Below are 106,618 nucleotides of genomic sequence, written 5' to 3' on the forward strand. Positions count from 1 at the left end.
CCCCACTCAAATGTGAAGTGTTTCGGGTGGCTTGGTCTTGGAAGGGCAACTGAGACCCATCAGCTTTACAAAAGACCTGATCCTGCTGGGGAGGAAATTGGCTAGAACTGGGTTGTTGGTATGGATGAACACAGCTACTACCAGCATTGGGGGGGACATGACTATGGGGGCTGTCATGATGAGCCCCTACTCTTCTGAATGTACGTCTACACATAGGCATGTGCAAGGGGTGTGCCGGGTGTGCCCAGGCACACCCATATGTCTCAAGCAATAAGTGCCGTTGAGTGGGGGTCCATTGAGGAGGGCAGTCCTCTGAGTGCCCTCTGGCTGCTCCACCACTGCGCTAAAGAACCGCTGCCTCCAAGAGAGCCCCGTTGCTCCCAGCAGCAGGGAGCGAAAAAGAATCACTCTGTTGGGAGCTTCTCTGCCGGAAGCCCCACTTCAAAGAGGCCAGGAAGAGGGACCCTGAACATCACCTCGTGAGCGCCTCCTCTGGCCAGTGTTGGGGCTTGAGGAGCGCCTCCTCACACACCCACACACACCCACAACTGCAGTGGCCCTCCCACGGCCAAGCAAGCCGAACGCAGAGCATCAGTGTCTACAGCGTTTAATAAATAAATGAATCAAAATCCTTCATGATTAAGTATTCAATAAATGTTTCTCCTTTAAAAAAATGATCCCTGGGTGTGCACCCTAATGAAAAGTTCTGCGTAAGCCTATGCTATGCTACCCCCCCTTCCCGCTCCAACCCGCTCTCTTGACATCCCCCAATACTGCTCCAGTCCCTGCTGTCCGCTGCTTGTTTGCAGCTCCCCTGGCCAAGAATAGACCCAGTTGAACCATGAGCCTCCTTCCCTCCTCAAGCCATTCTCCACATTCAGGAAACCTGCTCCCCACTTGTTCCCACTGTCGCCTTCAATTACAGGACACCCCCAACCCCGGCTCAGACATTTCCCAGACCCCTCCTGGCTTCTGCATTGGCAGACAGCCATCCTTCCTTCTTCCACCCTTGGACCCCCACCCACCCAATCGCCTGCCTCCATCCCTATCTCCCTCCTCTCCATGCTAGCTAAGTGTAATCTCCACACCCCACCATTGCCTTTCACTGGGGAGGTGCATCAGATTGGGTCAAGGGTGAAAAGCCTTGAGAGGAGAAGGCTGAGGGGAGACACGATAGCACTCTTCAAATACTTGAAAGGTTGTCACACAGAGGAAGGCTGAGATCTCTTCTCGATCATCCCCGAGTGCAGGAGACAGTATAATGGGCTCAAGTTACAGGAAGCCAGATTCTGGCTGGACATCAGGAAAAAATTCCAGACAGAGCAGCACAACAATGGAACCAGTTACCTAGGGAGGTTGTGGGTTCTCCCACACTAGAGGCCTTCAAGAGGCAGCTGGACAACCATCCTTCAGGGATGCTTTAGGGTGGATTCCTGCATTGAACAGGGGTTTGGACCCCTTCCGACTCTACTATTCTATGATCTATGTATGCTAGCAGTAAACGTATAGTAATAGAGTGATTAGCTGTGCATGCTATAAACTAGCTCTGAGTGCTGGAAAGTGTTCATAGAAATGGGGCAAAGATAGTTACCTCAAGTGGGTTGGTTAACCCCCACCACCAAAGGAAAAGCCTGCTTGGCTTTACAGAGAAGGACCAGGATCTCTTCTTGATCATCCCAGAGTGCAGTTTCTGGTGGGACATCAGGAAAAACTTCCTGGCTGTTAGAGCAGCATGACAACAGAACCAATGACCTAGGGAGGTGGTGGGCTCTCCCACGCTGGAGACCTTCAAGAGGCAGCTGGACAGCCATCTGTCAGGGATGCTTTAAGGTGGATTCCTGCATTGAGCAGGGCGTTGGACTCTATGGCCGTAGAGACCCCTCCCAACTCCACTATTCTATGATTCTATGACCTAAGAGCCGAAACGGACCCCTTTGGAAAATTTATGGTTATTCCTGAACCGAAGCAGACTTCCCTCCGAATGATCAGAACCGTAGCTGGACTCTGCATGGGGCTTCTTTGGCTTTGGAAGGGCAGAGAGTCTCCCCAAATATTGTCTTTTGCTTCCATTTCTCTAAATGCTTAGTGGTGTGGGGTGGGGGAGGGAAGGAGTGGGCTTGAGTGACTGGCAGAGCCACCTTCCAATCCCAGAGCATGTTTTACCAAGTCCTCTCCAATCCCTGTGCTTTGAGGGCAGGCATAATGGGACAGTGAGGGGGACATTCTTCCAATGCCTGCAGGCTGCACCATGAAAAAAGACACAAACTGGGGCTCTATCATCATTCATCCCTGCACCTATTCACTTGAAACACTTCAGGTTTCTTGCCTCTATAATGTGTCCCATTTTCACACAATCACCCAAAAATAAATGGAGCAAGAACTGGGAAAGCACATCACTAAACCCCACCAAAAATTGAGGACCTCCCCTTTCACATGTACCACTGGACCTATTCTTCTGAAAATTTTATTTTATTTATTTATTAAATTTATATGCCGCCCCATAGTCAAAGCTCTCTGGGCAGTTTACAAAAAGTTAAAAAACAGTGGATATTAAAAAGTATACAAAATTTTAAACCATCAAAAAATATAAAAACCACAGTATACAGTTACTTTGCATGCTTCTTACTTAGAACCCCACCTCTATGTTGCACGTAATTTTCAAAAGAATGGTACACAAGGCACATAGGTGTGTCCTTTTTTATATACTTCCAAACTTTAAAGGTTCTCTTGAACAAAACTCCCTACACCTGTTCATCTGAAACATGGCAGGTGTGATCCCCTCAGAATTGACAACTATCTTTGCAAATTTCATCAAATTAAAAATAAATAATTTTTTTTTAAAAAAAAGTTATTAGAAGTTTCATTCAAAATAAACCCCCACACTTCAATTAGCACCACTGATAGGCCAGTTCAGACAACACGCTAAGCCTTGATTAGGCCACTAACCCTTTTGCAGCAAATGGTTAGTGTACATGTTTAAACTGTGGTTATGCAGCCACCATGGTGGGGAATGGTTCACATGACATGCTAAGCCATAATGTTTAGCTCAAAATGCTTAACCACTGTGGTTTAGCATGTCATCTGAACAGGGTCACTTTGGGAGCTTGGGTTTTCAAGGAGAGTGCAACTCCACATAAGACAGTCCTGATGTCTATGTGTTGTTCAAGAGGCAGCTTTACAACCACCTGTCAGGGATGCTTTAGGGTGGATTCCTGCATCGAGTGGGAGGTTGGACTCGATGGCCTTGTAGGCCCCTTCCAACTCTACTATTCTATGATTCTATGCCTCCAGTACCAGAGGCAGTAAGCCTATGTACACCAGTTGCTGTGGAACATAGGTGGGAGGGTGCTGTTGCACTTGTGTCCTGTTTGTGGGTCCCTGGTCAACAGATGGTTGGCCACTGTTTGAACAGAGTGCTGGACTCGGTGGACCCTTGGTCTGATCAAGCTTGGCTCTTTGTAAGTTCTTATGCTCTTGAGTTAAACTCATTCTTTTATCTGCCTGAATGCCTCTGTCCTGCCTACATTAAGCTTCACTTTGTTCATCCTCAGCCAGGCCATTATTTACATTCAACACTGATTCAAAACTGGAACAACTTCCTTGGATTTAGATGAACATGAGAGAATAAATTGGGTTTCATCAGCATACTGGTGACACTGAACCCATGAGCCCTGAACTCACCCAGTGGTTTCATGTAGATCAAGGATGGGCAGGAAGTAGATCTCTGAGTGATTTGCGGTAGATTGAAAAGGGGGATCCTTCCTCCAATTCTTTAACAACAACAAAAGGGGTGTGTGTATTTGTCCTTAAATGAGGCTACCAGAACAGAAAAGCATTCAGGAAAGCAAGTGTCAGGTTTTGTGTGATAGGAGTCCAAGCTCCATTCTGGTATGGAAATACCAGATGGAGGTTACAACTTCTCTTAGACAGGGTTGCACCCTCCCTAAAAGACCAAGTGCACAGTCTGGGAGTTCTCCTGGACTTGGAGCTAACTGGGGAAGCCCATGTGGCCGTAGGATGATCAGGGGTCTGGAAACAAAGCCCTATGAAGAGAGACTGAAAGAACTGGGCATGTTTAGCCTGGAGAAGAGAAGATTGAGGGGAGACATGAGAGCACTCTTCAAAGACTTAAAAGGTTGTCACACAGAGGAGGGCCAGGATCTCTTCTTGATCCTCCCAGAGTGCAGGACATGGAATAACGGGCTCAAGTTAAAGGAAGCCAGATTCCAGCTGGACATCAGGAAAAACTTCCTGACTGTTAGAGCACTACAACAATGGAATCAGTTACCTAGGGAGGTTGTGGGCTCTCTCACACTAGAGTCATTCAAGAGGCAGCTGGACTACCATCTGTCAGGGATGCTTTAGGGTGGATTCCTGCATTGAGCAGGGGGTTGGACTCGATGGCCTTGTAGGCCCCTTCCAACTCTGCTATTCTATGATTCTATGATTCTATGAGTGTATTTTACCAGCATAGGCTGGTAAAGAGAGAGAGCCCTATCTGGAGAGGATGGACCTTGCGTCAGTTATCCATGCACTAATGACTACAAGGCTGGACTATTGTCATGAACTATACGTGGGACTGCCTTTGAAGATAGTTCAGAAACTTCAGTGGATGGAAAATGTGCCCACCCACCCAAGTATTATTGGGGGTGAGGTGATTTGATCAAATAATGCCTATACTGCACCAGTGGCACTGGTTACTGGTGCATCTTTGAGCCCAGTTCAAAGTGCTGGTTTTGACCTTAAAAGCCTTAAATGGCTTGGGACCAAGTTACGTGAAGGACCGCCTTCACGCATATCAGACTATCCACACTTTCAGATCAGAAAAAGAGGCCCTTCTCATTTGCCCGTCCATGACAGCAGTGTGGTGGGTGACCACACATTCATTTATTTATTATTACATTTTTATACCGCCCAATAGACAAGCTCTCTGAGAGGGCCTTCTCCATGGTGGCCCCACACTTTTGGAACAAGCTGCCATTGGAGATCCACCATGCTCTGTCATTGCGGGCTTTTTAGAAGGTCTTGAAACATATCATTTTATATTTTTCTTCTCTTTTACGACTGCTGTTGTTGGTGTTATTGCCTTTATTGCTGCTGGTAGTCGCTTTTAACAATTTACAGCAATATATTTTATTGCCATAAGCTGCCCTGGGAGTGCTTCTGCTCTGAAAAGCAGCCCAGAAATATTTTAGATAAATAAAACAAGCTCCTCAGCTGAGCCTGTTCTCAGAGGCATCCTGTTCCTTTATCCCAGGTGAATGCCCTGCCAGCCCCAGCCTCTTTTGCACTCGGTGGACCACAAGCTTCCAGTAAAATCCCCCACAGCAAAAATGCCCCTGGTAGATTGGAGGCCAAGCCCTGCCTCCTGGAGGTACCCAAGGATGCTCCACAGGCCGATGCAGAAGCTCTGTGGGACCAGATGAAGCCCATGGGCTGGAGTTTCTAGACCTCTCTCATGGGCCAGTGGCCAAAGTGCCAAATAGGAGTCCCCTGGCAACGCCCTCTGACCCCACCCCCATTCTGTGTAAAGCACCATGTCAATAGATGGAGCAATAAGTAAATGATAGCAACAGGGAAGCATTTCAGCGGCTTCCCCATCGCTGATGAGGTGAACGGTGTCACAGGCGAGTAGAATCTAGGATTGGGAAGAGGAGAGCAAAGGTCTATTCACAGATGCCAAGACTCCAAAGTGGCCCTTGGCTTGGCATTGGAACTGACAATGGCAGGGAGTTCCCAGCAGCCCCCAGCCCCCACCTAGTGTCTGATGACAAAAATCTTTTCTCTGTGAGCCTGAGATGCATTTTCCAGGAAAACACAGGCTTCACCTGCTTTCAGCTGAGAGAGCAGTGGTGGGCTCATTCCCAGCCTCCAGAGAGCACAAAGAGGAGCGAGTGCATCAGTTAGGGTGTTCCACCGAAAGCCTGTGTGCTTCCCGAATGGGAAATCCCAGCAGGAGCCACTCAGGAGGTGGAGGCCTGGGGGCACAGCCCGGGGCGGGGGCTTTGTGCCTAGAGTGGAAGCTCCTGCTCAGTCACGTCTTTGGCAATGTGTGTAAACGGGGGCTGCTGCTGGATGCACAGTGCCAAGGAAGTGATGGGGTCCCTTCTAGCAAAGGCTCAGCATCGCACAGCACCTGTGTTGCAAATCAATGTGAGTGCTGTCAGCCTCTGCCATAAAATACGGTTTTGTAAGTTCAAGGGAGCACATATAATATTCCACCAGCCATTTCCCTCCTCATGAAAATGATCTCATTATTCTTGCTGAAAGCCATCAATTACTAGGTAATTAAATGTCCTGGGATGTGCGTGACAGTATCACTAAATCTACCTCCAGAGCATGCTGGGCGTGCAGGCAGGCCCCTGCTCTTGGCAGGGTGGAGACCATCCCCAAAGAAGGACCGGGGGGAGCTCCCTTAAGGGGGACGCTCCCCATGCAGGGCATGGGTGGGGTGGGGTGGGGTGGGGTGGGGTGGCGGCATAAAGGTTTTGGGCCTGGGGGAGGGTGGATGAAGAGCTGGAGATGTGCATGGGAAGCCAGCCGGAGGGGGAGATCCCCGGGTAGGAACTGGAAGAGAGGTGGACGGGGAAGAGCCAAGGGGGCGATGACCACCTGGCTTATTGAGTCAGCAGCCCAGTGTGTCTCTCAGGGATGAAGCAGAAGCCACAGGGAGGGACAAGGCCACCCAGGGGCCGTGAGGAAGCCGGGCGTCCAGAGCACAACACCTGTGTCACATTCCAGCCTTCCCTCAAAGCCCATTTCTCTAGGGATGCCTTTGGCTGAGCACCTCAGGTGAACGGAAGCACTGCAGCCCTCTGCCCAGAGCTCCTCTCTCGCCTCACTATTGTGGCCCCCCTGTGGCTTTCCACACTGCTGGGGTGTAGCATGTGGGCTCCTAGAGCAGAGACCTGCCTGGGCCAGGGTAGCGGAACGTGGCCTGTGAAGCGCCGCACGTCCTCACAATCCCCACGAGGCTTCCTTGCACATTCTTCCCTGAGCCCCTGGGCTGCTTTGTGCCAAAGGAGGAGGAAAAGCAGGCCTTTCTTTCCCAGGAATAGGAGGTGTATGGGGTGATGGGGCTGCGGTGACACCTCCCCAGCTGCCAGGAAGCGCCCCCAGCCGGCCCAGCCCTCCGTCCATCGAGGCGCCTTTCAGCACCAGGGCAGCGGACAGCTCCTCGGGCCACCCACGCCCGGTCTGCCCAAAGCCCTCCTCGGGATTTGGCGCCCCGTTGCGGGCGAGATCCCGAGCAGTTGAACGCGCCGATGCCCAAGCCGCCTCCCCTCTGCTCCCCTGGCCCTCCCTCGCGGCTGCCAGGCACGCGCAGCCCCGCGCCCAGGCCGCCCCCGTGGGCGGCAGGACGCCCCTCGGCCCGGCCCCCGTGCGCGGCTGAGGCAGGAGGGCGCCTTCAGCACCACGCCGCGCCGGACAGCTCCTGCTGCCCGCGCTGCCCCCGCCGGAGGAGCGCGGGCTGCCCTGGGCTGCAGCCTCTTCCTTCCCTCCTGGCCCCGGGGGCTGGGCTCCCCCTCCCCCGCCCAGGCGCCCCCGCCGCCGCCGCGCGCTCACCTGCCGGCCGTCCCAGGCTGAGCCAGGCGAGCAGCTGGAGCAGCAGCTGGAGCCGCCCGAGAGCCGCGCGGCCCATGCTGCGCCCCGAGCCTCCTCGCGCCCCGCGCCTGGAGGGGCTGCCGCGCTCCGGCTCTGGCAACGGCTCCGGCAACAGCAGCGGCGGCGGCGGCAGCGGCCATGACGTCAGGCCCAGCTGCCTCCCGGAGCCCCCGCGCCTTTCTCATTGGCCCGGCGCACGAGGCTGCCTGGCCAAGCCGCGGCTCATTGGCTGACCGAGCTGCCGCTCTGCAGCTGCCGCCTCCTGAGGAGTCCCCGGCCAGCCGGCAGCAGCAGCAGCAGCAGCAGCTGGACGCCTGGCGGGGCTGCTGGGCCGGGGCAGCCAGAAAACCCCCCCGCGCCAAACGAGGAAGGGTTCCATGGGGGAGGCGCGCGGGCGTTTCTGGGAGAAAGCAGCCCCTCCCTCCCTCCCTCTCCCTCCTCCTGGCTGCCCCACCACACCCGCTCCTCTCTGGTAGTCTAACATCTGGGGGGCGGGAGAAGGGGCAGCTTTGGCCTCATCCTGGGGGGCGCCTGCTGCTGCCCCAAAACCAAGGGCTCCGAACCGAAGATGGAGACATTGGTTGAGCCCTGTGGGACCCCTGGATGGAGCCCTGCAAGACCCTCCGCTCCGGGCATTCGCATCTTCACCCCCTCCCCACCCCCCTTTGAAGGCCCCCTGCTGCTTCTCTGCTTACAGCCATGAGGAGCCATTTGTGTCCAGATATTCTGGGGGATGACTTAAGCAGCTGCACGTGACCAGGAAGGTGTGAGGCCAGAGGGAACCTTCTATTGCCTGCTTTTGCCTCTTCTGTCAGCTGGCCTGGCGCTAGAGCAGGCAGCAGAGGCCTGGACAGGGCTGAGTGAGTGGATGTCGAGGTCCAGACCTGGCACCCAAGAGGGAAAGGTGGGGGGGCAGCATCTGTCAACAGATGTGCCCCAAGTCCCTTAAGGCCCTGTTGGCAACCCAGCTGTATTCGCCAGGCACATGGGGCATGTGCATGTGTCCGTGTATGTCCCCTTCATGCATGAACATTTCATGGGCAGAGATTAAACTTCCACCACAGGTCGAAAACACATTTGGGCTGTGCATCAGAAGTTGCAAAACACAAAGAGAAAAGCAATGTGTGAAGCAACCTTTGGATATTATTATTAAGCAAAAGGGGTCACCTCCCGGAGTCCCCAAGGATCATGCCAGGGATATTCACTGATCATGTAGAAGAAAGGCCTGGGCTGAGCCATTCCCCCCACCCAGCCCCAGCCCCCTCAGAGCCTCCACCTCACCTTGCTGTTCTGTGGGACAACAACTGAATAACATCCAGCGATTTTCTGCTGTTGTTCTTGGAACATCTATTCCAAGTAACACCGTAAAAGATGAGACACTTGAGAAGGAACAGACAATCTACATTGGGAGAGTGGCCACCGCATTAATATATATTTCTAATCTGTCTTTTGATCAAAACTGCTCCAACGTGGATTACAAATAATAATAATAGTAATAATAATAATAATAATAATAATAATAATATATTTTTTATTCTTAAATTTAAATTGTTTCTCTGGGTGCCCAGGAATGCTCCAAAGTGAAGCCCCGGCCTGCAGTCCCCTGCCGCCTTTATTCCATGGTGATACCCTGAGAAATTAAAGCTGGCAGGCAGGCAGAAGGAGAGCTTTGAAGGGCTCCCACCCACCCCCACTCCCATGGAGAAAGGATGTAAGGGGCAGAGGCCATTGCCCCTGCCTGGAGGGGCAGCAGGGTGACTGGAGAAGGGCCGGGGTGATGGGACATCATTGAAGGAGGAAGGGGGCAGACAGGCTGGGGTGGAAAGAGAGAGGGCAGTGAGTGACTGGGGTGCGTGGATCTTGTGTGTTGGGCATGTGGGGTATGAGAACATGGCTGCAGGTGTTGGGGGGTGGGGTGGGGTGATCCAGAATGAGAGAAAGGGGGTTGGACTCGATGGCCTTGTAGGTCCCTTCCAACTCTATTATCCCATGTTTCTATGAAAGAAAAGTGGGCTTAAAGGAGTGGGTTTGTGTTTGGGGGCTCAGTCCCCGCCTCTGCCATATACTCAGGAATTTAAGCATGTTTATTGCCTTTTGGCCTCTATAGTTTGCCCTTCTGTGAACTGCATGTTTTGTGACTGGCTGTGCCCACCAGAGTAGTCATTTTGTGTGTGACCATCGCACCCCCCATGGTAACTATTTTGTCATGGTGCCCACAACACGTACTCAAAATTCTTTTGTAAACTGCCCAGAGAGCTTTGGCTATGGGGCAGTATACAAATGCAATAAATAAATAAATAAATAAATAAAATTCTGAACGTTGGAGACCCCTGGATTAGACAAGCATCAACATAAAGATCTTGAGAATTAAATACCTCCAAGTACCTGAAAAGAAAGGAGGAACTCTAATGCCCAAATATGAATCATGTAGTGGCACCTGGTGATTTAATCTGGGGAAGGAACTCCAAAGATGAGGCACACTATAGAGAAGCTGCTCAGAAGTGCCAAAATTTATTCAGACCCCATTGCACTTCAGGAAACAAAATGTCCTGCCTCAGAAGAAATCTGCAATCTTCTTGTTTTCCTAAATGCTTCAGGTTTGAATATATTTTGACACTTCTGTGCCTTCCCCTTTTAGTTTATACTCACCGACATCCACTGCATTCAGAGGAGGACCTGGAAGTCATGAGGTCCTGGAAGCCAAATTTAGGTTGCTAAGTAGGAGATTGAAATGCAGGACCACCGACGTGGCTTTCTCTGAAATGCTACCTCTCCCACATGCAAGCCCTCAACCTTAGTGACAATTTGGAAGTAAATAAATCAACGGGCCTGTGTGGTATCCATCCCTCAGTTCTTAAAGAACTGGAATGTGTAATTGCAGCTCTTCTAACAAAAATATGTAAGATGTTCTCAAGATTGGGCTATGTGCCAGAGGAATAAAGGATGGCTAATGTAACACTAGTCTTTAAAAAAGGATCCAGGATTAGGGATCTGGGAAATTATAGGCTTAACATGTGTTCTGGGTAATTTGGTTGAAAACATTGTTAAAGATAAAATTAGTAAGCATATAGAAGGACAAGGCTTGCAGAAAAGAATCAACATGGCTTTCGCAAAGGCAAGTCCTATCTCACTAACCTTTTAGACTTCTTTGAGAGTGTCAATAAACATGTAGACAAGGGTGATCTGGTGGACACTGTTTACTTGGACTTCTAAAAGGCCTTTCATAGAGTCCTTCACCAAAAACTCCTGAGCAAACTTAGCAGTCATGGAATAAGAGGAGACATCCTCTTATGGGTCAGTAGCTGGTTAAAGAGCAGAGAGCAGGAATAAATGGTCAATTCTCCCAATAGAGGGAAGTAAATAGTGGGGTCCCACAGGGATCAGTATTGGGACCAATGCTTTTTAACTAGTTTATAAATGATCTAGAATCAGGAGTGAGCAGTGTTATGGCCAAGTTTGCCAATGACACCAAATTATTTAGGGTGGTTATAACACAAAGGGGTTATGAGGAGCTCCAAAAAGATCTCTCCAAACTGGCAGAGCGGGCCTCCGAATGGAAACTCCATGGAAGCAACTGCACTTGTGATGCACTTTGGGACAGAAAATCCCAACTGATGAGATCTGAGCTAGCGGTGACTGACCAGCAGGGCCGGTGCCAGACTATGTTGTGCTCTAGGCAAGATGAGCTACTTTCACACACACACACACACACACACACACACACACACACACACACCCCAAAAAATGCCAACTTTGATTTTTAAGAACAGATGTTTCCTGGAAAAAATAAGAAGCACAAAACTTGAAACTGCTAAATTTATTTTTAAGTGCAAGAAATACGTCATGCCAATTATAACAAACAAATTGGAAAGGAACGTCTATGGGTCTAAAATGCATTATTTAATAGGAATATCACCTCCAAATCATCCCCCCCAACTCACACGCGCGCACACACACACACTCAGCATCACTCACTCCAAACAAACACATGCATGAACACATGCATTCACTCAAAGACCCCATGCACCCCATGCACCCATACATTCTCTCTCTGTGTGTGTCTTCTGGGCGCGTTCCGGAAGTCCGAACGTGGAGCCGCCCCACCCCAGTGTCCCTGGTTTCGCTTTGGCTGGGCGGGTGCGGGGCGCCATCTCGCCCGCCCAGGCCCAGCTGAATCCTCGGGCCGGCTCAGAGCCAACGCACGTGAGTGCTGTGCTGTGCCCGGCGCCCCTCTTAGCTTGGTGCTCTAGGCAACCGCCTGAGTGGCCTCTATGGTAGCACTGGCCCTGCTGACCAGCAAAGACATCTTGGGGTTGCAGTGGAGAGGTCGATGAAAATGACAAGCCAGTGTGCAGCTGCTGTGAAAAAGGCAAATTCCATAATTAGAAAAGGAACTGAAAATAAAACTGCCAGTATCTTACTACCCTTATGCATATCTATGGTGCAACCAGACTTAGAAAACTGTGTACAGTTCTGGTTGTTGTTGTTGTTGTTTATTCGTTCAGTCGTTTCCGATTCTTCGTGACTTCATGGACCAGCCGACGCCAGTTCTGGTTACCACACCTTAAAAAGAGAAGAATATTGTAGAGTTCTAAAAATTATAGAAAAGGGCAACTAAAATGATGAAGGGGCTGGAGCAGCCTCCCTGTGAGGATTATTCAGCTTAGAAAAAAGGAAGCTAAAGGGAGACAAAATGGAGGTGTACAGAATTCAGCATGGAGCAAAGAAAGTGGAGAGGGAGACATTCAACCTCTTGGCGGGGGCGGGGGCTGGGGGGGCGGGCAGAAATAGGGTTCAGCACCTTGAACGGCTCCCTTAGAGTTCTGGCTGGTTTGGACTAAAGCCCAGAAGGGACTCACAGCCCCACTCGAATCGGAGCCACCAGCCTCCACTGTTCATTTGCTCCACACCAGACAGTTCCCTTATTGCTCTATACAGTTCAGTGCCAGTTTATTTGCTCTGCGCCAAAGAGAGCCTGATCTGACATCACGTTTTTCAACCTGAACTGGTTTTATTGCACAGCGTCTGAGTTTGTTACTTCTATGAAGGATGCTGTTTTATTGTATTTGCATTTTGTTTGAAATTCTATCGTACTGAAATCCATATTGGATGAAGGACAGTTTAGAAATATATTCACATTTGGACTGTTCCAGGAAAAACAGCAACTAGACTTGTGGCACCTTAATGTCTGTCATCATTACCACCTCACCTGGCAAGTAGAATCATAGAATAGCAGAATTGGAAGGGGCCTACAAGGCCATCAAGTCCAACCCCCTGCTCAATGCAGGAATCCACCCTAAAGCATCTCTGACAGATGGTTGTCCAGCTGCCTCTTGAAGGCCTCTAGTGTGGGAGAGCCCACAACCTCCCTAGGTCACTGGTTCCATTGTCGTTCTGCTCTAACAGTCAGGACGTTTTTCCTGATGTCCAGCTGGAATCTGGCTTCCTTTAACTTGAGCCCGTTATTCCGTGTCCTGCACTCTGGGAGGATCAAGAAGAGATCCTGGCCCTCCTCTGTGGGACAACCTTTTAAGTATTTGAAGAGTGCTCTCATGTCTCCCCTCAATCTTCTCTTCTCCAGGCTAAACATGCCCAGTTCTTTCCGTCTCTTCATAGGGGTTTGTTTCCAACCCCTGATCATCTTGGTTGCCCTCCTCTGAACAGTAGGTCAAGCAGGGTCTGTATTGGGGGTGGTGAGGGTTGATTGGGGGAAAGAAACAGACGGGGTGTGTGGTTGCCCAGTCTCAGGTTTCCTGGTCCCTCAGGCACGGACACATTCTGGCAAACTGACATGGGACTCCCTCTGTTGCAGGACTAGCTGATATACTTGGCATTGGCCCGGTCCCCTCAGTCCTCATGTCCTTCTCCTGCCCAGCATTGCCGCGCTCACCGCCACCACTGCCATTGGCCCTGCCATCGACACCAAGCAGGTCGATCTCTGCGCTGGACTGGGGCCGCCGCTCTGCACAGTGTCTTGCCCCATTGCTGCTCTGTCCGTCCATATTTACGGTGTTGAGATTTGGGGCGGGCGGGCAGCACCTGCTCCCTCGGCTCCATTTTCTCTCCCCAGCCTTGCTCCTGAGGCAGCGGCGGTGGTGATGGCGGTGGATGGCCGTCACTGCCAGGCAACCAACGTTCTCTGCCCACCCACGTCCTCTGAGAGGCGCTTCCCTCCTCTCGTTGATGCAGACAGCTCCCGTGAAGGCATGCTGGGCTGTGCAGCCCTTCCAAAGATCTTTTGTGATCGCCCACGTGGCCGTGCGCCTGATTCCCGAGATCTCTGTTACGCCTACACCTCCCAGCAGGCCTTCAGTTTCTGGGAATTGTAGGCATCAGCCTAAGATGTTTTAAATTATATTTAAAAAATAGTTAAACCACAAAAATTCTGGATTTAAGGTTTGTTTTTTTAACGTTAGACATGAAGACCTATCAACGTCAAAAATTTCAAGGGTCCCTGAATAATATGTATTTGATAAATAATACATGATGTGTATGTGACTTATTCATCTAAGTTGCTAGGAGATTTTTATTTCAGTAGGGAGCGTAAGGAAATGGTTCTGTGTAGCTTCAAAGGTTCAACAATCACTCCTTGAGAAATAGATTCTTACATTATTATACAAAGTGTTTTCTCACAATGGCCACCAAAGGCCAGTAAGTCTGGCCTCCCATCCAAGGCAAGCTGGGAGTTCTGCCCAAGGCATGCTGGGAGCTGTAGGCGTAAGCTTAATTTTTTATTAGATTCTTTAAAAATACTTAAAACTAAAATAAAAAAAAAATCAAGTTTTTAGGATTTCTGGTACATTGTACAGCCAATCCTATCAGTGTGCCAAATTTCAAATTTCCAACTCATCTGGAAGTGGGTAAACATTTCTGGACATACAACCCATACACATATTTTCAGTTATATAGGTAGAGAAATCCTGCAGCAAAAGTTTAATAGAAAGCAGATAGCTGATGGTCAGTAGCTATAGGCTCTAAGAAATCATAGAATCATAGAATAGCAGAGTTGGAAGGGGCCTACAAGGCCATTGAGTCCAACCCCCGCTCAATGCAGGAATCCACCCTAAAGCATCCCCAACAGATGCTTGTCCAGCTGCCTCTTGAAGGCCTCTAGTGTGGGAGAGCCCACAACCTCCCTAGGGAACTGATTCCACCGTCGCACTGCTCTAACAGTCAGGAAGTTTTTCCTGATGTCCAGCTGGAATCTGGCTTCCTTTAACTTGAGCCCATTATTCCATGTCCTGCACTCTGGGAGGATTGAGATTTCAGAACAGTCAGAAGCTAATCACTACAACCGTGACTGAGATCCTCATCAATGTGGTTTCCCTGTTGCTATCTCCATGGTACCGAACAGAAGGAAAGGGTCAATCTATACACCCAGTAAAGGAAAGGGAATGATTCCTGGGTATGATCCCTTAAGCAATCAAAGGGAAAAATTCTTGAAAGTGCTAAACAAAACCATACCCATCGAGAGTTAGTCCAACTTTGAATCTCTCAGTAGTAGCTGCAGGCTACATGGCCAAGGCCGATCAATTCCAATGGAGGGGTATACACTGAGCTGACGACAAACAAAATCCACAGCAAATGAGAGTTCAAGTCTATGAAGAACCTCACAGTATTTTTCATGGCAAATCCTTAGCAATCCAAAGTTCCAAGTAGGAGAGTCCATGTGCAGAGTTCCTCCAGAGCCCCAGATGAGGATGGATCCAAACAGAGAGGGTGTCGGACGAGATGTTCCTAGCGAAGGCTCCTCCTCTTTGCATCAGCTTAAAAAGGAACGTGTGATGGTAAGATTCTCCTCCAGACCACGTGATATATGAGGGCTTTGGGCCTTTCAGCAAGGCCCCTGTCCAAACTGGGCATCACCGCTCAGTCCTCCAGGATGACACTTCTACCTGGGTAACCCTTCTGTGAACTCCTCCCCAACCCTTGTCAGATCCTCACAGAGAGCTTCTTCTTTCCAAGGCTGAAGTCAACAGGTGGGCGGGGAGTAGGCTTCTAATTAAAGCGTAGCTATAAACTACAAGGCCAAGCTGCAACTAAGTCCTGACACCCAGTTCCTAGGGAGGCAGCCAGCCTTAGGCCAAGGACTCACATGGAACCTGGCAGCTGTACCAATAAACAAGGCTTTTGTCGTCATGGCAATACTGGCTTCCTCCCTCCTTCCCTGTGGCCAATGGGATCGCAGCTTCCTGGCTACAGCTGTTCTGTCCTGTGAGGAGCCCGGCAGAGGTAGGAGAGCAGCAGAGATGGGCAGAGAACCAGGATTCCTGCTTCCCACCTGCCCAATCCCTCTCCACCCCCCACCAACTGACCAGCCTGCCTTGCCACAGACTGTGCCCCTCCCCTTGCCATCAGACTCTCTTGGGACTGCCTTCTCACAGCAGTTGGCTCTCTTCAGCTTCGACTATTGGGAGGTACAGAAATGCAATAAATAAACGCAGCAGGCTTAGGAGGATGGAGGGCATAGCACAGCGCACATGCCCTGCATGTAGAAGGACCTGGGCTCAGGGCTCAGCAACCCCAGCTGAAAGGATCTCCAGGACCAAGGCCAGGAAAGGCCCCTGCCAGCCACAGTAGACCATGACACTTCTGGGCTAGCTGCGCCAGTCATCTCACTCTGGAGGAGGCAGCTTCTTGTGTCCATGTCTTCAGGTTCTGTTCCTTTGGACCTGAGAGATCCGTGTGGATTTCTGCCCCGGTTCCCTCTTGCCGCCCGTCTTTCTGGCAAGAGTCCAGCTGCCTTCCGCCTGCCAGCCCTGTTGCCTAGCAATGGGCAACATCCTGCTTGGCCCTGCCCTGCCCCAGGAGTCGCAGCCTCAAGCAGCAGAAAGCCGTGGGGCCCCTTCAATACCAATCCACGTGGTGAACTTCCCAAGCCCTGCTCCGTCTCAGCTTGCCTTTTTTGTATCCTGGCAGAGCCAGCATGGAAGAGGAACTCACGGAAGAGTTGCCTGGTGGGGGCTCCTCTTCATCCTTACAGGTGGAGGAGGGCCCCGGGACGACTTCTACAGCCCTAGAGGTGGAAGAGGAAATTATCGTACCCACTTCCACAGAGGGTGATGATGAGGACACGGTACTGCCGAAGTCGACATCCCTAGAAGGGGAAGATGACCTGAAGGACTCCTCCTTCCTCCCTTCTTCAGAGTGGGGGACCTCAGAGTCAGCAAGCGTACAAGGGCAGAGCCCAAGCGAACTGTCTTCCCCAGCCCTGGGAAGTTCTGAGGACATGTCCTGGTCCACACCCTCCTCGCCTTCAGTATCGCCCTCCTCTTGCAAGAGGCACCGGGACAGGCTGCAAGCGCTAGAAGAAGAGGGAGATGGCACGGAGGAGGTGGAGGAGACCCACACCGACCTGAGCAGCATCTCTCCCCAGAGGACCCCAGGGGAGCAGAAGAAAGCAAAGAAGAAGGCAGTTGCTAAGAAAGGAGCCCTGAGTAGGTCCCGTGATGGATCCCGGAGGGGAGGTGGGGGGAGATTTGGTTTGTTAGGGTGGAGTGCAAGGGAGGCTCCTGATCGAGCAACAAGATGCGTGATGCCCTCACACCCAGGAGCTGGCACCCGACAGAGAAACAGCAGGGTGGGCCGGGGGTACAAAAACTCTGCGGGCAGGAGAGAGGGTCAGCCTGCTGGGGTCCTGCAGCCCTCAGGAGCCCAGTGGGAGGGGATGTGGGAGGGTTGTCTTGCAGAACGAGGAGGGACGGTGCCACAGAACGCTGGAGCCTCTCCCCTCCTACCCCACAATGGCCTCAAACACCCCCTGAGGGCACCTTCTAGGACGAGGCCCTTCCTTCAGCTTGGGCCCAGGCAGGCAGAAGGCAACTCTTCAAAGACTTCAAAGGTTGTCACCCAGAGGAGGGCCAGGATCTCTTCTCGATCCTCCCAGAGTGCAGGACGCGGAATAACGGGCTCAAGTTAAAGGAAGCCAGATTCCAGCTGGACATCAGGAAAAACTTCCTCACTGTTAGAGCAGCGCAACAATGGAATCAGTTACCTAGGGAGGTGGTGGGCTCTTCTCCCACACTAGAGGCCTTCAAGAGGCAGCTGGACAACCATCTGTCAGGGATGCTTTAGGGTGGATTCCTCCACTGAGCAGGGGGTTGGACTCAATGGCCTTGTAGGCCCCTTCCAACTCTGCTATTCTATGATTCTATGATTCTATGATTCTAACTGGGTGGAGATGGAGGCTCATCAGGGAAGGGCCTGATCGCTGGCCTTTTAACACAGGGGGCTCAAGGCCCATCCAGATATCAGATGGGGGAGAGTTCCGCCGGCAAGAGCGGGGACAAACGAAGAAATCCCTATAAGTACGTGATGTGTGATCCCTAGTGGGGGCACGGTGGGGGGCTGCGAGCCAGCTGGGGAACTTTATCGTACAGCCTCTCCTTTGGAAGTTCATCACAGCTTGGATCTGAGCACCAGCCCAGCAGAGGCGGGGCTCCCGTTTTGCACAGTGTGCGTGTGCGTGCCCAGGTAGGCAGGTGTTGCATAAATTATGCCAAATCTGAGTGCGCCGAAGTCCAATATTGAGACACTTGCAAAAGATCACAGACGAGGCGTTGGGCTCCAGTTTATTCTCAAGAATAAAGGTGACCCTTGCACTCGCGCTGCTAATTCAGGGTCACACCAGGCTGGGGGAGAACAATGGCTTATATACTTCTATGCAGTGGTCAGAAAGGGAACTGCAGCTGAAGTTGCCATGTGCTTTGCTGTAGCCCTTTTCCTATTGGTGATGTGGCCAGGGGGCAGTCCCAAGGACTTGGCTGAGTTTAATGGTCAGTGTCATTTTGAAACTGACCTATGGTGTTAAAGTGCCCTTAAGTGATGTTTAATTGAAGTTAGGTGGTGCTGGAGCTGTGGATGGGGGCGGGGGGGGGGGACATCTGGCTGCTGCCATTACTATGAAAGAGAATCATAGAATCATAGAATAGCAGAGTTGGAAGGGGCCTACAAGGCCATCGAGTCCAACCCCCTGCTCAATGCAGGAATCCACCCTAAAGCATCCCTGACAGATGGTTGTCCAGCTGCCTCTTGAATGCCTCCAGTGTGGGAGAGCCCACAACCTCCCTAGGGAACTGATTCCATTGTCGTACTGCTCTAACAGTCAGGAAGTTTTTCCTGATGTCCAGCTGGAATCTGGCCTCCTTTAACTTGAGCCCATTATACTTGCTCTCAGATGTCCTTTGCCCTACATACCTGCACTTAACCTTTCCCCTATATGGTGATGTCCTGGCAGTTAATCAGCAATGTGGACTCAACAGGATTAACTTCATCTGTCAAGAAAGGGGCTTGGAAGTCACCTACCTGCCACTTACATGGGGGTAAATGGAGACTCCACCAGGGGCATCTGACTACTTCGTCTTCTCTGCCCTGTGCGCCTCTGTACCCTCCCCTGGTGTGCCTGTGTGTATGCGTGTCAGGGGGAAATGGACATTCTAGTTTTTACATCACAGGGAGTGTGCGCATGCGTGAGCTATGGTCCATTTCAGTCATGTCTTTCACCTTTTCTGTATGTCTTACCATTTTCGTCAGAGTGGTTTTATGGCTTTCCAATATATTGCATGCATTAAGTGCACTGCCTACCTTGAGCGCTTGTGGGAAAAGAGCTGCACATCAGCCTAAAGAGCTGGATCCTCTGGCCACCCTGAAACTGCAAGCTGAAAGGCCCAACAGTGCCGTAACGGAAGGGATGGGGGGGGCTGGCGTTGTGTGACATGGGAGGGGGAGTGTTTCTTGTTTCCCAGAGGGGGGACAGATGAGGGCTTGCAGTGCAGGGAAGGGATGAGGAATCCTGGTGAATTGTGTTCATGAACATTTATTTCAGCTCTCAGTGGAGACATGGCCGATGGATGACTTACATATTCCTTTGTTAATATTATTGACATCATGTGAAATCTGCCTTTCCGCCCTGACCTCTACTCAAGGCCGTCTACGAAGTGATGAATGTGGCCCAGTGATCAAAGAGCTGAAAGCGGCAGTTCATTCACTGACTCTCCTCCAGAAGGGCTGCAGAACCCTGTTCAGCCGGAGGGCCACACTCCCTTTCAGAGGCCCTCTTGGGGACCGTGGTCCAGGAGTGGGTGGGGCCTGAGGCAAAAGAGGCGGGCCCAAAAATACCACAGACGCAAGCACAGTGTAGCTGCCATGCATTGAGCCGCAGCGGGGGCCTCGCAGCACTCTACAAAGGAGGGGGAACCGCTCAAAAGCCAGGAAAGCACTCTGGGATTGCTGGTTGGGGAACAGGGTGGGGCCACCTGTGGACCCCAGAGGGGCCCCTGGGCTGGAGATTCTGCACCCGATCTAAAGGCAGGGGCAGGGTCTTCTCTGTGTTGGACCCCGTGGAGGGGCGTCTGACCCAGGACTTCTCTGTTCCCAGATTATACGGTGAGGGCCGTGGTGCCAGCAGAGAAGGCCGAGCTGCTGTCAGTGGCTAAAGCAATGCACCGGGAGAACTTCGGCAAGAACGTCAAGGACCTCTTCCACCTGGAGAAGGAGGCAGCCCTGCGGTCCATGGAGACAGGTGTGGGAGCAGCCAGGCCAGACTGATCCTTAGGGTGCCACTCGTGGAGGCAGACAAGCCCTCCTCTGATGTGGAGGCAGGTGGGGGAGGAAGACAAATGTTCCCTCTCACTGCTCAAGGACAAAGGAGATCTTGATAGCCTCACAGAACCAATTGGCCCTTCAAGGCAGTTTCTGCCGCTTTTGTGCAGGGAGGCCAGCATTTGGAGCCTGAAGGGGCCCCTCTGCTCTCTTCCCATGTAAGGTGGCATGGGAAAGTCCATAGATGCCGCCTGCACTGTGCCAGGATAGGCCACTGGTTCCCCATGCAAGACTGGACTTGCCAAGGAGATGGTCCCAATCCCCAGTGGCTGGGTGACGAGCCTAGGGAACTGCCTGCTACAGAGCCAGGCCATTGGCCCATTTAGTGAGCACATTCTGACCCAGCGTGGTCCAGAGTTCACAGCGGCCCTTGCAGGGCCATGCAGCAAAAGGCTCCCCCCACCCCCCCAACACATGTGTCAGATCACTCAAATGCCCTTTGCCCTCAGCCTTGTCTGTTGGTGTATTACAGTGCTGGCAGAGCCAGTTGTGGGGAGCTGAAGGATGGGGCAGCACCCCCTCCCCCGGGGGTGACCCATCCTTTCCCAGAGTCAGCATCACGTCATTTCACGGACAAGAGGAGTCGAAGAGGGGGACACACGTGGCCTGATCAGCAAGGGCAGCAGCAAGCAGGTCATGCAAAGCAGCCGCCAGGCCCATCTCCCCACCCACCCTGCTCCGCTGCCTGTTTTAGCTGGCAGGCAAAGGGGATCTTTTGCTCTTCCCACTGCTGGGGATTGATTCAGAGCCCAGAGGAAGCCTAAAAGACGCAGCGGTGGCACAGCCCAGGACACGGTTACCAGCTCCGTCAGGCAGAGCAGGTGGGTTGAGGGGAAGGCTGGTGGTGGGTGGTGGGCAGTGCTGGAGTGAGCATCAGGATGGGACCGGTGGCCGTGGGCAGGAGATCCCGGTGCTTGGCTGAGCCCAGGACATGGGGGCCCTGGCCATCGGGCACAGCAGGGGCCCTTTCCTCCCTCACCGCAGAGCCATCCGCCTGATGGGCCTCCTGTCCTACAGGCCTCTACATTGGCTGGCGCTGTCCTGAATACCTGTGGGACTGTTTCCGCGTCAGCGACGAGTCCAAATGTTTCTGTGGTCACCTGCTGAAGCTGCATCAGGTCTATGTGGGTGAGTAGCAGAGGGTCCCTCGGACTCGCGACATGAGTGGGCAACCTGGTGCCCTCCGAGGGTGCTGGGCCACAACTCCCATAACCCCTTGCCGTTGGCTATGCTGGGTGGGGCTTGTGGGAGTTGTAATCCTGAATACCTGGATGGCTCCTGACTTGGGAACATGAGAACTGCCTGGCTGGATCAGGCCTCAGACCGAAGAGCCACAGAGCCGCTTCCTCTGGCGGCACCTGGAGACGGCAGTTCCCAGTCGGTCTCATGGCAAATCGTCCGTGTGATAGAGGCGCCTGCCATAATTTGTGCAACCCTTTTTGGAAGCTATCCAGGGGAGCGGTGATGAATGCAATTCTTGCTTTCATTTTGTGTAGTCAGCCAGCCTGTGCATTCCCGAAGCAGGAGGACAACCAGAGCAAAAGGCAAACATATAAATTGTGCAGCAATAACAGTACAAATATAACAAATACCACGGTTGTCTCAATAGTACTCTGCCATTTTAAGACTTATGGAATTAATTCAGACTAATGAACAAATGCAATAAATTAATATTGGATCAGAACTTCTAATGTGTGTACAGTTGAAAGGGTTAGAAAAGAGCCATTGAACTTAAGTAGTTTGGTTCTGGCTTTCTGAGATCAAAGGCACTCTTAATTCGGTTCCCCTTGTATCTACTAACGCTGCATGTGTGCTAAAAGGGCTTTGCGCTGAGTGGCTGCAGTGCTTTGAGCCCTGCATTTTGGGCCTCACCACTGCCAGTGCTTTGAACTACACTAACCTCTGATTGAGGCAAACTGCTTGCTAGAGGGTTGAGTTTTAGATTAAAGTATAGACTCTGGGATACAGCCTTCCTCCTCTCCCATGAATGCCAAACTCTAGCATCTTAGAGATGCTTTTCATCCGCTCAGTCCCTTCATGGCCTTCCGTAGCAGCATTTTCCTACCTTCTGGAACGGAAATCAGCACTCACATGAGCTCCACAAATATTTTCAAAATTATATTGACACTCAGCACTGCCCTGTGGGACTTAGTTTGGCTAGAGCACAGGTTAGGGAGTTATCTGTCATTTTAACACCTGTTTCATACAAGAAATCATGAAACTTGCCACATGCTGCTCATTTGAAAGACAGGAACTCTGTGCACTGAGTGTTTACACTCAGTACAATTCAAGTGTCAACTAGCATAGATAATGACCTGAAGATGACCAATCTGGATCTGATACAAAGCCACTTCAAAACCAGTAGTACTGGCATCCATGATATATCAATTGCAAGCCCCAGTACTGGTGCTGTGGTTAACTTTCATTTCACAGCCTCAGATGCCTCTTGGCAGCATTTGGGCCATTTGGAGGCTGTTCAAACAACAGGTTGAGTGTGGGTTGTTCGTTGAACCGTGGGTTAGCATGTTGTCTGAACACAGCCAGGGTGGCTTGTTAAACATGAAGTATGGCTTATTTCTTGAACAGGCCACCCTGAGAACCCATGGTTTGTTGTTGGGCTGTTCAGGGTGGCTAACAAGCCCAGAGAGCTTCGGCTATGTAAACCGCCCAGAAAGCTTCGGCTATGGGGCAGTATATAAATTTAATAAAATAAATAAATACTGCATGGTTAACAAGGCACCCTGACTGCGTTCAGACAACAGGATAACCCACCCTGCAGAAAACATGCTGTGTTCAGAAAATACATTCCAGCACAAGTTATTTTTGTGGGGAGGTTTGCAGCCTGATCTCCTGCATGTTTATTCAGCAAGAAGCCCGGAGTTGTGAGCCTGGTACTGCCCGCCCAATTCCATCCCAATGAATTGAGTACACTTCCAGCCTGATCCCATGTATGTTTTGTCAATTGTGTTTTTCCGTTCTGCAGTGACTGAGGGAAAGGCATTTAGTACATGCTCAGAGTTTCCCCATAATTTAGTCCTAGTTTTGAAAACAGACTCCTTGGTTGAATCATGGTGAAGTTTTTGCATAAATGAAATTATGGGGAGGAAGGAGGGCTTTGTGTATAACGAGGAGGTAGAGGAGAGTTGAACAAAACAAAACACCTGTGTTTATGAAGAGCTGCTGGAGGTCAGAAGAATAAGGAGAGATTGTTGTATGGAGGGGAAGAGAATGGCTAAGGGAGGAATGTAAGACTCAGTGATGAAAGAAAAGCAGTCTGCATAGGCTCAGAGGCACTCTTTATTTAAGGACAGAAGAGCTGTGCTGCATCAGTCCATCTAGCCCAGCACTCTGCTCACACAGGGGCCAATCAACTGCCCATGGGAACCCCCACAAGCAGGGCGTAATTGCAAGAGCACCCTCCAGCCCAGGCTCCCCTGCTGCTAACATTGGTGGAATGTCTGCAACTATTACTGCTGCCCACTTCCAACGGGCTCCTGCCCTAAGCCTCGATGCTTTCCTGCTGCCCCCCAAAACTCCTTGCGCCTCTGATGCCCCTTCAAGGAATACTTTGGTTCCTGCTGCTACCTTTGCTCCCCCCCCCACCGCTCCCTCTCCTGACCAGCACACTTGTCTGTTTCAGAGAGGAGGGCAACGGTGCCCTGCACAGTCCCTGATTGCAAATGCCAGGGCTACATGTTCATCCCATCGCGCCCAGAGGAGGTGGGCGAATTCTGGCTGCGGAGAAGGACGGGCTTTGATCCAGCTGCCTGGCGGGCAAAATGCCGCTGCAAGCACACCCATGAGGAGCACGTGCCGACTGGAGCTCGTGCCTGCGGGGCCCGAGGTGAGCCGGGCCGGACCTTTCCCCCAGCAGGGAGTGCGTGCCTGAGCCCGGGCGGGCTTGGGCTGCGAGGCTGCTGATGGGACGGGGACTCGGAGAGAACTCATGGAGCACTGGGGAGGCGGAGGGTCGGTGGGTGGGTGCGCGCGCAGGGTGTGTGAGCTGAAGCATTTCCCCAGGGGAGAACCAGGCTTTCCCTTCCTCTGGGCCTGGGGAGCCTCCACCAAGTCCTCATACCCCGGAGCTTCTTCCTTCCCTGCTCACGCCCACCCCCCCACACAAGTGAGGTTTTGCCTGAAGCCCCCCCCTTCCAAGCTTCTGTTCCTCATTTTAAATTCCAGGGCTTGAGAGGCAGAGACCCAGTTCGGAGGAGCGGCAGTGCCTGGGCCCGCCGTGTTGCACATTGTGCGAGGCTGCCGCATAGCCCACACTGGCGGGGTGGGGTGTTGCAGATCCAAAATGCGCCACAGACTCACCGTGGGTGGGCGGTTGTGTCCTGTGGTCACCCCCCCCCACCCGAGATTCCTTTGAGCCCCTCAACTGACTTTTGGGCGAGGGGCTGACCCTGCTTTAATAGGGGGCGGGTCAGTTGTGCCACCCGAGGCCGAGAGCACACTGCACTGATGCTCGAGAGAAATTCCTGGCAAGAGAGGGCCACCTCTTCATGGGCCACGCTCCACCTGCCTTTGCCATTCCTCCCAAGAAGGGCCAGAGGCGGCGGCCAGAGGCAGGCCCTTTGCCCCTGCTCAAGCAGCCCTGCGCGCGCTCCGCGCCTCCCGCCACGGACTCATTTCCTCCGCCGCGCGGAGGCTGCCACCCGACGGCCCTTGCGGGGGCGTCCCAGGGGCCATGGGAGGGGCGCAGAACCTGTGGTATCGAGGCACTCCAGCTCCCATCAGCCTCAGTCAGAAGGGCCAGTGGCTGGGGAGGATAGGAGTTAGTCCAACAACACGACATCTGGAGAGCTACAGGTCCCCCGTCCTGGGCTCCTGCTCTACAAGGCGGCCGGGGCCCTCGGCAGAGGCACCCCCCCCACCCCCCGCTGGCTTGGCCTGGCCTGGCCGCCCCCAGCCCGGGCACTGACGCTGCAGCCTCCCCCTCTAGGCTGCTCCTGCTCGGGCTTCACGTCCAACTTCCTGTGCGCAGCCTGCGACCGGCGCTGGGAGGAGCACGAGACCTTCTTCGAGTCGGAGGAGACGCGTCGCAAAGGCGGCCGGCCATGCGGTACGGCGGGGCCGCGTGGGGAGGGAGGGAGGAGCGGGGCGCGCCAGGCCGGGAGGGGCGCGCCGCCACCTGCCCCCGCCCGGGACGCGCGCCACGCTCGGATCGTGCGCGCTGCCGGCTCGCGAGTCGGAGCCCAGGGCCGCCCCCGCTGAGCCGCAGCGCCTCCCTCTGCCCGGCCGGGACCGCCTCTTCGCCAGCCCTGCCGCCGGCCCACCCTTGACCCGGGCTCAGCCAGCCTGCGCGCTTGGGCCGCAAACGGAGACCTCCTGGGCTTGTTCATCGAGGCTTTGCGCAAACCTGCTGCCGGCCCCGCTCAGCTCCTGGACGGTCGGCGCACGAGAGCGGCGGCCGGAGGCAGTGCGCCAGAGACCCAGCCGGCCCCACGTGGCTGTCCTCCGCTCCGTTATTCCCGGCGGCCCAACCCAGTCTGCCTTCTTGTGCTTGGCATGGATGCGTCCCTCCTTTCGGTTTGGTTTCCCAACCGATTCCACTAGTCTAAGCCTAGATTCTAAAGCCGCCCGGCAGATTTGCATGAAGCCCGTTCGTTCTTTGCAAAAGTGGAGGGTTTTCAGGGCAGACTCGTGGCCGGGCCCGAGAGCCACCTTTTGTGGGCACGGAGAACTCCTCCCCAGCTACGCCTCCCTTGTCCGCGGCTGTCCTGGCTGGCTCAAGGGGCGACTGACTGAACACAAGCCCCTTCCTCGCTATCTCTGGGCGTGTGCCCCAGCACCCCCACCCTGCACCCCCACCCTCCCCGGCTGTGTCCCACACCTGCCTCTCTTTCCCCCAGGAGAAGCCTATCTGCCTTTTGCCGAGATGCCTGAACTGCGCAACGCCGTGCTCACTGGGCGCACTGAGGACCACTCCGCCTACCAGGCCCTGCAGCAGGGCCCGGCCTACCAAGCCTTGCCTGCCCCCTCCGGCTCACGTGCTCTGCCTCTTCCCCCCTCAGGGCCACGGAGGCTAGTGGAGAAAGACGACAAGAAGGCCTAGCCTGGTCTGGAGACGGGAGTGAGCCCTGGTGCAGCTGAAGGAAATAAAGGGAGGTCGCTCTGGGCACGTGTCTGGGTGTGTGTTCCGGGCCTGCAGGTACGGGTGGGGGGCTCCGGAGAGGCCTGGGCCCCCTTGGCACAGGAGGGGCAGCTGCCCTGGGGAGCCCTCAGGGTCCTTCCACGGATCAGGGCCGACCAGGATCCTACAGGGCATGATGAGGGATGTACCAAGCACCGCTTTTCTATCCCCACTGGCAGCTCTGCTGTGAAGTCCAGCACCAGCCCTCCCATGCTGATACGGACCCTGCCCCACAGACTGCCAGGCCCTTGAGCTGCTGCTGCTGCGGCAGCAATGCCTGTGCCTCTGAAGGCCACCCTCCCAGCTGAGGTGGCTCCACAAGAGGCCACAGGACAGGGCCAATGCCCAACGGGCTTCCCTTCCGAGGAGGAGGGCAAGGTGGGATCAGCAGCAGCAGCAGCAGCCCATCCAGATGCTAGTTTGGGACACAAGGGGGAGGGACTTTCCAATGATTCAGTCCACCCCCCCTAAAAAATACACTGGAGGAAAAAGAGTTCCCGCCTTGGATATCAGCTGGAGCACCTGGCTAGCATTCTGCTGGATCCAAGTGCAGAAAAGTCAATACATTTCCTCACCCCCACCAGGCACCAGCTTCAAGCAAAGCCGTAAATTGGAGAATTTTGCAAGAACGTCTGAACATTCCCAGAGTTTACAACTGCCAGACCACAGCTTGTATATAGCTTTAGGTTGTGTGACATTTGGCTTTTAGGCACAAGGTGGTAATCCAATAAGACAGGAGACCCCAAGATATAAACAACCACATTTTAGAAAGTTTATTGAAAATTATTATTATTAGGGAAAAGGTTTTAACATCTGAATAGATACAATGAACACTGTGTTCAAACACATCCACTAGACTGTCCTATAGCACTATAATTCTTCCCAGCAAAGTCCTACTGCCAGAGTTCTCTGCTCGCCCCAGCAGCTGTCTGATTTTCTTTCCTGGGATGCATCCTCTATTTCATAGAATCGCAGGGGCCTCTAAGGCCATTGAGTCCAACCCCCTGCTCAATGCAGGAATTCCTCCTAACGCATCCCCGACAGATGGCTGTCCAGCTGCCTATTGAAGGCCTCTAGTGTGGGAGAGCCCACAACCTCCCTCGGTCATTGGTGCCATTGTCACACTGCTCTAACACTCAGGAAATTTTTCCTGATGTCCAGCCAAAATCTGGCTTCCTGTAACGACCCCATTTTTCTGTGTCCTGTACTCTGGGATGATCAAGAAGAGATCCTGGCCCTCCTCTGTGCGACAACCTTTCAAGTATTTAAAGAGTGCTATCACGTCTTCCCTCAGTCTTTTCCAGGCTAAACATGCCCAACACAGTTCTTTCAGTCTCTCCTCATAGGGCTTTGTTTCCAGACCCCTGATCATCCTGGTCGCCCTCCTCTGAACACACCCCAGCTTGTCTGCATCCTTGAAGTGTGGTGCCCAGAACTTGATGCAATATTCAAGATGAGGCCTAACCAGGGCCGAATAGAGAGGAACCAGTACCTCACACGATTTGAAAGCTATACTTCTATTAATACAGCCCAAAATAGCATTTGCTTTTTTTGCAGCCACATCACACTGTCGGCTCATATTAAGCTTGTGATCTACAACAATTCCAAGATCCTTCTCGTTTGTAGTATTGCTGAGCCAAGTATCCCCCATCTTGTAACTGCATTTGGTTTCTATTTCCTATATGTAGAACTTGGCATTTATCCCTATTAAATTCATTCTGTTGTTTTCAGCCCAGCACTCCAGCCTATCAAGATCACTTTGAAGTTTGTTTCTGTCTTCCAGGGTATTAGCTATCCCACCCAATTTTGTGCCATCTGCAAATTTGATAAGCGTCCCCTGCACCTCCTCATCCAAATCATTAATAAAAATGTTGAAGAGCACTGGGCCCAGGACTGAGCCCTGTGGCACCCCACTCGTTGCCTCTCCCCAGTTTGAGAAGGTTCCATTGATAAGTACTCTTTGTGTCCGATTCTGTAGCCAACTGTGAATCCGCCTAATAGTTGTTCCGTCTAGTCCACTTTTAGCTAGTTTGTTAATCAGAATGTCATGGGTCACTTTGTCAAAAGCTTTGCTGAAGTCACAATATATGATGTCCACAGCATTCCCACAGTCCACAAGGGAGGTTACCTGATCAAAAAATGAGATCAAATTAGTCTGACAGGACTTGTTCTTGACAAATCCATGTTGGCTTCTAGTGATCACCGCATTGATTTCAAGGTGTTTACAGATTGACTTCTTTATAATCTGCTCCAAAATTTTCCCAGGGATGGATGTCAGACTGACTGGTCTGTAGTTCCCAGGTTCCTCCTTTTTGCCCTTTTTGAAGATAGGGACGTTAGCCCTCCTCTAGTCGTCCGGCACCTCACCCGTCTTCCATGATTTTGCAAAGATAATAGACAAAGGTTCTGAGAGTTCTTCTGCTAGCTCCTTCATTACTCTAGGATGCAGTTCATCAGGCCCTGGAGATTTGAACTCATTCAAAGAAATTAGGTATTCCTTGACCATTTGTTTATCAATCTCAAACTGCGACCCTGCCCCCTCAACTTCTGCTTCACTTTTTCCAGGGGTGTCATGGACCCACTTTTGGGAGAAAACTGAGCCAAAGTAGGAATTGAGCACTTCAGCCTTTTCTTTGTCATCTGTTATCAATTTGCCATCCTCATTAAGCAGTTGAACCACCATTTCTTTCCTCTGTTTTTACTACTCATGTATCTGAAGGAAGCCTTTTTATTGCTTTTAGCATCCCTTGCTAATCTCAGCTCATTCTCAGCTTTAGCCTTCCTGACGCCATATTGGCAGTTCTGTGCCACCTGTCTGTACTCTTCTTTTGTAGCCTGGCCTTCCTTCCGCTTCCTATATGTATTCTTTTTGTTTTCAGGTCGTCTCTAAGCTTTTTGTGGAGCCACATTGGTTTCTTCTGTTGTCTTCTATCTTTTTTCCTTGTTGGAATTGTTTGTAATTGTGCCTTTAAAATTTCCTTTTTTAAATATTCCCACCCGTCTTGCACTCCTTTTCTCATTAGGCTTACTTGCCATGGACTTTACTTATCATAATTCTGAGTTTATTAAAACCAGCTTTCCTAAAATCCAGAGTACGTGTATGGCTACACTCAGCTTTTGCTTCCTTTAAAATCAAGAATTCAAGTATGACGTGGTCACTTTCCCCCAGAGTTCCTGTGACTGCCACTTTATCCACTAAGTCATCCCTATTGGTCAATATCAAGTCAAGGATTGCCGATCCTCTAGTTCCTTCCTCCACTTTCTGTAAGAGAAAGTTATCACCCACACATGTCATGCAACAATAAATCCAGGTGGGAACATGCATTTGTATTGATGCTGAATATACATATATGATGTAATACTTGACCTATGTAACCAGAATTATAAATAAACATCTTTTTATTTATTTATTTATTTATTTATTTATTTATTTATTTATTAAAAAGAGGCATCTGGACAGCCATCTGTGAGGTATGCTTTAGTGTGGATTCCTGCATTGAGCAGGGGGTTGGACTTGATGGCCTTATAGGCCCCTTCCAACTCTACTATTCTGATTCTAGTTGCACCAAGACTTAGTGGAACATTAACTGAGCTTGTACCTTTTTGGATTTTACACTGACCATTAATACCCACAAAGTAAACATTAACCTCATTACACCCAAAGCAAACTAAACAAATTAAGAAGGCAGCGCTGTTTCTTCACAAAGGGCTTTAAACAAAGTGTCTGCAGGATGGAACCCCTGGGGTCGTGAGGTGGCCTTTGTGAGGGTTGACTGATTTATAGGGCAAGTGGCTTGTGCCTGCTGGCTGCTATGAGTGAACAGAGGTCCGCGTTGCACCCTTCGTGAGCGGAGCTGTGCTCATTGCACACCACGCAGCGTGGCCCCTTGTGCTTTTCCTGTGATCGGATGGGGCAGGAGTGTGGCAGAGAACAGCCAGTTCTAAAATGGGCCCAAGTGTGTGTCCCTCAGCAAAGACAGGGCTGAGGTTTGTGGTCCTGTTCTGTGTGCCTGGCAAGTGTTTGGCCTACGGCAATGACCGCCTGTGTGAAATTGGACCCAGTAAAAATATGGCTGCCTGCCTGCCTAGGTATAAGGTGTGCTCTCCACGCCACTGATGGCGAGTCAGTGTGGCAGAGGAGGGGGTCACATTAGAACTGGGGAGACCTGGGTTCAAATCACCATGAAGCTTACAGGGTGGCCTTGGGCCGGCCAGCCATCTTCTGTCCCTTTAACCTACCTCACAGGGTTGCAGAAAGAGGCAGTGGGTGGGTGGGAGACCACAGGGGAAAGCAGGGGCTGGGAGACTGCATCTGCTCCCCTTGAGCTCTGGGGAGAGGGAGAGAAAAGGTGGGATAAGAGTGTCGTAAAACTAATCTGAGGGCAACAGGGCAGGGCAGAGCAGGCCCTGGGTCCATGGAAGCTTCGGCCCTAGTAAACATACCGGTCCTTAAAGTGCCACAAGACTCATGCGCTGCCAACGCTGACGCCACCTCAGGTGGCAGCGGCCTCTTTGGGACCTGCGCCAAGGGCCCCCCCCTTCTGCTCTGACATGCTGCCAGCTGAGAAGAGGAGGTCCTTTGTTTATTTATGTTGCCGCTGCTCCGTTTTATGCTACACTAGTTGCACCGCACTGTATTGCTGCTGCTGAAGAACACCCTGGGATGCGTTGCGCTGTCTAGAAATGTTTAAAATACACTTCCAAAATAGAATTAATTAAGCATTCTGCCACAGCCATCAACAACATCATCAGGGTGGGGGCTGCTCCCATGGACCCAGAGGGAGGCGACCCACTTCAGAAGGCACCGTGAAGGGCAGGTGAGGGGGTGGGGATCCGGGAAGGCAGGAATCGGTGCCCTGGAAGGCTTAGCAGTCAGGAAGTGCAACGACACTTCGTGGGCAGCCCTCAAACACGAACAAAACAGGCGATGGACGCTCCTGATGCCACCCAGACACAACTGCATCTGGTGCCACCCGGGCCACGAAGCACAGACCCCTGGCAACCCTCTTGGGCTGGGGTGGGCTTGCGGGACCACCTTTGCTCTTTCCTAGACCCCCGCGATCCAGGGAAGGGGGGAGCGTGTCCTCAGCCAGAGTGCCTGCTCTACCTTCTGCCCTCCCTGCGGTAAGGTAGCTGATGAGTGTGGGGGGTGGGTGAGAAGAGGATTGCTCCCAAACGTCCCAGGGAAGCCCAGATGGTCGGTGGTGCAGCGGGGCTGATGCTCAGGACCCAGGGCTGCCAGCCCCCTGCCCTCCATGGCCACCCAGCTGTGGCCCGCTGTGCTGCATGGGTCTCCCAGGCACGATGGGCACCCTACTTTATTTATTTATTTATTGCATTTGTATCCCGCCTTTTTTCCTCCAAGGGACTCAAAGCAGCACACACGATCCTCCTTCTCCTCCTCCCCATTTTTATCCTCACAACAACAACAACCCTGTGAGGTAGGTTGGGCTGAGAGTCAGGCCCTGGCTCGCCGCTACGCCACCCCGGCAGGACAGCAGAGGCGCCATCCCACGAAGTGGAAACCGGCCATTATACTTTGCCCCCGCCGCCCCCGTGGCCGCGCTCTGGCCTTATCCCGGCGCTGCCTGCCCGGGCGGAGACGCAGGCAGGCAGGCAGGCGGGGGCAGCGCGTGGCCGCGGGCCTGAATCTCCCCCTCCCCACCCCAGCTGCCTGCAGGCGGCTTCGGAACCGAGGCGAGGGGGTCTTCCAGCCGCCAGGGGGAGCCAGCGGGCGGACGCAGGAGGCGGAGGGCCGGATCTCCCACTCGCGCCCCTCTGGCCCCCGCCTCTTGCTCGCCGCTTGGCCGCCTGTCCCAAGTGGGGCTTGGGCTGCTGCTGCTGCGGCCGCGAGTTCGAGCCCCGCTCGCTCCACGTGCGCCCAGGCCCCTGCCTGCCTGCCTGCCTGCCCATGGCGGCCTTCCCTTGCCCGCTGTTCCCCGGGCACTTCCGCGAGGGCCCCCCGAGCCGCCCCCGCGCCCTCTGCGCCCCGCTGGTGGCCGGCTGGGGCAGCTACGGGCAAGCGCAGGTCGACCCCCGCGGGCAGCAGCAGCAGCAGGTAAAGGGAGGGAGGGAGCGGCGCCGGGCTGGGCGAGCCCCCCCCCCCCCGGACTCTCTGGCGCTGCTCTTGAGCCGAGACCCGGAGCCCCTGGTCGAATCCTGCCCGTGAGGCTGCCCTGGAAGTGCCCAGCTAGCTCTCCCCCCCCCCCAACGCTCAGCGCAGGGGGTCCTCAGACACCCCCTCCTCCCACATACAAAAGAGGGCAAGGCTCCTGCAGCTTTCCCTGTTGTGATGAAGAGGGGATTTCACCAGGTGCTGCAGGCAAAACAATGACACCGGCTGGAACGGCCTTTTCCATGCAGTCGTCAAAGATACAGGAGGAGCCGTGTCCTCCTTTCCCATAGGGCCACCCTAGCTTCGCGGCTGAGAAGTGGCCACCCAGCCCCTGCTTCACCGCCGCCCTATAGGAAGGCCAGCCCCAAGCAGCACTTCCCTCGAACCCAGGCCCCTGGACGCGGCAGTGGCGGCAGACTCCGCAGGCGAGTGGCGATAGGCGGGGTGGCCCCACTGGCCATACCAGGGGCGGCTTCCCCTGCTTGCTGACCCCTTTTGTGTACCCACAGGGCCAGCCGAGGTTCATGCCGCGCCACCGCAAGAAGGGCCGGGAGACGTGGGTGCCCACAGGGGCTGCCCCCGTGCCCCTGAAGCTGCCCAATGCCGGTGAGAGCCCCAGCGTTGCCCCCAAGCCAGGCTGGGTGTGAGGCTGGGTGGGCAGGCGGGCGGGAGCCCAAAGAGCCCCTGCTGAACTGATGACGGACAGAACCCTCTTCTCCCCCTGCCCCCAGGCTGCAGGGTCCCGGCTGTGACCCCCCAAGACATTCTTTATGTGGGGCAGATACAGCGGGCCATGAAGGCAACCAACACCGGTGCTCAGGCTGCCCTCGACTTCACGAGTCAGGTAGTCCAGGGGACACTCGGGGGGACGACATGTGTGGGGGTGTGTGCAGGAGGGGGCGTGAAGTGCGTTCCGGCCAAGGAGCCAGCCTGTCTCTCTCTGTGCCTGCAGCTGGCCGCCTTCTTCCAGGACCACCCTGATGTTGCCTTTGGTGCCATGGGCCAGCTGCTCCAGGAGAACTTCTACCTGGGAGATTCAGAGGTGCCGGTGAGTGGCAGGCCTCTTGAGCCGCTCCTTCCTTCCTTCCCCTAAGGGCCCCCCACCCCCCAGTCTTGGCTCAGGCCGCTCTCTTGCGTTGCGGCCTCTGTAGCCCCCCTGTCCGTGGCACGTGCCAGTCTGGATGGGCTGAGGTGGGTGGGGCTGAGCCTCCCTCAGGGCTGGGGCTGGGCATGACAGCCTGCTTGCTTTCTCCTCTGTCTTTGGCTGCACCCAGGGCCTGTATCCTCTCCAGGCCTCAGAGGCTGCGTTCTCTCACCCTCCGTGGCCCTCAGTGCCCTTCCCTCCCTCCCTCCCTCCCCCCACGCCCCATTTCTTTGGCTCTTAGCAGCAACGTAAGGACCTCTGTTGCTCTATATTTCCTTGTTTCTTTATTCCCTCCCAAGAATCCTGCTGGGAGGCTGGGGTGGGCATGCGACTGGCCGGAGCTGCACAGCAGAGGAAGCTGCCTTCCCCTGGCCCAAGCCCCAAGGGCGAGGGGGACGTTCTCTCTGCTGTGCCCAATGAGCTGATCCGGGGGCAGATGCCCGGAGGCGTGGTCCGCCGCTCCCACCTCGGTGTCTGCTGACGCTTTGCGTCTCCGTCTCTTGCAGAGAGACGCGCGGGACAATGTCTGCCATGCTGCCCGCATTCTCAAAGACCTGGATGCCCGGGGAAGCACCAGGTGAGTCGCTCTCCTGTCCTTTTGGGGTACAAAGTAGCTGTCCACCTGGTTGTATGTCGGGGTCTCCACGGAACGCCTCTCCTAGGGGACGAAGCAGATTCTCCAGGCCGGGTCGTGACTCCTGAAATGAGACCAGCTAAATCCCTTTGTTCCCAGCCTGTGAAACGTTTTGCCCCATCCTGGGAACGTGATGAGCTGTTTTCTTCAGGAGGCCAAACTTTCCCAAGCAGAAGGAAGAAGGCGCCCAAGTTAAGGAATGTGGTGATGCACAACAGCCTTGGCAGCAGAGGCAAACAATACGGAGCCACAGCCGGTTGGCACGAATTGGGGTTGGTGGGGAAAAGGTCAGAAAACTTTGCTGCTGAAGAGGCCTACTTCGGCTACCTGGAGCCTTCTAAAAGCTGCTTCCTATATTTGACTGTTAGCTTCTGTCCATGCTTAATATGGTCATAAATGTGTATATTGGATGTTGATATATATTTGTACGCTGGACAGACTTGTGAGAAACAATTAAGCCTCCTCGCCATGTCTTCCGCTCAAAACCACTGCAGGATTTAGAGGCTGGTGCTGAGGGGCTGCAACTTCGTGCCATGCCCAGCCTGTAGCTTTGCTCGTGGGCCCTGGGGTGGGGGTGGGGGGTGCAGCAGCTACTTCCTCTGCTGCCAGGCGCTGTGCAAGCAGCAATGCAGGTTTTCCAGAAAATGTTGAGTTGCGAATTAAATTCCCTGATGCCCTCGAGCACCCTTCCCCAACCTGGTGCCCTCTGGATATTTTGGACTACAACTCCCAGCATTCCTGACTATTGGCCATGCTGACTGGGGCCTGTGGGAGTTGAAGTCCCAACAGCTTGGAGGGCACCAGGTTGGGGAAGGTTGCCATGGAGAGCGATCTAATTTAGTTTGTTTATTTTACTTGCATTTAGTAAACAAGCAAACAAAAAACCCACCAAAAAAGTACCTCGTTTTAATTTTTTGTCGCAATGTTCCATCTATATTTTCCATGCAATGTTTCAGATAAAGAATTAACGCACACTTAATATCATTTAAATGTTACATTATGTAGAAATTTTTATTAGAATACTTTTAAAAATGCAAAGGCAGTTGCACGTACTCACCGTGTGTTGTTTAGATTTAAGAAAAAAACAAAGGGATCGAAGACTGTTGACACGCAGATACATTTTTTGAGAGCTTCGGCTATTGGGCGGTATAAAAATGTAATAAATAAATAATAAATACAAATTTTTGCAACCCAAAGGACTCTGCATCCATAGCCCCTCATCTACGGCTCGCCTCACGTGGTATTTGCATTTGGCATCCTTCCATTATTTCCAGTGAACTTGGGAAACAGATTTTTTTTCCTGTGGGAAAATAAAGCACTAGAAAACGTCCTGGAAAATTCTCTAGTTTAGAAAATGTTCCACCCCCCAATTCAGGGCGTTTGAGTCACACCGGCAGGTCCTGAGCCAGAGGCAGACGGCTGCAGGCTCCGGTTCTTTCCCTGGAGCCTGCCGGGGGCAGGATTGGGGCCTGCTGGACTCCCTAGTTTTGCTATAGTAAGAAGGAGGAGTAGGACAGAGCTAAGAAAGTTCCACTCAGCCTCCACTTTCCTGCCAACTGGTGGAAACAAAGGACACCTGGTCTTCTTTTAGGATGCTGCGTTCTGAGCCTGCACCACTTTGGGGGTCCCTGTCTTGCCCAGGAATCCCCTCAACCGCCTGGCGGGCCTAGGACCCGCCCCTCGCTGCTCACCCTGAAGAGCTTCCCCGGGGTGAATGGGCAACACTTCTGGCAGCAGCAGCAGCAGCGGCGGTGCCGGGCGGTGACTCTTCCTGCCTGGCCTCCGAGGCTGAGGGTCTTCTCTTCTCCTCCCCACCCACACCCGGCCTTTCTGCAGGTGTCCCTTTTACAAGAACAGGAAGCGGCTGCGCAGGGTGGCCCACCTGTGTCGGGACTGGCTGTTTGAGTTGCCCCTGGAACTGATGGCTGAGTGGGTGCATGAAGACCTGGCGGAGCAGTGGAGGGCCCTTTCCTTCGACGATGCCCCCACCGGGGGGGCCTTGGCATGGTTGCCCAGCGGCAACAGCGGGGAGCCCACCCGTGGGGGCTGCTTGGTGTACCCTGCAGGCGACGCCATGAACCGGCTCTGTATCCTCTGAGAGGTGGGGTGGGGTGGGCGGGACACTCCAGTAGGTCACAAGGGGTGGAGGGGGGGGCGCTGGTGGTGATGGTGGGAGGAGGACCAGCAACTCCAGTTCAGCCCTTTCTTCCATGCCGTGTGCCCCCCTCCAAGTCCCAGGCAGCCTCTTCTCCGCTTTGGCATGGAGATGCCCATCACCCGTCTGTGGAAGCGCCCCCCCCCCCCCCCCGGACCCCTCCTCCCTCTTCTTTCCTTAGCGGGCTCCCCAGGCTTCCAGGATGTGGCTCTGGAGCCCACGGCCAGTGGCTCCCTGAGACCTCGGACCAGCGGCTGCCCTGCACAATTTGAACTCAATGGTGCGGTGAAGCAAGTGGCAGCAAGGCACGTGGATGGCCACGGTGAGTGAGAGGCGTTCACCAGAAATCACCACTCCCCACCCCCACCCTGCAGTATTCTTCCAATGCATCTAATCTGTTCTTTCTGCTCTGTATCCCAAACACAGACTTTGTTGGGGTGCGCTCAGAGCATCACTGCGGGGTGTGGAGGGTGCAGCACAGCGCAGGCCCCGCTCCACTCCAGGTTGTTTGCACAGATGCCCCTTGCTCCTCCCTCTCTGTCAGGTGAGCTCTCTCTGCCACAGGGAAGAAGAAAAGGGTGGCTCTCCCACCTTCTTCCTTTTTCTGTACCTATCACCACTGTGGCTTTCTGCAGACTCCGTCCTGCCGTTGAGGGGGGCCGGCAGCCACCAGGACTACCTGGGGCTTCCCAAAGCCATGAGATTGTGCCTGTGGTTTACTCAGGGGAGGGGACTTGGCTGCCTGGGAGAGGGCGGGATCCACTCACGTGAGCCCCTTCTGCAAGGTCAGTTCGTGTTACACGTGGTTTATATCACTTGTGAACACACGCGCAAAAAGGTACTAGCCTTAACAGAATGCAAATGGTTGATAAAAACAAAGATAAGGACCCTAAAAAGTACAAAATTTAATACAAAGCAAATGAATTAAAATTAACTATCTTCACATAAGAGCACTTGTATTTCTAAATTGAACATCCAATGATTTGATAAAAGTGCTCTTTTTCTAATGACCAGACGCGCTTCGACCAGGAGGTCATAGAATCATAGAATAGCAGAGTTGGAAGGGGCCTACAAGGCCATCGAGTCCAACCCCCTGCTCAATGCAGGAATCCACCCTAAAGCATCCCTGACAGATGGTTGTCCAGCTGCCTCTTGAATGCCTCTAGTGTGGGAGAGCCCACAACCTCCCTAGGTCACTGGTTCCATTGTCGTACTGCTCTAACAGTCAGGAAGTTTTTCCTGATGTCCAGCTGGAATCTGGCTTCCTTTAACTTGAGCCCGTTATTCCGTGTCCTGCACTCTGGGAGGATCGAGAAGAGATCCTGGCCCTCCTCTGTATGACAACCTTTTAAGTATTTGAAGAGTGCTATCATGTCTCCCCTCAATCTTCTCTTCTCCAGGCTAAACATGCCCAGTTCTTTCAATCTCTCTTCATAGGGCTTTGTTTCTAGACCTCTGATCATCCTGGTTGCCCTCTTCTGAACACGCTCCAGCTTGTCTGTGTCCTTCTTGAATTGTGGAGCCCAGAACTGGACGCAATACTCTAGATGAGGCCTAACCAGGGCCGAATAGAGAGGAACCAGTACCTCCCGTGATTTGGAAGCTATACTTCTATTAATGCAGCCCAAAATAGCATTTGCCTTTCTTGCAGCCATATCACACTGTTGGCTCATATTCAGCTTGTGATCTACAACAATTCCAAGATCTTTCTCGTTTGTAGTATTGCTGAGCCAAGTGTCCCCCATCTTGTAACTGTGCATTTGGTTTCTATTCCCTAAATGTAGAACTTGGCATTTATCCCTATTAAATTTCATTCTGTTGTTTTCAGCCCAGCACTCCAGCCTATCAAGATCACTTTGAAGTTTGTTTCTGTCTTCCAGGGTATTAGCTATCCCACCCAATTTTGTGTCATCTGCAAATTTGATCAGCGTTCCCTGCACCTCCTCGTCCAAATCATTAATAAAAATGTTGAAGAGCACTGGGCCCAGGACTGAGCCCTGCGGCACCCCACTCGTTGCCTCTCCCCAGTTTGAGAAGGAGACTTATCCATTGATAAGTACTCTTTGAGTCCGATTCTGTAGCCAACTGTGGATCCACCTAATAGTTGTTCCATCTAGCCCACTTTTAGCTAGTTTGTTAATCAGAATGTCATGTGGTACTTTGTCAAAATAGCGTTTGCATTTCTTGCAGCCATATCGCATTGTTGGCTCATATTCAGCTTGTGATCTACAACAATTCCAAGATAGATGTTAGAGTTTGGGCCACTGAAGAGGACCTCTTACATGATAATAGTGTGAATGTAATAAATAAAATATAAATAATTTTAACTCATTTACTTTGTAATACTTTTTGTACTTTTTAGGGTCCTTAACTTCATATCGCTTGTGCACTGGCTGCAGGTCTGCCTTTGAGGCAGAATGGGGAGTCCTGAGGGGACGTTGCGTTGCCGTCATTTCTCGCTGCCATTGCGTGAGTATCGTGAGGGGGAGGGGAGGAGTGATGTGAATCCCTCCCACCCCCCAAACATGCTCGGTCGCACTCTGGAGTTGCTGAAATTTGGCCACATTTTACAATTTACAAAACAACAACAACCCTACCTTGTCTTTTACAATACAATAAAAGCAGAGCTAAAATCTTGGACAGTCTTCAGCTGAAACGAGCTGGTATTAATGACACCCAACCCCAAACCCCCTGAATGACCTCTTGGTGGCTCCAGATGGGTGTTGCCAAGCATAGAGGGCAAGATGGGGCCCTGTGGGACCCCGTAGGCCGACAGCCAAGAGCTCAAGCAGGAATCCCCCCCAACAGCACTTTTGGGGACCTACCTGCCCCCCAAGTTCTCCAGTTCTCCTAAAGCATTGCGCCTGATAAGAGTTGTCATCCAGACTCTGGGGGCATTTGGGTCGGTCTTCATAAAGGCATTGCCCAGCTGTGGATGCTGGATGTTTCTCTCATGGACCAACCTGGCCGTCTTGGGGATTAGAGGGCGACCCTTTGACTCAAGCTGAGGCGGTGGCAGGGGGTGGGGTGGGGTGGGCGGGGGTCCTCCTTCTCCAGGCCCTCCTGCTGACGCTGCGTCTCTCTTCTTTGCAGCCCGCACGTGCCTGGCGAGGTGTCGTTTTGCACTCTCCGTGGAGCCCTGTACGTGTGGAATGTCGAGGCAGGGTGAGCAAGGTTGGGGGCTCAGCCCCTTCCCCCTGGGAGCCCTGCACAGATCGGGATAAAACCTTGGGAGGTTTTGCGTTGAGCTTTCACAGAGGTGGAGACGCATGTTTATCCCTGGCCCGTCTCTGGAGCGGCCCTGTGGGCGGCAGATCAAGATGATAGAAGGGCTCCTGCCTCCTGGGGAGGAGGGGGCGTGGTTGTGGCGAGGGCGGCATTTTGGGTTAGGTGGAGGCTGCCTTGGTAAACAGCCTTCCAAAGCCTAAATTAAGCCTGTAGTTTGAGAGCTGCGGTGACTGCCCCCTTAACGCAAGGCCATGCAAACAAAGGAAGCGGATATGCTGGAATTGCCGCTGTCCCACAGTTTCCCCCAAACAACAGGGATGTTCCTTAACTTTGAAGCCTTCAGCAAGTTGTGCCCATATTTCCTCGTATTTGGGGGCCGTGCGTTCAGCCTCGTCAGAAGCAGGGCTAGTGCCGCCCCTTGTGGGGCTCCCCTAGTTTTGGCTTGTAACGTTAGGAAGCCGGTGTCCCCTTGCCAAGGCAACAGGGCAAGGCTGATGTGGGGGAGGGGGCCGTGTATGCCGGACACGATCTGGGAGGCCATCTGGTACTTGTGGCACCTCGCTAAGAGAGCCGCTGCTGTTGGCCGCCAGTCTGTGTTTGGGCAAGAGCCCGGCCACCTGGGGCAGACCGGAGGGGCGGGCAGGCAGGCAGGCAGGCAGCTCTGCCCCAGGTGGAAGACGAGGGGGGACCGAGCGAGTGTCGCCTCCCGCATTGGGCCGACCCAGACGTTTCCCTCGCCAGGCCCCGGCGGCTGCACCAGGACAGCGAGACCATGTTCTTCCGGGACCCTTCCCCATGGCGTTGGAGCGAGTTCACTGCCCACCCGCGGGTGCTGAGTTTTGCTGACCGTACCGGCCTGAGGGGCATTGACCAGAGGGTGAGCTTCGTGGACGGAAGGTGCTGCAGGAGGTGGCCGGGGGTGGGGTGGGGAGGCCGGCAGGGGGCAGCGCTGCAGCGCCTTCTGCACGTCGCCCGTATCTTGGCCTTGTGGCCTTGCTCCTGCCCCTCCTCCTTGCCCCTCGTGGCTCAGGGCCCGCTTGGGAGACTGATCCAGAGCTGGCTTAGCGGGCCCGAGCCACCAGGGCCCAGAGCTGCATGGCAGGGGGGCCACTCCACGGGGGCTAACTGTGACCTGGGGGCTCTAGGTACCCTCGAGCCGCTGTTTTGACCTCTTCAAGGTGGGGAGCGAAGCGGGATGCCAGCGGGGGGAGCGCCTGGTCCTCTCCAAGTACCTGGGCCAGGCTGAGCCCTACCATCACCTGGTTGCCACTCAGGTAGGTGCTGGAGTGTTGCTCTCCTTCCAGGGTGTGGGTGTGCCCCGGAGGGAGGGATGTGAGCTTGGCGTCCACTCCCTGCGCAGCGAGCGCCATCGCCCAGGCCATGCTGGAGAGTGTTTTGCCCCAGCCCACAGCGCTAGCTTGGGCGGATAAATGGCCTGGCCTGCAGTGGGGGGCGGTCATCCTGCCCCGCCACTGCTTGGAGGTCCGCCGGGCCCTTTCCACGCCGGCACAATGATGCCCAGCCCCGATCCGGTCCAGGGTGGGGGGCTCCAGGCATCTCAGTCACTGTTTGCCTTGATGGTACTTCGTACGGTTGCATCATGCTCATCCCGTAACGTTTATTTATTTATTTATCTATCATATTTATACCCTGCTCCTCAGCCAAAAAAGGCTCTCGGAGCGGCTTACACTTAGCAAAAAAGACAGTCCCTGCCCTCAGGCTTACAGTCTAATAAAGACATGAGACACAAGGAAAAGGAGTTCAGGAGGGAAGAGGTAAAGAGAGAGAGAAATTAAGTGGACTGGGAAAAGGGCTGATGGGATTGTCCTGCTCCCGAAGGAGGGGAGTCCAACAGGAGCAGGCCCCGATGTTTCCTCGGCCTGCTCCTGTCCTCTCGGTCTTTCTTCTTCCCCACAGGGCCAAGATGGCAGTTTGCCCTGTGGGGGTGGGGGAAGAGTCCAACAGGAGCAGGCACCGATGTTTCCCCGGCCTGCTCCTGTCCTCTCATTGGCTCAGAGTGCTTCATGTCCATCACCTTAGTCATCCTTGCAACAAATACGTAATGTTGGTTGTTAGTATTGCCTCCTCCCCTCTTCAGCTTGCAGGCAGTGAGTGGCAGACTCAAGAGTGGGGAGTCGGGCTTGCCCGGTGGGTGTCTGACCTGATACATGTGTGTGTGCGCCCCCCACCCCCAGTCGCTGCCCCTGTGCAGTCCTCTGAATGTGCTTTGCTCCCCAGTTCTCTGCCTACGTGCTAGACGAACGCTTTCCGCTGGTGCCCGTTCTTAGCTGGAAGCACATGCTGCAGAGGCCTCCCAGCTACGCCCACCTCACGCCGGACGCCGGGGCTTCACAGCGCAGCCACAAGGTGCTCCTGGGCACCCACCACACCCAGGAGCTGCTGCTGCTGCAGTATGCAGGTGGGGGTCGCCGGGGCAGGGGGTTGTTGTGGGGGGGGGGAGCCGGCTGTGGCAGGCTGGGCTACTGACACGCCTCTTTCCACAGGTGGCGGCAGCAGCGGAACCCCATGCCAGCTCTGGGGCCCCCCACAGAAGCTCTCGCCCATCAGAGAGTGCCTGCCCCACTTCCCTGTGCAGGTGCCCATCAGGCAGAGTGCTCTGCACCAGCGCCTCACGGTGCCCACTGCGGGTATGTGGCCGGGAAAGGAAGGGGGTGGGGGTGGGCTGCACAGCTTTGGAAGAGGTTCTCACATGCCTGGGAGCAGCCACAGACTCACAAAAGCCACCCGTGAGAGCAGCGCTTCTGCGTCGCCCAGCTAGCTCAGCTGCACGCAGGGTAGCCCAGCCTGGCGACACCGGGAGAGGAACACGTACGGGGGCTCTCCTGTGCTCACGCTAGGGACGGATCTCGCCAGTTGAAGGCTGCTGTGCTAGGAGCCTCCGAGCTCAGCTTGGGAGAGTTGGTCTGCAGGATGTCGGAGGTCACCACGGGGCAGCTGCTGGTGGGCTCCCCATGGGGCAACCGGTCAGCCACTTGGGAGCAGGAGGCTGGACTAGCCCCCCCTCCCCAGGGTCTGATCCAGCATGGACCCCAACATTTGTATTTGTGAGCGAATAGTTCCCAGTGCGTGCTAAACATCTGAGTGGTGACCGTGCCTCGCCCAAGCTTCCAGTACGGAAGGCCTTCTAGGCTCCAGGCTCGCCTTCGGCAGCCGCTGTTCCCAGCCGTGTCTGAGAGGAGGCAGCCAAGAGCTGCCCCGGTCAGTTCAGGGAAGCCCCAGCCCAGCCCCGCACCTCACCTGCCCCTCTGTTCTCTCTCTCCCACCCACCCCGCCCCTCTTGCAGGCATTGCAGCTGCCCTTGGCCAGCAGGGTCAGAGCCAGGCCATGCTGGTCTTCCAGCTTTCAGAGATGGGGGACCTCTTCTACCAGCCGCTGCTCCACCAGGACGAGCGCAGGGAGGAGACCTGTGGGGAGCCAGGGCCGGAGCCAGACGACCCCCGGGAGGCCGGTGGGGGCTCAGGAGCAGATGGGCTCTGCAGGGACGCTCCCGTTCCGCCCTCGGTGCCCCCGACAGCAGCTGGCCGTGATGCTGCTGCTGCTGCTGCTGCGCCCATCAGTTACCAGCGCTGGCTGAAGGCCTTCCTCAAGGACTGGCAGCAGCTGCCGGAGCAAGCCCAGGGGCGGCCACAGCCTCCGACCGCCGTCACCCAGGACCGCCTCTTCCGCCGTCGAGAGCTGCAGGAGCAGCCCTGGTTTGCCCCTCTCCACGCGGAGGTCTGCCAACACCTGCGCACCGCCATGCAGAAGCAGCTACTCCTGTGCCCCTGGGGGGAACAGGGCACAGCCCCCTTGCCCCCGGCCCCAGCCCCTCAGGGACAACCAGACGAGCTGGGCCAGCGGCTTTCAGCCTCGTGGGCCGGCAACTGGCACAGCTGGTGGCAGGACAAGCTGGGCAAGACCCAGGCCCAGAAACGGCAGGTGCTGAGGGAGCAGCGGCGCCGGCTCAAGAGGGCCCGGGGCACCCCCAGCCTGTCCGGCAGCTTCACCTCCTCCACCAGCTACCAGTCGGACTTCAGCGACTTCTCCGGGCTGGGAGGCGGGGGCAGCAGCACCTCCACCGGCCCGTGCGAAGCCCAGCCTGCTCCCGCTGCCCCCCAAAAGGAGCCCTCTGCCCCGGCTGCCTGCCCACCTCAGGCTTCCCAAGACACAGGGCCCGACTCCCAGGACACTGCCGCCGAGCTGCTGTCCTCCCAGACTCTGCGCTCTCGTGGGATCCCCCGGGAGCGCCGGCAGACCCTGCGCAACTACCTGGCCGTCTGGGATGAGCCCACGGAGGGCCTGCAGGAGCCACCTCTGAGCCAGTCCTCCAATCTCAGTGGCAGCAGGCGCTTCGTCCCTTCCTCCCAGGGCTCCCAAGCACCACGCAAGCGAGGAGCCCGCATGGGCTTCTGATGCCAGGGCCGGCGGACGGGCGAGGGCAGCCTCAAACCTTCGATTGCGGGCCCCACAGCTCCTGTGGGGCTTTTTCCTGAATCCCCTGGTATATTAAAGATTGCTGTTTCTGCCCCAGGTGGGGCCTCCTTGCTACTTTTCGGCTCTTGGTTGTCATTCATTCAGTGGTTTGCAGCATGATGAAATATAAAACTATTAATAGGTAAAACTTCTTGGGGGGGGGGTTTAAGTTAAAAGCCACAAAGCATGGAACTTTCTGGACCTCATAAGAAACTCCAGAGCTCCATCCCGCGTTGTCGTACTCCTAGGAGGAGAGGACGGGCGTAGCCTGGTGCCGAAAAGGTGACGTGCCAGACAGGCTGCACTGAGAAGGGCGTCCTTTGCAGGGCCTCTTTAGCATGGTGGAGTGTCGGGGGGCGGGGGGAGGCCTGTGCCCGTTCTTGTGTTTGCTTCTCACGTTCAGCCCTTTGAGGAAGAACCGCTTGCTGTGTCTTCCATGACATGGATCCAGGGCTTGGGGCAGGCAGAGTGTGTGGGGCACACACGGCGTGGGGAGGCCTGGCATGGTGATGGTGGCTTTGCTTTCAGGCCTCCAAGTTTGGGTTAAAGCCCATCTCCACCCCCTTCGCCCTGCCAGCGCTGTCTTTGCAGGGGAGGGAGGTCCCCGTGCTGCCCAGTGGGGACCCCTCCTCCACCACTGCCCAAAGCTCCGCGGTGTGGGCGGAGCCTTCTTTACACAGCACAGAGTTAAAATATGGAATTTGCTACTACAAAATGTGGTGACGGCCACCAATTTGCATGGCTTCAAAAAGGGATGGGACAAATTCATGGAGAAGGCTTCCAGTCCTGATGGCTACATGCGTCGGAGGCAGTAAAGCAACTTCCACCAGTTGCTGGGGAACATGGGTGGGAGAGTGGTGGTGGTGGTGGTATTATTTATTACATTTATATACTGCCCCATAGCCGAAGTTATGATAGTCGAAGCTATCCAGTGAAATTTTAGAATATTTTAAGTTTGTTTTAAAGATGTTTTTATCATGTGTGGTATGTTTTTAATCACTTTTTAACGTGTATTTTATATCATGTTTTTATACTGTTTGTTTTATACCTTGAATGGTTTTAGTTTTTGTGAACCACCCAGGGAGCTTCGGCTATTGGGTGGTATAAAAAATGCACTAAATAGTAATAATAATACGACAGTGAACATCAAAAAAGTATACAAAATTTAAAACCATCAAAAGCATAAAAACTACAGTACTGGGTGGGGGCTGCTAAAAACAAAACAATCCTGTCCTGCTGGGGGCTGCCTGGGCACTGTGTGACCAGCATGCTGGACTAGATGGACCCTTGACCCGATCCAGCCTTAGGGACGCTTCTGATGTTCTTACGAGCCTGCTGAGACTACCACGAACCCCCGCGGGTTGCCAGGAGGTCACCTGGGGCAAAACACCTGCAGCTCCCTCCCTGAAATGCTGCCGGGTAACCCGCATGTTTAGAAACCTGGGATGCTGGCGTTAAAAGGCCTTCGTTGAGTTCGGACAACACGCTAATCAACCAAAGGGGTGGGGAGTAATAGGAGGAACAGGGTGGGAAACAACTGTTGATTTGCGAACCGCCCAGAGAGCTCCGGCTATTGGGCGGTATAGAAATGTAATACATAAATAAAGAATTCGCGTCGTCCAGCACTCAACCAGCCCTTGGCTTGTCCGGGCCGTGCTCGGGAGCTGTGCCCAGCGAAGGTGCGCATTCGCACGGGGCTCACCCGGCTGGTGGTGTGCGCAGCAAGCGGGGGCGCAGGGGAGGCTTCCTGCCGTAGCCGCGGGATCCAGCCCTCCTCGGCTGCCCCTCCGCCCTCGGCGAGGCGCCTTCCCCGCCGACCCCCGGGAACAGGCGTCCTCTCGGGCGCTACAAGCCACGGGCTGGGCGGGGGGCGGCCACGCGCCTTCGGCTAGAGCAGCCAACACGCGGTGCGGGGATGACGGGCGCGCGGGCGCTCACCCCCCCCCTTCTGCACCGCCAGGGCAGCGGCGGTCCCTTTGCCCGCCCGCAGGAGCTCCGGCGCCGCTGGTCCGTCCTGGGCGGGCCGAGCGAGCAGGAGAACGGGCGCGGCCCCCGCGGCCTGCCTGCAGAGGCTTCTGGGGCCGGAAGGGTCGGCGCGGGAGGCGGAGGCAGGCAGCGGGCATGGCGGCGGCGACGGCGCGAGGGGCGGCGCGGAGGCTGCTGCTGCTCCGCGGCTGGGAGCGACCCGGGCTGGTAGGGGGACGGGGGGGGGGGACGGCATGGACGGAGGGAGGGACACCGGGCGGCCCAACAGCTCCCGCGGGCCGCCCAGGGCCGGGATAGGCGCGGCGGCGGCGGCGGCGGCTCTTGGAAGCTCGTTCTTGAAGCATTGCCGAGCTGGACCCTTCCACACGTTACGTACAGGCAGACGCGGGTTCGCCGCCGGCTGCAGCCAATGGCCGAGCCACCCCGAGGAGGCGCGCCGCTCTTCCTCCTCCTCCTCCTCCTGGGCTTCCGCGCCAGGCGTCGGCGGGTGGGGCGGCTTGTCTCAGCCGGACTCGGAGGCTGCTGCCCCGGGTGGAGCGGGCGCCTCTTCCTCGGGGCACGGGAGGGGCGCCCGCTGGGGTTCTTGGGGCGGGCGCACGTGCCAGTCGAAAGGCAAGGCAGTTCAAGACACGCGTGTCGGCGCAAGCCGCGCTCCGGTCTGGGGCGAGGCGGCAGGTGCTGAGGGACGGGAGCCGCCAGGGCGTGGGGTGCCGGGAGCTGCCCTGTGCCTCGGAGGTGGAAGCCCCCGCCTGCTGCTGCTGCTGCTGCGCTCCGGGGCCCCGGGGCTCCCTTCCCAGGGTCCGAGGGCAGAGTCAGCCGCCAGTTCAGTTGACTTGAGTACAAGGAAAGGGAGGGGGGCCTTTCGTCCCTGGCCTCAGGCGGCAGGACGTTTTGGGGCGGCCCTGAACGCCTCCCAGCCCCCTGTCGTCAAGCTGCACCTCACCTCCCTGCCCTGACTTCCCAGGGTTTGTGAGTCCCCTGAGTTGTTCCATGCTCCAAGTCAGGGAGTCCGTAGGCAGCTATTTCTCCCTGGGCCTCCCTGAGTTCCTCCTGGGGGGCTCCAGTCCAGCCCCTGCCCCCACCCTGGAATTGTACGGAGCAGTGGGGTGGGGGGCCCTTTCAAAGGATGCTGTCTTGTGGCTGTAATCCTCCCCATGTTTCCCCACACGAGAGCCATCTGTCTTGAAGCCCCCACCCCACCAACTGAGATGAGCCATTGATCAGCCTGAATGGAGTTAATAGACCACCCAGAAGCCCTCTGGCAGGGGAGGGCTTCCCTGGGACTCGCAGGCAAAGGCCAAGGTGCAAAGAAGCCTTGTTCTGAGCAGGGGGCTGCTGAGCACACCGGGCTGCCGCCCAGGGCAGAGCACATCTCAGCCTCCCTGCTGGGAGCCCAGTAGATCTGGCCACACGGTCGTGCGCTGTTTTTTGCCTTTCTGTGTGCATGTCCCTGGAGAGACGGAAACGTGGCCCGTGCTCACTCAGCAGGATCACTTCTAGGGACCCTGGAGAAGGGGGTGGGGGTGGGGCACTTCTAGCAGTGCACACTATTATTATTATTTATTATTTATTGCATTTATATACTGCCCCATAGCTGAAGCTCTCTGGGCGGTTTACAAAAGTTAAAAACAGTAAACATTAAAAACAAATATACAAAGTTTAAAAAATAAAAAGCATTAAAACAACAGTATCCCTTATAAAAACAGCTATTCTGGGGTCCGTTAAAACTAGGGCTGTGCACGGACCCCCGATCCGCTCTGCACCTGATCCGCAAATTGTGGATCGGGCTCGATCCGCCTACGGTCTGCTCTGCTCTGCTGCGGAGCTCCAGATCCGAATCGGAGCTTCCCCCCTTACCTGGCTCCGCTGCCGTTGCCACACGGACTATGGTGGCGGCGCCGCCATCAGGTAAGGCCCCCCTCCTTCCCCTTACCTGCGTCTGTCGTGTTCTGGCAGCGGCTTCACCTGAGGCTGAGGCTCAAAGTGGAAGGGCAGGCTGCAGTTGTAGCCTGGTCTTTCGGTTTGAGCCTCAGCCTCCGGTGAAGCCGCCGCCGGACCGCGACAGAGGCAGGTAAGCCCCCCTCCCCTCTGCCCCCTTTCCTGGCTCTGCCGCTGTCGCCACACAGACTGCGGCAGTGCCAGGTAAGCCCCCGCTTACCTTTCTTTTGGAGCTTCGGATCGAGGCGAAGGATCCGCCTTCATCTCAATACACTCTGTGACGCTCCACTGCCCCCCCCGATCCTCTTCGCCTCCGCCTTAAGGGGAAGCGAAGCACCCCGATCCACTTTTGCTTCTCCGACCTGAAAAGAAGCGGAGCACAGCCCTAGTTAAAACCAAACAAACTCAGCATATGTTGCTAAATGCTGTTAAATGCCTGGGAGAAGAGAAATCTTAACCTGATGCTGATAAGATAACAATGTTGGCGCCTGGTGAGCCTCGTCGGGGAAACAATTCCAAAATTGGGGAGGGGGCACCACTGAGAAGGCCCTCTCCCTTGTTGTCATCCTCCGAGCTTTACTCGGAGTAGGCACTTGGAGGAGGACCTTAGGTGTAGAGAGCAGTGAGCGGGTAGGTTCATGTCGGGAGAGGTTCATGTCGGAGCAGAACGCCAGAACAGAGCCAGGTGGAGCAGCCTGGGGTGAGGAAGGAGGCCAGTGGGCCAGGAATGCGACGGGCAGGCTGAGGAGAAATTCCTCCCTGCCCCCCTCCCGCCCCAGCCCAGGCCAGGCCTTGGTTTAGCTGCAGAACCACTTGTCTGCTCTCCCTCCCTGCCGGCAATCTCCATAGCCCTTGGCAGGGAGGGCCTGGGAAGCTGATGCCTGGGCCTTGTGTCACGCTGGGCCTTGTCCGTCTGTGTTTGTGGCAGAGAGCATTCGTGGGCCCCCAAAGGCCAGAAGGGGAGGTGGATAAGGCCCAGCGGGCTGCCCAGGAGCCCAGCCCCACCGTCTTCAGCAAGATCCTGGACGGCTCCATCCCAGCCGACATCATCTATCAGGACGACAAGGTCTGTGGTTTGCCAGAGGGGGGCTTGCAGTGTGTGTGCGGGGGTGGGACACACACACACACACACGCTGTGACAGGACTTCCTTGTGACAGGATGGGGGGCTCTGTGCTTTGGAATCTTTTCTCAGTACGTACGCTCAAATGTGGAAAAATTCATAGAGTGCCCCTGAGCATGGGCAGAAGGCTTTCCCCTCCTCAAAGAGTAACTGCATCCTGCTTCCACACATCCAGGAGGACGCAATGAAATCCTGGCTGTTACATGGGGACTCGGCACCCTTGCTCACCTGTAGCGCTATGACTGCCCCTCCCCCTTTCTCCTCCTCAGTGCGTGGCCTTCCGAGATGTGGCCCCACAGGCTCCTGTGCATTTCCTGGTGATACCTAGGCACCCCATCCCCCGCATCAGTTGCGTGGCCGAGAGCGATGCCCAGGTGAGCGTGGGAGGGTGGAGATGCAGAGGGCGGGGGGCGGGACGGGACGGGGGGCTGGAGAGCCCTGCTCCAGGCGGGCAGGAAAGGAAGTGGGGAGTGCAGCTTCTGGGATCTGCTCGAGGTGGTGCGGATCCGTGGCTGTGGCCGGGCAGAAAGGATTTGTCTGTTGCAGGGCACCCTTCAGACCCCCACCCCAGTTGCATGCAAGCCGTTTTCCTGAGTCATGCTGCCACGTGGCTGAGGACTGTGTGTCCGTGGCACGTGTGTGCTGGTCTTTTCCACTAACTGTGCTGCTGCTTCTGTTGGACAAACACCCCCCTGCCCCTGAATTGGCCCTAACATTCCCCTGACACGCAGCCCCCAGCCATAGCGGAGCTGGGGCCCTTCCTGGAGGGCGGGAGCGGTTTGCGGGCCGCTGCGTCTGCTCACTCTGCCCTTGGTGGGAGGTGGCTCTAGTGGCTGCTCATCAAACGGCCAGGCCGCTTCCACAGGGCACCATCTGGGTGCGCTGGGCCCACTGCGCAGCAGAACCACGCAATTCTCCACGCGTGTCCTGGCATCCGCTTGCACTGTTCCTCGTGCTTTTCACTCCCCCTCACTTCCTGCTCTCTGTCGCGTTGCTCATGCTTGCCTCTCCCCTCTCTCCCGCCAGGTAAACATAAGCTGTAAGTTCCTTGGGGCAGGGAGTCATGTTTTAATTTTCTTTTGTTACGCTGTTCTGTGAAATATCACGATCTAAACGGCTGCACTTGCGCAGAGCCTTTGCGGCCTGTTCTAGGGATTCCACGTGCAACGGGGCAGCCGGGGCGGGGTGGGGGCTAGGGCATCGCAGCAGGGCCACCCCCTGACCTGATCCTGCCCTGCCCTCAGCTCCTGGGACACTTGCTGGTGGTGGCCAGCCTGACAGCGAAGGCGGAGGGCCTGTCGGATGGCTATCGTGTGGGTGAGTAAGTCGCGGCCGAGATGCTTTGCGTTAGGTGCTGAGCCTGAGGGGCTGGCTGAGTCGAAGGTGCCATGAGGACGGAGCTTGCTCTGGGGCCCCCGGCCAGGACGTCTCTGGACCTGAGCCACCTTGGAGGGAAGGTACTGAGTGTGACGGAGAGGGAGAGAAGGTGTACAAGCATGTGCAAATGAGGAGATGAGGCCCGTCCTCCGGAACAACCCTCCACAAGAGTATTGACCTCTCTCCTTCGTCTTGTGTGTGCCCCCTCCCTGACCGCAAGTGAACCTGTGTATGTTATCCATTTCACATGAATCATAGAATAGCAGAGTTGGAAGGGGCCTACAAGGCCATCGAGTCCAACCCCCTGCTCAGTGCAGGAATCCACCCTAAAGCATCCCTGACAGGTGGTTGTCCAGCTGCCTCTTGAAGGCCTCTAGTGTGTATGGTCTCTTCTGTAGGGGAGGCTAGGAAGAGAAAGAGACCAGCCCAGCCAGGGAGGGCCGCAGCTGAGCAACGACGTGTGTCCCTGTTTGCCGCACCCCGGCCCTGGTCCTGGCCTCCGCCCTGTGGACTCCCCTTGAATGGATTCCCTCTCAGTCTGGCCATTGCAAGTGCTTGCTTTTGGGCCCCCAAGTCGAAGCCTGGTCTCGGATCTCTCCCACAGTTGCCCCCTACACACACACACACACACACACACACACACACACACACACACTGTCCTGATTCTTCCCTGGGCCTGAGCCCCACACCGTCACACATGCCCTTCCTGCTTTCCTTTCCAGTGATCAACGACGGGAAGCAGGGGGCCCAGTCTGTTTACCACCTCCACCTGCACGTGCTGGGAGGGCGCCAGATGGCCTGGCCGCCCGGCTGAGATGCTCACCCCCATTGTGACCGGAGCTGCACCTCAAGTAAATAAACGCCTGCAGTGAGACCAGATTGGGGTCATCCTTACTGGGAGTGGGTCGTGTTTGGGGAGGGGGTGGCTGCCTTTCCTTCTGGAATGGGTATGGTACTGTGGGGCGCTTGGGGCTCTTCCTGGCTCACCGCTCCACCCCTGTCTCACAGAGGAGGGGGCAGAGGAGGGTGCGGGGAGGGTGCTGAGACCCCTGAGCCCGATCATGTCTTCAGTGACGAGGCCGGGGCCCCTCCTGCCTGGCCCTGGAGAGCAGCACGTGGCCATAACCCAGCCTGCAGGTAGGTAAGCAGTGTGTGTTGCTGACCGTGCCCAGGACTGGGCACAGCTGGCACACCTGCTGCCTAAGATGTCCAGAGCACCTCTGGCCACAGCCACATGCCTGCCCACGTGCTTGGAATACGATGCACAGCTCTTCCTGGCCCATCTCAAAAGGGATATTGCAGAAAAGGGCAGCCCAGGTGGTTGGAGCCGTTGCCAGGACAATTCGTGGTGGGGGTGGTGGGGGACACGCATGGGACCGAAGCTTGTGAGAGTGCGCATGGTTTGTGCAGAGGAGATAGGAGCTGTTGCAGCAAGCCCTGGAACTGCCCAGGAGCTCTTCCCTGCCTGTTTATGTGCTAGGCTGCATATACTTCTGTCCTAGCCGAGGGCCTGTGTCTTGCCCCACATCCTGGCCACTGCAAGCAGGTTGGAGCAGCTCCAGCGACCGCCTTCCCCCCCCCCCCGCCCGGTGGTGCAGCCTGACGTGGGAGAGGGAGGACTGAGGGTGAGGTCTGCTGGGAACAGCAGTGTCTTCTCTTGGGGTGGGGGAGGGGAGCTACAGGATGAACAGGAGGGGGGCGAGGGCGGGGGGCAGTCCAAAGTCCTGCTCCTGAGGCTTTGATCCCTGCAGGGGCCTCCTTTGCCCCCGTGGTCTGCCGGCTGTGCGTTCATTCCACACATCTCTTGCCTTCGGCAGGCCTGTGCAAAGGTGGCCCCCTCCTTCAGGGAACTGGTCTCATCCAGAGTTTTGGTCTCAGGCTGGGAGTCCTGGTCCATCCCAGGTGAGGCCGGTAGGGGGACGAGGATGTGTCTCTGCAGTCGAAGAGGACCTGGGTTCTAGTCCTGGTGCTTCTCACTGGAGGGTTCTTTTGCACAGAGCTGTACGATTTGTGGTGGGGTGTCCTTGTGAACCCTTCCCAGCACCCTCAAATCCGCCTCCTGTGCAAAATGTATGTTCTCATAGAGCCACCAGTAATGATGTGCCACAGGAGCACTGCTGGTGTGGAAGTTGTGGTAGCAGGACCCGGGACTTTCTCCAGGGGAGTTTGTGGGTGATGGGGCTCCATGCAGTCCTGCCACAGGAGACTCTGGGTCGTTTCTGGCAGCCTGATGGTGCTGGGAGGAGCATGGACTGGGCTCCGTGGCATCCACCTGGTGTTCCATTCTCAGTGTGACTTGGTGGGTGCCTTGCTAACGAGCGGTTGCTGCTGGCACCCGGCTTTTGACTGGTGGCTGGCTGTGAGGTGACAAGGCCTTCCTGTGGCAGTGGCTGTGGTCCATGCGATGACCCTGCGATGTGGTCTGGCTGCTCTGCTGGTGCTTTTGACTGGCACCACGAGTGCTGTGGATCACAAATACGTCATGCTGGGTTGTGGCGGTGGCAGCAGCACTATCAGGTGCCCTCCGAACACGGCAGCTCCGCGTGACTGCCATGGCGGCGGCCGTGGCTGCCAGTTGCCCTCTCGGCCTCCGGCACAAATATGTCCCACTCCTTTATACAGCCATCAAAGCCTCTCCTCAGTTTGTGGCAACGAATTCCTTGAGTCTGTGCCTTGCAGGAAGAAGGATTTCCTTTTGCCTGTCCTCTAGGTCTACCCAAGCCTTTTAACTGGGGGGCCTCAAGTCCAAGAGCTGCAGGGAAGGAGTTTCTCCCTCTCCCTCCCCCCCCCCCCATCCCAGTGGTCCCAATGCTTCAGGCCAAGCTCCCCTCTCCCTCCCTCCCTCCCTCCCTCTGCCAGGCCCTGTTTGCTCTCTGCACTCGCCTGGCCTGAGCCACCTTCTAAATTTAGTCCCGTGCGCCCAGGCCTTTGCTCTCCCCAGGCACAAGGCAGCTCCTCTAGAGGGGTTGCGCGGACCACGGTGTGCTGCTGGGCAGCAGGGCGAGGTCTCTGGGGCCCTGGTAGGGAGGAGGTGGAGGAGGAACCACCGCCACTACCACCGCAGGCAGCAGCCAGGATAATGGCCCTCTTGTTCCCCTGGAAAGAGCTGCTTTTCTGGAGGCCACGAGGGGGCAGCGCAGAGCTGCAGAAAGCCACCCAAGCCAGCTCTGCTCCAGGCAGCCTCCCAAGCCCTGGGCTGGGCTGGCAGGCGGCCTTGGCCACGGCGTGTCTCCTGGCAAAAGGGGCCGTGTTTGCAGGGCAGAGGCTTGAGCGTAAACATGGCTGGGGGCAGGCAGGAGGTGGGCTGGGCTGGGCCACGGCTCCCCAGAGTGGGCCGGCTGCTCATTTCCCTTTTGGGAATGGGCCAGTGGCAAACTCGCCTTCCACGTTGGCCGTGGATTGGGCTCAGGGGCAGCCTGTGCTGCTGCCCCTCCCCAGGAGCAGGGCAAAGGTTCTGGGTGCCCTGGCTCAGCCATGACCTACGTGGAAGGCTGAGAAAGAGAAATGCCTCTGAGCGTATGCAGAGAATGGTCCCATCATAACTGATCCGACGCCGACGCAGATCTGGCACTCTGGCGGCAGGCCTTCCAGCTGGCTCTGAGCCCCTAGCTTTCCACAAGTCCCCGCCCCAGCTTAGTAGCCCACTTTTCCTTGATAACATCAAACTCCAGGTGGCTTACAAATTGCCTAGAGAACCCAGGAGTTGGGCTACTAACAAGTATAATAAATAATCAAGCAGCACTGAAAATGTAGCATCGTAAAACATCACCATAAAAAGTACAGTGGTGGCAGCAGCAGCAGCAGCAGCAAACCTCAGACACATTCTACAGGCTCTGTTTCAAAATGCCTTCAGAATAAAACCATAAGAACACCAGACGAGCCCAAGTGCCGGATCAGACTGAGGGTCCATGCAGTCCAGCACGCTGCTCACACAGTGGCGAACCAGCTGTCAGCCAGGGGCTCACAAGCAGGACACAAGATCTTTTTATTCTCTCAGTATTTTAACACTTAATTTTAACTTAAATTTAAATTTTACTGTTCTAACTCTGTATTTTAATCTTATATCAATTTTGCTGCGTGGTTTTATCCTGGTTGTGCTTTTTATACTGTATTTTGTATTTGCGTTTTTAACCTGTTGGTTGTTTTATGATGGTTTTAATTTTTGTGAACCGCCTGGAGAGCTTCGGCTATTGGGCGGTATAAAAATGTAATAAAATTAATTAAATAAATAAATGCAACGGCACCCTCCCACCCATGTTCCCCAGCAACTGCCACATATTGGCTTACTGCCTCTGATACATAGCCATCAGGGCTAGTAGCTGTTGATAGCCATCTTAAGGGCCTGCTTGAAAGTGGGCAAGGAAGGGGCCGGGGGGGTGGGGTGGCTCTGGGGGAGGCCTTTCCATCATTTAGGTGCCACCATTGAAAAGCCCCCCTTGTCCCCACCAGCCACACTCGGGTCAGGGAAGGAACAGTGGCCATTTGAGTAACACCCAGTGCAATGGAGCTCTTCTTGCCAGCTTTTTCAAAGGCGGACCTGTTACAGGCCCCGGGAAAGGGGCCTCTCCCCCCTCCCTGTAGGGTAGCTGTCTTCCGAGGCTCCAATGGGCCCCCTCCCAGGGCAATGGCGCCGAGGATGGAGCTTCCCGCAGGGGAGACGAGGGAGACGTGCCGACCGCCACGGCAGGTGCAGCTGCTTAGCAGCCAATTAGGGGCCTGGCCAGCGGGGCTGGAGCAGGGCCTGCTGCACTCCTCCAGGCACCCAGTGCTAAGATCAGCCGCGCCTGTTGGCCCTGCCAGCTGAAGCACTCGAGCACCACAGGCTTAGCTGGTGTGCAGGACCTAACCCAGCCACACGACACTGCATGTGGCGGCCTCTGCAAGTGTCCAGGTCAGCCCTTGGCTCTGCTCCATCTCAAGCCAGCTGTGCCTCACAAAACGGGACTAGAAGCAGAAATAAAACTCTGAGCCATGAGCAGGGCTGGTCAACGGGGCAGGTGAGTGTGGCAAGGGCTCGGCCTTGGCCAGGCCACGAGGTCAGTAGTGCCAGTAATAGCATTGACAGCAGCAAACCAGCAAAACTGAGCTCATGCAGGCCATGTCTTTCAATGGCAGACCATATCCAGTTCAGACGCCCTCCTCCGGGCCCATGCAACCCAGGCTGAACAAGAGGCTTCTGGGAAATGTGTGAGCTCAGACGTAGAATCATAGAATAGCAGAGTTGGAAGGGGCCTGCAAGGCCATCGAGTCCAACCCCCTGCTCAAGGCAAGAATCCACCCTAAAGCATCCCTGACAAATGGTTGTCCAGCTGCCTCTTGAAGGCCTCTAGCATGGGAGAGCTCACAACCTCCCTAGGTAACTGGTTCCATTGTCGTACTGCTCTAACAGTCAGGAAGTTTTTCCTGATGTCCAGCTGGAGGAAGTGAGGGGTCTCCCTGAGTAACGGGATCACATGCGTGAGGGCCACCTGCCTGGGCCACCTGGGGGACAGGCTCGGGCACCAACAAAGCGGTCTTCCCTTTTGAGTGTCACGTTCATGGTGGTGCTGACCCATTTCACTCGTGGCCTTGGCCTTCTTCCGTGGCTTGCCTGGAAAGCCTTGGGTTTGCTGGAATGGGAGGGGCAAGCCACCTCAGCTGCCACCCTCAGTTTTCCTCAGATCAGCACTTCTTTGAAATATGCTGAAGTCCGTTTTTGTGAACCGCCCAGGGAGCTTAGGCTATTGGGCGGTATAAAAATGCAATAAATAAGATCACATGTAAGAGCATAAAAAGAGCCCTGATGCTGGATCAGACTGAGGGACCATCTAATCCAGCATTCTGCTGTCAACCAGGAACCCTCAAGCTGAACATGAGTGCAACAGCACCCTCCACCCATGTTCCCCAGCAATTGGCTTACTGCCTCTGATACTGGAGGTAGCACCTAGCTATCGGGACTAGTAGCCATTGATAGCTATTTATCCAACCCCCCCCCCCCCGCCCCTTTAAAGCCATCCAAAGTGGTGGCCCTCACTACATCTTTTAGAAGTCTAAACTATGTGTGGTGTGAAGAAATACTTCCTTTGAGCTGTCCTGAATCTCCCACCAATCAGCTTCCTGGGATGACCCCTTTGGGTTCTAGTATTATGAAAGAGTGAAAATGGTCTCCCTCTCCACACTGTGCATAATTTTGTGCACCTCTATCATGTCTCCCCTCAGCCTCCTTCCCCCCCAAGCTAAACAATCCCAGCAGACGTAACCTTCCCTGGGAGATGCTCCAGTCCTTTGATCATTTTAGTTGCCCCTTTCTGCCCTTTTCCCTTCTCTACAACAGTTGCACTGGATCTTAAAACAGGCATTAATTCTAGTTTCAGCGTTCTTGCTTTGTTAAAATCCCAGGCTCTGGTTGTTTCTGCTTTCTGCAATGCCACTGGCTGGTACTCAGCAGGAGCCTTAATTCTGTCTAGAGAGTCCCTGTGCTAGTTTATCACTGCAAACACAACCAAGAGCTTTATGGCACTTTGCACATTAACACATGTATGATGGCCTTCACTTTTGTGGACTGGAGTCCACCATCAGGTGCATAGCCTAAGTTGGTGGGTGCATAGATGGGGTGAAATTGTAAGCAGTGAGATCAGAGGGAAATGAAATGCAAAAAGTATACACTGTGACAATTGTGTTAACTATATGCATAATTGTTACAGGGACTATTCACAAAGTAATAGTGATAACACAAATATCCTGGCACTAGTAAGTTAACTCCTGTAGTGGGATAATATAAAAAACCAGCAAAAACCTGTTATCTAGATTCAGGCCATAGTTGATAGAATTAAACTGTTTGATAGGTTGTAATTCAGCAGTTTCCTGCTGGAGTCTCTCTTCAGAGGTCCTTTGTTTGAGAAGAGCCTCTGTCCTTAAGGTCTGCAGCAGAGTATGGCGGCTGAAGGGTTCCCATGCTGGTTTCTAAATGTCAATCTTGTGTCCGTTTATTCTTTTTCTGTGGAGACTGGGCCATCTGCCCTATGTAGAATGGTATTGCTAGCAGTTGCTTGCTTCTATCACATCGGAAAATGATGTTGCAGATGGCATTATGAGGTCTTGTAAATGTGTTGCTTAGGTAGTTATGGGGACAGAGTGGGCACCTGGGTTTGTTGCAGGGTCTGCTGCCTCGATCTGCATCCCTGCCATGGGGCCTGCGGTTGCTGGTGTCACAGTCTGTACTTGTTGTGTTTCATTTCACTCTGACCTGCTCCCCAAACACATGAAGATAGGCCTGCCAGAATCCTCCATGCACCTGGAGAAGCAGGCTCAAGTCCAGGAAGGCTTCTGCCCTGGTAACTGGGTTCCTCTTTATGCTGCCACATGACTCTTTGTGGTTTCTGTCTATCTAACACCACCACCACCACCACCTAGAAGAAGGCTCTCTTTGGAATGGAGAAGAGTTTGACATATATCATGGTGAAAGCTGCAAGGCAACACCTGTTTCCCCCTCCACCACTTCGGTCCACATCACGGCTGTGAAATTCCCAGCTGCCTTCAGCCTAATTCCAGCAGAGCTTGGTCACTAAAGTCCCTTCCTGGTTTCAGAGAGAGGGAGAAGGCCCTCGCTCTACACAGGACCCTGCTCACTCCTGGGTCCTGTGCAGATTAGCCCAAGAAGAGGACGCCAGAGCCCCTGGGCATCTTCTGGAAACCCCTCTCCAAGGAAGCGGCATCAGGCCTGGGCTGGCTTTCATGTATTTACATTTCTATTCCACCCAGTAGCTGAGTCTCTCCCGGAGCCTGAGCGTAGTCCTGACAAATGGTCATGGGAGGCGCGCCATCTCCCTGGTGCAGGTATCGGAACTGTGAGGGAAAGCTGGCCAAGAGCCCTCAGCCCCACCAGCCGTGACCCCCTTCTGCTGATCCTCGCAGCAGTGGACCCATAGAGTGAGTGGCTTGGGCTCCTCCCCTCCCCCCTGCCCACTATTTGAGGCCCATGTCTGGCTCAGTCTGTAGTGCAACATGGGCCAAAGTGGAATCCTAGAATGCGCCTTGTGCCACAATCACAAGAAACCTCCCCCCCATTTCCAGCAGAAAGCATTGGGGATCAGGGCCGTGCACCACCTACATGGCGGTGGCGGAGGACTTGCCTTCCGCATCGGCCACCAGCTGCTTCTGTTGTTCGCTCCAGTTAATAAGCAAGATAACGGGGGTGGGGGTAGTATCCGCAGGCATTTTTTTTAAAAAAACCCCCGATTTCAGATCACTGAATTCGGCAGTGTGCTTTGCAGGCATGGAAGCTGTTGCTGGGCTGCGAAGCAGGCAGCTCAGTTCAGGAATCGGAGATAAGAGGGTATAAATGCCTTTGATTATTGACTGGAAAGAACAGAAGCAGCTGGCTGCTGGACAGGGATCCCCCCCCCCCCCACGTGCGAAAGAGAAGGGGCTCTTCTGCAGCCCCTCCCCCCAGCGGTGCCCTCAGGACAGGACTTTGGGGCAGAGGTCTAGGGCCCTGCTCAGAGGAAGGAGCTGGACGGTCCGGCGATCTAAACCAGTCCCACCCCCCACCCCCCACCGCCCCGCTCTGCTGCGGCCCCCATAATCTCCCAGCCACCACAGCTGATCGAAAGCCGCCCCTGCCAATCCGCCCGCTCGGTGGAGTCGACACTGGTTCTCTCGGGTCTGCTCCTCGCGCCCCACTCCCTCGACAGGGGAGGAGGCCTCTGCACCGGGGCCGGGGGCCTGGGCAAGCGGAGCTCCTGCTGGCGCCCCGGCGAGCACGCGGGGGACGGCGCCGGCCCTCTCGCCGAGGCCGTAGGCAAGGTGAGGGCCTCCTCCCTCCCCACGGGGCAAGCGTAGCTAGCTGGGGGCGAGCAGGGCTGCTCAGGGGAGTGCAGCCCCCGCCCCCCGGGCACATCCCGGCCATGGGCTGCCGCCCGTGCGCTGAGCGCCAGGGGCCCGTGGGCTCCCTCGTGTCGCACGGCCGGCTGTTTGCAGGCGCCCTTCCCCCTCCCCGCCATGCGCTCACGCCGTTGCTATGTGTTGACTTTGGCTGGTCTCCTCCCTGACCCTGGCGCAGGCCTGGCAATGGGGTGTGTGTGCTGGAGGGGGTGGGCGGCTGTTTGCCTTGCATTAGGCAGCTCAGGGCAGCCCGGCGAGGATGACGCACTTTCCCAAAGGAGATGCGGCGGTGAAAGTGGGGGGGGGGGGGTCGGCAGCCTCCCTTGGGAGCCTCAGCTGCTCGCAAGCCTTGTGGTGGCTGTCACAGCCGGCCTGGGCTCCCCCTCCCCGTTCCGCTTTGACTGGGGGTGGGCCCAGGGAGGGGGGGCAGCACCTCGTTTGGCTTGCTCTGGCTTCAGAACCCACAGCCTTAAGGGTGTGGGGGTGGCGGCGGCGGGGGCTCACTGTGCCTTCAGCCCCGTTTGCCAGCATGTCTCTACCCCCCACCCCCACCCCCACCCCTTCTATGGCTTTAGTTTTACCTCCCATCATGCGCCCCACGCACCTCGGCTACGGTAGCGAGAGGAGCGCATCAAAGCCATGCTAGGTCACCAAGGAGGCGGCAGGGTGGGGGCACAAGTACTGTGGGGGGAGCTTCTTCTTCTTATTATTATTATTATTTATTTATATAGCACCATCAATGTACATGGTGCTGTACAGAGTAAAACAGTAAATAGCAAGACTCTGCCGCATAGGCTTACAATCTAATAAAATCATAATAAAACAATAAGGAGGGGAAGAGAATGCAAACAGGTACAGGGTAGGGTAAGCAGGCACAGGGTAGGGTAAAACTAACAGTAGAAAGTAACAGTAGAAAGTAACACCATTCCTTGGTGGGGAATCATTGCGCATGTCCACACCAACACTAACTGGGGAAGGAAATCGCCCGCGGATCTAAGACCCACACCCCGCCCCACCCCCACACACGCGAGGAAGGGTCAATTTCAAGCAGCAGCTGGGAACGCAGCTGGGAAGAATTACTCCTTGGCCGCAGCAGGGGAACTACAATTCCCAGGTTCCTGCCCTGGGGGCGGGGAGGGGGGCACTGAACAGAATTTAAGTAAAAAGAAAAGAAATGCCAACGTCACTAGGAGGGAATAGAGATGTCTGTTTGAATTTCTATGTTCCCTTCACCTTCACTTCTCTAGGAGGGCGCAGTGATTCCAGCCCCCCCTGCCTTATAGCTGGATCCCAAAACAACCCCCTCCCGCCCCCGCCCAGCTTTTGCTGAGATAGCAGCACCCTCCTCAGTGCTTCCTTCTCTCCAGCGTTCCTGCACCCTCATGGGCCTCCCTGGCTGAACACACTGCAAACCCAGGAAACTGAGGCGCACCCCGTGTCTAGGGGATTCCTGAGAGATGGAAGGGGCGGTTGAGCCCCACTCCGGGTTCAGCCCCCAGCTCAGGGCAGGGATCCCATTTCAAGCATCCCTGGCAGGTGGCTGCCCACTCTGCCTGGAGGCCTCTAGCCCCGATGGTGAGCCCACCCTCTCCCCAGGCAGCTGCTTCCACTGCCTGGCTGCTCTGACAATTGGGAGGTTTCTCCTAGTGTTCAACCAAAATCATAGAATCATAGAATAGTACTTGGAAGGGGCCTCTAAAGCCATCAGGTCCAACCCCCGACTCAGTGCAGAAATCCACCCTAAAGAATCCCTGACAGATGGTTGTCCAGCTGCCTCTTGAAGGCCTCTAGTGTGGGAGAGCCCATAACCTCCCTAGGTAACTGGTTTCATTGTTGTACTGCTCTAACAAGTCAGGAAGTTTTTCCTGATGTCCAGCTGGAATCTGGCTTCCTGTCACTTGAGTCCATTATTCCGTGTCCTGCACTCTGGGAGGATCGAGATGAGATCCTGGCCCTCCTCTATGTGACAACCTTTTAAGTATTTGAAGAGTGCTATCATGTCTCCCCTCCATCTTCTCTTCTCCAGGCTAAACATGCCCAGTTCTTTCAGTCTCTCTTCATAGGGCTTTGTTTCCAGACCCCTGATCATCCTGGTTGCCCTCCTCTGAACACGCTCCAGCTTGTCTGTGTCCTTCTTGAATTGTGGAGCCCAGAACTGGATGCAATACTCTAGATGAGGCCTAACCAGGGCTGAATAGAGAGGAACCAGTACCTCACGTGATTTGGAAGCTATACTATTAATGCAGCCCAAAATAGCATTTACCTTTCTTGCAGCCATATCGCATTGTTGGCTCATATTCAGCTTGCAATCTACAACAATTCCAAGATCCTTCTCGTTTGTAGTATTGCTGAGCCAAGTATCCCGCATCTTGTAACTGTGCCTTTGGTTTCTATTTCCTAAATGTAGAACTTGGCATTTATCCCTATTAAATTTCATTCTGTTTTCAGCCCAGCACTCCAGCCTATCAAGATCACTTTGAAGTTTGTTTCTGTCTTTCAGGGTATTAGCTATCCCACCCAATTTTGTGTCATCTGCAAATCTGATAAACTGCTGTCTCATCCTCACTTGCTGGGTCTTCTCTTCTGAAGGTGATGTAAAACTTAACACTTAATTACAGAGCAATCCTATGTTTAAAACAGGGAAGAGCCCTACAACTCCCAGCATGCCCCAGCCAGTGTGGCTGACTGGGGCTTGTTGGGAGTTGGAGGATTCCCCCCCCCCATCTAAACATGCATAGGTTTGCACCCTTAGGCTGTAGTCCTAGTTAGCAGGTGTGTGTGACCTTTTCCAGCCTGAAGGCCACATTCCAACACGGGAAAGGTCACAAGGGGGCCATTCCACCAACGGGGACACACACAGAAATGTGATTATTACTCTTCTAAGCCTACTCAGAAGTAATTACACCTGAATCACTGAGCAACACTTTCAAGCAGTATTCCAAGCCTCTGCATGTCTACTCACAAGGAAGGAAGTCTCCTGCCTGCAAAATGCACACCTTATTTTGCAGTTTGTTTCCAATCACAGCAAAATAAGCTTGTGGCCGATGCAGAAGCCCCCATCCCAGTTGCCTGGGAGTAAGTCCCCTCGAGTCCAGGATGACTAGTCGTGATGGCTCTATGTGACGCCTGGGACCATCACAGGCCGTGTGCTTCTCCCTGACACATGCTGGACAGTGGACAGCACAAGCAGGAGGCTGCTGTCGGGGTCATGTCCTACCTCCAACATCAGAGGCACTAAGCCTATATGCACACCAGTTGTTGGGGAACATGGGTAGGGGAGTGCAGTTGCACCATGTCCTTTTTGTGGGTCCCTGGTCAACAGCTGGGTGGCTGGACTAGATGGAGCCTGGGTCTGATCCAGCCTCAGGGCTCTCCTGATGGTCTTACTGGTGGATTTTCTGCTGGGACATCTATTTGGCCACTGTGGGAACATAATGCTGGGCTAGATAGACATTGGGTCCAATCCATCACATCTTTTTTATTAATTGATTTGAAATTACATTTCAGCAGCCTTTTCTTATGTTTATAAGCACTGCAAGATCAACCAGTTTGGTTTGGTCTTTAGGACCCAGGCAGCAGAGGGTGGAAAAATCATCACAAACCCAGTGGAAGGGTATTTAGTGCTGCTGGAAGTTCCCCCCACACCCTCCTTTTGGTTACCACCAGTCCCCAGTGTGGTGGTTACTAGAGCATCAGAGTTGTACTGTGAAGACCCAGGTTCAAATCGTGATGCAGCCATGAAGCTCAATGGGTGTTCTTGAGGAGAAAAGCAGAACATGAATCTCACATGTTGTGATCCTGTGCGTGAGTGGGCAGGCAGGCGGTCATCTAAGGCTTCCCCTGTGGGGCAGCCTTCCCAAACCATCCCTCGAGCCAAGAATGTAACCACAGCACCAGAGTTTTGGTAGCAGAACTGGAGCATGCAGACATAGAAGCCTGCCACATAGAAGTCGGCTCCTGTTGTCCTCCAAGCTTTCAGCAGCCTAACTTAGGAGGTGGGAAAAGGGGCTGCTGCTGCTGCTGCTGCATTGAGAGTCAGAAATCCTTGCTGACCTTCTGCAAATCAGGCTACCTCTTGTAAATGGACCAAACCAGAACTATTCATGGCAAGACTGGTAGCATGGAGAGGGGGCATGGGTAGATCTGTTAGGGTGCTTTAAGGTGGGTTCCTGCAATGAGCAGGGGGTTTATTTATTTATTTATTACATTTCTATACCGCCCAATAGCCGGACCTCTCTGGGCGGTTCACAAAAATTAAAAACATTCAAAGTATAAAACAACAGTATAAAACCATAATATAAAATACAATATAAAAGCTCACCCAGATAAAAACAGCAGCAATGCAAAATTACAAATTTAAAACACCAAGTAAAAATTTACTTATAGACTGTTAAAATACTGGGAGAATAAAAAGGTCTTCACCTGGCGTCTAAAAGCATATAATGTAGGTGCCAAGCGAACCTCCTTAGGTACGCTTGGCATGAAAGTGTTGGACTCGATGGCCTTAGAGGCCCCTTCCAACTCTACAATTCTATGATTCTGCCTGGCCCAAGAAATGCACTGGAAGGGCAGGGGGGTGGGGGGTTGTCTATCGAAGATCTGAAGGCACAACCCAGGAAGCAGGCCGTGTGGGCGTAGGACTGCGGAGGCTGGGGCAGGCCAGACCACTCAGGTGTTGGGGCAGAGACGGCGGCAGCGTCCCAGAGGCTGCTATAGCAGAAGGGCGCTATTGCACCTCTAGCTGCAGACTTGGCACAGCCTCTTCTCTTCCAGAGCACGTGCTCCCTTCCATCGGAGGAGGGCAGGTTGCAGGCTCACAGGGGATCCATTTGGTGCACAAGGGTCTTGCCATCGCCCGGTCTCAGATCTGGGCTATCGTGGGGGCCCAGATGATATTGTCCCTTTGACCCCCTAACCCAGGCTTTCATATTGCGGCTTCCACCATTTTTCTTTCCCTGATGGTGGAAAAGACAGGTGGCTGCTCGGTGCCTTTTGACACTCTGTCCATGAGCAGAGGCACACTCGGCTTAGTTAAGGGCAGCGCAATAGGCTTGCTTGAAGGAGCAGCAGCAGCCGCCCCTGGGGCTGTGGTCGGCGTCTGCTCCCTTGTAGTGGCGGCAGCTGCGAAGGGTCGGTCGGACAGTTGCCCAGGCGTGCCCCCGCTCGGACCACGCAGCCCGCGCAGGCCATCGTGCGGACGGGCAGGCCGGCTGGGGAGAGGGAGGCCGCTGCCCGGCCTCCAAAGGGGCCCGAGTCAGGCGGAAGGGAGGCACTCTAACCGCGACGGGCGGGTAGGAGGACGCACGCGTCGTTCGCCTGCTGAGCCGCGCTGGAGCGTGGGTGCTCCTCGGGGCGGAGGCCCGTGGCAAGCGGGGGTGGCTCCTGCCAGCCGCGTCTGGCCAATGGGCGCGCGTCACCATGGAGCCGCCCGGGCCCTCCCCCTTCTTCCTGTTTATCGTTTCCGAGGAAACGGCGCAGGCGCACGAGCGACGCCGATCCGAAGGATGGAGCCGGACGGGTGAGGGGGGTCACGAGGAGAAGCCCCTTCCGAGGAGTCCCCTGTGGCGGGGGGTTCCGCGGGAGAAGCGCCCTCCCTACGCAGGGCTCCCCGTGGCTGCTCGTGGGGATGGTGCGGGGCAGAGACCGCCGGCCGGGTCCTCCCGGGGGGGGGGGGAGGGAGGCAGCCCCGGCTCGCCGCGCGGAGACGCCCTCGCCTGGCAGGGGGGGAGTCGGAACGCCGAGCGAGCCCGGGAGCCCTTGACGCGGAGCCACGGCTGCCCGTCCGTCCGTCCGTCCGTCGTCCGTGCGCGCGATCCTGGCCTCCGGGGTCTCGGCTTCCTCAGGAGCGTCCTCTGCTGCAAGTCTCCCCTCCCGGTCTGCGATGCCCAGGAGCTGCCTGTCTCTCCCCTTCGCCTCCCGCCCCGGTCAAAGCATGGGCAGGGCGTGGGAGGGCTCCGTGCCAGCCCCTGCCCGGTCCCAAGGGTGCCTTTTCTCTCCCGAGGCTCTGCAGGTGGGCTCCCGCCCTCCCGGGGCCACCGCTGGTGCTGAGCGGCGGGGAGGCGGCGGCGGCGGCGCCTGGCCGCGTGGAGGAGGAGCCGCCCGCCGGCGAGGCTGCCGGAGGGCCGGCCTGCCCGGACGCTGAGGCGCTCTGCTGCCCAGGCGAGGGGCTGCCGGACGGGGCTGAGGCCGGGCCGGCGGTGGTGGTGAGGACGCCGGCCTACGCCGTGGAGATGCCCCCGTGCCACGGCATCCCGGGGCCCGTCCTGGGGGAGCTGCCGGCCACGGAAGAGGAGGCGTTTCCGCTGTGGCCCCCGGGGCCCGCCCGGGAGCTCCCCGTCCGTGGGAAATGCCTGCTCTACAACTGGCAGGAGGAGGTAATGCTTCGTTGACACATAGACCCATAGATCTCACTTGTTCATCTACAATATTTATGCACACACCCCGCCCCCCAATCCAAAGGTTTCAGAGTGGTGGACAAGAAATAGAATAAAGTAGTTTTTTAAAATCATGTTAAAAACCACATTTTTAAAAGAACAAAGTTCTGATAAAACCGTGGCCGGTCATTCAGGGAGAGCAACGTTTTCGCGAGGCGCCAGAAGCAAGGCAACATTGGCGTCTGCCTGACCTGCAGAGGCAGGGAGTTCCGTAGAAAGGGGGCCACCACACTGCAGGCTCTTCTCCAGTCAGACTATAGGTCCATGCGGATCAGCCAGGAACATGCCCTCAGTGTCTTCAGACTGTAGAGGGAGGCCAACCGTCTTCAAGCAGCAAAGCTCTCTGGGGTGCCTTCCAGCTCCAGCCCCCTCCCTGTATCCACGGGATGAGTCAACTTCTCATCCATTTCCCTCACAACAGATGTGGCTGACCCACTGGACAGGAGAGAGCATTAGCCCTCCCCCCCCTCCACCCGTTCTGCCGTTACCCTCTTTCGCCCAAGCCTCGGCCTCATCCATAGAAACCAGAAAGCAGTGGGCCGGCCCTGGCTGTCAGGGAAGAAGGGAGCACCTGAGAAACAGGTGTGTGTGCGTGGGGCGGGGCAGCCCGCCACAATTCCCTGCTCTCCCTTTCTGGCTGACCTCCAGCCGCGGCCTCTGCCGTTGTCCCCTTCCAGAGAGCCACCAATGACCTGGATCGAGTCCCGAGTCCCGAGTGTGGCACGGAGGGGTTCTTCTTTCGCCACGGGCATCACGGGCTGCTCACCCTCCAGAGTCTAGCTGGGCTGGCCAAGAGCACCACCATGAAGGACTGCTACCGAAGACCGTGGAGGACAGGCCTCCCTGTGAGAGGTGGGGATCAGAGCGACGATGTGTGTGGGGGAGGCTGAGAGTCCATGGAGGACGTACATGTGGCAGTGCAGCTCCCTCCAAGCAGGGCGTGTGGGGCAGGGAGAGGGCTTGCTAGGGCCGAGGGCAGAGTTACCAACCGCCACAAGCAGCCAGGGACAAGGCCCTCTTTCTTCCTCTTGGCTCGCCACCGCCCCCCAGCCCAGCCCCAGCCCCAGCTGTACCATTTGCGCCCATAGACCTCTTTTGAGCTGGGCTCCCAAGCTGCCCTATTCCACAGGTGCCCCCCAAGGGCTACACGAGGCAGGTTGGGGGGGGGGTCCCTGTGGATTTTCTAAGCCTTGAGGACTTGCCCCTTTTCCAAACTGATGGCTTCTCCTCCTTCCCCGGAGGCCAAAGCTTGCCCCTAAATGCCCCCGGGTGCCCTGCGCTTCGGGATTTCCTCGTTTGGGCTGTTTTTATCATCCTGTATTAGGTAGCCACAACCAAGTTTTGCCTTTTAGCGTCCGTTGGATCTTCTCTTTTGAGTACTCTGTGGGGATTTTTATTGCTTTTTTAAATGTTCCTGTTACCTGCCATGAGCCCTTAAGAAGGGGGAGGGTAGATGTAGCAATGAAAAAATGAGGTGCCAGCTCCCCTTCCATATTTTCAGGGGCACAGAGATTGCAGCAAACTCCACGGCACATGCCCCACACCAGGCATGGGTTGGTACACCATATACACTTCCTGACTGTTAGAGCACTACGACAATGGAATCAGTTACCTAGGGAGGTGGTGGGCTCTCCCACACTAGAGGCCTTCAAGAGGCAGCTGGACAACCACCTGTCAGGGATGCTTTAGGGTGGATTCCTGCATTGAGCAGGGGGTTGGACTTGATGGCCTTGTAGGCCCCTTCCAACTCTGCTGTTCTATGATTCTATCAACCTGGAAAAAAGGAGGCTACGGGGAGACATGATAGAGGTGTACAAAATCATGCACAGGGTGGAGAATGTGGATAGGGAGGCATTTCCCTCCCTCTCCCATAATACTAGAACCCAGTGGGGTCATTTTCCCATGAAGCTGATGGGTGGGAGATCCAGGACAAGTTAAATTATGGAACTCACTACCACAAGATGCAGTGATGGCCACCAGTTCGGATGGCTTTAAAAGGGGGTTGGATAAATTCCTGGAGGCGAAGGCTGTCAGTGGATATTAGTCCTGGTGCTTCTATACTAACTCCTGTATCAGAGGCAATATGCTGGGGAACATGGGCGGGGTGCTGCTGATACACTCGTGTCCTGCATGTGGGTTTCCCGTTGACAGCTGTTCGGCCACTGTATGAAGAGAAAGCTGGACTAGATGGACTCTTGATCTGATCCAGTAGGGCTCCTATTGCGTTCTTAAGCTGTGGGGCATCCCTGCTAACCCTAACCCCCACCCCACCCCTACGGATGCCCCAACAGCCTGTGCAGTTACGTATAGCTGCAGTCTGCTGGGCAAGAGGAGAGCTCTGTTGAGGCTGGTGGGGAGCAAAACTCTCTTGTCCTGGAATGGGAGGAAGGGGCTTCTGGGGTGCAGCCATTGGCTGTTCCATCATATCACTCTCAGAAGTCACTGCTGTGTTGTATGGATTGGGGACGATGACCGGCTTAGCCCGTGATCTCCGTCCCCCTCCTTGCAGGAGGGTCTACTCCCTCTACCCCCCCTCCCACGCTGGAGCTCCTGCCTGCTCCCCAGCTCCCTTGCCCCCTGAGATGTCCGGCTGCTGTGAACATGTTGCTCTTCCTCCCCCAGGGCAGCGTGAGGCCATGTTGGAATGGCTCCTGTACCAGAAGCACAGGTGAGTAGCACGGAGCCTCCCCTGTGGCAGCAGGGGAGGGAGGGAGGGAGGCAGGGGTGGGGGTAGGGACCCCTCCCCTTCTCCTGATGAAATGGGCCTCCCCAGGTGGAAGCAGCTGCCTGCCCCCAGCCTTCCAATGCTGCATCAGGCCTTTGTGATCAGTGCCTCTAACCAGGTTGACTGGGGTCCCACACATGCCAAGACCACTGCGCTGTGTCCCCTTCCCAGGGCTGCAGGGCTAGGCTCACCAATTTCCCAGTAGGCAGTGGAGCTAGTAGCAGCAGCCGTGTTGGACCATCAGGCCAAGGTAGCCTTGCTTCTTCAGGTGCTGAAGCCCTCTAAAGCCTGCATTCATGGCAGGCTTTCCGTCCTTCCAACTTCCAAAAAGCATTTGGCGGAGGCCTAGATGCTGGATCACGCCAAGGTCCCCACTCATGGTTCACACAGCGGAAACCCACAAGAACCACGTGACCCGCTAACCCATAATGTTTAGCTCAAATTGCTTAACCACTGTGGCTTAGTGTGTCGTCTGAACAGGAACATTGTAGAATTGGGAAAGGTGCAGAAAAGGGCAAGTAAAATGATCAAGGGGCTGGAACATCTCCCCTATGAGCGAAGGTTCGTTTCGAGAAAAGGAATGTAAACAGGATAGGGGTGTTCAAAGCTATACATGGCACGGGGAATGGGAGTGGGAAAGTCGCCGTTCATCCAAATGTGAAACTGGGGGAGGTTTATGCCGGCACATGTTGGCGGGGGGTGGGGGGGTGGGGCTGTTTTCCCTCGCATGTCTGAGGTGTTTAGGTTGTACAGAACCGGACTCCCCGACTTCAGGCTGTGAGGCTGAAGAGTCTCTTCCCAAAGTTTTGGTGAAAGGCCTTTTGGGGAGAGTGGGTTGAATATGTTGATGTTGACTTGACAAAGCCTCCGCTAAGGCTGCTGTGCTATGCCCACTTACCTGGGAGTAGGCCCCAGTGAGGCTTAACTTCTGAGTAGGCATGCATAGGGTTGGCCTGTAAGATTTGCAGTAACCCCACCACCACCACTGTTGTGGTACTTAACAGTTTATTCGGTTTATGGCGCCATCATGAGTAGGGGCTCCTCGCGGCTGATGCAGCCCGGATGCTCTAGTCTGCCTTTGGGACGTTCTTGGCATGGGGAATTTTGCTGTCTCTTTCTGGGATCCCCTCTTCTAGTTAGGGCTGCAGCCGTGGGGATGCAGGCCTCCCCCGAGAAGCCCCCATGTACCGCAACCCTCTCTGAGAAGCTGCCCCTCCACCGGGGGCTCTGTGTTTGCCTGCAGCAAGGAGGTCTTTGAGGAAGCTGTGCACCCCCCGTCCGAGCCCATGGAGTCCCTGTCCACCACCCACCGGGACTACTGCCGGGATGGCTCCCTCTCTGGGCCCCCGGTCCCCAGCAAGGTGAGAGACAGTGCTGTGGCCTGGCATGGGCTGGGGGAGGGGCTCCTCCCTCTGCCACCAGCAGCCCCCGCCCCACCCCCGTTGCGCTCGCCAAGCCCCAGGATGCATCATGTGACTTTTGCTCTCTGCAGGCCCACGACTACCGCCTGGAGCAGCCACAGACCTTCTGGCTGGAACATGCGCGACAGGTGCCGGTGAGTGACACCCCCTCCGCGGCCTGGGAAAGCCCCTCCTCCTCCCGGCCAGCCAGTGGGTCACAGGGTTTGCCCTTGAAAGGGTGCCGATGAAGCCAGGAAAGGGGGGGCTGGCCGCTGGCTTCTCCCCCTCCCTGCCACCCCCCAAGCACCTGTTGCTCTCACAGGATGACGGGCTGCTCTGGGCCAGGCAGTTCCTTGCCCTCCCCAGCAAGACAAGGCCGGTGGTGTGCGTGCGTGCGTGCTGTCTCTGGCCGCAGAGCCAGGCGCTTCGTGGCCCTCAGCTGCCTCCTCCCCTTGCAGGGTGTCTCAAATATCCGGACTGGCGACACCCCCTTCAAGAAGAATGCTACCTTCACCAGCCCCGTCACCGAGTACCTTGATCAGCCGCTGCCCTACGGCCCAGAGAACTATCCCAAGCTCTAACCAAAGGAAGGGGCCCCAGAGGCAGGCCAGGGCGACCTGTGGTCTGGTGGATGCCTTTGGGCAAGGAACAGACACTGAACTAAAAGCTGCTCGCTTGCAGTGCCGGGGGGTGGGGAGGATTTGAGTTGTGGGGGGATCCCACCATCCCACTGTCACCGTGTCAGTCAGCTAGTTCTGTTGCTCAGTCGCGGCACAAGCCGAAAGCCAGCAGCCCCTTGGCTTCTGCCTCCTTCTCCAGGAGCCATGAGCCAGTGGCCACCCAGCACCACCATGGCCAAGGGGGACAACCTGCAGGAGAGTTAGGGCCCTTGAAAGTTGCTCCATGGCCTCAGGCACAAACTCAACCACTGTTCCAGGTTAAAAAGTCTGTATTTCAACAAAATATTTTGCGCTATGTCTGGATTCCTATATTTACACCTGGAAGGGGGTGGTAGGGAGGGGGAGGGGGTGGGGGTGGGGGTGCGGGGGTGGGTGGGCAGCTGCAGTCCTGATGGGAGGAGGTGAGCTCAGCCAGCTGAGCTGTGGAGCCGCGGGGGTCAGGATCCAGCCAGGCCACTGCTGGGCCGGGCATGCGGGAATGAGCTGGGCACAGCCCCATGCTGGTGCAGGCCGGCCGTGTCTCCTGGGCTCCTGCCGGCCCAGTTCTTGTGATCTGGTCAGGGGGCTGCTTCCGTGTCAGGGAGACGTTGCGGTCCAGCGCAGCGAGAGGCAGCGGTCTGTGGCCTTCTGCCCAGGTGGGCCCAGGGCCTCTCCAGGTGGGGCATCACCTGCCCCTGCTGGTCCATCCTCCTTCCCTCTCGCTCTCTCTCGCTCTCATATTGCTGGGGCCCTCATTGCACCAAGGCATCTGTGGCTCTGGGTGGGAGGAGCTGCTGCCCTGTACCCAAGTGGGAGGAGTCACGGGGAGAAGCCACCTCAGATGACGGCCGACTTCTTCTCACCCAGCAGCCAATACGTCCGCATCTTCCCTTTGCCCTGCCATGGGGGGAAACGGTGGGTGCTCCAGCAGACTCTCAGTCCCCGTGAGCTGCTAGTGGCCTCCCTCGTCCGAACGAGCCCAGCCACACTTTCCAATTTCCCTCCCTGGCGGAAGCCCACGGAGCCATGCGGGGCTTGCCCATGGAGGAGAAGGCTAGTAGCCAAGTTGGCTATGTATGCCCAGCGACGTCGGAGGCAGGCGAGTGTGCTTCCGCTCATGCTGTGCTGGTGCGCTTCCCAGAGGCACATGGTGGGAAGGCAGGCTAGAAACCATGTCACTGTGGGACACAGGATGCTGCACTGACTCTGCAGGCCCCCTTGGGCCTGATCCAGCACGCCCCCCTTCCTCGCGGGTGAGGAGATGGACCTCACCTTCATCTCCACATCTCCCCTCAGAACCAGCTCAAAGCAGCCAAACTCGTCCAGGATCTCCTTGGTAGTGGAGGAGACGTGAATCTTCAACGCTGCAAGAAACAAGGCAGCCGAGGCTCAGCCCCTGCGGAGAGTCCCCCTCCTACCTCAAAACAGGATTGGGTCCTTCTTTGCAGAGTGGGCTAGGCCTGGGAAGAGATGCCGACCTGGCAGGGGTGTTTGGGAGAGACACCCATGGGGGGGGGAGAGAGCGTGGTGGGGGCTGCATTGCCCTGTGGGACAGCGTCTGCTGCAGGAGTACTGATGGGGCGGAGGAAAAGGCTCACCCTCGCCGCTGGACTCCATGCGCGATGCTGTGTTGACGGTGTCCCCGAAGAGGCAGTAGCGCGGCATCTTGAGGCCCACCACCCCAGCGCACACGGGCCCTGTGGGGAGAGGAAGGAGGGAGCGGTGAGCGTGGGCGCACCCTCCGGTCTTTCGGCGAACCCCTTCAGGGTGGGCCAGACAGGCCTCCTCGGGCCGGCTGGTGCGTCTCGCTTCCCAGGGACTCACCCGAGTGGATGCCGATGCGCAGATGCAGCTGTTCGTTGGGCCGGTGCCGGATGCGGAACGTCTGGACCGCCTCGAGGAGGGCGAGCGCCATGCGGACCACCTCGTGCGCGTGCATCTTGCCGTTCCTCACAGGCAGCCCCGACACCACCATGTAGGCATCGCCAATCGTCTCCACCTGTGGGATGGGTGCTATGAGGCCGCGGTGCGCTCTGGCTCAGGCCAGCCTCTTCTTTGCAATAGCACAGCCTCATCCTGGCTGCAGCCGGGGTGTGTGTTTGTCTCCGGCATCAGCACGCGTGACCCACAACAAACTGCGCACTCACCTTGTACACGTCAAAGTTATCAATGATGGCGTCAAAGCAGGTGTAGAGGTCATTGAGGAGGGTCACCACCTGGCGGGGAGGGAGAAGACAGGTGAGGGGGCTGGGGCTGGTGAGGGGTTCACTAAGGTAACAGGCAACGAGGGTCCTTGAGGAGACACCGGCTTCTTCACCCGCCTCTTGCTCTGGCCCAAAGGCCCGTGGGGCCGAGACGGAGCAGCGGCAGCACTGGCAGAGGCCGTGGCCTCGTTGCTGACTGGTGCTCTGCCTGCCTGCCAAGCAAGCAAGCGGCAGCCAGGGCAAGGGGCAAGGGGCGAGAGCAGCTGCTGGCGGCGGCGGCAAGAAGGTCGGCTCTCCCAGTGCACGCCTTCCTTGCCCACAGACCGACCAACTGGTGTTGGTTTCCACCCAACGCTTTCCATTTTTAAAATGCAGGAAAGTAGCTGGCAAATGTGTGTAGACCCAGGTGCGGCTGTGGGACACCTGGGCACCAGAAACTGTTCAGGAGCTTTGCGAAGTGCAGGCCTCATCCTGGCATCCCGCCCGATGTGCTTTTCCAACTACCAAAATAGCTTCCTTTCAGGGTTTGAAAAAGAAGCTGCCTCACAGCCTTTAAGGAAGCAAGGACTCCCCCCCCCCCAATGCTATCCCACCCACCCCCATTAGCAGCACCTTAATCCTGGCCTTTATGCGCTCTGGTCGCTGGAGAACAAAGTCCTTATGTCCAGCTGCCGCTGTTCAGGCCCAATTCAAAACCGGGGTTGGCGGACGCATGTCTCTTTCGAATGCGCTCCCAGCCAGGCCACCACTTGCGAGCCCCGCATGGAGGAGGGGGTTGGACTCGATGGCCTTAAAGGCCCCTTCCAACTCTACCATTCTATGCTCAAGACCAGACTCCACTGCCTGAAGCCGGGGTTCCCGCCTGGCGCGCTCCACTCGAGGAGGATGCCAGGGCTGGCTGGGATGGGGTCAGGGCCCCAGCCCGTGGAGGAACCCCGCACCCACTCAATCCTGGACCCCCCTTGCCACAGTGACCTGCATGGGGGTGCTCTCCGCTGACAAGGAGGTGAAGCCCACGATGTCACTGAAGTAGATGGTGACGCAATCAAAGGCCTCCGCCTGCACCGTCTCTCCGCGCTTGAGCTCCTCAGCCACTGAGCTGGGAGAAAAGAAGAGTGAGGCGGTGGGGCCTCTGCCGCCCCAACACCACCACCTGTGGGCAAGAAGGGTGGGTCTGCGGCAGAGGTGGCCCTCTCCTCCATCGCAGTGGGTGGGCCATGGCAAGCGCCCCCCTTGCTGGCTCAGTGTGAATTTTCCCTCCCTCTCCCCCCTCCCAGACAACTCACTGGGGGAGGATCTGGTAGAGCAGGGCCTCTGCCTTGCGCTTCTCCTCCAGGTAGGCTTGCGTGCGCTCCTCGACCAGCTTCTCGAGGTTGTTGGCGTACTGCTCCATGCGCGAGAGCAGGTTGTCCAGGATGCTGGTGCTGCCCTCCCTGTGGCAGAGGGAGGCACTTCAGGGGGGTGGGGGTAGCGGCGGAGCAAGGCGGCTGTCCTGTGGCAGCCGCAGAGGGCGGTGGGAGAAGTTGCTACCCACCATTGGAACATTTCTCTCCCTGGGCTGATCCTGCCCTTTAGGGCCCGGGGCGGGGGGGAGGCCTCTTTCCCTCATCAGTGGGCCAGGAGAGGGGGCTGCATGCACCTGACCACTCTATGTTGGGGTGCAATAGCTTCCCACACACTGCCCCAGGAACAGGTCATGGCAGAAGGGCTTGATCAAGCCAAGGGTCCATCTAGTCCAGCATTTGGGTTACACAGAGGCCAACCAGCTGTCGATGAGGGACCCATGCGCAGGGCTGGATCCGGTAAGGACTGGGGAACAGACTAAAAAGGAGGGGACTCTTTTGGATTTTTACGCCTCAAACAATTATGCCAGCAGGTCTGAATGATGGGTGTAATTGGTCCTCCTGTGTTTCGTAGGATTGCATTTGCACCTTTGCTATAATATTGTCCTTCCTTTGATTTTTCAGCGTGGTTGTAATCAAACTGAAGTGCCTTCTAGGATGCAGGCCGGGGCTTTTGCCTTTAAAGGGCTTCGCTTTCTTTGGCGAGAGCACAGGTGATTATCACTGCCATTTATCTCATTAGAAATAGCCTCACTTCAAATTGGTTTTTTCAAACGTTAGCTACTTGTTCATGTAAGCCGAGGCAGATCGTAAACGTTGTGAGTCTATTTGCTTTACGTTTCATCATTGGTAAATGTTTAGGTGCCTTAAGATTAGCTATGTGTAAACATTTTCATTCGTTTCAGGATGTGCCGTACTTTCCATTGAGGGGAGTGACGTTTATATATCCCTTAAGTTTGGGAACTACCAGGTCAGGGCCCCCTGCCGCTTTTAAGTAATTCTACTGAAGTGCATAACAGCCTGGGTAGGTTTAATTTACTTTTATGTTACTCAAATTAAAACTACAGTTCCTGTTCCTGTATCTGAAGCATTTACTATTGTTTTTATGCATATTTTCAGCTAATTGGCCACTGAAGAAGACAACTTGTCGAAATGCGTTTGGTCTATGCTTATTGCGATCATTGAGCATGGTTTTTTTATTATTATTATTATTATATATTACCAGTATTGAATGTGTATAAAAAGTGTTCTCTGAAAATAATATTAAGTGTTAATTTTAAAACTACACTATGTATCAAGTATTATTTATTATTAGTTCCTTAACTTCTTTGGTATCCATTGTTTTGTTTTTGGTTAAGGCTAGCACCTGTTTTTTGCGCTAGTACATAGGTTTATTGCCTTCTTTGGCAGGGGATTGGTGCCTGGGAGTGAACCCTTCCATACAGCCTAAGCCCCTTCATATAAGCAGGGGGTTGGACTCGATGGCCTTATAGGCCCCTTCCAACTCTACTATTCTATGATTAAAAATACATCAAGTGCTTGCGCATGGCTGAGGCATTACATACAGAATCCAAACAGGGATGGAACCATAGCCATGTGCAATTGCGCTCTCTCTGACACGCTCTCCTTTTAAATCCTGCATCAGGTTTCACAAGGTCTCCCTGCATCTCCAGGTACTAACATGTTTGTCAGTGGTGGTCAAAAGGCATTCTGCACATGTTCAAGAAACTCCCACCCTTGTGATCCTTTTTCAAGTAGTGGCCTAAGGCCTGCCACGGAACCGAGGTGCCGGAAGACCTTGGTGGACGAGACCCTTTCCCATCACCTCCAAAGATCAGGCCCTTTCAACCAGAGGTGCTACCAGGGACGGCCACCAGGCCCTTCTGCATGCCAAGCCATGGCTCCACCCCTGGGCCGGGGTCCTCTACCTACCCCCACAGCCCACCTGGTCTTTATAAGTCAAGATGCAATCAGCGCACAAATGCGTTCAAAATGCCCAGCCCTGCAGCTTCTCTTCTCTTCTGGGTGAAGGCGGAGATGGCCGCTCCGGCCCAACCGCTGGCCACACCCTGCCCACTGTGATGGCCCTGCCCTGCCTACCTGTTGAAGCGCCGGATGAAGATCTTGATCTGGGCAAAGTCTGGCCGCTCGGTCAGGTCCTGGGCCCAGCAGCGCTCCATCAGGACGGCCAGCTCCTCGCTGTGCAGCCGCGTGTCAGTGGTGGGCCGGAAGTAGGGCCTCTGGCTGTTGCGCACCTTCTGCACAATCTCTGTGAGGGGAGGTGGGCGTGGGGGTGCACAAGCATGAATGCACACACTGGTGGGATGGAGGCACAGCTGGCTGGTGAGAGACAGCGGCGGGGCAGGAGGGTGTGACGGGGCCATGGTGGCAATGAGCATGAGTCTCCTGAGTGGGGCGGAGGGAGATGCAAGAGGATTGGGATGACAGATACAAAATTGGGAGGGGGGAATCATCACTGGATGGTCAACCGCACAAGCGTCACACGTGAGCACCGTCAAGAGGCATCAGCCGGTGGTGTGAGTGTGTCTCCGCCAAAGAGGCACACACAGTTTTTTTCCGGAGCGCTGAAGGCTCCCCCCCTTCAGAAGCTCTCTGAAGAATGTGCTGCATGAGGGCCACTCCCCCCCCCAACAGAAGCTGGCCCTCCATGCACCCTTGTTTATGGGCAGAGGGGGCTCAGGGAGAGACACATGTGCTCCCACCTGGCCCCCGGTGGGTGGAAGACCGGTGCAAGTCGCCCCTTCACACGAGTCCTGACAGGGCGCATAAAGAGGAGACGCCCCCCACTTCCTCCCAGGTGAACCTTCCGTTGCTCTGCTGGGCCAAGGCTGCACCCACCCAGAATGATGCCTGAGCCGCCTGCAGACTTGCTGCACCTGAGACATAAGAACATTAGAAGAGCCCTGAGGCTGGATCAGGCCAAGGGTCCATCTAGCCCAGCACTCTGTTCACACAGGGGCCAAGCAGCCGTCAGCCAGGGACCCACAAGCAGGACACAGGTGCAATGGACCGGCTGAGTGGGGAGGGCCAACTGACCTGGGCCCCCAGCCTGCCACAGCAACCACGTGAGGGGGATCCCTGGTCTGCTTGCGGTGCTGAGGTCTCTCTAGGAAACCACACAAGACGGCAGAATCCCTCTCCAGAGTGCTGCTGTCGGGCTGGGCTGGGCTGGGCTGGGCTGGACTGAGCTGAGGGGAGGGGCTCCGCTTAAGCCAGCCCGGGGGTGGGGGCAGCTTGGCTGGGGCAGGGCAGGGCAGGGCAAAGGCCGCCTTTGCCAGGAGCCGCCAAAGCCGACAGCCCCAGTGCCAGCCTCCTGCCTTGCGGGCTGACTGTGCTCGCCTGGGTCCAAGCTCCTGCTCACCCTTGGGGCTGAGGTCCATGCCCTCAATGTAGAAGGCCCCGTTGCGCAACGCAATCTCCTGGAGGATGATCCCGAAGCTGTACACGTCGGCTTTTTGCATGGCGAGGGGGGCCAGAATCGGGGGGCCCTTTTGCAGCAGCTCTGGGGCAGTCCACAACTTCTCTGGGAGGAGACGTCAAACACAGAGAGAGGGGGGGTCACAAGGAGAGCCTTCAGCTCAGCCTCTTCCCCCCCCCAGTCCACAGAGACCTCTTTGAATAGTGGTGTGTGATGGTGGGGCAGGGGTTCAAGCCACTGTCTTGCTCTTGGGGTGTGTGCGGAGAAGGCACCTGCCGATCAGGAGGGAGGGGACAAGGCAGGAGGTAGGGTGGGGAGGGGACTCACTGGCGTACAGAGCATGGCTGCCCTCGCTCTCACTGCAATGCCGGAAGCTGCCCAGGCCGTAGTCCGTGATCTTGAGCACGAAGCGGCTGTCCACGACGCAGTTGGAGGACTTGAGGCTGCCGTGGAAGCCAATGATGCTGGTGTGCAGGAAGGCCATGCCCTGGGCGGAGGGGGAGACGGGCAGCGGCTGAGCAGGAGGGAAGAGGGGCCTCCGGCAGTGGGAGGGAGGGAGGGAAGGAGGGGTGAGAGGAAATGACCCAGGCTAGAGCCGCTCAGGACGGAGCTGCCGCACCCGGTGCCTTGGGGGCAGCCAGCAGCTTCGGGGAGCCAGGAAGTCATGATGCGCCACGGGGCCAGGCCATGAGTGAGGCGCTCTTCCAGCCGGGTTTCAGAAACGCTGGGAAGCAGTCCTTCCTGGGCCAGGTCTCCAGGGAGAGAGGAGTCTCCCTTCCCTTTCGGGCCAGAGAACGCCCTGAGCAGGGAGGCCTCTGCCCGGCTCCAGCCCCTCACCTTGACGATGTCATTGATGAGCGAGTAGCGGAACACCCAGTCGAGGTTGATGCTCTCGTTCTCCAGAATGTCCTGCAGGGGGGCAGGGGGGGCGGTAGCAGAGCCACGGTCAGGCCCCGGCCTTGCTTGACGAGGACCCCTCCCACAATGGGGGGAGGGGAGACCCAGCCACACCAGCCCCTGCTGTGATGGGGAAGATGCCACGCTGGCTTTCCCGCCATGAAGGGGCAGCCACGCCCTCACCTGTAAGCTGCCACGGGGACAGTACTCGGTCACGATGCAGATGTTGGGCGGATCAATGCAGGCCCCGATGAACCGTGTCAAGTGGTTGAACTGGATGTCTCGCATCTGGAGCCAGGCAAAGAGCGGAGAGGCCTTCAGGCCAGCCTCCCTTGGAGATGGCCACATGAATGGCCACGCAAAGGGAAATGCTGGGCTAGCGGGGGATTTGGAGTGCGGGGGAGACTGAGTGCACATGATGTGTATTTGTATTCTGGGATGGTGTTCTCTCCCTCCCCGCTGCACGCACACGCACACACACACACACACACACACACACACATACAAACGCTGGCCTGGTGGACCAGCAGAGTTCCACCCCAGCCAGAAGCAGAGGCCACAAGCCCACCACCCGTGGCTGTCAAACTCCCTCCTGCTTCGCCTCCCCCTCCCAGTACATACGTGCTTGAGTTCGAAGAGCACCTGCCTCGTCAACTCAATCCGCTTCTTGTTGACGTGTTTGATGGCCACCACGTTTCCCTGGAAGGCAAGAGCTGGTTGAAGGGGGAGGCAGGGAGGGAGGGAGGGAGGGAGGGAGGGGGACAAATGCCCCCCCCCGGCTCTCCTCTCCTCCCAAGAAAACCAAATGAGGTGCAGCGTAAGCAGGGACTCACCTTGAAGAGTCCTGTGTTGGCAAAAATCTGGTACTTGCCATGTGCCGTCATCAGGGAGCCGTAACTGGACCCTCGCTGGGGGGGGGGGGGGGAGGAGAAGGCGGAGGAAGAGACAGAAAGTCACGTCCGGAGCCACAGCCTCCAAAGGGAGGGGGGCTCAGGGGCAGCTGCCACGGCCAGGGCAGAAGGTGGGGAGAGGGGAGGGCTGGTTGGGAAGAGTGTGTGTGCGTGCATGGGGGCGGGGGCCTGGCGGCAGCGGGAGGTCTCCGGAGGAGGGGGGTCTCTGCAGGGGGGGAGCCACCAGTACCCACCAGAGAGAGGGTGAGGCGGCTGCCGGCCCCCTTGCAGTAGCGCTCCGCGCTCCCGAACTGCAGCTCCTCCCAGCGGATGCGCCACAGCATGCTGGCCAGCTCCTTCTCCAGCATGAGCTTCCTAGAGAAAGCCGAGGGGGGGGGGAGTCAGCCCGAGGCCCCCTGGCCCAGCACCCCTCTCCCCAGAGGCCCACGAGCCGGGCGGGAGGGCGACAGGTGTGTGTCGTGTCCCCCCACCGCCCCGACCCATGCTTGGTCCTGGCTCCAGGGGTGGGGGTGGTCTGGCCACGGAGGTGCACCAGGGGCCCAGGCTCTCCTGCTCCAGTGGTGCCAGTTCCTCCTCCTGCTTCAGACCCACCCAGAAAAGGGCCCTCTGCCCTTCCATTGCTGGTGAAGCCCCAAGGCAATGGCGGGGGGGGGGACCTCTGCTCCCACCTCTCTCAGCCCCACCCCCTCCCAAGCCAGCCAGCCCCGGGGCTCCAGGGTGCTGCCTCCGGGCATGGGTGGGTGGGTGACTGCTCAGCTCCCTGCCGTGCAAGGACCTGCAATGGGAGCCTTGTCATGCAGTGCCCTATTCCACTGGTGACCTTTCCCCGGGGATCTCCTTAGGCCCGTCTCAGAGGCCCTGCTGCAGGCCTGGGTGGGGCTGCTAAGGGCAAAGATAATTTTGTGCTCTGTATACGCTCCAAGGCCCACACGGATTCCAAGGCTAAAGAAGGGGTGTGGTTGAGCCTTGGCTCAGACAGACCTTCTGCCCTGTCCTGGCTTGTGTTGTGGGCAGTGGGAGGGGGGCAGGCAGGGAGAGAGGGGGATAATCTTTGTGTTGGGGAGCAGGGCTGAGCTGGAGAGGGTTTGCGCATGGAGCAGGTTCGGGGCCTCAGCAACAGCTGACAGCAGCACAGCCCTGAGCCCCCAGGACTCAAGAGGCCTTCAAGAGGCAGCTGGACAAGCATCTGTCAGGGATGCTTTAGGGTGAATTCCTGCATTGAGCAGGGGGTTGGACTCGATGGCCCTTCCAACTCTGCTATTCTATGATTCTATGATTCCTCCTCTTGGGGTGCAAGTCGGGTCCCACTCAAGGGGGCTCCCTGAGGCTCCCAGCCCAGCCTAGCGGCTCCACGGGATGGACACACACACACACACACACACACACACACACACACACACACACACACACACACTGTCCCACGGCTGTCTCCCCCTCGCCCAGCCCAGGTGGGTCTTGCCAGGGAGGCTCCGCCTGTGGGGCACTTACCTGAAGATCAGGAAGCTGGAAACGCCAAACATGAGGAAGGTGAGCCCAGCGCCCAGCGCCACAATGGCCAGCGTGTTGAGGGGACCTGCAAGAAGCGCAGAGTTGCAGTGCTGGAGTGTGTGCATGGAAACACCATTTTGCACAGTTCCACAGCCCCCCCGCCCCCCGGCCTGCCCTGCATGGGTCTTCTTGGTGCTCTTAAGTGACACGGCCTGGGGCGAGAGGAGGGGGCTGTGGAGCTGTTTCCCTAGATGCGGCCTCCCCTGGACCCCTTCCCAGAAGACCAGAGGCAGAGAGGCGAGGTGTGTGTGTGCGCACTGACGGGTGGGTGGGTGGGGTGGCATCCTTCTAAGCTGGGTGCCCTGGCTGGCACGGGAGGCCAGCTGAGAACCGGCAGAGGAGAGCCAGCCGGCCTCATCCAGAGGTGGCCCGAGTGGCATCCCAGATATTGTGCGTGTGCGTGGCAGGAGAAAGGAGCCGTGGGTCATGAGCCTCCTCCTCACACATGTGCCCACCCTCCAGGCGTTTGTTCAGGGTGGGGTTATGTTGTCAGGGAAGGACCCCAGCAGTCCTTCCGCCTCCGGATGCACCCACTTTGATCGCAGGAGGGGTCGTCCACGTCGAAACAGGGTGGGTTGTCGAGTGGCGGCCCCCCCTTCACCCAGCGGATGGGCCCCAGCCAGTTCATCTGCTTCTCCGATCCCACATAGTGTCCTACCATCTGTGGGGAGAGGGGGCAGGTGTTGGGTCACATGGCCAGAGTGCCCCCCCTTCTCCCTCTCCCATGCAACCGGCACACACACACACACACACACACACACACACACACACACACACACACACACACAGGCATCCCATCAGGCTGGAGCAGGGTCTGTGGACCAGGTCTCTCTCATTCTCTCTCCTTCAACCTGAAGGCCCAGATCCAGCCCTGCTTGGCCCAGGAGGCCCCCTCAGCTGCCCATCTGGTCCACGGGGAACCAAGGGGGAGGGCTGCCTGGGCCACGCACACCACCCTGCTGGGCCCTGGCCCTCGCACACCTGGTACTCGCCACTCTCCGCATCTGCCATGGCCCACAGGTCGAAATCCGTGTCTCTGTCGTTGTTCTCGTCCATGCTCACAGTCCCAGTGACGCCTGCGGGGGGGGGAAGAGGGGGGATGAGACTCAGCACTCCTCCCAGGCACTTGGCACCAGCTGCTGCGCATGGAGCATCTAGGAAGAGCAGCTGGGAGAGGCGGCTGCCTCTCTTGCGAACCCACACTGGGGACCATGCTGTGCCAACCCTTGAAAAGCAGGGCTCGTCCCCCTCCCCCCCCACCGCCCACCACCCACCTCCAAGGCCATGAGTTTCGGGACACATGATGTTTCGTGCCTCCCATCAGCTGCTGGGAGCCAAGTGGTTCTGGCAAAACCCCACAAGTGCTGCCTTCCCCTGCTGCCCTGGCACTAAATGATGCAACGACGACACTAAACACCATTACATCATGGTGCGTTTGCTGCCCTTTCATGACGCTCGGCATCAACTGGCAGGAGCGCCGGCCTGAGGGCGCCCGAGGACAGGGCTGGCCCTGCCAGCCCCACCGCTCAGCCAGCAGCGGCAGCTCCCCTTCCCCTGGGATGCTGCCCCTCCCTCCACCCCTCCCCAGTGTGACCAGTACCCTGGAACTTCCGCCCCTTCATCTTTTCGAGGATGCGGCTGGTGTTGCGCTTGGTCCCGCCTTCGTTGATCGTCTCATTCAGCGCCATGGCGTAGAGCAGCAGCCCATCATGGAAGCAGCCGGCCACCAGGTTCTTCTACCGTGGCCAAAGAGGGAGGAGGGAAAGGGGGAGGTCAAGGCACAGTCAAGAACCACATTGCAGCTGGGCAGCAACGGCTGTCCTCTCCCTGGGGGAGCCAGCACCAGACCCGGCTGCCCGGGGGGAGCCCAGCGTGTTGCCACATGGCGCTCACGCCAAGTGCCTGCTCCTCAGAGGTGGATCAAGACCAAGGCATGTCTCATTATGCTCTGGCAGGGGCCGGACCGGATGCCTGGAACCAAGAGGGCCTCGGGGTGGGGGTGGAGGGCAGGGCAGCTCATCCCATCAATCCAGCCAAGCTTTGACGGAGCGTTCGTGGACGTGAGGGTGGGGGTCCCTCCGCTGCCGTGTTTTTGGATAGCCACATCCCACTGGTTGCCCCACACACAGCAACTGCGGGGCGTGGGAGAGGGCCCTGCCTCTGAGCCCCGGCACAGTTGGGCGATGGTGGCAAATGGCCACTGAGAGAGCCCTTCACTGGCCCCCTCTCCACCAAAGTCCCTTTGCACAGCCCTCACGGCAACAGGGGGTGCCAGAAGCGCCTCCCACGGGCCACGGACGGCCGACTCGCTTCCTTCCTCTTAAACTGCTTCCTTACCTTTTTGTAAACCGCCCAGAGTGCTTCAGCTATGGGGCGGTATATAAATGTAATAAATAAATAAATAAATAAATAAATTTGCCTGCTGCCTCCTTCGAGGCGCTCAGGTCAACAGGAATGTGTGCGTGTGTCTTTGAGGCTCCTTAGGCTGTCGCTAGGGGGCTGCGGGGGGGGGGGTGGCTGTGTAGCTTTTTCCCTGGATGCCGCCTCTCCTGGACCCAGAAAACCAGAGGCAGCATGGCTGCCGCTGGTCCATGATCACCCCGGCTGGGTGGGGATTTGAACCCAGAACTCCTTGATGAGCCCAGAGCTGGTCTCTCCTGATCCTTCCTCACTCCTGTGGATTCCTGAGAAACTGCGCTGAAGGCAGGCAGTGGGGGAGGGAGAGGAAGGCTGCAAATAGGAACAGCCAGAGGGGGGGAGGGTGTCGGAGGTTTCCTGTCGGCACAGAAGGATGCAGAGGGGTCTGGACAGGGCTTAGAGGAGGAGGGGGTCTCTGCCCCTTCCCCCATCTTTGTGGCAGTGCTCATTACTCCAACCCACCTTGGGGAAGGGGACTGCCCTGGTCCACAGCCCACCCACTTCTGGCCATGGCTCTGGAAGAAAGGGGGAGAATGGCTGTCTTTGGAGGAGGCCACGGCTCCCTTCCGGCCTCCCCTGGGCAGCCGGCTGATCGCTTATCGCACGCACAACATCCTTTCCCATGTCAGCAGGCTCTCAGCATAGCCCCCTCCTCTCTGCCCTCCCTCCCCGCAACAGACCCCTCGCAACGGGCTAGTGCCCTTTGCTTACTGGTCACGTGCTGGGAGCTCTCAAGGGAACCCAGTGCTAGCAGCAAATGACTCCTCCCGAAAACATGCCAGTCACTGAGAGCTGTCAGGGGGGGGGCTCCTGGGGGGCTGGAAGAGGCAGGGGAAGGAAGGAGCCCCCCCAAGGCCCTGGTGAGGCTCTTCTCTGCAAGCTAGGCCACTAGGAGCCAAAGTGGTCAAAGGCAGACCTAAGTTCAAGTCACCGGTCCCAGGGGCTTGGTGGACGACAAACAGGCAATACTCCTCCTGCACACCAGGCACAAGAGAGGCCTGTGGAGGAGCCTCTCCTTGGCCAACCTCCCAAGTGGGCCAAGAAGAACTCCCAGCTGGTGGTGGGCCAAGGGGGCAGGCAAGATCCAGGGTTAAGAGAGAGACCCTGTAGGACTGGACGTATCCAAAGCATGCCTGGAAGCTACCGAGGGGGAGGGCTACTTTGGCAATGGCCATGGAGGAAAGAGCCCTCGAGGGCACCATCTGGGAAAGAACCAACTGCCAAAGCACGCAGGTGCTTGCAATTTCTGAGGAACATCTGGCTGGCTGGCCACGACTGGAGACAAGGTGCTGGGCAGATGGAACTGGGTCTGATCCAGCAGGAAGCCATCTCACAGGTCACGCCACAAGCAAAACGTGTCATGCAAAGCCACGGAGACGGGTGCAGCAATGGGGGAAACAACTTGTTAGGAAACAGGGCAATGCAGGAAGTAGGGAGGGGCAGGGCTGGGGGGTGGGGGTGGAGAGACGGCCATGTGGGGGAGGGGTGCTTGCAGAAGACGGGCACCGGGAAGGCTCTGGCTCCTGGTATCTGCAGCCAGAGGGCTCTTCTGGGGCAGCGCTGGGCTTGACGCCTCTCTCGGCCCACCTTCTCCCCACACCATGCCCCATTTCGTGAGCCCCTCCCACCACCCCTTTCCCTTGCTCCGCCCTCCCGCCTCTGGCTGCCCCGAAGATGAGAGATTCTCCTCAGAGGGGAGGTTTGATCATTTGCTGTGTTCACAACTTCAGTTTGAGATCAATTACTGAAGTCACACTGACTTTGGAAAACCCCATAATGTTCTGTTTCAGAAACACTGATGATCTTGCAATGTCATATTCACAGAATTAACCTATAGGCAAGCCACGGCCCACGGACTGCCAGGGTGGCAAACGCCATGAAATCAAGCAGGGCTCGCTTCGGAGTGAACCTGCGTGGAATCGCCATGCCTGCGGTTTCCATGAGCCAACGTTTGGCTGGCCAGCAAGGCTGCCATGACACGGGCGGAGGTGGAGGTTGCTGCCTCATCCCACCCGACCCAGGGCGGCTGGGGGGTGGGGGCACCTGCCTTTCTGTAGGTTGATCATCCAGGGGAGCACTGCACCCCACTGGGTCTCTCCATGCCACAAAGGTGCTGCTCCGCGGGTGACCTCTGAAGTCCTCCTTTAGCACCACGAAGCACCCCGGCTCCCCCGCCTAAGCTCGGAGGCACCCAGTTTAGTGCACAAACGCCCATTCATGGTGTCCCTCCGGGCAGGCGCGTCTTCAGCCTGTGCTTCTTGATGCACTTTGACTATTGGATTGACTCTTCCCTGCCTTTACTTGCTCCTCCGGAGAACACGACCCATTTAGATCACTGTCCCTACGGGGACCAGAGGCTTCCTGCAGCTGCCCTGCAACCCTTTTGCTGTTAAGTGCTAGCAGTCTGATCTCAGCTGGAGCCCTTCTCTTTTGTACAGGCTCAGCTCCTCCTGAAATGTCCCCCCAGGGCCTAACTAATCCCAACCTCTCCTCCCACACCATGGTTGCGCCCACACATGGCGACCCCTCATCTCTGCCTGTCTTGCTGGCCCTGCAAGTGGAACACTGACGAGAAGAACAAAGGGCCTGTGGCACCTTCAAAGACTCACACATGTCTTATGGCATAAGCTGCTGCTGGCAAATGGTGGCAGAGATTGCACTGGAAGATGAGCAAGTGAGCGACAGAGCCCCTGACGGCTCGGATGACGTCGGTAGGTCATTAGGGAGGTGTGTGTTGCCAGGGTAGACGTGGGGGCAGACTGGCCCTGCTTTGCCACAGGGTCTGCTTCCTGTGTCTGTGTCTCCATTATGTGGTCTGTTGCTGCCGGTTAGTAGCAGCTTCAGCCTGGGGAGCTGCCAGCAAGGCCCTGCTGCGTTCAACACAGCACCAACAGGCCAGCCTTTGTGCAAAAGAATATATGGGCTGAAATCTGGCATCAGAAATCGCAATATTCAGAAACCAGCGGGAGAACACTTCAGCCTCCCAGGACACACTGACCTGGTTCACCCAACATGACAGCCATGGGTTAAACAACCCATGGGCTGTTGGGAATGAGTGGAAGACAGCAACACACTGCCTGCAGCATGCCTGCCACTTCCCCTTTTACTCAGCAACTCACAAGCGGCTCCATTGTAGGTTGTGTAGCATGTCGTCTGGACCCGGACCACAGGGTTGTTTAGAGGCTAAGCAACCCAGCTGTTAATCCATGGCTTAGTGTTGGGTTAACTGCTGGGTCTGGGTTTGGACGACATGCCAAGCAACCTATGAGGGAGCTGCTCATGGGCTGCTGAGTTAAAGTGGCGGGCCGACTCCAGGCAGGGGGTCCACTCCACTCTCTCCGACTAGTCCCGGCAGTCCACAGGTCGTTTAACCTGTAGACTGTCACATCATCTGAACTGGCCCTCAAGAATGACTTTAAGGTGGCCGTTCTTGAAAAAAGAGAATTTCAAAGGCAGATTTCAACAGCTGCCACATCTGGATCAGGAAACAGGTCCTCTATAGTTCATCATAATTGTTGCTCCCCGCCTCGATCAAAGTGTAGAGGCGGGTAAGAAATAATTTTTATTATTATTATTATTATTATTATTATTATTATTATTATTATTATTATTATTATTATTAAAGTCTGAGACCTCCTGTGACTTGAAGAGGGACAAATAACGGGCTCAAGTTAAAGGAAGCCAGATTCCAGTTGGACATCAGGAAAAACTTCCTGACTGTTAGAGCAGTGCGACAATGGAATCAGTTTCCTAGGGAGGTTGTGGGCTCTCCCACACTAAAGGCTTTCAAGAGGCAGCTGGACAACCATCTGTCAGGGATGCTTTGGGGTGGATACCTGCATTGAGCAGGGGGTTGGACTCGATGGCCTTGTAGGCCCCTTCCAACTCTGCTATTCTATGATTCTATGAAATGCTTTTATTGAACGGCATGTGCTAATCAGCCCAGCGGAGCAAGGATGCCTGTGTTATCACCCAACAATTGCTTTGTGAATGGCTATGGTAGATGATGGAATTACTGCTGTCTTATAATGTCTGCATTTCAATTCCTTTGACCTCACTGGTTGCAAACATACTGCATGTGTGTATGTGTGTGTGTACACACACACACACACACACACACACACACACACAAACCTCAGGATAACAGCTGATGAAATAGTCTATAGTCAACAAAAGCTGATGCCATAATCAATTTGTCCGTTTTTAAGGTGCCACAAGACTGTTGTTTTTGTGCTTCAACCGCCTAACACGGCTGCCTCTCTGGAAATTTCTGAGAATGTGTCCTTGGATGTCCTGGACTTTGACATGCTACCAGCAATCTAAATGTGGCTTCCAGGACCGCATGACTCCATTTCCCGATGCGGATGGTGGCCACCCTCTCTCAGTCAGCCTATGTAGACAGGGTGTGATGTCCACAAAGGTTGGATCGGGCAGGCAAGTGTCTCCGTGGTATAGAAACCTATCCCAAAGAAACCCACATTCCTAATGACCAAGGCCTAATCTACACCAAGCAGGATATAGCACTATAAAGGGATATGAAAGTGGTATATAAAAGGTAGGAGCCATATGACTGCTTTATAGCAGTATTGAAATGCACTGACAACTGTTGGGGCCCACTGACACATACCATGTACAGCTTTCACACTTTTTTCATGATGCTATATCCTGCTTGGTGTGGATTAGGCTCACAAATAGTCTATAGTCAACAAAAGCTGATGCCATAATCAATTTGTCCGTTTTTAAGGTGCCACAAGACTGTTGTTTTTGTGCTTCAACCGCCTAAGCAGGATATAGCACTATAAAGGGATATGAAAGTGGTATATAAAAGGTAGGAGCCATATGACTGCTTTATAGCAGTATTGAAATGCACTGACAACTGTTGGGGCCCACTGACACATACCATGTACAGCTTTCACACTTTTTTCATGATGCTATATCCTGCTTGGTGTGGATTAGGCCCAAATCTCCCCCTCCGGAGGGCTGCCAACCCCCCCACCCTGGAAGCTTCCACAGAAACTGGCAGGATGGATTTTCATGGAAATGCAGTTGGGATTGACGTGCCAATAGAACATCTGGATGGCTGTCTTGGCAATCAACCAATATCTGTTGATTTTCCTGCCTTCAAGTAATTTGTCTGGCCATTCTTTGGACTCAACTGTATCACTGGTCATCATTAACTCGGATGCCAGAGCTTTCCATGGGTCAGCAGGTTCCTTTTGTAGGCATTAAAAGCCTCCAAGCATTCATTCCTCAAGTGGGCCTTAGCCCACTTAGCCCACTTAGCTCAAGGCCTTCCCCGTGTGACTTCCCCCCACCCACCCCCATCTGCTCACAGTGCTGCCCCATAACAGTTGGGGACGTGAGAGCCAGGGTGGAGAAGTGGCAAGAGTGTTGGACTGGGAGTCAGGAGATCCGGGTTCGAGTTCCCACTCAGCTGTGGATGCTCACTTGGTGACTTTGGGCCCATCACAGACTCTCAGCACAACTCTACCTCACAGGGTTGTTGTTGTTGTGAGGATAGAAATGGAGAGGAGGAGGATTATTACACTGCCTTGAGTTCCTTGAAGGAAAAAAGGCGGGATATAAATGCAATAAATAAGGAAATAAATAAATATCTGGCCATTTCAGGAAGGGCTGCAGGCGTGCCGAGATCCCCAGCTCAGTCAGCTGCAGCTTAGAATCATGGAATAGCAGAGTTGGAAGGGGCCTACAAGGCCATGGAGTCCAACCCCCGCTCAATGCAGGAATCCACCCTAAAGCATCCCTGACAGATGGTTGTCCAGCTGCCTCTTGAAGGCCTCTAGTGTGGGAGAGCCCACAACCTCACAAGGCAACTGATTCCATTGTTGTACTGCTCTAACAGTCAGGAAGTTTTTCCTGATGTCCAGCTGGAATCTGGCTTCCTTTAACTTGAGTCCGTTATTCCATGTCCTGCACTCAGGGAGGATTGAGAACTGGTTCTCACTCCAGAGTCACAGCTGGTGTCTGTCTGCCACCCTAATCCACCCCCACCCCCCGCCGCCAGGCCCAACTGGTGGGCTCCACATGTTGCAAAGGGCTCGCTGGCCAGAACTGATATCTCTCAAGATCGCCTCCTGGTTGTCAAAGGAGACTAGTGGTGGCTCACCCGTCATTCCCGTGGTCACTAACACAGATCCACACTCTTCCGTTGCCCAGAAGTCCTGCCAATAGGATAAGCCAGGGTGGGGGCTTCGACTGCATCAGTCAGTTCCCCCTTGGTCCACCCCGCCCAGTATTGTCAACACAGACTGGCAGCAATGACTTTCCGGGCTCTCAGGCAGGAGTCTTTGCTAGCCCTCCTTGCACACTGCTGGGGGAGCCAACCTGGGGCCACCTGCCGCATGCAAACTGTGCGCTCTGCCACTGAGCTGCCTCCACCCCCACCCCCTCCCTAAATCCAGCCCGGCTCACTCCTTCACAGTGAATGTCTCAGGGGCAGCTCAAACATGTAGAGGGATTCACACTATGCAGCCAGACCGTCTCAGGGAGGAAGGGAGGACACAGAACGTGCTCCAGGCCCGTATGAGTAATCCAAACCACAGAAAGCATTTATCACCGGCATTTTTACCCGCTTCCTGGACAAGAGAGGCCATGAAGCAGCTTATCGGAATACAGTATGTACAAGACATAAACAAATAAAATCAGAAGCAACTGTCCAGAAAAGAGCACAAGGCACAAAGCAAGCAGGCGACTCCCAAAAGCTGTCCTGAAGGTCAGGCCCCTGGACACAGGGAGCGAGGGGGAGGGGCAGCCAGCTGAGCCGCTCCCTGCCATGGGCCCCAAAGAGGGGCCACCGTGGAGGAAGCCCTCTAGCCGGTTGCTACCTGTGACACTTCAGATGGTGGGGGGCGACTGCACAAGCTTCAAGCCAGGACTGTGGACACAAAGGCAGCCCCATGTCGACGTCCCTGCAGTAGTCTAGCCTAGAGCTTTCCAGTGGCTCAGTCCACGTTGCCCTGAAGTGGACGTGGTGGATGTCTCACCTGAAGTCATTCAAAGGCCCTCTCGGCCACAGCTGCAAAGCCCAGAGAGGCAGGAAGGCCCACAGTGGGGGTGAGAGCAGGGGTGGAAGCCGTGGCGGAACCCCAGCAGGGGCCTGAGGAAGCAGAGAGGGGACGCCAAGCCCCCCTCTGTGAACTCAGCCTCACACACACACACACACACACACACACGCTCAGGGGCCTTTATAAACACACCACGCAGGCAGTTCAAGCAAAATGGGGTTTAGGAAATGGACAGAGGGATCTAGGCTGGAGTAACATTAGGCAGAAGCACAAGGGCTGACCCGGGGAGAAATACCTCTGGCACCATCGTCCCTCTATTTCACACCTGCAGCTCCAGGCAGGTGTGAGGCGAGAAGAGCCTCACCTGGGCTCATCGATGCCGTCCCTCCCCTGGGGGCCCCACCTTCCAAGCCCTCCGTCTCCCTGGACCATCACTCCTTGTGCTTTTCCTTCTCATGCCTGCCAGGGCATTGTCCATTTGTCAATGCGATGGGAAATTCCAAAGACAGCCCCAGCCCCCAGCCAGGGAAAGGGTCTTTGGCCTGCAATGTGGGCTTCCTGGACCCTTGGAAGAACCCTGACAGCAGGAGCTCATGGCGGGAGGCGGGGGGAAGCAGTTCAGTGTGTGCGCGGTGGGGGGGCTTACCAGTGAGTCATTGAGCTCCACCTGAAACTCCGCTCGGGAACGCAGGATCAGCTGATTCTGGAAGCGCCGGTATTCTGGGTTTTGGGGCTCATGGTAGGTGATCACCAGCACCGTCTGCAGCAAAAGCAAAAGGCCCTGAGGACGAGTTGGAGCCAACCTGCGAGAGCCTGGCCACACTCAGCCAAGCCGGAGGGAGGGCAGCTGCTCTGCAAGGCCTGCATCCCTGCCAGCTCAACTCCTCTCTTGTTCCTTCCCTACATCTGATGTTCAGACCTTGGCCCCCAGGAGCCCAACGCCTGTCCTCCCTTTCCGCCGGTTCTTCCTCCTCCCTCCCACCCCTGCACTGTTCCGGACTTACCCGGAAGGCCTCCCGTAGGCCTCCTAGGTCCTGGCCTTCCTTACTCTGCCAGGGCTTGGCAGCCTCCCGGTTGCCCTCGGCTCGCAGGCTTTCTCCAAAGACATCCACGTAGAAGAAGACGTAGTCGCCATTGGCCATGGTCTCATACTGGGCCAGGCGCAGGACCTGGTGCAACATCTCCAGTGGCCCACAGATGTAGATGACTGCGGGAGGAAGCACACCAGCCCCAGAGAGAGGCATGTCTCAGGCACAGGCAAGGAACAGGGGGCAGGAGGCAGGGGTTGAGGTGGTGGTGGGCAATAGCCCCAGCAGCCGCAGGCAAGCTACAACCCAGGAGCGGCAAGAATGATGCGCAGGAAAGCTGCCTGACTTTTTAATGCATTTGGTGATCTCTGTCTCTATCTATCTATCTATCTATCTATCTATCTATCTATCTATCTATCTATCTATCTATCTAATCTATCCATCCACCCATCCATCCTTCTATCTATCTGAAAAGCAGACAAATCACATAACTGGAACAGACTAAGAGTGTCCTGACACAGGAGAATTTAAGAGATCTGGTTTCCCCCTTCAGCTATAATGTTTAATTATACATGTCTGGCAAAAAATAACCTCACATTATTTCATTATATATTCTACTTGTCTGCCATTATGTTGCCTAAACCACAACACCTGCATATAAGGGACATGTTGGCAGACCCAATACTAGGGGGGAAACCCTAATTGCGGGGGGAGGGGGGGCAAAACAACCCCATAAGGACTGATGGCACCGAATGCTGATGAGGGCAGCTGCACCCTCTCACCAGTGTCTCCCAGCAACTGGCATCCTGCCTGTGATATGGGAAGTACCCTACTGCCCTTATAGAAAGCTATGGTGCGGCTGCACTTGGAAGACTGTGGGCAATTCTGGTCACCACACCTAAAAGGATATTGTAGAGCTGGGAAAAGTGCAGAAAGGGGCAACTAAAATGATGAAGAGGGCGGAGCATCTCCCCTGTGAGGGAAAGTTACAACAGCTGGGATGGTTTAGCCTGGAAAAAAGGAGGCTGAGGGGAGACGTGATGGAGGTGTACAAAAAAATGCATGGTGTGGAGAATGTGGATAGGGAGACATTTATCTCTCTCTTCCATAATACTAGAAGCCGGGGTCATCCCATGGTTGTGGGGCGGGGGGAGCTTCAGAACAGATAAAAGGACTTCTTTAAAGTCCTTTTATGGACTATGGAATTCATAACCACAAGATGTAGTGATGGCCATGATTTCTGATGGCTTTAAAAGTGGGGTGGATAAATTCCTGGAAGCGAAAGCTATCAATGGCTACTTGTCCTGGTGCTTCTATACTGACTCCAGTATCAGAGGCAGTAAGTCTATATACACCAGTTGCTGGGGAACATGGGAGGGAGGGTAGATTAGATGGTCCCCTGCTCTGATCCAGCCTCAGGGTTCCTCTTCTGTTTATGTTCTAACTTCAGGGCTTTGGTTGAGTTGTCCAAGCAGCGGCAGCTGTGTGACAGAGGTCTCTGTTGCCCTTGAAGCTGCTTGGCTTGGCTTCATCTTGCAAAGAGGGCTTTACGATCATGCCACACACGGACTTCTATGGGGGTCCAAAACCCATCTCCTCCCCCTTGTAGCCCTCCCATGTTTTCCCACCATGTTTCCCATGCTTTTTCTCAACACCGTAGAGGCTGCTGCAGAGAGACAGCTCCTAGCGCGATCAATCCAGAGGCCCTTTGGCAGCCATTCCAACCTGTTTTCCTTAACTGGTTTTCTGTGGTAAGAAAACGAACAGAACTAGTGGAGGAAAATCACAAAGGGTGTGTGTGTGTGTGTGTGTGTGTGTACGTGCGTGTGTTTGTGTGTGTGGTGGTTTAGAAGTAGAAGATGGCCATGATGTCTGGACCACTTGTGAAGTTCCGTGAAGGGGGCAGGAGGATGACTGTGCCCCCTCCCCAAATCTCTTGAGGTGGATCCAGTGGCATTGCTGACCATGCCTTCGGATTGCTCAGCTTGGGGCTCTCCGTGGGGAAGCTCCCTTGGAAGGTGCCACCATTCCGCACCCTGCTTGCACTGCAATCCCTTTGGGGCCCAGATCTTGCCTCCTATGGTGAACCAGGCAGACCGGCGCAGGCCATGAAGCCACACACAGCCGGACACGGCAGTCACATTGCTGGCGTTCATCTGTGTTGGGGGTGGTGGGTGGGTGGTGGGAAACCTCCATGGGAGCCCTTCTTCCACCTGCTCTGAGCCTCGAGAGGCCCTCTCCATTGCCCTTGCATTGCCATAAGAACACCAGGAGAGCCCTGAGGCCGGATCAGACCCAGGGTCCCTCTTGTCCCGCATTCTGTTCCCACAGTGGCCAAGCACCTGCCGGCCAGGGAAAGCCCACCAGCAGGACACGAGCACAGCAGCACCCACCCTTGCTGGCCTTCTCTCTCTCCTGCCCCCTTGCCCATCTGCTAGAGGCCACCGCCCCTTTTGCCCAGAGGCAGCCACTGGGGGCCAACTCTACAGGGTGGAAACAGGAATCCTGAGGAGGAAAGCACCCACCCAGAGATGAGTGTCTCTGCGACATGCAGACGGGTGTCGTGTTGCCCGCTGGCCAGCCTGGTGCGCTCCTCACCCTCCAGGGAATCATCGCACAGGAGCCTGAGAATGCCAGGATTGCCCTGAAAGTGGGCCAGACCTAGTGCAACATCTGGTCCCCATGTTGGCCAATGAGATGATGCCCCCCTGGGAGCCCCCTCCCTCAGGCACCTTCCCCGCTGCCGGGAACTTCCAGGCCTGCTCACCTCTTGGCCACGTGGCACTGTGCCAACTCAAGTGCCACCTCCCAAAACCTTGGGGGGCCCTGACAACTTCCAGCCTGGCTGCACTTTTCAGGGGGATGGGTAACTCAGGTGCCTCCCTTTGCTCTCCCCCCTGCCCCCGCTCAATAGGCAGAACTTTGCAGATCCATAGGACCCAACTTTTTCTGGGTTGCTTATAGGAGGTTTGGCTTGGCAGCTTCATGGAGGGCTGAGGAAAGCAGCCTGAAGAGTGGGAGGGGGGCTGGAAGGGCAGGGGCTCACCAGGCGCCCCAGGGCTGGAAGAGGCCTGGGAGCAGCAGCAGCAGCAAACTTCTGGCTGCCGGCGCTGCCTGGCCCAGGCAATGTGGCTACAACCGAAGCAAAAAACATGTTTGGGTTTGTGGTTGTGCCGAAAGAATTTGCAGGTTCCTGGATTCCAGCACCTTCTGCCTGGCTCTGTAATTGGAAACAGAGGGGCCCGCTGGGCAGCTCCAGTTACAGGAAAGAGGGGGCGGCCCTTTGCCTGGCACATGACCACCGCCCCCACCCCACCGCCCTCTCCACACTGCCTGCAGCACGAAAGAAAGCAGGCTGCTGCTCCTTCTGAGCCTGGCCCAGGGGCAGGCGGGGGGGGGGAGCACACAGCCCTCTCAAAACCAGCCCAGAAGCTCCCCCCTCCCGCCCACCCTGTCGCTGCTCTCTTCGCTCCAACCTGGCCCAGCTGGCAGGAACATGCTGTTGAGCAACGCTTGGGAGAAAGCCGATGCTGGGAGAGCAGGCAGCCTGTGCGACCCACGGGAGGAGCCTTTGCGTGTCCTGCTCGCTCACACGCACAGACGCAGCTGCTCCAGCGATAGCAAAACCCCACACTCTGGAGGCACACACGGCCAGGCAGCAGGCGGCCATGCTACAGGGGCACGCTCACCCGCTCTCTCACTCGCGTGAAGAGTGCACTGCCTGGAATGCACTCCATGCCCTAGTGATGTAAGACACCTCAAAGCCAACCCTCCACACAACCACACAACTGAGCAGTCGCCTCCAGTGGGGCTCAGCTCCCTCTGCCCCATGATGGCATGCGAACATCCAGGCTCAGCCTCGCCATCACAGACCAGGGCGGGACAAGCAGTGCCCCTGGAAGCGCAGCCCCCCCCCCCCCGTTACTACTTCTGGAGGGGAAAAACAGATGGAGGCAAATGAGATCAGTGGCCAGGAAATTATGTTTCACCAGCACTGGCCTCAGATGAGCTCTGGCAGTGTCCAGGCAATTCTTCTAGATCCCAGTGGGAGAGAGACCAGAAGTGGTGTTCAGGTCCAGCTAGAGGGCTGCCAGCCTAACCTTTATGTGAAAACTGAAAGCAAGCATTTTCAGGGCTAGGATGGTAAACCTTTAGAAGAACAAGTCTTACTGAAGGAAAACCAGCATGGCTTCTGCCTGATACCCCAAAGAACCGCTGCTGCCGCCACTCTGTGTCGACAATGCTGGCCTAATGCTGGGTGAAGGGCTGGACTCAGTACAAGGTGCAGCTCCTTCTATCCCTCTGCTTTTACGTCTCCTGGGGGCATCTGGCCATCATGACCTGTTCTTGCGCTCTTAATCTCAGCCTCTAGAAAGGGAGTCTGACCAAGGCAGGCAGAAGAGCCAAAGAGGGTGCTGTCCTGGGTATGCAGAGTTGCCGCACACCAAGACCACAGCCAGGAACAGCCCCGCCTGTTGCTCCTGCTGGCCATGTCAGCACATGCTCACTTAAAGGCAGTAGCTCACGGGGAGCCATACAAAGCACAGCAAGGAGATGCTTCCTGCCCTACTGCAGTCTACGGACGAAGCCTTCAGCACATGTTTGCCCCATTCACGTTTCAAGTGGGGCAGGAGACAGAAAAGGAAAAAACAAAACCCACGGTGCTGCTGGTGGCCCTTTGTTGGTTCGTTTTGCTTTTTTGGAGTGCTGCACCATGAGCTTTGCATTGCCTGCGTGTGGGTTGATACAAAGAAGCAGTGCCTGGGGAAGGGGGTCAAACGCAGCCCCAGCCCCAGCCCCCCCTTCCCACGCTCTGCTGCTTTGGAGTCATTTCCCCCCAGCTCAGCTTCCATACGAGGACTGAGCCGGGCAGGAAGAAAATGGCTCCCCGTAAGCTATGGTAGGAATGGGGGATGGGCTTCACGCCCTCCTCCTCCTGCTCCTTTTTGTGTAGAGGTCAGACCCACCCACGCACCCAATATGTCAACATGGCAAAAACAGTGGGCCCATGCCTGTCATTTGGCCTTATGTTAGGAGGAGAAGGCAGGAACTGGGGGCGGGGCGGGAAGGCGCAGAGGCTGAGCAGCACCGCACCGCCCTGGCCTGTTGCCTGGCTCCACCCACCCAGTGCTTCTCCCCGCCCCCCCCAGCCCCTCAAAAGCACGCGCACACACACACACACACATGCTGGCACCTCATTCTAAGCCTGGACTTAAACAAATTCTGCTAGAAATTCATTTTAGTAATTGAATTTTAGTTTGCAAATTTTATCACCAAGCTCAAAATTTTGAAAAATTCAGTTTTTGGTTGTGACAGTGGAACTCTGTCATAAACTTTCCAGTCCTAGCAGTATAGAATCCAAGCAGCAGAGTGTCATTTTCTGACATTCTGAATAGATTCCCAGGACACCTATTAGGAAGGCAGAGAGCACCCTATAGACTCAATGGTGTGAAACGGCACATAAAAAACAGGATCAATAAAACAACAACAACAAAGAAACCAGCCACCAGTTGGTAGGTCGAAGCCTGGATCTTGGGTGGAGCACCTTGCCTCTCCCTCATCTGTAAACCATGAGATCGCCATGGTCCTGGGACAAATGGTTCAATGGTCCCCCCGCAAGGGTCGAGGGGAACGAGCCCTCCCAGCTCTTTGGGGCTGAGCAGTTCCTGCCTGCCTTGACCAACGGGGCTGCCTGACTTTGGGGATTCTCTCCCGAAAGAAGCCCAATGGGCAGCGGTGCCGCCATGTTTTCAGCGTCTGGTCAAGACCTTCCTGTCTGCCCAGGCATTCTCAACAGCTTCAGCCGTGCCTGTTAAGTCCAGAATGTTGCTGCCTTTCAGTCTTATTGTTACCTTCTGCTGTTTTATTATATTGTATTTTGCTTTTGTTTCCCACCCTGGAAGCATTCAGGTTGAAGTGCTCAATTCCTACTTTGCCTCAGTCTTCTCCCAAAAGCGGGTCTATGACCCCCCTGGAAAAAGTGAAGCAGAAGTTGAGGGGGCAGGATTACAGTTTGAGATTGATAAACAAATGGTCAAAGAACACCTAATTTCTTTGAATGAGTTCAAATCTCCAGGGCCCGATGAACTGCATCCTAGAGTAATAAAGGAGCTAGCAGAAGAACTCTCAGAACCTTTGTCTATTATCTTTGCAAAATCATGGAAGACGGGTGAGGTGCCGGACGACTGGAGGAGGGCTAACGTTGTCCCTATCTTCAAAAAGGGCAAAAAGGAGGAACCTGGGAACTACAGACCAGTCAGTCTGACAACCATCCCTGGGAAAATTCTGGAGCAGATTATAAAGAAGTCAATCTGTAAACACCTTGAAATCAATGCAGTGATTACTAGAAGCCAACATGGATTTGTCAAGGACAAGTCCTGTCAGACAAATTTGATCTCATTTTTTGATAAGGTAACCTCCCTTGTGGACTGTGGGAATGCTGTGGACGTCATATATCTTGACTTCAGCAAAGCTTTTGACAAAGTACCACATGACATTCTGATTAACAAACTAGCTAAAAGTGGGCTAGATGGAACAACTATTAGGTGGATCCACAGTTGGCTACAGAATCAGACTCAAAGAGTACTTATCAATGGAACCTTCTCAAACTGGGGAGAGGCAACGAGTGGGGTACCGCAGGGCTCAGTCCTGGGCCCAGTGCTCTTCAACATTTTTATTAATGATTTGGATGAGGAGGTGCGGGAACGCTTATCAAATTTGCAGATGACACAAAATTGGGTGGGATAGCTAATACCCTGGAAGACAGAAACAAACTTCAAATTGATCTTGATAGACTGGAGCGCTGGGCTGAAAACAATAGGATGAAATTTAATAGGGATAAATGCCAAGTTCTACATTTAGGAAATAGAAACCAAAGGCACAGTTACAAGATGGGGGATACTTGGCTCAGCAATACTACAAACGAGAAGGATCTTGGAATTGTTGCAGATTGCAAGCTGAATATGAGCCAACAGTGCGATATGGCTGCAAGAAAGGCAAATGCTATTTTGGGCTGCATTAATAGAAGTATAGCTTCCAAATCACGGGAGGTACTGGTTCCTCTCTATTCGGCCCTGGTTAGGCCTCATCTAGAGTATTGCGTCCAGTTCTGGGCTCCACAATTCAAGAAGGACGCAGACAAGCTGGAGCGTGTTCAGAGGAGGGCAACCAGGATGATCAGGGGTCTGGAAACAAAGCCCTATGAAGAGAGACTGAAAGAACTGGGCATGTTTAGCTTGGAGAAGAGAAGATTGAGGGGAGACATGATCGCACTCTTCAAATACTTAAAAGATTGTCACACAGAGGAGGGCCAGGATCTCTTCTCAATCCTCCCAGAGTGCAGGACATGGAATAACGGGCTGAAGTTAAAGGAAACCTGATTCCAGCTGGACATCAGGAAAAACTTCCTGACTGTTAGAGCAGTACGACAATGGAATCAGTTGTCTGGTAAGGTTGTGGGCTCTCCCACACTAGAGGCCTTCAAGAGGCAGCTGGACAAGCATCTGTCGGGGATGCTTTAGGGTGGATTCCTGCATTGAGCAGGGGGTTGGACTCGATGGCCTTGTAGGCCCCTTCCGACTCTGCTATTCTAGGATTCTATGATTCTATGAAGGGCGGGTTGGAACACTGTAGAATCCATCCAGGCGCTCCATCCAGCTGCCACATGTTCCACCTGGCATTGTCCTTCACTGGGATCCCCCTCGTGACCTCCTTCCCCAAGCCTGCAGCCGTTCACAGCCCCTCCTCCATTGACACATAAGTTGGAAACACACTTGCTGAAAGTCCTCCAGGCAATGTCTTTGTCATGAGGCAGGATGCAGGCCCTACCCAGGGAAGCCCAGCGAAGGGTAGCCACATCGTCTCCATCTCCCTTCTCTTTAGACCCTCAGTTGGGGTGGCGCAGACAGGATGTCAGATGCGTCTTTCTTTGCATTTCATGCACATGTTTCTAAAAGTGCAAATAGCGACTACTGTAGGGAGCGGTGTATGTGTGTGTGTGTGATAATTATTGGCATTGCATCAGATGGGGGAGGTGAGTTTAACTCTCCCCTACATGGACCTGAAAAAAATTGCCCCTCTGAAGAGGCCCTTTGCATGGGGAGGAACTCCCCCACAGGACGGCCTGTTAATGGATGGCAGCATGGGGCAGGTGTCAAGGGCTGCCTCTTTTCCCTCTCCCCTGCCCCCCTCCCCCCTGGCTCTTGTCCTCCTCTCATGCCAGCTTCCTGTGCCTTTGCCCACCAAGGGAAGACGTGGGCCCCTCTGCTGCTGTGCTCAAAGGGGGAGGGGAGGGAGCAGTGGCTCCCCTACATTGAGAAGGCATTGGCAAAAAAATAAATAAAAAAAATACAGGCCTCCCCAGGTGCACAATGGAGGCAAGCCAGAGCGGCTGGGAGCCTCTCGGCTTCATAGAATCATAGAATCATAGAATAGCAGAGTTGGAAGGGGCCTACAAGGCCATCGAGTCCAACCCCCTACTCAATGCAGGAATCCACCCTAAAGCATCCCTGACAGATGCTTGTCCAGCTGCCTCTTGAATGCCTCTAGTGTGGGAGAGCCCACAACCTCCTTCACGGAAAGCCCAGCAAGAGCTGCTGCTTTGGAGCAGGAGCAAAATGTCAAAATCAGATTATTTTGATGTTCAGGCCTTAATCTCAAAATCCAGTATTTAAGTCTCAGAATCAAAACCTTACATCAAAAGATTAACATCAGCCTAACTAAGGCCTTAGCTAGACCTACCTGAAAGTCCGGGACGGAGGAGGGGAGATCTCGCATTGTGATTAATATGAGATCCCTCCTCCATTTACATGTGAGACGCCACCACCTCAGGAAGGGAGGCATCGCGCCCGCCATTTTTATTTTTTAAAGGAAATGGAGCACATGAATGGTCGTGCGCAAAAGTAAGTTTTTTTAAAAAAATTAACTACTTTCCCCACTCCCCCCACCCTACCCCTGATGGGCGCAGCTCCCGGCTCCACGCGAGTAATCGTGTGGAGCTGGGTAAACCTGTGGAAATGGGCCACATGCTCCACGGTCTCGGGCTCAGCCCAAGACCGCAGAAAAACTGGGCCCAAAGGGGAAGGTTGTATCCTGGGGCAAGGGAAGGATGATCCGTCCCTGATCCTGGGATCCCCTGTGGGTCATCTGGACTCGCAGGGACGGCTCCAGGGTTCGCTCTGGGATAAAGCCTGGTCTAGCTAAGGCCTGAATCACTAACCAAATGGTTAATATAAAATTTACTTAAATGCCATCAAAAACCAGCTGTCAAACACTGCTTGCTGCTGCATACTTGGGTCAAACATGGATCTCTGCGCTTGAGAGTGAGTTGGCAGATCAGGCCGGAGAGCGTCAAATTCCAATTACCACTGAAAAATCTTTGGACATCAGATGCTGATGCTGAAGATCAACGATCCAGTGAATGTTCACCAAAGAGCTGCGCATGTCCAGTCATCTTTGGGAAATTTCACCATCAAAATGGTCAGGGCAGAATTTTGGAGAGGACATTTGCTTATTTAAGCTACTATTGAATAAAAAACTACCCATAAGAAAATGGCTGCGGTTGAGAACAGGTGAGAACCCAACGCTTGAAGTGGAGGGAAGGGGAGTATCAGAACATCAACAGCTGCCTTGGTCCACATAGCCCCAGTATTGTTGACACTGACCGGCAGCAGGGAGCTCCCCAGGCTTTCCGGCAGGGGCTTTTCCTGCCTTACCCAGAGGTGCTGCCAGAGATCGAATCAGGGACCTTTGAATCAGAGTGGGGGTTCTGGGGCGGTGGGGCTGGACTGGCAAAGAGCCGCTCTCTGGAGTCCGTCCGGCTTCTTCTGAGCCGAGCTGAGACAGAGGATCAGCCTTTCATATCCCTGGATCCTTGGACAAGAACGGCAATTGCTTCCAGGTGAGGTATTTATGGTGCCGCTGCCCAGCCCGACCCGCAGAATTCTACAGGTGGCCCAGACCACGCGTCTCTTACATGGGGGCCTCTCTTGTTCCCCATCTGCGTCCTCCATCTCTTTTCTTTCAAGAAACAGTCCGTCAAGCACAAAGCCTTTGCATTGGTAACAGCAGGAGCCCTCTGACTGGAAGCACCCCTGGGTGGGCCACAGCAGTGGATGTGCAGCAGTAGCAGCGGCGGCAGCAGCTGGGGAGAGAGAGGAAGGCCAAGGGAGGAAGCAAAGGGCTGGCAGCCCAAAGGGAGCTCAGCGATGGGAAGTGCCAGCCCCCGCTTGCCTCAGCCTGGGCTCCCTCACTGCCAGCCCCGCATGGCGGTCAAGAGTGGAGGGCGAGAGCTGCAGGTGCATGTCCCCCATGCTCAGATGTGAGCTCACTGGGCGCTCCTCATGCAAGCCATCCCTGCTCAGCCATCTTTCTTAGGGAGACAGTAACACCCGGCAGCTGCATGCAACAGTGGATGTGGAAAGCTAGGGAACAACGGGATGGGCTCAGCACATCAGGTTAGGCCGGAGCCTGCCTCTGGTCCTGGCCAAGCCCCTGGGGCTGAGGGTGGGTGGGCCAGCCCAGGAGCCCTCGCCCCTGGGACCCTGCCTGGCCATCCCTTGCCCCTTCTGCTCCTCACAGGACCCAGCCTCTCTTCCTGCCTCTTGCCCAAACCATACGGGGGACAGGTTTCCCTGGCTCCCAGTGCAGCCATTGCCCAGGGCCCAACCTGGCTGCTCTGGGTGGAGTTCCAGCCCGCCTCTCTCTGGACAGCTAGCTCTGCTTCAGCCCTGGGAAGGAGGCGGCGGCAGTGGCAGCAGCTGAGCTTTTGTGGTTCAGAGGAGTCATCAGGTCAGCCCCAAGTGCCTGCAGGCCAGTCCCAAGCGATCAGACGCACAGGGACTCCCCCATGGGGAGTTTGTCTGCACTGGACAAAGACCAAAACCAGCTTCCTCCAAGCTGGAGCATTTGCAGGTGGAAAGAAGCTCTTTCCACCCCTCACCAGAACAGAGGCCTAGAGAGGCAGGCACCCCCTTCCGGCCCCCTAGCGTCGCCCTTCTGCCATTTTACAGGAGCCTGCATGGTGGGGTAGCCCCAGCTCCCCCCTTTCTGTAATCTTGCAGAACTGATGGAAGCATACAAAAGTATGCATGTGTGGAGAATGTGGCTAGGGAGGCATTTCTCTTTGTCTCTCATAACACTAGAAACGTGACGGGGTCACATCCGATGGAGCTGATGGTTGGGAGATTCAGGACAGACCGAAGGAAGCAGTTCTTCACACACAGCGCAGAGTGGAACTATGCAATTCACTATCACAAGATGTAGTGATGGCCACCCACTTTGGGGGCTTCAAAAGGGGGCTAGACAATTCCCAGAGGAGGAGGCTGTCAATGGCTAGTAGTCCTGATGGCTAGGTGCCACCTCCAATATCAGAGGCAGTAAGCTTATATACAGTACGCCAGTTCTGGTGAACATGAGCTGGAGGGTGCTTGTGGGTCCTTGGTCGACAGCTGGTCGGCCACTGTGTGAGCAGAGTGCTGGGCTAGATGGACCCTTGGTCTGATCCAGCCTCGGGGCTCTTCTGATGTTCTTACAGAGTTCGGTGTGTGCGCATGTGCTGCTGCATCAGCTTGACTCTCTGCAGCTCCCAGCCTGGAGACACCAAACATTTCTGACCTTCAAGGAGCTTGAAATTCCAGAAATTCTCACTTTTAAATCCAGGTCCTTTGTAAAAACTGCAGTGGGGAGTGGGGGTGGGGAGGCGGGCAGGCGGGCAGGCGGACCAAGACACACCCCGGACCCCGCTTGCCTCTGGAGCCCCAGGCAGCCTGGCACATCTCCGAGGACCCTCCCTGCTCTTTGTCGACGTGGTCCCGTCCCGCCCGAGACAACCCCAGTCCAGCTCACAGGGGACTCAAGGAAGATCCACGTCCCCGCTCCTGGAGACGGCGGGAGAGAGGGTCTCCGTTCTCTGGCCACAGAGACGCCCCCACCCCACCCCCGCTGCACAGCAAAGCCCCCCCCCGGGGAGCACGTGCTCTCCACAGGCCCCGCCCCCACGCCGCTCTCCTGCCCACGGGCAGCGACTGGCGCTGTTGTTGTTCTGCCCTCGGGAGCGGAGGAGGAGGAGGAGGCCGCATCCGAGGCCCAGCGAGCGGCCGCCCAGCCCTGGACTCGCCGCCAGCCACACAAAGCCGCCGCTCTTTTCGCTCAGGCAGCAGCAGCAGCAGCCGCCGCCCTCCCCTCCCCTCGGGCGGGAGCGAGTGCCGTCGCGCAGCCCTCGGCGCGAAGCTCCCCAGATCACGGAGTCCAACGGAAGCGCGCCAGGGGCTGCGGGGGGGGGGGGCTTTTCACGCAACAAGCGCAGCTGGGCTGCAAGAGGGCCCTGAAACGGCCGCGCGGGGCTCCGAGAGACACCCTCACGGCCGGTCCGCGCCCCTCGACGGCGCTGCCCCCTGCGAGGCCAAGGACCCGCGCCCTGCCCCGCCGGCCGCCGTCAAAGGCCGCGGCGCGGCAGCGCACAGCGGCCCTGCGGGGCTGGGCGGGCGGCTGCGGCAGATCTCTGCGCGGGACGCATCCCGCCCCACTCCGCCTCTTCCCTCTCCTCGCGAGAAGGAAAAGAAAGAGCGCGCGGCCGAGGCGGCCAGGTTGTCCCTCTGTCCGTCCCAGGCGGGCGCCTTGCCCGCCCCAATGACACAGCAGCCGCCGCCGAGGCAGCAGCGCCCCGGGCTCCATTAGCAGCAGCCGAGACGGAGCGGCAGCTGCAGCCCGGATCGATAAGTGGCTCTGGCATCAATAATGGAGGAGCTCAGGCCGCCCTTGGGCTGCAGCGCGCCCCCCACGCCGCGCCCCCGGGCCCGCTCGGCTTCCTGACACTCCCCCGCCATATGAGGGGAGGGGGGGGACTCGCCCGGCTTCTGCACGTGTGTCCCCCCCCCCCCCCAGCCCCGTCCTACTTCTGAGCTCCAAGCCGGCCTGGCCAAGGCCCCGGGCTGTCTGCCTGCGCGCTTCTGCGGATAGCTGCGAAGCGAGCTCTCTTGGGCGCGCGGCCCGCAGTGGTGTGGGGACACTCAGACATTGCTGGCCGCCCCCTGGGCCACTCAGGGCGGTTGGCCCAGACCAACGGCTTGCGGCAGGAGGGCCCCAATCTCGGGGCTTCTGCCTGAGAGGGGTGGGCGGTGCGGAGCGCCGGCGGGATTCCCTCCTCTCCGGGAAATGCCTGCAGCAGGAGCGGAGGGCACTCCTCCCTCCCCCCTCGTCGCCCTAAATCCGCCCAACCCTAGGCTAGGAGAGAGGGGCGAGGCTCTCGAAAGACGAGGCCCGGAGCCCCCCGGTCGCACCCCATCCCCTCGGCTCGGCTCGGCTCCCTCCCCACTGACTGATCCCGCCCGCTCCTCGCCAAAACGCTCAGGCTGCTCCAGGAGACGCGCCTTCCAGGTTGATGGAGCCCTGGGGGCGGGGAGGGGGAGAAACGGGGCGCAATCCGCGGCCACACGCTCGGTGGACTGCGGGGGGGAAGGAGGGCAGCGTCCGGGATGCCATGCGGGGTTTTTTGGGTGGGCTCAGGGCAGCTGGAGGCGTCCGGGAGAAGCAGCCCCCCGCCCCGCCCGCCCGCGTCCCCGTCGAGCGCGGCGGCCGGGACTCACCTCGCCCGTTGGCCTTGATGAACTGGACGGCCGTCTCCGGGCCGCCTCCCTCGTCGCCGGCGCCGGCGCTGCCGTTGTTGTCGCGGGGCGCGTAGATGTGGTAGCCCACGGTGAGGCCGGCGTGGCGCAGCTCCTCGTAGACGCCCTCGATGGTGAAGTAGAAGGGCCGGTCGTCGGTCTTGCGGTCCACGTAGAGCAGGGCGGCGCGGGAGGTCCAGTTGAAGTGCTCGTGCAGCTGGGCCACGAACGCGCCGAGCTTGGGCGCCGACGGGCCGGTGCGGACCAGCGTGCTGAAATGCTCCTTCTTGTGGCGGAAGTCCGAGGCGACCGCGCCGGCCGTGAGCAGCGGCAGGCGCCAGTGCGAGGCGAAGCGCCCCACCGAGGCGGCCGGGTAGACGCAGCCGGGCCCGAGCAGCACGTCCGGGTCGTAGTAGAGCTTCAGGTCCACGGCCTTGAGAGGCGCCACCGACTCCGAGCAGGCGCCGTGGAGCTCCGACGTGGCGAACACGGTGCGCGTGGACAGCCCGGCGGCCCGCAGCGCCGGCTCCAGCGCCTCCAGGGCCATGTCCACGGCGGGGCCCACGCGCGGCCGGGCCCACGGGTAGCTGGGGTTGCGCTCCGGCAGCACCAGAGCCACGGTCACCACCGTCGCGCCGGCTGCGCCGCTGCTGCTGCTGCTGCTGCTACTGCTGCTGCTGCCGTTGGCGCCCTCGGAGCCCGGGGAGGCTGCCCACGCCGACAGGGCCGTGGCGGCCAGGAGCAGCAGCAGCGGCGGCGGCGGCGGCGAGGAGGAGGAGGCCATGGAGGGGGCGGCCGCCCTGGGCTGGGGAAAGGGGGCCCGGCTGCGCTCCGCTCGCGCGGCTCCTCACTCAGCTGCCACTGGGCTCCTGAGCTGCCTCGCTTGCCTGGCTGCTGCTGCTGCTGCTGCTGCTGCCCCCACGGCCGCCGGATCCCTACTGCGGGGCGGGCTGCCCTGCGCTCCCCAGGAGAGGCCGCCCCCTCCGCGGCCAGCCCCAGCCGCCCACCCTGCGCCTCCCTCCGGACGCTCTGCCAGAGCCGGCGCGGGATGCGGGGCGCAGCGCCCCCTGGTGCCTCCCCGCGCCTCCGAGGCCGACGCCAGCAGCCCCGGCGCTGGGCGAGCCCAGCCGCTGCGCTAAGAAGACGGAGGCGGCCCCGTCCCGCCCCGCCCGGCAGCGGCGCTCGGTCCCCAAGTGGCGGCTTGGCCGGGCGGCGGCGGCGGCGGCGGCCGCCTCCGTGCCTGCCCTTCTCGGAGGCGCCGCCTCTCTTCACGGCCCTCGAGGGCTGCTCCGGGTTGGGTCGGCTCCGGCTCCCGGGGAGGCGTGTGCGGGGACAGCGGGGGAGGCAGCCGCCTCGGCCGGCTCATTCCTGGCCTTGCCCCTGCAGGGCCTGCTTTTCCCCGCCTTCCGCCATTCTTCTTCTAGCTGGCGGAGGTCGCCCAGAGGCGGCGGCGCCGTCCGCGGGCCTGGCCAGGTCGTGGCCTCCGCGTGGCCGGCGCCCTCCCTTCTCGCCCGCTCGCTTGGGAAGCAGCAGCAGCAGCAGCAGCAGCAGCAGGAGGAAGATCCTGGCGAGCGCGCGGGGGCTGCGATGCGTCTCGGGCCGCTGGGGCGGC

The 106,618-nt window shown here is 56.2% G+C and overlaps 5 protein-coding genes across 7 annotated transcripts; 4 read left to right on the top strand and 1 right to left on the bottom strand.

The window, feature by feature from the left end:
- The first annotated feature begins 7,743 nt into the window (after window positions 1-7,743).
- Window positions 7,744-26,263, top strand: FAM221B (family with sequence similarity 221 member B). The gene is made up of 8 exons (XM_063128813.1): window positions 7,744-7,922; window positions 13,481-13,930; window positions 16,525-17,051; window positions 19,982-20,125; window positions 21,223-21,333; window positions 23,846-24,049; window positions 25,151-25,270; window positions 26,061-26,263. Exons 1-8 carry the CDS (start codon window positions 7,744-7,746, stop codon window positions 26,261-26,263), a joined length of 1,938 nt encoding a protein of 645 aa, XP_062984883.1.
- A 5,968-nt stretch (window positions 26,264-32,231) lies between these two features.
- TAF1C (TATA-box binding protein associated factor, RNA polymerase I subunit C) lies at window positions 32,232-44,165 on the top strand. Of its 3 annotated transcripts, XM_063128347.1 has the most exons (14): window positions 32,232-32,399; window positions 32,966-33,062; window positions 33,188-33,300; window positions 33,409-33,504; window positions 34,107-34,177; window positions 36,071-36,321; window positions 36,583-36,711; window positions 36,816-36,933; window positions 39,483-39,554; window positions 40,359-40,494; window positions 40,763-40,891; window positions 41,856-42,036; window positions 42,122-42,265; window positions 42,922-44,165. In XM_063128347.1, the coding sequence occupies exons 1-14, from the start codon at window positions 32,253-32,255 to the stop codon at window positions 44,028-44,030; spliced, it is 2,793 nt and encodes a 930-aa protein (XP_062984417.1). In that variant the 5' UTR covers window positions 32,232-32,252; the 3' UTR covers window positions 44,031-44,165. The 3 variants fall into 3 exon arrangements, with proteins under 3 accessions (XP_062984417.1, XP_062984416.1, XP_062984415.1); XM_063128346.1 differs by lacking the exons at window positions 32,232-32,399; window positions 32,966-33,062; window positions 34,107-34,177 and having other exon boundaries at window positions 33,213-33,300; XM_063128345.1 differs by lacking the exons at window positions 32,232-32,399; window positions 32,966-33,062; window positions 33,188-33,300; window positions 33,409-33,504; window positions 34,107-34,177 and adding an exon at window positions 34,236-34,521.
- HINT2 (histidine triad nucleotide binding protein 2) lies at window positions 40,263-51,389 on the top strand. Its single transcript, XM_063128348.1, has 6 exons — window positions 40,263-40,268; window positions 46,199-46,283; window positions 48,943-49,080; window positions 49,405-49,509; window positions 50,380-50,452; window positions 51,235-51,389. The coding sequence occupies exons 2-6, from the start codon at window positions 46,212-46,214 to the stop codon at window positions 51,324-51,326; spliced, it is 480 nt and encodes a 159-aa protein (XP_062984418.1). The 5' UTR covers window positions 40,263-40,268; window positions 46,199-46,211; the 3' UTR covers window positions 51,327-51,389.
- A 13,403-nt stretch (window positions 51,390-64,792) lies between these two features.
- Window positions 64,793-70,901, top strand: SPAG8 (sperm associated antigen 8). The gene is made up of 7 exons (XM_063128814.1): window positions 64,793-65,298; window positions 65,385-65,748; window positions 66,486-66,660; window positions 68,431-68,476; window positions 69,777-69,894; window positions 70,026-70,088; window positions 70,392-70,901. The coding sequence occupies exons 1-7, from the start codon at window positions 64,793-64,795 to the stop codon at window positions 70,512-70,514; spliced, it is 1,395 nt and encodes a 464-aa protein (XP_062984884.1). The 3' UTR covers window positions 70,515-70,901.
- Window positions 70,902-70,973: 72 nt separating this feature from the next.
- NPR2 (natriuretic peptide receptor 2) lies at window positions 70,974-105,790 on the bottom strand. The gene is made up of 22 exons (XM_063128816.1): window positions 104,989-105,790; window positions 91,382-91,584; window positions 91,024-91,137; window positions 82,535-82,670; window positions 81,916-82,010; window positions 81,469-81,595; window positions 80,875-80,959; window positions 79,620-79,740; window positions 79,309-79,383; window positions 79,097-79,174; window positions 78,659-78,763; window positions 78,416-78,487; window positions 77,906-78,065; window positions 77,522-77,683; window positions 76,240-76,408; window positions 74,083-74,229; window positions 73,772-73,895; window positions 72,740-72,808; window positions 72,417-72,591; window positions 72,191-72,289; window positions 71,865-71,956; window positions 70,974-71,489 (listed from the first exon to the last, which is right to left on the bottom strand). Exons 1-22 carry the CDS (start codon window positions 105,788-105,790, stop codon window positions 71,430-71,432), a joined length of 3,270 nt encoding a protein of 1,089 aa, XP_062984886.1. The 3' UTR covers window positions 70,974-71,429.
- Between the last annotated feature and the right edge of the window lie 828 nt (window positions 105,791-106,618).

This window comes from Elgaria multicarinata, chromosome 6 (genome assembly GCF_023053635.1).
Source record: "Elgaria multicarinata webbii isolate HBS135686 ecotype San Diego chromosome 6, rElgMul1.1.pri, whole genome shotgun sequence".
Classification (NCBI taxonomy): Eukaryota; Metazoa; Chordata; class Lepidosauria; order Squamata; family Anguidae; genus Elgaria; species Elgaria multicarinata.

Excerpts from the sequence above, each read along its gene's own strand:
- FAM221B (XM_063128813.1), top strand. The coding sequence starts at position 7,744 with ATGACGTCAGGCCCAGCTGCCTCCCGGAGCCCCCGCGCCTTTCTCATT. Across the intron at positions 21,334-23,845 it reads GCTGCATCAGGTCTATGTGG|AGAGGAGGGCAACGGTGCCC; the intron begins GTGAGTAGCAGA and ends TGTCTGTTTCAG. Across the intron at positions 24,050-25,150 it reads TCGTGCCTGCGGGGCCCGAG|GCTGCTCCTGCTCGGGCTTC; the intron begins GTGAGCCGGGCC and ends CTCCCCCTCTAG.
- TAF1C (XM_063128347.1), top strand. The coding sequence starts at position 32,253 with ATGGCGGCCTTCCCTTGCCCGCTGTTCCCCGGGCACTTCCGCGAGGGC. Across the intron at positions 33,063-33,187 it reads CCTGAAGCTGCCCAATGCCG|GCTGCAGGGTCCCGGCTGTG; the intron begins GTGAGAGCCCCA and ends CCCTGCCCCCAG. Across the intron at positions 42,266-42,921 it reads CCTCACGGTGCCCACTGCGG|GCATTGCAGCTGCCCTTGGC; the intron begins GTATGTGGCCGG and ends CCCCTCTTGCAG.
- HINT2 (XM_063128348.1), top strand. The coding sequence starts at position 46,212 with ATGGCGGCGGCGACGGCGCGAGGGGCGGCGCGGAGGCTGCTGCTGCTC. Across the intron at positions 49,510-50,379 it reads TGGCCGAGAGCGATGCCCAG|CTCCTGGGACACTTGCTGGT; the intron begins GTGAGCGTGGGA and ends CCCTGCCCTCAG. Across the intron at positions 50,453-51,234 it reads GTCGGATGGCTATCGTGTGG|TGATCAACGACGGGAAGCAG; the intron begins GTGAGTAAGTCG and ends TTTCCTTTCCAG.
- SPAG8 (XM_063128814.1), top strand. The coding sequence starts at position 64,793 with ATGGAGCCGCCCGGGCCCTCCCCCTTCTTCCTGTTTATCGTTTCCGAG. Across the intron at positions 65,749-66,485 it reads TCTACAACTGGCAGGAGGAG|AGAGCCACCAATGACCTGGA; the intron begins GTAATGCTTCGT and ends GTCCCCTTCCAG. Across the intron at positions 70,089-70,391 it reads AACATGCGCGACAGGTGCCG|GGTGTCTCAAATATCCGGAC; the intron begins GTGAGTGACACC and ends CTCCCCTTGCAG.
- NPR2 (XM_063128816.1), bottom strand. The coding sequence starts at position 105,790 with ATGGCCTCCTCCTCCTCGCCGCCGCCGCCGCCGCTGCTGCTGCTCCTG. Across the intron at positions 79,741-80,874 it reads TCCAGCTTCCTGATCTTCAG|GAAGCTCATGCTGGAGAAGG; the intron begins GTAAGTGCCCCA and ends GGCTTTCTCTAG. Across the intron at positions 79,175-79,308 it reads CCAACACAGGACTCTTCAAG|GGAAACGTGGTGGCCATCAA; the intron begins GTGAGTCCCTGC and ends CTTGCCTTCCAG.